Source organism: Alosa alosa, chromosome 19, assembly GCF_017589495.1.
Source record: "Alosa alosa isolate M-15738 ecotype Scorff River chromosome 19, AALO_Geno_1.1, whole genome shotgun sequence".
Taxonomy (NCBI): Eukaryota; Metazoa; Chordata; class Actinopteri; order Clupeiformes; family Clupeidae; genus Alosa; species Alosa alosa.
Window position 1 is genome coordinate 21,504,861 of NC_063207.1, and position 114,706 is coordinate 21,619,566.

At 41.9% G+C, this 114,706-nt stretch overlaps 7 protein-coding genes and 1 long non-coding RNA gene across 10 annotated transcripts; 4 read left to right on the forward strand and 4 right to left on the reverse strand.

The window, feature by feature from the left end:
• The first annotated feature begins 7,296 nt into the window (after positions 1–7,296).
• eva1a (eva-1 homolog A (C. elegans)) lies at positions 7,297–27,275 on the forward strand. Of its 2 annotated transcripts, XM_048228147.1 has the most exons (4): positions 7,297–8,004; positions 21,851–21,988; positions 24,721–24,897; positions 26,810–27,275. In XM_048228147.1, the coding sequence occupies exons 3-4, from the start codon at positions 24,798–24,800 to the stop codon at positions 27,196–27,198; spliced, it is 489 nt and encodes a 162-aa protein (XP_048084104.1). In that variant the 5' UTR covers positions 7,297–8,004; positions 21,851–21,988; positions 24,721–24,797; the 3' UTR covers positions 27,199–27,275. The 2 variants fall into 2 exon arrangements, with proteins under 2 accessions (XP_048084104.1, XP_048084105.1); XM_048228148.1 differs by lacking the exons at positions 7,297–8,004; positions 21,851–21,988 and adding an exon at positions 24,308–24,361.
• Positions 27,276–29,870: 2,595 nt separating this feature from the next.
• Positions 29,871–35,629, reverse strand: xkr5b (XK related 5b). The gene is made up of 7 exons (XM_048228143.1): positions 35,251–35,629; positions 34,495–34,678; positions 33,758–33,942; positions 33,007–33,219; positions 32,592–32,761; positions 32,117–32,228; positions 29,871–31,857 (listed from the first exon to the last, which is right to left on the reverse strand). Exons 1-7 carry the CDS (start codon positions 35,339–35,341, stop codon positions 30,956–30,958), a joined length of 1,857 nt encoding a protein of 618 aa, XP_048084100.1. The 5' UTR covers positions 35,342–35,629; the 3' UTR covers positions 29,871–30,955.
• Positions 35,630–52,425: 16,796 nt separating this feature from the next.
• Positions 52,426–55,170, reverse strand: LOC125284425. Its single transcript, XM_048228362.1, has 4 exons — positions 55,060–55,170; positions 54,929–54,981; positions 54,529–54,818; positions 52,426–52,769 (listed from the first exon to the last, which is right to left on the reverse strand). The coding sequence occupies exons 1-4, from the start codon at positions 55,168–55,170 to the stop codon at positions 52,528–52,530; spliced, it is 696 nt and encodes a 231-aa protein (XP_048084319.1). The 3' UTR covers positions 52,426–52,527.
• Positions 55,171–55,178: 8 nt separating this feature from the next.
• On the reverse strand, positions 55,179–57,141 carry LOC125284469. Its single transcript, XR_007191867.1, has 5 exons — positions 57,044–57,141; positions 56,657–56,793; positions 55,730–56,536; positions 55,361–55,444; positions 55,179–55,208 (listed from the first exon to the last, which is right to left on the reverse strand). It is a non-coding gene; the product is annotated as an uncharacterized LOC125284469 (long non-coding RNA).
• A 4,373-nt stretch (positions 57,142–61,514) lies between these two features.
• LOC125284644 (solute carrier family 4 member 1 adaptor protein) lies at positions 61,515–71,790 on the reverse strand. Its single transcript, XM_048228683.1, is given in 15 exon segments — positions 61,515–62,051; positions 62,401–62,470; positions 63,368–63,459; positions 64,024–64,128; positions 65,319–65,469; positions 65,629–65,725; positions 65,975–66,164; positions 66,619–66,688; positions 66,915–67,075; positions 67,441–67,580; positions 68,646–68,706; positions 69,141–69,266; positions 69,561–69,750; positions 70,891–71,297; positions 71,300–71,790. Coding segments are annotated over 15 exon segments (2,316 nt in total). The 5' UTR covers positions 71,706–71,790; the 3' UTR covers positions 61,515–62,001.
• A 229-nt stretch (positions 71,791–72,019) lies between these two features.
• supt7l (SPT7 like, STAGA complex subunit gamma) lies at positions 72,020–75,967 on the forward strand. The gene is made up of 5 exons (XM_048228139.1): positions 72,020–72,181; positions 72,375–72,854; positions 72,972–73,296; positions 74,338–74,575; positions 75,311–75,967. The coding sequence occupies exons 2-5, from the start codon at positions 72,421–72,423 to the stop codon at positions 75,571–75,573; spliced, it is 1,260 nt and encodes a 419-aa protein (XP_048084096.1). The 5' UTR covers positions 72,020–72,181; positions 72,375–72,420; the 3' UTR covers positions 75,574–75,967.
• A 1,066-nt stretch (positions 75,968–77,033) lies between these two features.
• Positions 77,034–83,211, forward strand: haus1 (HAUS augmin-like complex, subunit 1). Its single transcript, XM_048228142.1, has 9 exons — positions 77,034–77,199; positions 77,308–77,476; positions 78,176–78,314; positions 78,423–78,557; positions 78,722–78,845; positions 79,212–79,277; positions 79,438–79,509; positions 79,636–79,683; positions 82,840–83,211. The coding sequence occupies exons 1-9, from the start codon at positions 77,179–77,181 to the stop codon at positions 82,888–82,890; spliced, it is 825 nt and encodes a 274-aa protein (XP_048084099.1). The 5' UTR covers positions 77,034–77,178; the 3' UTR covers positions 82,891–83,211.
• Positions 83,212–84,825: 1,614 nt separating this feature from the next.
• tgfb3 (transforming growth factor, beta 3) lies at positions 84,826–112,154 on the forward strand. 2 transcript variants are annotated; one of them, XM_048228140.1, is made up of 7 exons: positions 84,826–85,713; positions 97,532–97,692; positions 100,735–100,864; positions 104,568–104,675; positions 108,735–108,906; positions 111,322–111,475; positions 111,935–112,154. In XM_048228140.1, the coding sequence occupies exons 1-7, from the start codon at positions 85,350–85,352 to the stop codon at positions 112,091–112,093; spliced, it is 1,248 nt and encodes a 415-aa protein (XP_048084097.1). In that variant the 5' UTR covers positions 84,826–85,349; the 3' UTR covers positions 112,094–112,154. The 2 variants fall into 2 exon arrangements, with proteins under 2 accessions (XP_048084097.1, XP_048084098.1); XM_048228141.1 differs by having other exon boundaries at positions 84,827–85,713; positions 108,741–108,906.
• Positions 112,155–114,706: the final 2,552 nt, after the last annotated feature.

Here is a 114,706-nt window from a genome sequence, read left to right on the forward strand (position 1 = left end):
ACATACCATTCTACCATTCTATATGTTCAAGGTTGGCATTCCAAAGTCCTTGGCTACCTGGTCAGGCAGCAAATGAAAAAGGAGCACATCTGGTAATACATTAGTCATCGCAAGTCCTGAAATAAAGTGTTCCTGTGTGTGCTGGCCCTACCGAGTGATTCACTTTACGGTGACCCAGGGTGATCGCTCCAGATTTCAACGACGGCAATTTGGGCAATTTGCTCCACCAAGGGTATTATTCAGCAGCCTATTGCCTCAACCGCAAATATAGCTCTTCCACTCGCTGAGCGCCCCCAATCACATGCTAATTACAGGCCGCTGGTCTGAGGCAGAATATCAAACTGCGGTCTGCTCTGAAGGCTCCAAAGAGATGAAACCGATGCGTCTACCCGTTACGTGTTAGAAAGGGAAGATCGCCTGTATGACTTGACGAACCAGCATAGAATTTCATAGAAACCTTAAAGTAGCTCGACAAGTTCTGATTCTTTTATTGGTGTAAAAATATCTATGGAAAGTATGTATGTAGGCTCTATTGCAGCATGAAATGTGTTGAGTTTATGATAATCAACTCAAGCATTGCACGTGGGAAGTTATTTGGATCAACTTGCTCAAATCCTGTCGAAATGATCTGAAAAATGTTGTGAGATCCTTGGTGATTAGGGTGAGAGTGTAAAAGATAGGCTTTGCACGCCCCCTCTGACTATGCATGTGAGAGGAGAACATGCTATCGGGATGACATATATCACACGAGTGTCACACGGCATTCACATCAAAGGCGCTCTTCCTCCTCTGTCAGCTGGGATGTTGTAGCCGGCGGCTTCCCGTGACTGCGTGTTTCCTTGGAACGGGAGAGCCAGGGCGCTCTCTTTTTTTCAGTCTGTCAGGGAGGAAGGGCTTGATGAGTGCTGCCTCTCCTCAGCCTCAAAGACTCTTGTGCCGCCCTCCACCCCTCAGGGCCAGCAAAGTGATTGATTTACTTTTTCTCGTTAAAATCCGGTGTCGTCTGAAGTTGTCTGGCCTTCGTCTCTCATTGGGGTGTTTGCCAGAGCGTTGGAGTGTTGACACAGATGATGTCAGATAAGAGGTAAGGCCAAGCTTATCAGATGGTTAATGGTCTTGAACTGGCCTCTGCCACAGACAGACAGTCTGTTTAGCGGACTAGTTTATGACTAGGATTGTGGTTGTGTAGTGTGGTGGCTAACAGTCACATGACCATCTCACCTCGTCCATTCTTACACCAAAAAGGACAATACGATAGATTTAACATGGACGTGGTGGTGGGCATTTTTGTGTTTGTGATCCTGTCCTGCCTCATCTCATTCCTCGTTGTGGAATGGACGCCACTGATGCCCACGGATGGCAGGGTGCAACTGTGCGATATGAAAAGCTAGTTCCTATTTTGGGATGGTTGCCATGTGGGCTCCAGGTTTATGCCCGCGCTGTCCGACGTTAGCGGAGACGTTGCATCCTCGTCTCGTCTGATGCGGGCCGACGTGAGGAAGGCCCTCCTCGCCCCCTCCGGGTAGTGGGAGGCCGCGGGAGGGAGCGTGCCCACTCGTTCACTCATCAGTCAGCTGGGGCTGATTTTTGATCACGCGGTCTCATCTGATTTGATATCACGCAGCGTGAGGATGTGAGGAAACACCCGCAGGGCTCCAGGAGAGGACGTCATATCAGGCTGCGTGCATCTGCTTCCCCCCCAGAGGGAAGGCTTCACACGGGGGCAAGGAGCTGGAGCGTCAGGGGAGGTCTGGGCATCAAAACAAGCAGTACACTGCAGCTGCAGCTGATGCACCACTGAGGAACACTCCAAAATAGGCACAATTCTGGAAGTAATAGGACTAGTATATCATATCCATAACTTGGGCTTATAAAACTTGAAATTGTGAGACAAAGTATTGACTGGTTGGGTGCTTTTTGAGCTGTCAGAAACTAGCCTTGCACACATTTGACCAGGTACAGCCTCAACATTTTGCCAGAGCATTGAGCCAAGACTCTCGCGCTACTGCATGTCAGTAGCACACACACACACACACACACACACACACACACACACACACACACACACACACACACACACACCTGGCACTCATGGAATGCACCTGTCCATCCATGTCCTCCACACTGACTAAACCCAACGTCCCAAACAGTTACAGGGCCGTTTAGAGTGGGAGGTTGTTGGAGGGCTTGGAGGAAGAGGAGATGACTAGAATTTCTTCTGAGGCCAGATGATGGCCTGCCGGCAGGAAGGGGAGTAATTAAAGCGTCTAAACGCTCGAGTGCAGATCGCTCAGACAGCTAAGTGCCATCTCCTCCCACAGAGCTGCCACCCTCCGAGGCATCTGGCTGTTGATGTCACTCTTGTTTCCAAGAAAATACTCAGGGGACTCGCGTGCCATACGTGGAAATGCGTCCACAGTGGAATGGGAGAGTGGACAGGGGACCGACCGTGCCCGTATAGAGTGACAGCCAACTGTATTCACAATGCCGATTCAAACCACTCACTGAACTCTCGGAAAGTTTTTAAATGAACCTTTAAAACATTCTCTTGTGTTTAAGCTGATTCCCATTCAGTAGCTTGGTGGAGACAGAGCACATAGCATATATGGAATATCAAGTGGCAATACTGGTATTCGTTCAGCTGCCAGCCTGACCCATTAGACAACTGAACTCAGTGTATTTGTACATGAAATAACTGAAGCGGAGCAAAAATAATACAGTTATTCATCGAGGGCAAATACGTTGTTGCCTTATTGCCGACGGGGGTTTAGGAAAATGTATCAGGTTTTGTATCAGCTTACTTGTCAGTTACTTAATGTAAGAAGTATAGCAGTCCGGTGGTAGTCAATGCTAATTGGTCAAAGGCTGGTCCAATGGTTCCAAAATGAACCCAAATGCTGCTCACTCATTAGCATTCAGTGACTAGAAACAGTCTGCAGTGGATGTAGGCCAGACCCCATTCAGACAGTGAATTCTGCTCTCGTTATACCAGGCTAGACAGTTCTTGTCCTCTCTCTCTCTCTCTCTCTCTCTCTCTCTCTGTCTCTGTCTCCCTCTCTCTCTCTCTCTTTCTCTCTCGCCCCCTCTTAGGCCAGACCCCATTCACACAGTGAATTTTGTTCTTGTTATACCAGGCTAGACAGTTCTCGTCCTGAAACCTCTCTCTGTTTTCTTTCTCTCTCTCTGTTTCTCTATCACAGTCTCTCTCTATCACTTTCTTCCTCTCTCTTTCTCTATCACAGTGCCACACATGTATCTAGGCTCTTCTTTCCAAATTTCATTATGGGTGGCTTACGGTGAATCGCTCAAAAATGTAATTCCCAGAGTGTATAACTGATGCCATCTGTGTTTGAAACTGAGCGTTAAACTGGTTGTGTAATTTCTTTCATGGGTGGCAGTGTTTTCTGTAGCCTTCGAGGGCATGTGGAAAAAAGTCAGGCAGGGATCTCCCCAGACTTGAGCAAAGCTAAGCGTAAGTCCACCTCTGTCCCCCTTGGCCCAGGCGAATATTACTGGGCACTGAAGTGTGAAGATCCCCATGCATTAGCAGATAGGAATGTGGCAGATGGCTCCGTTCAAGAGCAACTAATGTGAGCATTCACCAGTTAGTGATGGGCTCAAGCCTGTATGAGAATAGATACATCCATTTCAAACGTTGCTTACAGAAAAGTTTGCAGAAACTGTGCAAAATACAGAGAAAATGAGCACTGAGTATCCACCCGTATCCATATCCATAGCCATATCTTACATAGGCCATAAATGAGCCTTAAGAAATTCTGCTGGGGCGTGGCCCTAACCATGCTAACGTCAAAAACTCTATTGTTATAGAGGTAAAGTGGTAAGCTTTCTCCCAGGTGAATGGAGTGCTTGTTTAGTATTGGAGAATGCACTCTCGCAAGGTAAACTGAAACATCCAGTCCAGTACATCTAATTTAAACCAGCTTTGAAAACAAAACTCAATAATGTTTCATATAGTATCATCAATACCTTGTAATAACACCAGTAATTATCAGTGAATTTCATTAATTGAATCACAGACATGGTGATATCTGTTACCAACGCCACTCTCACTCGTGCCATATTGATTAATTCCTAATCAGTGTGTGTTGAATGTGACTCCATTGTGCTTTATAGTGTAGCAATACAGAGGGCACTGGAAGGTGATCTGAGCTGAGGCTGAGGGGTTCGAAGTTGAGAAAGTGAGTAGTAAAAGTTGCTCTTGTCCCCTCAGGTGCTGTTTGTCATGCTTCTGGTGGTGTGTGTGTGTGTGTGTGTATGTGTATGTGTGTGTGTCTCGGGGGCTGCCTTCCTTGTTGACAGTGGCCAGACCCACAGCAGGGAGGGCACAGACACACAACAGCTGACTGAGCTCCTGCCGTGGGATTCTGCCTCCTCAGCACATCCAGATATCTACTCTCCCACTCACACACACACACACACACACACACAGATAGAATGACATAAACTCTCATATACACAAAAACACACATGCACATACACATACACACACACACTGACACACACAAACATAGACATACTGTACCCAGACAGACACACACATGCTGTACATAACGAGAGACAGACACAAACACAGTTATTAACAGACATGCATTTCCACATAATGTATCTATAGTGTTCCTTATTTTAATCTAATGTCGTCTCTATGGATCATTCATGAAACTCAGAACAGAAATAATTCATCTAAATATGCCTGCTGTCTGGTCAATAAGCATTAGAGGACATCATCAAACGTCCAGGATTAGATCTGTAACCATGAAGCCCTAAGTGGCTCCACCGTGACTCATACAGTGTGCTGATATGAATCCATTCAGCATCTTTACACTGTGCTGCAATGTGAACCTTTTTAGTGTGAGTGCGGCCGCATATATTCCCCGCTCATTATGGGGAAGATGCGTAAGGAGGCCTTACGTAAGGCTTTGTTTGTGCATCGTCCTGCTAATCAAATGATCTCCATGAGTGAGCCGGGGCCATGGTCGCTATGGCAATCTGCTGTGTGCCACGGCACTGCGTTCGGCCCGCTTGCTCGCTCCGCGCTCCTTATACTCCTCTCCACTCTACTCTCTCTCTCCCTCGTTCCTTACACCCTTCTCCACTCTACTTTCTCTCTCCCTCGTTCCTCACAACCTTCTCCACTCCTGCCTCTCTCCAACTCTTTTTTTTTCTCTCATGCTGTGTCTCACGTTTTCTCTCTTATCATTCTCCTTCTTTCTATCTATCTGTCTATCTCTCTGTCTCCTTTACTTTTGTCTCGCTATCTTTTTTTTCTTCCTCCTGTTTCCTCTGTCTTTCCTGATCACATCATAAAGTATTTCTCACTATCTCTCCCTCTTTTAGAAAATGAAAGTGTTATCACTCTCTCTCTTTCTCTTTGAAAAAAAAGTGGTCTTACGTGAATGTTTTTATTTTGGAGGTGGGAAAGGTTCACTGGCCTTTGGATGATGGCACTGTCTGTTACGTAATGACCTCAGTGTCTGGGGTTATGTAGCTCAAGAAGCAAACCTGAATTGCTAGTTTACATAATCAGAATGCAAGAGCTGTTTTGTGTACAACAAGAAATGTCTTAAAATAGAATATGCTATTGAGACTAGACTCCTTAGATTGTTGTAGGGACATTGATTACAGATGTATTTCATCTACAAATTATCCACTTATTAGTTGAGAATGTTTATTTGAAAAGAAGAGTGAGTTTAGGTCAGAATACCAATATCCATCCATCCACTGTCCTATCAAAGCAGTGCTTTAAGACCTCCAAACACCAAATTGTTAAACTGGGGTACCAGATGGACAGATAGAATTCTGTATGATACAGATATGGTGTGATATGGACCAAAAGCTATCTTAAATCAATAGTTTAGATGAAAGGAATATATATATATAATATGATCAGTAGTTTTGGGGGATAACTAAGTGGCTATTCAGATACTGTTCTGAGAAGGTATTCACTGATATTGATGGTATTACTGGTATGCTGTTGATCAAGCGTAGGAGTTCTGTTATTGTGTGTGTGTGTGTGTGTGTGTGTGTGTGTGTGTGTGTGTGTGTGTGTGTGTGAGAGATGCTTTTATCTGTTGCTTGTGTCACGTTGATCAGCAGAATAGAGCAGCCCATTGAAACAAGACCTCTTTTGATCAGTCCTTTGATCATGGCGGTGGCGTTCAATTACCGCCGCAACCACTACCGTGTGCTCCTCTTTGCCAAACACAGAGGACGGGCGGATTGGGGAGAAAGATCAAAAGAGCCAAAATCAGACGTCTGGGGCCAGGTGAAGTGTTCTGCCTGGATGCATCTGGCTTCAGCCACTCTGACTGAAGGAGAGAGGAGAGGAGAGGAGAGGAGAGCAGGGTGAGGAGGGTCGTGGCACGGTCTGGCTGTTGCCTATCTGGCTCCTCAAGAGGCCATAAAAAGCACTGGGAACAGCACTTAATGAGCGGCCGCAAAGTACAAAAAAAAGGTCATATGGACGCACATGGGCGCCCAGTTTGTAGCTTTAAAAGGACTGTTGGAAAATTGCTCTGGGTCGGTGCTGACTTTCATGCCCTTTATGGCTTCTCTTAGGTCGCTGTTTCTAAGGTGAGAGCACTGCAGTTTGGGGTGTGTGTGCGTGTGTGTGTGTGTGTGTGTGTGTGTGTGTGTGTGTGTGTGTGTGTGTGTTCTGGTGTAGTGTATTCTATGGTATATATTGAGTGAGTTCTTCAGTTTCAGTTGTTCCGTGTTAGTTTTTTGATGCCTGTGGGAAAAATACTCTTCTATTTTACTCTTTCCATTTTTGTTTGAGTGTGTCGGTGTCTTTGTTGAGAGATAGAGAGAGCTATAGTGTGTGTGTGTGTGTGTGTGTGTGTGTGTGTGTGTGTGTGTGTGTGTGTGTGTGTGTGTGTGTGTGTGTGTGTGTGTGTGTGTGTGTGTGTGTGTGTGTGAGAGAGAGAGAGTGAGAGAGAGTTAGTGTGTGTATGAGAGAGAGAGAGCATGTTAGTGTGTGTGTTTTCCCTCAGCCCGAGGGCAGATTTACTAGGAAAGTTAGCAAGCAAATTCCCAGTCGGAGCTGAATGAAATTCCCATGTCATGTCGTGTTTCTACCACTGCTGCCCAACCCCCACCCCCCCCACACACACACACACACACACACACACACACACACACACACACACACACACACTCCACTCCCTCTCTGCCCCCCCTCCCCTAACCCCTCATACTCCATCTGACTCACTCCACTCCCTCTCTCCGTCTCTCTGTCTCACTCACGCTCTCTCTCTCCCTCTCTCTCTCTCTCTCTCTCTCTCTCTCTCTCTCTCTCAGTGCGCTCTGTCAGCAGTGCACTTCACTTCCCCTCGCCTCTCTCTCACTCCCTCCTTCTCTCTCTCCTCCTCCTCTCTCTCTCTCTCTCTCTCTTTATCTCTCTCCACTCGGCTTGTGTACTAGTTGTTTTCTTTCCCTTCGCTTCTCACTCCACTCGCTCCCACACACTCCACTCAGCTCCTCGGTGTGTGGAGCTTTGTGTGTGTGTGTGTGTGTGTGTGTGTGTGTGTGTGTGTGCGTGCAGTCGGCGTCTCTCCTTCCCTCCTTCTCTGTGTCACATTCCTGCAGCCCCGGTGGCTTGACCCCACCGGCCGCACACGGGGCCAGCTGAGCCCGAAACAGGCTGCCTGAGGTTGGGTCGACATGATCGCGCTCCGTGCCGCTGCAACTAACCCCCCCTCCCTCCCTCGAACGTGGATAGCCGCCTGCCGTCTCAGCGCTGGGAACCACTCTGTTGATTCAACAGCGAGAGTGTGTGTTATTATCTCTTCTCCGAGGACCAGATCTGTGTTTTTTCAATCGGGGATCAGGAGGGAATCTTTTCGTTCTAGCTTTTAATTTTTCTCTCTCCGCTGAAAGCGCCCTGTCACTCAATTGGAATTGCCCGAGTGGATTACTTCTTCTGTGGAGCTGTCAGCTCCAAACCCAGTCGCTCACCATCTGGAGAGGAGAGGACGAGGACCAAGTGTAACGTTTCAACTTTTCACTTCAGCGAGTGAGCGAGCAAGCACCCATCAGGAATCTGCACTGCGCGAGGGCTGATTTGTTTTCCCTGCTCTCACTTGTAAACAACCGTAGCGGCGATTGTATTTTTACAATAAGGGTATTCATGGTTAAGAAATTGACTTTAGGTTGTTCCCAGGGAGCTCAGTCAGTTCAGTGAATCAGCCTGATGGCCAAGCGCTGCTCCTGTTGTGGCCAGCCGTGGCCTACTGGTTGGCGCTTCGGACTTGTAACCAGAGGGTTGCTGGTTCAAACCCCGACTAGTAGGCACGGCTGAAGTGCCCTTGAGCAAGGCACCTAACCCCTCACTGCTCCCCGAGCACCGCTGTTGTTGCAGGCAGCTCACTGCGCCGGGATTAGTGTGTGCTTCACCTCACTGTGTGTTCACTGTGTGCTGAGTGTGTTTCACTTTGGGATAAATGCAGAGACCAAATTTCCCTCACGGGATCGAAAAAGTATATATACTTATACTTATACTATACTCCTGCATCGTCAGACGATATTGTCAACTGTTTGAATCAGCCCCAGAATGACAGTGATGCTTTTGATTATGACGCCAAGTAGATTAGCTTGGACAAAATAGCCTTGTGTAATATAATAATACCCTTTTTCCTGTTGGTAACTTCGTTGTCTGTGTCATGCAGCATCTCCATGTAGGTATGATGTTAAGCAAGTTCAGTTCAGCTGATTGAGTGTTCTGTGTGGGTCTATTGTAATGTGTGGTCATTTCATTCATGATCTTTTTTAATGTGAAGAGAGAATTACAGATTACGCGTTTGATGGTGTACGTCAAACAGAAGGCTTCAGCCTGGTCACTAGCATCAGTTATACCCAAATGAATGGTCAGGGAAACCACACTGCAAACATACAGACAATAGATGCTGAATTCCAGTGTTCTGTTCCTCTGTCATGAGAGACTATCTATCTATCTATCTATCTATCTATCTATCTACAAGCGATGACCGCTAACTGTTCACAACTGTGAGGGAAGGAATGTGTGTGTGTGTGTGTGTGTGTGTGTGTGTGTGTGTGTGTGTTTCACCAGACACAGACACGTCACGCCTACTGAGTTAGTTTAAAAGACAGGACCCCCCCGCCCCCCAATTTCCCTGCCATTCAACTCTGTGGTTTTGTGCGTGTAATGACAACATGGTGGGGGTTCGAGAGAGAGAGAGAGAGAGAGAGGGAGGGAGGGAGGGGAGAGAGAGAGAGAGAGAGAGAGAGAGAGAGAGGGAGGGAGGGAGAGAGCTCTTCTCTGGGCTCGTCTGCTCACACTGCAGAGCTATCAGGACTTCCTCTAACACTTCATGTTAAGATGGAGATCTTTTTGCCTTCACGCAAGTCTACTGAAGGGGGGCTGGGGGAGGGGTGGGGTGTAAGGAGGTGTGTGTGTGTGTGGGGGTGGGGTGGGGTCAAGGTCTCCCGAGACCCGCTGGGAGTCAATTTTAGTCACATTCCCTCAGAAGGGGGTTGTGGGGGTGGGATAGGCCAGCTGCCAGTGATTTTTTTTTGTGAGAATGTTGGGGGGCGGGGGGTCTGTCTCGTGGACAGACGAGAGACAGTGTAGTGTGTAAAAAGTTCAGGTGTTTGGACAGATGAGAGACAGTGTAGTGTGTAAAAAGTTCAGGTGTTTGCCCCCCTGTGCCCTTAAATCATTCCTGTTCCCGTTCCCTGTGTGCTGCTCTGTGGAGAACTGACAGGAGGGACAAAACCCCAGGGGGCCAGAGCTACATACACAGAGGAGCACAGATGTACAGTGTAGTACACACATGCACACACACACACACACACACACACACACACACACATACATGCACACCGCACACCGCACACCGCACACACACACACATGCACACCGCACACATGCATGATATGTGTGTGTGTATATACATAAAAGCAAACACACACACAGCCACATGCTGGGGCATATGCAGTGATATCCATCATGTCATCTGTCCTGATCCTTCTATCAGTAGGCATTTGGGCCTGTGTGGCTGATAACAGGCTCTCCTTAGAGTGAACTCTCCTGCATCCTGTGGGAGACTAGTCCACCTGACCCCACACCCCCACCCCCCCAGCAGAGCTTCAGTTTGTGTCTCTGAACAGCTTTGTTGTGTGTTTCACCTTCTGTCTGTGTGTTTTGGGCTGTACTCACCCAGCTGCCAGTCATCCATATGGGAGGCAGCGCTTCTCCCAGGGCTCTCTTCCTGAACTTGTCTCTCTCATAAACACATTCTACCTTTTCTTTTTCCTCCATCCCCCGTCACACACTCTCTCTCTCTCTCCTTCTCTCTCTCTCAGCTTTCTCCATATCTCTCTTTCTCTCTCTCTCTCTCTCTCTCTCTCTCTCGCTCTGTTTTCTCCCTACTCTTGGTGCCTTTTCCTGAGGGGCTCTGATAAAAAGAGCAGATGTGAACCACTACTTCCTGGCATTTGGTGTGTATGTTTGTGTGTATGTGTATGTGTGTGTGTGTGTGTGTGTGTGTGTGTGTGTGTGTGTGTTGTGCTTCTTTTTCTGTGAGTGGATTTGTCCTCTTGTATACAAGCTTGTATGAATGAGTGAGTTCAAGTGTGTGCATAAGTGTGTTTGTGCCTTTGTGTGTGTCTTTGTGTATATTACTCTATTTGTGTATCTTTGTGTGACTAAGTGCATCTCTCTGCCTTTGCATATGCTTACTTGTGCGAATCTGTAAGTGCCTGTGTGTGTGTGTGTGCGCATGTGTATGTAGCAGCAGCTTTGTGTCACGTCCTGCAGCCCCCAGCCCCACCCCACCACCACCACACACACACACACACACACACACACACACACACACACACACACACCCTACTTTCTCTCTCCTCAGCTCGCCCTGGGCTACCATTAGACAGGAGGCAGTGACCAGGGACACAGAGGCCACCTCACACACACACACACACACACACACACACACACACACACACACACACACACACACACACCCTGCTCTCTGTCTCCTCACCTCACTGCCCAGGGGGCAGTGACCAGGGACACAGAGTGGATCTTTGTTCAAGGCTGGGTAGCCCTGGGCTGGGATTGGTCAACCTACTGGCCTGTGGAAAAGGGACGCAGGAGCCACACAGAGGCAGGGCTTGTCCAGGGTGGACAGAGTAGTGATCCAGCTGCTGGACCAGGAGTGCTGAGATGAAGAGTTGCTCCTTTCAGCTGAGCTGCTGGACTTACTTGAGTTGTGTTTGCGTTGTGTGTGTGTGTGTGTGTGTGTGTGTGTGTGTGTGTGTGAGAGAGAGAGAGAGAGAGAGAGAGAGAGAGAGTGTGTGGGTGTGGGTGTGTGCGTGGGTGTTTGTGTGTGTGTTTCATTCATGGATTGTATACTTAGATAACACATTGTATATACCATAAGTGTGTGCATGCGTACATGTCACTTATGAATGCATATTTCTGGTTTGGATGCCATTGCTCATTCAGATGTCAGTAGGTTTGCGTAAGTCACCACACTCCCTCAGCAGTCAGACTCCCATTCTCCTCCTCTCTCTCCTCTCTCCTTCTCCTCCTCTCTCTCCTTCTCCTCCTCTCTCTCCTCACTTTCCTCCCCTCTTCTCCTCCTCTCTCCTTCTCTTCCTCTCTCCCCTCTTTCCTCCTCTCTTCTCTCTCCTCTCTCTCTCCTCTCTCCCTCTCTCCTTCAGTGGCCGGTTGCACAAAGCACCTCAAGTTTTTTCCCTTAAGTATGACCCTTAAAACTTAATTTCTCCTTAGGTAAGGGATTTACTTAAGGGTGTTGCACAGAATACCTTAAAATGTTTCCTTAGTTAAGGAGAAATGTCAAGGGATTTACTGCACTGAAAGGGATTTTCCGGCACAAACATTCTATAGTTTCCACGGAGATTGTTCAACAGCTGTAGCCTACAGCTAACTGCCTTTGCCGCGATGACGTTAGTTAACCCACCAAACACAGTAGGCCTAAAGCTTAATGATCTTATCATTCATCTTACCTTAATAATATTCGCGGAAATTATCCAGGTAGCAAGTAATAAACTTCATTTATCAGCATCAATTCAGTTAATAATATGGTTAAGGTAGAGTCAGATGTCCCTTAGGTTTTTCCCCTTAGTTAGACTACTAAGGTCGTTTGTGCAACAGTTTAAGGGATTTGTTACAAGATAAGGACAAACGCTTAAATACTAAGGGAACATGTTAAGGAAACCTTAAGGAGAAAACTTAAGGGTGTTTGTGCAACCGTTTTTATTTTAAAGGACCCTTAAATCAGATTTTAAGGGAAAAACTTAACTTAAGGTGCTTTGTGCAACCGGCCACAGGTCCTCAGTGCTAAACGATAGACTTTGCCATGTTTGTAGTTTGGGCTTCGCCTTCTTTGCTCCTGTGTGTGTGTGTGTGTGTGTGTGTGTGTGTGTGTGTGTGTGTGTGTGTGTGTGTGTGTGTGTGTGACTTCACTTACCCCCTTTCTCTCTCTCCTCTCTCTCTCTCTGTGTGTGCGTGTGTGTAGTGCACCTTTGGCAGCGCTGGTCGGCTGGGGCAAGCGAGTAGACTAATCAGCTGAAGATGTAGCACCGGAGCTGGTGGTTGGTGTGTGTGTGTGTTGGGGGGACGTTGTTAGGAGGGGTGGAAAGGTCAGTGTCAGAAGGAATCACACTCAAGCAGAACACAGGGGCCCGGCGGTGGGCATGTGGTCACTTTTATGAGGGCACCCACACACACCCCCATCCCCCAACCCAATACCCTCATTAAAATACCATTTTGCTCGGGAAAGCAGGGGGTTTCAGTGTGTGTGTGCGTGTGTGTGTGTGTGTAACCACACATTACAGTGGTGGCAGGGGAGTTGTTGGTGGTTGTGTGTGTGTGTGTGTGTGGGGGATGGAAACCAGGGCATACCAAAAGCTTTCCTCTAATATGTTTTCATGGATCTACTCCCCAATGCTAGTTTTACCAGAGGGGAGGGAAAGTTCAGCAATTAAAGAGAAATGAGCTTGCAGGCAGCTAGAGAGAGAGGGGAGGGGTGGGCTACTAGTAGCTGCTTTGGTGTGCTGATGGATTTGAGTTAATAGTTGTATAGTTTGTCCAACAAGTTGCTACAATCAGGTCGTGCAGTGTGTTAGCTTTTTTGACTTTTTTGAAACACAGATAAAAAAAAAAATCTGACTCATTTTTGGCATTGTGCTGCTCTCCTCACAAAGCCCAGTCTTTATTAGCGAACTTGATGGTCTGAAAGTGTCACTTTCACAAAGAGGAAGTTCCGTCAAGGCCGCTGAAGCGTGGTGCACTCACACTAAAAGAGCTCCGGTCTATTTCCTTTCTCCTCCACGACCACCCAAGACATCCTTGCTGCGCTACGAGGTCTGCCAGCAGTGTACCATGGCCCGCCGGCCCGCTGAAGAGAGAACACTCAGCTGACGCCTGCACTCGCTGACCTGTCCTTCAGGGCTGGGGTCATCCCTGGGTCTGCTCTCTCCGTGTCCAGCGATGTACTGGGTTTAATCGTCCGTTGCATTTCATTTGGGTTTTACGTTTTTTCTTTCTTTTCTTTTCTTCTGTTTTATTAAGAGTCAGCAAACTGCATAGCCCCCTCTGAGGATCTTCTATTGTTTAGGGATACTGTTGTATGAATATTTAAAATGATCACATTTTGCTTTTTCTTTGGCATCCTACATGTCCAAATGAGGTTCAGTGCTTTTCAAACAGAGAAGCTCAAACTCAAACTCCGTCAGCTATGGACAGGTGCACTAGGAACTCAATGAGCTGGTGGTTGAGTTGTTCACAGTGTGAAACACACCCATGCGTTTCTTACATAAAGAGCATTGCAGTATAGTTGTGTTTCTCCCTTCAGGTTCAGCGTCATCTCATTCAATGGGAGGCTACTCATTTTTGGAGTGCTTACTGTAGAGCAGGAAAACTCTCCGACTGAGACTGAGACTGAGTCTAGAGTCTCAAAGACAGCCCAGTGTTCTAGCACAGCACACATCACATCCTGGCTCCTGGGTCCTGAGTGTAGAGTCTAGAAGACAGCCCAGTGTTCTAGCATGGCACGCATCACATCCTGGGCCATGCTTAAGCTTTTCTATCATTTGATCCTCTCTCTAGTGTCTCATCTGCTCCATAAAGGCCAAAGACTTGGTATCTTCAGTTCATATTCATGCTAATTAGCCCATTTCACAAGATGGGGCCGCTGTGTAAATCAGCTTCCTGTGGAACAGCACTCTCCCATAGACAGCAAAAGAAAGTCCACAGGAAAGACAAAAGCAGAAAGCAGTTTTACCCTGCCAATTAAGGCATCATTAACATCAACGAGGCCGGACACCTGGACACTGTGAAATTGGCTTATTACTGGTTGTGCTAATGCTTTCATTCAGTACTAATTACTGCCACCTGCTCATTATGGTTTTGGAAAATATATGATGAAATAAAGGGTGAAATTGAGTAATTAACATACTGTATGTTGCTAGTTTCTGTCTTGAACATAGCAGACTTCACATTCACCACCCATACAAAACTCGATACGTGCTTAACTTAAACACAAAGGGGGAAGTTACTGTATGTCGATACATGGATAAAAGGATCTTATTGCCAAGATATACAAACTGATTGAGACGTCCTTGATCTGATTGGACAAAAGTTCCCTGATTATCCTGACATGAGATGACCACATTTGGTCACCATTAGGCGTGACTATCAAAGAGGCCTCTCTAGGCGTTGGAGACAGTCGGACATGACTTCACTCAGCCGTGCTCATTCAGTGATTATACTGCCTCTCTGACTAATGTCTACTTGGGTTATGATATCATTAAAGGGCTTGATGGAGCTTGTGTCCACCCACAGCGAGGGTGTTATTTCACAAAGCGTGGCTCTGCTGCAGCGTAGTACGCTACGCTACGGCACTCCCCTGGAAAGGGCCTAGGGGGGCCGCCACTCTGGATATGTGTTTGTTTGTTTGGGTGTGTTATGAATGTGATCTGTCAGGAAGGAGAAGAGGCTGTGTGTGTTTGTGTATGTGTTTGTGGGGGGGGGGGGTGTGAATGTGTGTGAGCAAGCAAGACAGAGAGGTATTGTGTGTGCGAGTGTGAGTGTGTGTGTGTGTATGCATGCATGAGCCAGACTCCCTGTGTGTTTGTTTAGTGATGCTAGAGGGGAAGACGGACATGTTAGCTGCCACTGCCACTGCCACCGCTGCTGCTGTTTGAACAGGGATGCCCAAGAGAGGAAACTGTGTCACTATCTCTCTCTGTTTCTCTCTCTCTCTCTCTCTGTTTCTCATTCACTCTATCTTCCACACGCTTTGTCCCTGCACTATCTCTTCCTGTCTGCCATTTTATCTTGATGTCTTTTTTTCTCTGTCTATCTGAATTTGGCTCTTTCCTCCATCGCTCGCTACATCTCTTTGAGCTCAGTGTCTCTGGAACTCGTTCTCTTATGACTCCCCTATCTCCTTTTCTCTCCCTCCACCCTCTACTCATTTGCCCCTCATTGCTTCTCTCTCTCTCTCTCTCTCTCTCTCTCTCTCTGTGTCTGTCTTATGTCTGGGTTAAGGTAAAAAAAAAAAAACAGAACAGACAGTGGGTGTGTGCCTGTCTGTCTATCTGTCTGGCTGTGCCTGGAGGAAATGACTGACTCAGTGTGTCTACTCTGTTGCCCTCTGTAGTTTTTTCCCCTCTCTCCCGCTCTTCTTCTTATTACCCCCATTCCTCCATGTCTCCCTTACCCCCTCTCCATACACCACATGCAGATCAAGGTGCTGCATTCCTGGCATGTTTGAGGAGGGAGAGCCTGACACTGGGAGCAGGGAGAGGAGAAACAGGCAGAGAGTGAGAGAGAGAGAGAGGAGAAACAGGCAGAGAGAGAGAGAGAGAGAGGAGAAACAGGCAGAGAGAGAGAGAGAGAGGAGAAACAGGCAGAGAGAGAGAGAGAGAGAGAGAGAGAGGGAGAAACAGGCAGAGAGAGAGAGAGAGAGAGAGAGAGGAGAAACAGGTGGAGACAGTGTGTGTGTGTGTGTGTGTGTGTTGAAGAGTCAGCACTTCACCATCAAACCAGCCTGACATGCTCCTGACATCCTCTGACTTTACCTTTAGGCCGCATTTTTCCAAACGAGAAATAACATGGTCTAACGTCCACAAAAAAAGAGGTTTGCACCAAATAATATAAAATGATATGATTTGCTGCAAAATAATAGCATTATATTATTTTTAAAAATAATGAAAAGATAAAAATATTGGAAGATGACCTCTGTGGATGGTCTATATTTGTATTTCTGGATTTTCAATCACATTTCTCTGCACTTGGACATTACTAATCCTCATCTGATCATTGATGTCCTTAGTAAACACACTGTGCTCCATGGGAATCCAAACCATTGAACTGTGTTTGGCCCCTTGCATGACCAGAGTATGACATTTCACCAACATGATTCTGATGCCATCCTAGCAACACCCAGGATTTTGCAGGGATGGTATCCAGGATGTTGCTAGGGGACGGTGTCCAAGATGTTGCTAGGATGGTATCAGTTGGTGAAATTTCTCCAGAGAAGGTTGAAATGGAGCAGAAATCAAGGATTTTTTATTTCACCATGTGATGGGTTTTCCCAGAATTGCACAACTGTCTAAACACAACAAGCTGTCTGAAATTTGGAGCTGTTTATTCGCAGTGGTTAGCCCTCACTGTGAGGGTCTCTATGATCGTTAAGGATGCTGTATTCCAAAAGACAAGCCGACCTGCATTTGAAAACATATTTTCATTGAATAACATAACACAGAGTTTGTTAAAGGGGTATTTTGACAGAGTGTGCTGTCAGCCAGTGACTCTCCCAGTATGCAGGAGCTTAGCATGCAGGATACAGCTCCCATGTCTAATCTGCAGGGCTCAAGTCCCCCAGTCAGGGGCCTGCCATTGAGCCCATAGGGGTCTGCCGGGCAGCGGTGGTGGTGGTGGTGTGGCTGTGTGTGTGTGAGAGAGAGAGAGAGAGAGAGAGAGAGAGAGAGAGAGAGAGAGGTGTGTGTGTGTGTGTGTGTGTGTGTGTGTGTGTGTGTGTGTGTGTGTGTGTGTGTGTGTGTGTGTGTGTGTGAGAGAGAGAGAGAAAGTGTGTGTGAGTGTGAGAGGAGAGTGTGTGTGAGAGAGAGAGAGTGTGTGTGTGTGTGTGTGTGTGTGTGTGTGTGTGTGTGTGTGTGTGTGTGTGTGTGTGTGTGTGAGAGAGAGAGTGTGTGTGTGTGAGAGGAGAGTGTGTGTGAGAGAGAGAGAGAGTGTGTGTGGATGTGTGTGTGTGTGTGTGTGTGAGTGAGAGAGGAGAGTGTGTGTGAGTGAGAGGAGAGTGTGTGTGTGTGAGAGAGAGAGAAAAAGTGTGTGTGAGTGAGAGGAGAGTGTGTGTGAGAGAGAGAGAGTGTGTGTGTGTGTGTGTGTGTGTGTGTGAGAGAGAGAGAGAAAGTGTGTGTGGAGGGAGTGTGTGTAGACAGTGTGTGTGTGTGGTAGTTTTGGGGGGGTTTATACAGGATGTTTGCCATTCTTTTTTCTTTCCTGAGACTGGATAATCTCAGAGCCGTGTTTTGTGAGTGGAACGAGATTGAGGTGGACAGACTCAGGGCAGTGAAATGGAAATAAATCAAGTGTGTCACAGCAAGTAGAGGCCAGTGTGTCTTTCTCATTGGTTAGCCAAAAATACAAGATAACAAAAGTGCCGTTTCCTTGTGTATTTGAATCTGTGTGTGCATGGAGTGCTCTGTTTTTGTGAGATTGCGAGTGTTTCTGAGTGTGTGTGTGTGTGTGTGTATGTGTGTGTGTATTGTAGTGGGCTAACCAAGACTCCAGTGTTATCGTGCGGAGGAAGTGGAGGTTTGTTGTTTGGCCTGCATTTCTCTCTGCTGGCGTATTGTTTCCGACAGACGAGGTCAGCATGGACTGCTGCTCGTAATCTCGTAACAGGGCATCGCTCTGAGCTTAGCTTTTACTCATCCTCGTCGTCACGGTCACAAGATCTCTGTGGAGACGCTCTGTCTCAGGTCACACGCTCCTGACTCCTCCTCATCCTCCTCCTCCTCCTCGTCTCTCCCGTCAGAGCAGATCATGCAGACACAGCACTCCCCCTTTATGCCTCCTCCACTGCTCCAAAGATCTCCTCTGCACTCACACAGGGCTGCAGACCCTGGCCTAGATAGGAGAGCCACTCTGGGCCGAACTGGGGCCACATCTGGGCCGAGCCAAAGCGAGATTCTCTCCAGAATCAGCTGCTTCTGCTTCTGTCAGGCCCGGACCAGATGAAGGGTGGATCAGGACCAAACCAGATCTGGGAGAATCAGGACGAGACTCTGTCCAATATCAGGGCCAGATCAGGGCCAAAGTCTCTCTAGTATCAGATGCTATCATCAGCAGCTGTGTGTGTATGTGTGTGTGTGTGTGTGTGTGTGTGTGTGTGTGTGTGTGTGTGTGTGTTTGTGTGTGTGTGTGTGTGTGTGTGTGTGTGTGTGTGTGTGGGGTGCTCATAGTGTAGGTATGTGATGACAACGCGTGCTTAGTGGCACAGCTATCTCCTGTCCTCCCGCACAAAGCAAACAGGCTCAGTCAGCAGTCTGCGTGGAGCTGGCCATGGCAAGAGAAAAACACAGTCACCACCGTCGCCATTGGCTACAGCTACTGTCACTGCGCGGGAGAGAGAGAACTGTGTGTGTGTGTGACTGTGAGTGTGTGGGTGAGTGTGAGTTCACTCTGGCTCTCTGTTTATGTCTCATTTGGAGGATGTGCCAGAGGATCGTGCTGGCAGGGCTGTCTGCTCAGACATCAAGTGCAAACTGTCACACACTGCAACAGACGAGGACAGTGTGTTTTCTCACAGACACACACACACACACACACACATACACTGTCATGTGTGGACCACACGTTTCTGTCCCTCTGTCTCTGTCTTGGTACAACCCCTCACTCAAACAAACTTAAATTCCAGTGTTGCACTGGTTTGGCTATATCTTATGACAGTTGTGTCAAAGCAAATAGCACGATCAGCTAGCAACAGATATACTCAGTTTCTCTCTCCTTTCATCCACATCTCTCTGTGTCTCTCCATCATACTGTCCTGTCTCCATTTCTTCTTCTTCTTCTCCAAGGTCCTCATCGGTCATTCTTTCCTCTGGTCCTCTTCCCCTTTTCTCCTCTCGGGTGTGTCGGTCTTGGAGGAGTATGATGGATGACTGAGGTCAGCATTAGTATGATGGAGGACAGCAGGAAGCTCATTCTCTATGAGCCCAATGTACTGTCGCCACTCCCTTTATCACAACCAGCTGCGAGGTCTCAGCCTGTGGTGTGTGTGTGTGTGTGTGTGTGTGTGTGTGTGTGTGTGTGTGTGTGTGTGTGTGTGTGTGTGTGTTCTACCCACTATTTTAAAAACCTTTCTCCTTAAAATAGGACATCTAACACTACAAAAAGGATCATTCTGGTGGAAGGTAGTTTGATCTCCATCCGCTGTGCAAACAAAGATGAAAGCGTTGAGTGTTTCCTTTTCACCGTGGCTTTAGGTTTCCCATTTGGATTCAATTCTCTCCCTCTCTTACTCTCTCTCTCTCCCGCCATTTCAAATACAGGGACCTCACTGAGCTGCTCAACACCATTCCAGCACGACGAGCCAAACACATCAGTGAGATAACATTTTCCAATTGTTCCGATATTATTCTTGACTCCGGTTCCCTACACTTCCTCTCGCTCCTTTTGTTTATCTGGGATGAGGGTGTCATGATCGCACACTGCGCCCCATCATCATCACAGCCTGACCCTGGAGCCAGCAGGCCTTACGTCAGCCTGCTGCTTTCTTCACTCGGACAGACCGATGAGGGAAACAGGGGCTATAGGAGAGGGGTCGTGTTTCTGTTTCTCTGAGAAAACTCTTGACTTTCTCATGAGGAAACTCATTGCCCCTGGCAAACAGCTTTTCTAATAGTTCTCCAGCCTCATGATTTCAAAACTCCGCCATCACACAGTTTTTTTTGCCTGACCAGATTAGGCCGTCTTGCCTATTTCCATATCAAAGTCTTACCCATGAGTGTGCTGTATGCGATTTTTTTACTTACGAGCCAAGTGTACACCCTTTGAAGGCTGGGGATGTGAGGGTAGACATAGCCCGTTGAAAATGAGGGAAGTTGAAGTAAGCACAAAAGTCTCCCGTGCCCTCCCGGCTGGGCTGCCTCTCCCCCAGTCTGGCAGCTGCTCCACCTGTTTGTCTCCGCACTTTGTTCCGGGTGCTGACCAGAGGACCTGCGAGCCTTGAAGAATGCCGAGCCAGCTCGAAGCTGACACGCTTTGTCAACAGGGACTTAGACTTTTGCCTTCTGTTTTTAGAGCTGAGTCGCTGTTTACGGTGTTGCCCAGTGGGTGGTCTGCTTTGGGTACCCAGTGCAATAGTGGCAGATCGGTTAGTGTCAACCTCACATTTCACTCTGACTCTGGTTTCATACAGCAGGTATAATGACACCACCTGAAACTGATTAATGCCAACTCTGGTTAAAAACTCTGCTCGTTATTGTTGGCTGGCATCAGTGCACCAAACTTCACTATAAAACTTAAATCAAAAGCAGACATTTAACCTTTAATAGACAGACACAGTCCATATAAACGTGCCAGACGTTCTACCTAATGCAATACTGTGAAAGTAGTGCTCACCAGGGAGCCCCAGGAAAGGCAGTTGTGCAACCAAAACTCCAGCCCGTAGACTCTCATTTCAGTCATACTGTATACATACAATTATAAGCTACATATCTCTACTATATCTTTGCCAAAATATACAGTATAAATGCATATCAGGTTGTATGGACTTCCTGTCATCAATGTTGTCGGATTAAGTTGCATGTAATGAGCTAAACAGCGCAGAAGGAACCATGAAGGAGTAGGGTGAAGGAGCAAATCCCAACTTGGGCTGATGTCGTTTTGGCTGTGTCTACCATTTTAATGTTATCTGTGTTGTGTGTGTGTGTGGAGATTGTGTGTGTGTGTGTGGAGATTGTGTGTGTGTGTGTGTGTGTGTGTGGCGGGGTGGTGGGGGGGGGGGTTGTTGTAGCAAAATTGTTTGTGTGGGCTTTGATGTTCTAGTTTCATCTGAGCTTGTTGGCTGCGGACCTGACTGACGCCAGGCACCGCTGGTCAAACTCGTGAAACGCCACAGGCCTCTGGCCCAGGGACCCGGTGGTCTGCTGCCAAACGGCACCCTCACTTTGTCCTGGCCGTCTTGATTGTATTATTAATAGATGACTGGAGTATTTTAAAAAGGGTTGGATAGCAGAAACAAAAACAAAAAAACCTTAAAACTGTTACTGTTAATGAAATGGCTCTGTTCTGGGCTGTATAGCTGATTGCTGCATCAGGACCCTTGACTGAGGGCCAGAGAAAACATGGTTGTAGTCTATCTGTTTGAACCTCAAGTTTGCTAGTTATGCCAGTTTCTTTGACCTGGGACTCTAAGAGCTTTCTGTGGTAGTCTTACTGACTGCTTGTCTCACTCCGAGTCTTCTTAGTCTTGTGCTCTGACACAGAGGAGAAATTTGATGATGAAGAAAATGAGGTATCACCTCTTATGTTTTCATTCCTGAATGAGAGCTTTGACTGTCTACTGGGGCTGTTTAGTTAAAAAAAAAAATCTCATTTCATGCTTTGATGATCATTGCAAAGACAGATGCACCTTATCCCTTTTTAAAAATCATGGCTCAGACAAGCTGAGTCCACATGGAGGAATTAGGAGAAGAGAAGGGCCAGTAAGAGGATTCTCTCTGTTAGTCGGTACGGTGTGACTCAGCACAGGGGCTTCACGGCGTTTCATCTCCTCTGTCTTTGGTCATGTCTTCTCTGCCCTGGTATGTGTAGTTCTGAGACGACTGCTGGAGGAGACCCATGAGCGCTTGTCCGCAGCCCATCTCCTCCCCCAAGAGCGCTTCAGCACAGCAACAGATGACACCCCCCCGGATGGCCCCCCACCCCCGCTCTTAGGAAACGCCAGAACAGGTGAGGTCCCTCGAGGACAACCGAACACAACAGGCTTCACTGCGAGTCAAGTAGGGGCTAGCCATAAACACATGCAATTAACATGATGCCTATATAACTAGTCATAACCACAGCCATACAATCGTAGTCAATTGGAAGCAACTGTGTCCTGTTTAACTACTTGTGCAGCAGTACACTTAACCCTTAAAGGAGTACCGTCACACTGGTGTGACGGGAATGTTGAGAAATGAACGTTCTAAAGAATATCTGGGTTCATTGAATTCAACATAGAATTTTAGAACCTTCAATTGTTGCGGAACTTAGAACGTTTTCTAAACCTACATCTTTAAGGGTTAATAACACAGTGTGATGTGTAGCCCTCACACTATGGCTTTGGGTGGAGTTATATCATCTGCTTACGCCAGCCAAGTGATGCGGTGGCTGAGTCATTGCCAGTCAGTTTGCACCGGCACGTTCATCTCTCCAACTCACTTCCTGTCCTGGGTTCTTCTCTGCATGAATGTACAAAAGAGCTTCAGGACGTAACGCGTGAAAACACCTCATTAGAATGTTACCATGTTTTTAGCCATGAATTTGAAAAATGCACTCAATGTCTTTCTTTTTCAACTGTTCTTCATTTTGCCATTAGAAAAGACATGCATACTGTACATGTAGTTTGGCCTGAACACAGACTTCTACTTACTGTTGGGTACTTGTTATTAAGCTGCCTGTGTACTGTAGGCTTACATGTTCATACTTCACAATTTCACTCAGATGCTTTTGGGATATTAGATTTGGGATGTTTGTGTGCACTGCCCAGTGCTGACCACCTGTGGGTAGTTAACATAGTGTTAAGGTGAGGACACGCTGGCTGGGGAGCCCCTCAGAAACAGCTCTGGGAGCCAGGCAGGGGCCTTTGTGGTATCCATGGGGTCTGGAGCTGCTGACAGTGAACTTGGGAAATGGCTTCTCTCTGCTTGGAGCATATGGAGTTGATTTGGAATCCCCCTCTCCCACCCCCTGAGGCTGTTGGGATAGTAATGCAAGCCAGGGGAGGGAAGTGGGGTAGGGGGGGCTGGGGGTGTCAGGGAAGCTGGGGGATCTCCAGTGGGTGATGATGTTTAGGTGACGTGATGGAGCCCCTCCTCATCCTGGCTCTTTCGATGTTGCGTTTAGTGAACAGAAACAACAAAAATACGCCAGAAGAGATTTACCGAGGTCAATAGCAGCCTTATCTTAATTTGAACAATGATGTGAATGATGTGTTGTGCAATGTATTGTGAGTAACTGTCTGTGTTTAAGGAGGCTTACAGGAAAGCCTTGCAACGTGTAAACACTCATCAGGACTCAATCAAGGGGAAAGCTGATATTGTCATTGGCTTCAGTGAACGTCACTGCTTTTGGACCCAAAAACCCAGTTACTGACCTGGTGTGACCTGTGCATTTCGGTTTGAATTCAGAATTTGGCTGTTACGTTGTCTGGACCATGTGAATTCAGTCTGCAGAGCTCATTATCTTTTAACAGTACAGTGCAAACTGTGGTACTTGTAAGGAATTTAACTTCCAGGAGAACCGAGATGTTTTGTGCCAAGTAGCTTTCAAGGATACGTGAAGGTGAACCCTTGACTTAATATGAGGAAGTCATGCAGGCTAAGTAGACAAGGCATCTCAGGGAGGGAGGGAGGGGAGGTTGACTTTTTTATTCAGGCCAAAGGGGTCTTGGGAGAATCTGGAAACAGAAGCTGTGTGTCTGAATGTCCTGAGCACTTCCGAGGAGTAGGAAAGGAAAGGGCTGTTTTTTTTCTTTCTGTCTTTCTTTTCTTTCGGAAGGAGACAGAACCCCAGACACACATGCCTTTGTGGCCTCACAGTTGACCAGATCTGACCACAGTCTGTCCCCCCGAGCAGAACAACTGGAAAAGTCAAATTATGGAAAGATTCCACCAGCCAAGTCTTTTCACTTTTATTAAGTGTTTACAATGCGTTTCATCAACAGCACTTTCCTCTTCTTTTTCCTTCTTTGAGTCTTGTGTTTTTTTCTTGGTAAACAAATGTGCTCAAAGACGCTCTGGCTCTATTTGTTAAGACGCAACCGTTGGCATTTTCACAAGTAAGAAAGTTGGAGCCCGTGATTAGAGGGTATTCTATGCATTTGCCTGTGAGAAGCCTGTAATTTACTTGCAGTCGTCTTGACAGCCACAATCAATCAAGTCACTGATGAATATATGGGAGGTGTGTGGATGAAAAAACATCTTTTTGTTCTCAATGTTCTTGACTGCAGTGGGAAAAAAAATAGTTTGCCTTTCATGTTTATGTTGTCTCCTTTTTGATTGACATCGGAGCCACTGTCCTGTTTTGAGGAAACATTGAGGAGCTGCATCAGAAATTAATTACGTATGGTTTGTTTGTGTGCAGATGTTGTTGTGTTGAAAGAGAGAATGTCCTGCCCATGAAACTGTGTTCACCAACAAGTTCTCTACACACGTCTGTTCTCGTGGGTTCCTTAGAGCCTGTTATTTGTTTTGCAAAAATCCATAGCTCCCAGTTCTTCTGGGCTGTGTGAGATCTGACTGTCAATCACAGTCTGGTGCAGTCTGGTGCGCATTGACGAGCACAAACTCGATAAGAGGGTTCTTGGTGGTAGTGGGGGAGGGGCATGAGAGTTGTAAACATTCAACATTTTGGCTAAGTCCCATCTGTCAGACTTGTCAACTGCAGCTTTAATGTTCTGCAATGTTTCTGTGGTTCCACAGTGAGAAGAGGTAAGCAGCAGAGGGAGTCAGGGGTCTACGCTGCGGAGGACACCACTCGGTTCCGCGACCTGGATGAGATGTCCGGTAGCACGCTGAGCCCGGACCTGGACACCAAGGTCATCAACAAGGAGATGGCCATTATTAGCAACGCGCTGGCTGCTTGCTCGTTCATAGCAGGTGAGTGTGACCCTTGCCCTGTGGCTCCATCTCCGTACTCCTAACACAGAGAAGGCCAACACCCAGGGAACAGAGCCAGTTCTGACTTTTAAACATATCGGGTCCTTAATATGTGTGTTTAAATGTACTCAAATGTGGATCTACCTTGTCTTCCTAACACACTGTTAAGAATGGGTGACAGTCGTTGGCATATGACAACTATCCTGACATGTTATGCTGCAGAATATAATGTTGACAGCAGAGTGCAAAAAGTCTAAATATTTGCGAATGAATGCATTCAAACAGAATGCACTTTAGGTTTCCTTGGGATTCTAGTCTGGAGATGCTCTGCCAAATAGTAAGATGTGGGGAGTGGTCGTGGTGATATTGAAGGGCAGACCTGACCATTTTAAATCCAGCAATATGCCCTAGTAAACTAGCTAAGCTTAATCAATGTATGGAACCCATGCTATGTGTATTGTCTTTGTGTCATGTGGCCCACACCCTATGCATGTAATGTATGTGTGCTGCCTGCATTGTGGAACTGGAATCGCGACAGTTCTAGTGTTGACAGTGTTCATGTTGAAATACTGTATCAGCTCTGGCTTCAATAAGACTGTCATTATAAACTTATTCTCAGATTTAATGTTCTGTAGTCATGTTTTGGGTGACTGTTGGATGCTCGGAGAAAACGACCCCAAAATGTGCTTTTCCCCTCTGCCATCTTCGTTTATGTCCAAAAGAACTCACTGTGTGTGTGTGTGTGTGTGTGTGTGTGTGTGTGTGTGTGTGTGTTTGCGCGGTTGTTTTTCACACACATTACCATCTGAAAATGATGAGTGCTTTTGACACCGGCCACCGTGGAGCTCTGGCTCAGCTCTGGCTCAGCTCTGGCTCCCGTCTGCATCCTGGTGGCAGCTGTGGTGGCAGCTACATGTGCCACAGTAACGGCACACACACACACACACACACACACACACACACAAACAGCACCCTAGGCTCTTCATGTTCCCTCCTGAGTGGCTGCCTGTACGATAACCAAGCCATGCAGCCAGAACAGATCTCCTCCCCAGCTGCACACAGACAATAGAATCTGTTTCGTTAGCATTCCTTGGCCCCAAAACCTCATTGTGTTCTCTTACTGACTGTAGATCCTTTAATGTTCTTAAATGCTTATGTGAGTACACTATACACTATCCATTTTCTGACATTGACCGATCATCTTCCTTAAATCAAAGCTGATTTGAGTTGTGGGACACAATTCACATCTCATAGCCCATGTTAAGAGCATAACAGAAAGGCTACACCGGATCCGCAACTGAACTGAAATGAACTGAAGCGCTCTGTTCGCTTAGCTTAGAAATAGTTTTAGTCATTTTTTTCAAATGTACGTGCCACTATCACGTCTGGTGTAGCCAGTTCCATTGATTATAGGGGAAGCTAATGGTTGCAGCAGATGCAATGCAAACGGAACGCTTTAGTTACGTGTCCGGTGTACCCTCCCTGTAACTGTACATTTAGGCCTGGAGTGTAAGATGCTAACAAATACTGGGGTTAAAGAGTGAAGTTTATGGAACTGCAGAGTTTGTGCTGATAGTGATCATAATTAATGTGTAATTAAAGCTTTATGATTTAATTACTCTGTAACAAGAGCTGTGTACAATAAAATATTGCTTAAATCTTCATAGTGGATTTGTATTGTATACCTTTTGCCCCGCAAATGTCCTCATGACCTCATGTATGTCAGGAACAAACAGTCCCAAGCATACTAAGGGTTTTTTTTATATGTGAATGATAATGTAATATCAATGACATCATGTACTGTAAGTCAGGTAAAAACAGTCGCAAGCATACTGAAGTTTGTTTTATATGTGAATGTTAATGTAATATTATGTTATGTGAATGTTAATGTGATATCGATTTTGCCCCACAGACCACCCGGAGCGAGCGGCGCTGTACTTTGTGTGTGGTATTTGTCTGGGCCTGGTGGTCACTCTTCTGGCACTGGTGGTCCAGATCTCCTGCCGCACGGACTGCAGGGCCCGGCGGGTCCCACGGAACCGCAAGCCGGGCAAGACTGCAGCGGTGGAGCCCGGCAACAGCAGCACCAGCGAATCGGAGTCGGACTGGGACACCACGTCGGACCTGTCGGCACGGCGGCACCGGCGCTTCGAACGGACGCTCAACACCAACGTGTTCACGTCGGCCGAGGAGCTGGAGCGCGCCCAGCGGCTGGAGGAGCGCGAGCGCATCATCCGCGAGATCTGGATGAACGGCCAGCCCGACATCCCCGGCACGCGCAGCCTCAACCGCTACTACTGAGCCCAGCCAACAGGGGGCACTGCTGCTGGTACTGCTGCCCACTCTCACCCACACGGACAGAGAACTGCAGGGTGTCTGATGAGATTGGGGGGGGGGGCAGAGAGACATAAGAGAGAGAGAGGGGACATATTGTTTGTCTGATAGGGGATCGGTTCGGTTCGGTTCCGGACCCTTGTCACACCCGGCCCTCTGTTAGCTGGGACAAGAACTAGAGCCCAGTGTGCAGAACCCAGCAGGATGTGCTGTGCTGGAGAAGTTGCCGGCTCTTGCATTAGTTTCCAGTGAGGAGAGAGAGCTCATAGTCTACAGACTCCATGAAGACAGAATGAGAGAGAGATCAAATATACTGTTCAAAACAATGTTGCTTTTTTTTCGGGGAACTAAGTAAAAAGGCGTTGCTTGAAGGTGCTGGCTTTGAGAACATTTTCCAGTATTATCTTGGAAACATGTTGTGAACTGAAAAACTGAAAACATATATGGCTCGTGCACTGTGCTTTTTATTCATACTGACCTTTGGCCTCCTGATGATTATTTAAGATGAACCGCAACAGACAACGCAGCCTGAGGACATCTCATCTGTTAATGAATATTCTGTTTATTTAAATAGATCTATTTTTGTGTGTTGATTCCCAAAGTGGAGAAGAAATGCTTAGAGGGATGAAGGGGAGTTAAGTCCTTAAGCCATCACAAATGAATAAACAAAAAAAAACAACAAGAATAATATGGTGAGTAACACAATGTCAGCTTATGTAAACCAGCTCTATTTAGCGCATACAGATACTCTAGGTGTCGTGTTTCCAGACATGGATTAGGCCTGGTCCTCAACTAAAAGTCTAGTCTTTTTCTACACAGACCTTCAATAAAAACTAACTTCAATCTTAAAGACCATTACAGGCTTCAACATAAAGATTTTCCCCTAGGACAATTAGGACTTCAATAAAGATCCCCACTAACTTCAATAAATATCCTCACTAACTTCAATAAAGATCCCCACTAAATGCAATGACTTCAATGAAGATCTCCACTGTAAGAACTTTCAGTCTAGGATTGGGCCATGTCCTGCCCCTATATGTACACAAGGACAGAAGGGTTCATGGCGTCCCGGATAGTGAAAGTCTGCGGACCAGATCCAGGTTGGTTTGGCTGGCTCACATCAGAGCTCTAGTTGAGAGCAATTCATGGGCTACGTTGTGTAGTGTTTGTAATGCTTGATGTGCTGTACTGTAATGCAGAAGACACAGACAGTAATGTTTGTCAGAATTCTTATGCTTTCTCTGTTTCTGTACTCCTCTCGTCATGATGTGAAAAAAAAATGCAAGAAATATTTGAAACAAAAGCAACATACATGGAATCCATGGAATATTGACAGGCTATTATTGATGCACTGCTTTTGTTATTTTTCCACAACTTCAGTATTGTATTGTTCTCCACAAAATTACTATAAAAAGCACCTGTGAAATCATCCCTTCTAGTGTTTATAGACCCATGCACTGATTTACCTCTTTCACCAATGATTACCATATATATTATACCATATTATTATACCATATTCCATATATAAGATCTGGCTTTCTGGGAAACAACTCCAGCCCCTTCTTCTGTGTCCCTGAGCTCTATAAGCACTGCAGTTCAGAGGAAAGATGAGCAAAAAGCCAAAACATTTGGGCCTTTTTGTCCTCTCCCAGGCAGACCAGTTTTGTAGGTTCTGTTGTCCTTCAGATGTGTCCCGTCTGAATTTTGTGCAAACACAAAATGTTCTGTGTGTCTCGATTGAAGGACGAAGACTGTCAGAAGAGATGCCAAAAGTTTCAGGCTCAGAAAGGACCTCGGCTGCAGCTCTTCACTTGACCTTCAAGGACTGTAGCTGATTTCTCATAAGTTATCTATTACCAACAGAAAAATCCACACATGGTGACAGCTGACAAAAAATACCAGAGGATTTTCTACCACTTGTTGTCTTTGTTAGACCAGAAGAAGGTTTCTGGTAGGTTTCATGTAATTTTCAGATTTCACCTGGCTGACATCATATATCTCCATTGCTGGGTAGGTGAGGTAAACCTCATGTACTGAACAGTTAAGAATGATGACATGGAAAATCACTTCAGGTGAAGTAGCACGTTTTTCAACCTTTTGATCATTTTTGTATGGCACAGAAGACAAACGCGAGACGTGTATGGAAATGAGGTCATATGTGCCAAAAGCTGGTAGAGGAGACCAAATATAGTTTCTGCACATGAAATAAACTCTGAAGGTGATGAAATCTCTGCTACATGTTTACATTGTGTGCGGTGAGTTTGGGGTTTGAGGGCAAATAATCTCTTTTTATCTAAATTGAACATGAAATGAAAGGTGGAAAAGGTGTGTGTGTGTGTGACTGACATTACACTTTGAACGTGAGGGTATCCTGTATTTAATACCGGAGTTGTGACATGCTGCCCCCTGCAGTCTAACTATATTATTGGTGTCATTAGCTAACATGGACACACACACACACTGTGGTTCACATACAGTGCAGTAGTGTAGTGGTAATAGAAGTAGTATCATGGCCAACTATTTTGTTTTAAATCTTCTCTTACAGTATGTGAATAACTGCACCCAAACTTTGTTCCAGGTTAAATGTTTGTATCGATGCAGTGTGCCTATTCTACCGTGGAATTCCTCCAGAACCGCCCTCATTCATTTATTCCAGTTCAAAAAGTCATATCCCTCAAACAGAAACAAATGCTGTAAAGGTAAATATAGTTTGCTTTATTTAGAACTAAGTCCTGTGGTCATGACTTACATGCGGCATGACTTGCAAAAAAATGCGAAGACGTACAAAATCATACAAAATTAACACTCCATTAAATAGATACATACCAAAATGTATAGTTTAAGTAATGTATTTTTACGTTAAGTATATGACTCCCATGAAAGAGTATCAGGAGGACGGAATATACATTTTACAGTAAATTTGAAACACAGAATGTGTGTTTTTCCCATATTCAATGTAACACACAGCTCATACAAAAGAGGGGTCTACACTGCATTTTGCAGTTTGTCAATAAAAGTGCCTTGTATATACAAATACATTACGAAAACAGTCAAACAAAAAAAAGAAACTACAAAAAGCAGCTTATTGAGTGTAGCAGCTGTACCGGTATGTCCAAACATATGCAAACATAGGTAACCTGTTTCCCAAAATGAAAAATATCCCAAAAGTATTCCGTATCCCAAAAGTATTCCATAGTTTCAGCTCAGGGCAGCGCTACAGGTGGCATGTCCTCTCAGTGTGCATGTCTTTCTGTTTTCAAACAGAGTACCTCTGTACAGACAGTATATCATAGTATGAACTATAGACAGTATATCATATTATGAACTATAGACAGTATATCATAGTATGAACTGTACAGACAGTATATCATATTATGAACGGTATAGACAGTATATTATGTTATGAACTTTCTGATTGTGTATTGTGCTAATATGTGTACACCACAAATGTTCATCTTAATCTTCCACCAGTTCAACAGGTCTGGGTAATGTTTACGTACTCCAAGGAGTCTTTATAGTAACTGCATACACCTATAAGTGTCACTATTACACCATAACATAGCACAAAGGAGGTTGTGTGTGGATTGTGAATAAAGTTGAATTGAATCTAATCTAATCTAAAATTGCATATGATATTGTCACTGCTGCAGATTCTGTATAAAGTATACTATTTTTTAAATTATTCATTCTATAAGAAGAGAATAAGAACCTTTAAGCTGCAACCTTACTTAAACTGGACCTGCCTTCTGAAACCTAATGGCCGAGGTCCGATGTTTTCCTTAGCCTTGAGGTCATGTTTGGGGGTGGACGTAAAGCATGGTTCTCTGCTTAGTAGTTCCTTGGTTCCCCACTGAAGTGGCTCTCGGTTGGGAACGGGCGACAGCTGTGCTATGGCCTCCAGGTGTGTGTCTTTGGCCACAGCAGGCACGTTGGTAACACAGTGAGGAGAGGTGGGGTCAGCACTGAAGTACAGCGTGGTGTCCGAGTCATCGACATCACAGTCAGTCTCCACGCTGTCCTCCAAACCAGACCTCCCCTCTGGACATTCCCGTTTGGTTCCAGAACCAAAATTGTCTGGGTCATTCTCAATGGAACCAGAATTGTCTGGGTCATTCTCAATGGCCTCCCTGTGGTCTTCTGAAGGCTGACTCTGGCGAACTGACGTACTGACAGTGAAGTATTGGCTCTCTCTTTTTTCCGAGAGCTGCTCCTCGTTGTCATGTTTTGGTGCAGCCTCCAAGTCTGGGGGCTCATCGTCCAGGCACCTCGGACCTCCATTCACATCCAGCAGAGCAGCCAATCCCTCTGGACCATAAACAAGGTTGACCTTATTCCAGTCTCCTGTCTTGACAGCAAGGCAGATTAACCACCAGTGATGGTGTTTGGGAGTCATACTGTGCTTGTCTGTGCTCAGTTCGGAGTGCTCTGACTGGCCCAGTGTCTGGGCATAGCCAGTAATGGAGAAGGTGCCGTGCCTGTGGACAGAGGGCTCAGGAGCAGTTTTCTCCCCAGTAAAGGAGCCTTGCTCCAGGCTGGCTTGGGCAGCCTGGCTTCGGTGGAGACTCTGCAGGATCTCAGTGGATTTGGGGTGAAGGAAACGGTAGTAAACGGTCACAGATATAACACCTGAAACACAAAGCAGAAAAAGCATTACCCAAGACGATATCTCTGAGAGCAAAAATGTCTGATTCTACTGCCTCAGTGAAACATATATTTTAAATGCAAGTGTTTTAATAAGAAAAGTATAGAGATGTTACAACTCCACAGGATTGAACACTACAATGTACAACATATTCATTTGCCTGTGCTCCTATGAACTACTTACTATTTATTTAATGATTTAACACAACAAGCATCAACAGAACAGTTAGCATGAGCTCTGTACCCATCAGGAAGCTGCAGAGAACAGCTGTGGGGATGCACAGGTTGGCCCAGGATGCTTCAGCTAAAATGTCAGAAGCTGACAGCAGCAGAGCAAAGTTCTCCAGCAACATCACCTGAAATACAAACCAATACAGATGAAAAACATCAGTACTAGTGTCATGACAATATTTCTATTCTGCCATGAATATGTTTGCTTTGCAAATTCACCAAGTTACCAACAACACAATATAACACCGAAAATTTGATTTTGTTTAATTGAATGTATCTGGAAAATAAAGGTCTTGAAAATGAAATTTGTTTTGCAACCAAACCACTTATATCAACAAATCACAAACCGGTCATAACTGGGCTATCTACCAAAACTGATGTGTAATAAAAGATAAGATGACATTTCTTTGAATGAAAGCATCGGTCCAGCAACCAAATGCAAATGTCCGGAAGTGTCCCCTGCAACTGAGGAACCCTGACAGACCTACCACGTAGAAGGCTGCCATGCGGAACCGGCAGGGGCCGTCCTTCACATTGAGGAAAAAGAAGACATGTAAAGCTCCTAGGATGCAGTTGAAGAGACGCCAGCGCCCAGGGCTTCTGAAGATATCTGTCTGCTGGGAGACCAGCCAGAAGGATGCAACCAGCCAGTGGAACCCTGTCAAAAGCAAAGTCAAAAAGTCCAAGTACATAAGAATATATTTCATATTTAAATAGGGATCTGTAGACAGTAAGTTTACCTGTTACTAGTGGCATTATTTTCAGCCTACTTTAAGTCTTTCTATTTCTTAATTACAAAACAATAAAATCATAAAAAAAAGAATCTAAAATAAGCACTCCCATTCACATGTTAAAACTTCGTTGAGCTTCGGTGTGGTGTGTGGTTTGACCCAGTGTCCTCACCTGCGATCCCACAGACCCACCAGGTGAAGACCCTGGTGAAGAAGACGAGGCTTGTGACCCTTGCCCCCAGCATGCTGACCCTCCACACCAGCTGGCACACGATGGCGGCAGGCGGCATAGGCATGTGACCGGGCCGGAGCAGGGAGCACGCCCGGCCGTACAGGACCAGCGCCCAGCACAGGGACAGCAGGCAGAGCCCACACGCCAGGGGCACTGGAGGAGAGAGAACCACAAAGAAACAGGTGTTGTTCTGTACAAGAGGTATACATACACAAATCACACATAGAAGATTGCTGACATGTCCAGTAAATCACCCAGTAAATCGTTTCAGTTCAGTGAATCAGTGAATGTGTTCAGTGCAACTGTAACTGTAATGAACTTTAATTAAATAAACAACTTGATAAATACCATAAATACACACTCAATAGACAAATATGCTACATTGGACAACATTTCCAGCAAAAAAATACCTCATCTATTACTAATTCATTCACTTGTATAACTTCTATATCAGCCATGTTTTTTTGTTTGTTTTATATTTTGGGGGGCTTTTATGCCTTTAATTGACAGGACAGTAGAGAGAATGACGGGAAGCGAGTGGGAGAGAGAGATGGGGCGGGATTGGGACAGGACCCGGGTCAGACTCTAACCCAGGTCCCCATGGGCACATGGATCCGAATATGATATGGGCGCTGTAACCAGATGTGCCACAGTGGTCCCCAAGGCATCTTTTTAAAGTGTGATCACTCACCAGGTGAGGAGAGGCCTTGGTCAGAGCTGAAGAGGATGTACGTATGCAGCAGTGTCTGTGGGAGGCTAACCAGCAGAGCCTCCAGCAGGCCAAGAGCAGACACATCTGCTTGCTGCATGACTACATTGCCCACCCCCACGTCTTTGTCCTGCTGACGCCACAGGGTCCTCATACACTTCAACAGCCTGCACAAGGAGAGGGACTTGCACTGTGACATTGGAAGTTTAAAGTTGACTGTGCTTGTTATCAGCAATAACAGGAAATAATTTGTTAAAAATTGATCATGGGATTGATTGTTATGTGTACTAAAGTAATTATTGTTTTCCAGGGGCAAGACAAAGTATCTGAATCATTTGGAATTACCTAGTCTTCTGCATTAATTGGTCACAGAATGTGATCTAAGTCACTATTTCATTGTATAGACAAACGCAATGTGCTGAAGCTAACAAAAGAAATTATCTTTCATCTCTTTATCAAAAACACCCATAAGACATTCACAGTGCAGGTGTAAAAAAGTAAGTGAACCCTTGAAGCCCAGTAATAACCTCAAGCAATCGTTCCTGGTAACGATGAATATATAATATATATATCCTTATCTATGCACAGGATGGCCGAGACAAACTGTTTCTTGCCAAATTAAGATTAATCTTTCTTCTTTACTTTATTTACTTTACTTTAACTTTATTTAGCTAAAGTCAGCTGCCTCTACCTTGGTGGAAGAATGTTTTGAGTCTTACCTTGTAAAGATACCCATGTGAAGGACATGGATGAGGATCATTGACATTCTCCCTTTTTTTCCATCAGACATGCACCACCTGAAACTGAGGACCTGCGCAACTGACCCTAATACTATCAGGCCAAGCGAGAGACAGGCCCACAGTGTTCGGCCAATCAAGAAGAAGTAAACCACACAGAAGAACACTGGAAAAAAAAAATTGACACTAATGTGACCATCAACAATACAATGGAACACATTAGTTCTGAACAGACCAGAGTTTCCCCATCTAGCTCAGTGACCTGTGTTTACATTCTGTGCGTTCATCTGATAGCCTACGGTTCCGTTGAGTCCATGTGGTTGTAGCCTAATGTAATCCATCTGTGCCAAATGTCTGGGAACGCCCCCTCTTGTTCATTCATGAATGCCAGAAAAGGCGCCCAAATATGACTGCCAGACTGGCTATTGAAAAACGTTTTCTGTTGTATAACCTATAACGTCTTTTTGAGCAGGCATTAACTTACAGGCGTAATGTTATAAATTGACACAAGTTAATAATCTGGTAGCCTTACGTTATAACACACACATAACCTTCAATAGTAGCCTCAAACAAATAGAAAATAAAGTTTTCATGCCATCAATGCTATCTTTAGAACGCAACAAAACTTAAGAGTATAGCCAAATATGTTGGCCTAACTAGAATTCAAGAACGATATAGCCTACACTGTAACTCACGTATTATAAAAGATCTAAGTTGAAGTAGCATAACTTTACTTACGCGTTGTTCTTTCCGACAGGCTTATGACTGCGGTGACCAAGAACAAACATATTTGGCACCACATCGCCCATATTCCTCTTTCACATTGCATGTTCAACAGCAGTAGCCTAGTCTGGGACTATCGGGAATTTCACAGTGGCACTCTCTTTTGCGGTTATGGCGAATATGCAGAGGCAGACGGTCGGATCCCAGTCCCAATCTGAGGACGACCCGCTTCATGCCCGTCTGCTTGTTCATTGAAGTTGTGAAATACGTCATTCCCGCGTAGTAGAAGTCATCTGACACTGCGTGGTTGTAAAAAATATGTATAGGCCTATATTATATTTTGATCAGATGAAAAATATGGTTGTTGTCGAATGTTTTTCATAGGACCAGTTTTCTTATTTTTGAGTAGTTTACCAAAAAACAAACATTTGTGTTAATGACAATTAGCCTACATTTAATTTTGCTGAAAGAGAGATGAAAAAGGGGTCTTTTAAAAGGTGCTGCTTTGTTTTAGGCCTATTCTGAATTTAGGCTACAACCCCAAATCAGAAAAAGTGTAAAATGCAAATTAAAAACAGAATGTGATAAATTAAAAGTCTCATGAACCCATATTTGGCAGCAAAAAGGACATAGACAACATATAAAATGTTGAAAATGAAAAATGTTACCATTTCATGGAAAGCAACATGTTTAAAAATGTTGGGACAGGGACGTTTTGAAAATGAAATGTCCCATTCCTGCTGATATAGGATTTCAGTTCCTCAACAGTATGGGGATAGGCCTACTCTTCATGTCATGTTTTTCATTCCATGATACACCTAATTTGACAGGTCTGGACTGCAGACAGGCCATTTAGTACCTGGACTCTTCCTCTATGGAGAAATACTGTGCAGAATTCATTTTGGCACCCCCGCACTGTCATAGATGTTGGGTTTCGAACTGAGCAAGTTTAATAGGTTGGATAGGCCCTGTCCTCTTTAGCCCAGATGAGTCCATGATTCCTAAATGAATTGCAAATTTTGATTGGTCTGCAGATCATGAAGCAAATGGTTAAAATAATACCCCTGTTCACATTTTTAAGAAACAGGCTGGACACACATTATTACACATCACCTTGGCCTACATTGGCGTAATTGTGTCTCACTTCCAAAGTCGTTTTTATAATGTGTGATAATGAGATATGACAATAGCCTAGCCAAGGCCTACTTGGTTAAAAGGTCACTGAAGCAGTTGAATATGCATATGAGCGGGTAGGCCTATTGTTTATTAGTGACAGGTCGATTCGGCATAAGCAGAAGACAGACATTCAAAAACCTGCATCTACTCGTCGGAAAGAGAACTGAAATATCTTTGCAAGCTTCAAATGGTTCATAAGTATAGGCCTAGGAATTGTTTATATGTGCGTATGAATCGTGCGTGCCTAACTAGAACTGTCGGTTAGAGTGAGAAACAGGCTGCAGTACAAGGCTACACTTAAGTACATTATTAAATTATTATCCTAAACATAAATCTCAAGACCGTCTGCTAGCCTAATGTAGCCAACACCTCATGTAATCTGTGTCATTCTTAATTTCTGTCAACACTAGCCTACTAAAGTGTCAGGTACATTTGCTATGTTCTTAATCATGCAGTAAGGCTACCCTTCTCTTTCTTTGACTTTAACAAATTAACACTTGTTCATTCTTAACCACATAGCATTGTCACATTTATTTTTATAAACTCATATTCAGGGATGGGCAGTATTTCTAATACATGTATTTAAAATACAAAATACTATTTTGTAATTTGTATTTTATTGAGATTATAAAAATGCCTTCGTATTTTGTATCAAAATACTTCAGTGTATTTTTGTATTTTCAAAATACTGTTAAATACTTTCTGTGAAACACTGTGATGGCATGCATCTAACTAGCTATAAAGCACACACTCCTTTGCTCACACAAGGACAGCACAAGGATTTGAGTTCACAAGCTTATATTGCAACACTTGAGTTTGCTATTTTCCCTTTCTTTTTTGTGTTTTACAGTTTTTTTTCTAGACTTTAAATTTGTCTATGTTCTTTGACCTGTGAAATATTTCAGTGCTATGGTAACTTGACAAGATACCTCAAACCCGCCCAATTGGGCTTCTTTTGACTTCGTCGGGCGGGGGCAAATAAGCTTTAAGGCGGGCAAATAAAATTTTGAGTTGAATGGTTCTCTATGACAAAATCGTTGTTGGGGCATTTTTTTTTTTGAGCATGAATGGGCGGAAATCACTCAACCCAATCTGGCAACACTGGTGTTGGTGTTTGGGCCAGTATGTGGATGGAAGCAGTTTAGTTAGGCTACAGAACAACAATGGCTGTTGTAGTGTCAAAAACAGATTACAAGGCGAGTCCTGTTTATTTTTATTTGTGTTATGATTCAGATGTGTGAGAATGAGTAAGGATATGACCAATGACTAGGCTACTTGTGAAAGACTAGATATAATAACCCAACTGGCCCATGTAAGGTACTAACATCATTATCAAGCAATGATGTCTGCTGTAAACCGTACTGTAGACTTCCCCAATTTGTGTGTGAACAAAAGAAAGGACAAAAATTAGGGGCAGCCGTGGCCTACTGGTTAGCGCTTTGGACTTGTAACCAGAGGGTTGCTGGTTTGATCCTTGATCTTGCTAAAGGTCTCTCTTAGGGTAGAATACCATCCATATTGTATCACAGAAAATGCCGTAGCATCTTTACTATGAAGAAACTGCTTGACAAGATCCTTGCAAAAGACATATCTGCAGAACCGTCTGTCAGAGGACCTAAGAAAATCCGCAAGGGAAGGTCCAACGACTAAGAGTTTATGAAGCCAAAAGGTATACAGGTGCTGGTCATATAATTAGAATATCATCATAATTAGAAAAGTTCAATCATGTCAGTAATTCCATTCAAAAAGTGAAACTTGAATGTTATATACACAAATGTTTGTATGTTATATATACATTTTTAATTCTTTTCATTTTGATTATAACTGACAACTAATGAAAATCCCAAATTCAGTATCTCAGAAATATTACTTAAGACCAATACAAAAAAAATTTTTTTTTTAGAAATGTTGCCAACTGAAAAATATGAACATGAAAAGTATGAGCATACAGCACTCAATACTTAGTTGGGGCTCATTTTACCTGAATTACAATGCGGCATGGCATGGAGTCGATCAGTCTGTGGCACTGCTCAGGTGTTAGGAGAGCCCAGGTTGCACCGATAGTGGCCTTCAGCTCTTCTGCATTGTTGAGTATGGCGTATCACATCTTCCTCTTCACAATACCCCACCTTAAACCAGGTACTGGTAGCTTCGGCACTGTGTGCAGGTGCCAAGTCCTGTTGGAAAATAAAATCTGCATCTCCATAAAGTTGGTCAGCAGCAGGAAGCATGAAGTGCTCTAAAACTTTCTGGTAGACGGCTGAGTTGACCTTGGACCTCAGAAAACACAATGGACCAACACCAGCAGATGACATAGCACCCCAAACCATCACTGACTGTGGAAACTTTACACTGGACTTCAAGCAACGTGGATTCTGTGCCTCTCCTCTCTTCCCCCAGACTCTGGGACCTTGATTTCCAAAGGAAATGCAAAAATTTACTTTCATCAGAGAACATAACTTTGGAGCACTCGGCAGCAGTCCAGTCCTTTTTGTCTTTAGCCCAGGCGAGTCGTTCTGATGCTGTCTCTTGTTCAAGAGTGGCGTGACACAAGGAATGCGACAGCTGAAACCCATGTCTTGCATACATCTGTGCATGGTGGTTCTTGAAGCACTGACTCCAGCTGTAGTCCACTCTTTGTGAATCTGCCCCACATTTGTGAATGGATGTCTATTAATGTGCTTGGACACAGAGCTCTGTGAACAGCCAGCCTCTTTAGCAAATGACCTTTTGTGTCTTGCCCTCGTTGCTCAAGGTGTCAATGGTTGTTTTTTTTGGACAACTGTCAAGTCAGCAGTCTTCCCCATGATTGTGTAGCCTACAGAACTAGACTGAGAGACCATTTAAATGCCTTTGCAGGTGTTTTGAGTTAATTAGCTGATTAGAGTGTGGCACCAGGTGTCTTCAATATTGAACCTTTTCACAATATTCTAATTTTATGAGATACTGAATTTGGGGTTTTCATTAGTTGTCAGTTATAATCATCAAAATTAAAAGAAATAAACACTTGAAAAATATCAGTATGTGTGGAATAAATGTATACATTATACAAGTTTCACTTTTTGAATGGAATTACTGAAATAAATCAACTTTTTCATGATATTCTAATTATATGACCAGCACCTGTATTCTGTGACAAATGTAGCAAGTATTTGAAAGGTCAAAGGACAAAAGAGTGTTTAACAAAATGCGCAGAGTTAAGACCTGATGACAAAATTAGAAGAGCAGCCGTCAGGAAAAGTTACAAGAGTACTATCCATAGCCAGTCGTGACTTAGTAGCAGCAGAAGGCCATTACCATAGATCCTGCTACAGGGCGTACACAAAGGAAGATTCAGACATAGACAAAGATGAAACTAACTTGGCCTGCAAATGTGTACGGACCTGCAAACTTCTAGCCTAGAAATCTAGACGCGCCCCTAGCGGCAGGGCCAGGGCTAGTCTAGCAACTCTCCGTTGGCTTGTGAGCTCCAGAAATCGAAACTTAATCAGGCCAATGAAATCGTGTATAGAGTCGTTAGGTGGGCTTAACATAATGATTGATGGCAGAGTTGCAACAGTTTGGCTTGAATTCCCTGCTACTTAAAAACAAATAAGATGGATGTTGCTGCTGGCAAACAGTGTGACACGAGTTAAGCTTTTATTAAGTTGGCAAACGTTTGAACTAGCCAACTAGCTCCGCTGGTGGGAAACGATGGGACTCATAAGCTGCCGCTGTCCTATTAGCGCATAGGGAATTTGAAACACAACTGATTATTCCGCCCCTCGGACTGAGCTCTGCAAACGGTGAGTGCCCAGACCCTACATTTTAATGTGGGTCTGGCTCGTCAGGTTAGCAAACTTCCTGACTGCTCCTGCCTTTGAAACAAATTAAAGTGCACGGAATTGTGTAGGTTACAAACTTGTAGCAATCAGATGGAGGAAGAGGAGGATGAGGAGAACATAAATGCCGGTCTGGATGAATATGATGATGGTGATGAAGATTCAAAATATATTTTTGAGTCCTCATTAATCTTGTCTTCAAACGTTTGAGCACATCCACCTATAAATTCCACTGTAGCCTAAAGCCAAAGGAAGAGTAGGGCTGAAACGATTCATCGAGTTACTCGAATAACTCGATTACAAAAATTACTCGAGGCAAAAACCCTGCCTCGAAGCCTCGTTAAATTCCTATGACGCGCACTATTCGCGCAGGGATCTGATTGTTCCACACGGACCGTTGTTCAGGAAGCACACCACGAGCGCGTGAATCGTGATACATTCTGAATTTAGCTGCCGCTATGGCGGAGTCAAGATGTCCATAAATGGCAGAGAATGTCTAAAGTTTTCAAGTAAAGTTTTGGGATCATTACATACTCAAAAAGGAAAAGAACAAGCATCTGAACCGAAAACATCCAGTCCATGCTGTTTCACCAAGCGTCAATAAAGTAGCCTATCTATCATCTACGTAGCCAATAGCCTACATTGATGTTGGCTGATTTTAATCACATACTGTATTTGTAGCGATGTCGTGATATAATGTTTAGCTTTGATGTTTTTAAGTAGTAAACTTATTCAGGTTCAATTGCAAGACAGTATGCCTAAAAAAGAACCCTTATACACACATGCATGCACCCTCATCTTCCCTCACGCACCGCACACGTGCACACATACACACACAGGTTGCTAGGTTACCATAGCAAATAGGCTTACCCCAGAAATTATTTTTTAGTAGCCTAATAGTAAAATTATTAGTTAGTAGCCTAATGGTAGGCTATTTTTTAGTAGCCTAATTGTAAAATTATTTGTTAGTAGCCTTATGGTAAATGCTGCAGGTGTAGAAATCTACATAAAACAGATATTTACTTTGATGTCAGGTCTAGATTACAGCATGAAACTTGTTGTGCATATTAATACATTACATTGCTTTCCCTCTTCTCCCTCCAAGCACTTCACAACATAGTATGGACAGCTTTGTTCGCCCAGCTAAGTCATGCACATGAGGCTGCAATTTTACAGCATTTTGAACATTATTTAATTGTTGGCACTGGCACTTATAAACACTAAATGGGTAAATTGCAATAAATGGGCTTAGTTTTGTAGCCTGATGTTGGAGTTAGAATAAATACCTCTGTGCCAATTGCTTGATCATTTTACAGCCATGTCATTTTCGTTATGCATTATTTGTTTTGGTTGTTTAAAAATGCAACAAAAAAAATATCTGATTAATCGATCGATGAAGTGCTAGATTAATCGATTACAAAAAGAATCGATAGCTGCAGCCCTAAGGAAGAGGATGTTCCCTTGAATGATGCTAAGCTTGCTGAGACTGTCTTGCAGCAGATACTGGTCACTCGTTCAGCATGGAGCGACAGCAACCTGAAAGTGGCCTTGAACTCTACTCTGCTTCCACTGATGCTTCTGCAAGGTGAGTCAGGAATAGTTTGATTACTGTAGTCAGGCGCGCCTGCAGTATACGGCCGTAAGCACTGTGCGTACCACCAGGCTACTCAAAACGAGAGAATTTCCCATAGTGATTGTATTCACACCAAATTGGCCTACCATAACGTCCCAACTCTGCATACAGTATCCCATTAACTGCATGACAGTAGGCTATTTACAATTTTCTGCAAAGTTTGAAAACGTTTTTATAATCAACTTAATGGAAAACTATATGCACGCGCACACCTTTCGTTTGAGCAGGAGACAGGATACGCACGTACGCACGCAACATTACATAATTTAGGCTAGGCTAGTTTTCTTTTACTAACTATAGTTGCTGGTTATCAGCCCACAATGTTAAGCTAATTCACCTGACTCAAGACTCGTCATGGATATATGGAGCCCCTAAGGGGACATGAGCAAAAAAAAATCTAAAGTTTAGTTTAATGTGCTCACGTGAAACTTTCACGTGCGCAAGAACAAGGTAGGCAAAATTTGTGTGCTTTCCCAAACATTAGGCTAGCATACAGTAGCAGCTGTAAAGCCATATGTGAACAGTACGCAAGAACAAACAAAAGGTAACTTTAGCCTTTATAGGGCTGTATAAAGTCCAAATGAATAGGTCGTTGTTAGATGTTGTAAAGATATTTCACGTGAATGTTAGTACTATGTAGGCTACTTTTCAGCTGATCAATGAACAAACCTAACCGGCATTCATTAACTAGCATTCATTCCTGCAAGCTCCCCTGACCATAGTTCCATAACAGACACATTTTAAGGTTTAAGACATTTTAAAGGGGCCTTTCAGCTTTCACAATACAATTCAGTTGTTTCATGATTGCAGAAATGCACAATTATTAATGAGTTTATCTCAATAGGTTTCTAGTAAATTACAGCATTCATTTTCTGTCTGTTTGTGTACAGAGGCTCTGCTGCAGCCTCTGCCCCTCAGAATGTGGTGTTTGGCCAGTGCACTGAGTTTTCACAGGGTGACCTGTTGAGAGATGAGAGACCAGGAAGGGCTGGCAGGTGGAGCCCGGTGTCAGATGGGAGTGATGCCTGGTTTACTTGGTATGTCAGTTGCACAATCATTTACCATAGCAGATGGATGAGGGTTTTAGATCAAGTCAGTCCTTAAAATATTTAACCAAAAGCATTCAACCTTTCTCTCTAGAGTGAAAGAATATCTATTATAGTGAGGAGGAGATTGAAAATGTGTTGGAGAGGCAAGGTCTCATGAAAATTACTGGTAAATCTTAAATGATTGGAGACAGAACAGGACCAATACAGGTTTGGGCTGCCTGTGGGCATTTCAATTTACCATGAGAGGGAATGGAAAAGGCAGACCACCATCACCACCAAGAGCATCATCATTAGAAGGGTCTGTTTTACATGTTGCGCTTTGCATTTTCACTGTTCACAAGTTTAACGAGAGAAGCTGTCCTGCCTGCTACTAATCCTCATTCACTCTGTTTCTCTGTGTGGGCCATTCTCCAGGGCTACGCCGTGCTCTCCCAGAGCTTTGGATTCCTCCGGCGGGTCAGAGGAGACAACTACTGTGCCCTGCGAGCCTCCTTGTACCAGGCGCTGATGCGCACTACCAAGCTTCCTGGCTGGCTGAAGCAGAAGAGCATCTTATTGGTATGCCGATCTCTTCTACACTCCTTTACACCTGCAAATTCATCATGCCCACAAACACCTATGACGTAAGATACAGTGGAAAACTCCTCATGAATAATGTCACATTTACACTGACACACCTTGCCATAGCTCACTGCCTAAAATCATACCCATTTCATCACACCACGACTGACGACATTGAGGGACATTTCCTAGATTTGAAATCCATCATTGAAACACATACCACAACATAATTCACCTCAAACCATGCAAATTTAACCCCATTGAGACCCTCGTACTCCTAGAACATATTGAATAGGACATTGGATATCCATCCATCTTTTATTTTTAGATGCAAAATCTAGTAATCCATTGTATGTTTTTTTGTTGCACTTTTTAGTTTTCAATATTTGTTTTTAAAAAAATCTGTCAAAACAAGTTAAAGCAAGTACATTGTACCTTTTATTTTTTAAAAAAAGAAATGTGCTATATACAATATATATATATAACTATATATATATATATATATATATATATATATATATATATATATATATATATATATATATATATATAACTCTCACCAAAATGCAACTTAGGGTCTTTTTGTGAATGTACCTCAGTCAAACTTTCGTTTAAAATCTAGCTAGATACCAAATCGGACCATATCCTCAATACAACGAGAAACAAGTGGAAAGAACTGGTGTGAAAACCCACTGATTGTGTTCTGCGTTTTACAATGACCTTGGTAACCACTCCAAATACACTTACTTGTGCTTGAGCCATTTCTCTGTCTGCTCTGCAGTCAGTCTCTTTTCTGTGCCTGTCTGAGCTCCGTTCAGGCAGATTCAGGGCCAGAAAGTCCACATGTGCACAAAATATTTCTACAGGTAGGCCTATTTTTTTTTATTTTTTTTTACACAGACAAATTAATTCCACAGCTACAAAACGGTTCTACACATGTGCAATACAAATCATATCCTTGAAGACAAATTATTTCCGCACATGCACAAAATATTTCAACAAGTACAAAGTTTCCGTGCACAAGCACAAATTGTTAGCCTAGAAATCTAGACGCACCCTAGCGGCAACAAATTACATTTGCTTCCAGTGCTAGTCTAGCAACTCTCCTTTGGCTTGTGAGCTCGAAAAATTAAACTTCCATCAGGCCAATTAAATCGTGTATAGAGTCGTTAGGCGGGCTTAACGTAATGATTGATGGCAGAGTTGCAACGGTTTGGCTTGAATTCCCTGCTACTTGAAAACAAAGAAGATGGATGTTGCTGCTAGCCAACAGTGTGACACGAGTTAAGCTTGTTTTAAGATGGCAAAAGTTTGAACTAGCTCCGCTGGTGGGAAAATGCATGGGACTCAGCGCTGTCCTATTGCGTGCAGAGGGAATTTGAAAGACAACTGATTATCCCGCCCCTCGGACTGAGCATTGCTAATAGTGAGTGCCCAGACCCTACATTTTAATGTGGGTCTGGCTCGTCAGGCTAACAATTGTTTTATACAGCTGCAAAACTCTATTACACATGTGAAATCTTTTCATAGGTACAACATATTTATGGCGATGTTTTGATTCCATACAGGAATGTTACATTTAACTTAATACACTATCAATTCCCATTTACATGGAACCAACATGAATTATTCAAAAAGGCAAACACAAAAAAGTTTAACTATTTACTTTGAAAAATAGACTTCATGTATACACATTGAAATATATGTATGTTTATGTATGCAAATGCAACACTCAAGTAGAGGTAAGCTTAGACCGATATTTTTGCCATTTTTAAACTTGCGTGAGCTTAAAATGATAAGGTTCTATCTCCACTTTTGGTCGAAATTGAGTTTTTGACATAAATCTGATCCATTAGGTGTCCATTAATGCCTGTGTGGTGGTTTTTTTTTTGTACATTTTTTTTTTTTTATTTAGTTAATAAAAAGGTTCCATCTCACAAAACATAAACCGAGTTGGGATTATAAGGTTCTAGCTCCGGTAGATTCAATATCCAATCAAAACCCTGAATGAACACAGACAGACCAATCAAAACCCACCTCTTTAGCATGGACATTTGAAGCCGGTGATGGCGCCCAAAAAGACGTAAATGTACAGACGCCAGTACTAGAAGAGTTCGGTAAGTTGAAGCACATAGAGCTGGTATACTTAATTTACAAATCATTAGCTAGCTAATGTAAACCAGCTTGTTTGCCAAGGTAGCTAGCTAGTTTAGCATTAGCAAACGTTAGCATTAGCTTGCTAGCTCACCAACAGCAGTTTTGCACCTGTAAATCTACAGTATGTATGTGACAAAATAAACATCCTTGTATCCTTGTAGATGGGCAACTGCAGCTTAGCTAACATAACACCAATTTCTAACTTTACTCCCCTTCCATAAATGCAAGCTAGCTAGCTGCTAGCTTTTTAAGCTGTCAGCATTCAAGGTTTGCATGTTGTGTGTGTTCCCCAGAGAGTGCATGCCTCTTCTCTGCAGTCTGTCAGTGTGGAGAATAGCCTAGAACCCTAACCCGTATCAGCCTGTCTTAGCCTACTTTTAGTACATTTAAGGTGTAAAAGGATAAACATTTACTCAATTAACCTTTGTTAACTCCGTATTTGCCCTTTTTTCTCATAGAAGTATTCAAATCAAATTCAGTATGTAATTTTGTTATTGCAACAGATCAATGAATATCGGCCCAGAATATCGGCCAAATATCAGTTGTCTGCCATGCTAAGTCATAGATATCAGTATCGGCCTTAAAAATGCATATCGGTTGACTGTTTATTTGCTGTTTCAAAAGCAAATAAAAACCCTAAAACCTATGCCGGCAAAGACTAAACTAAAGTAAATGGGTACCCAAGAACCAGTAAGTAGGAGTTTGAGCTGCAGGCCTTTAAAGTGGCTTGCGTTCGTGGAACCAGAAACAAGATGGCTGTTTCGCGCCGTACCACAGCAAAAAAAAAAAAAAAAAAAACTCACGCAAATATGTCCATCTCCTCCTAGACCACGCAGCATGGGGCTGGTGATACAGCTGATCTAATGTCTTTCGTTGCTGAAGATGTTGCTAATAAGGTTGCCACATTTGATTTGAGAAAATCCGGACCTGGAACCTGCCAGCCTTTCTCTTTCTCTCTCTCTCTCTGTGGTGCGCAGTCAAGATGTGTTCTAGTGTTAATTTTGTCACCTATTTTTAATTTAGTCCTAGTCTTAATCTTGTGACTAAATCTCCTTTTAGTCTTTGTCATATTTAGTCATTCAAATATCATTTTTTGTTAGTCAAGTTTTAGTCGACTAAAAGTCTCGTCATTTTAGTCTAGTTTTAGTCAAAAGAAAACTAAAGGTTTCTTAGTCTTAGTCAGTTTTAGTCAACACATTTTAGTCTTTTTTTATAACAAATTATTTCTGATTACCATTTGAGTCAAATAGTGTTTCACACATCTCAATTTTCCAACAATATTGTGTGTCCACAGGGCTACTTTCGTCTGTTATAATTACTCATTCTGATTTTTTGTCAGTCAGTATGTTTACATGCACAGGTAAGTCGAGCTTCAGTTATAGCTCCGGCTGGGATTTGACCATAGACAGTAAAAGATTTGACTGGACCACTGTCATATTAAGTAGACCAGTGTTTCTCAAAGTGTGGTCCGGGAATCACTGGTGGTCCATAAAGCTATGACGTGGCAAAATATAATATAGATGAGTTGCTTGCAATATTGAACCAACTTGTATGTAAAAACAGTTCTACAACACTGTCTATGTAAGATATGGCAGTTTAAATCATACAGTATGAATCCACACACAATAAGCAAAGTGCAAAGACAATAAGCAAGGTGGTTCAGTGAGTAGGCCTATAGTGTAGACTAATTATAGGCTACTGTTGAAGTAGGTATAATCTTTTTTTTTTTTTAGCTAGGGTTAGCTAAGTGGTCCTGAAACTGAAAAGTTTGAGAAACACTGTCGTGAACCAAAGTATTAATGTTTTACTCCGCCTCGCTAGATGGCTTATCGCCCAAACACAACACATTCCCCAAACAGACTCTCCATCTTAGCCATAGCTAACTTGCTAGCTTAACTTTCCATATTAGCTTACTTGCTAGCAAACTTTGAATCATCAGTCTAACTAGTTAAATAGTTGACATTACATGATGAACATTTTCGTATGGACATTCTGGGGGATGTTAATTTGTATGAGAGAAGCTTCAACTTCTGGGTATGTAGCATTGTGGCATAAAGCTTAGGTAGTTATCTTGCTAACTCTAGCAGAAATTTCCAGTGTTCTTGTTCCATGTAGTTTAGATGTTGCAGCCACAGGGTTGCAGCAACAGCACGTGACTAGCCTACAGGAAAGCTGTTGCATATGAACTCATTCGGAATATTTTGAAAACGTAACAGCTAGATATTCTGTCTTCTCATTTTGTAGACGAAAATGAATAGAGATTTTATCTTAGTTTTTATTTCATGCAAAACATTTTAGTCTCGTCTTTTTTTTAGGTCAACAATAATGCATCTTAAGATAGTCTTAGTCAGTGTTTCAGGACATTACTGCCGTCTCGTCATCGTCTCGTCTTAGTCATGAAAAAAAAGGTTGTTGACGAACATATTTCCTCTTGTCTCGTCTGACGAAATTAACACTAATGTGTTCCCAATTAATTACAGTAAAGTAACTAACATTCAAAAGCCCTCCTTACACTGACAGACTTTGGAAAGATTTGCAAAGATTTGGAAGATTTTTGAAAGACTACAGTCTCACATCTAAAGAGAGGTAGTAGAGTTTTTAAGTCACAAATGCAAACAGGCCAGAAGCGTTTGCACAAAAGTAAAAATTAGTAGCACCTTAACAACATCCATGATAATCCTGATCAGTAGCCAAAGAAACTGTAAACATCAGGCACTCACATGACGTTAAGGATTTTCTGGCGCATAATGTGACGTTTAAGAAGCTAAAACGCCGTTTATCCCTGTTGACACGGCAGCACATAACTGGCGTTATCAGAAATCTCCACTTTGGCCAGAGGTTTTAGAAATAATCGTTTTCTGTGATTAAAAACAGGGTTTTGGTGTAAACGAGAGGCCAAACCGCAGGGAAATATCTGCGTTTTCCCTTCGTGTAAACGGGGTCTCCATCTCTGGCAACTGCATTCGTAAATAGACTATTAATGCGTTCTTTTTATTTAAGCCTGTGGCTTCATCCAGCATGAGTCCGATTTTTGGAGCACAAGTGACAATCCTCTCAAGCAGTTTTCTTTTCATGTCAGTTAGAGGTGGGTCTGTCACGAACGAACTAGTTCGTTCGAACGGGTCTTTAAAATGAACGACCTGAACTGGTTCGCCTTTCCAGTTCTTGTTCGTTCTGTCGTTCGTCGCTGAATCACACTGACCTAGTGCTGCTGTGAATGCCTATGGCCCAGCTTCCTAAGGCGAGAGCCAAACCAATCGTATGCTGTTGTCTGTATTGTTTCTAAAACGTTCTCATCGAATTAGCCAATGAGAGGCATGAACGCATAGCAACCCTTTACATGAAAAAAAAAACAAATGGGCTAATTAGACTAGTGGGAGAGCATACGATAAAAAAATAACGATAATGGTTTACATTAATAATTCCATTTTGCATTTCAATATTGGCATTTACATTTAAATATTTGTCAAATGGTAAATGCATGCTGTCTTTTGTATTTTCTGTGTCATGCCAGGTTAATGAATGTCTCTTCAATCTGTCTCGTTCGTTCGTTCTCACACCAAGACCCCCCACCTGTTTCACTTCGGTCTGTCGTTCTCGTTAAGTCAGTCACTCTTTCTTGGCTAGAAGAGTGATTATGGCTCTGTAGGTGTTGGAGAGAAGTCACTATTGGTTTTATATTATTCACGTCACTATGTGCATGAGCCACAACTAGAAAGACTTGCGATAATATCAAACATGTTTGATATTGTCGTAACGGCAAAACTAGAAAAAGACTGACTCCGACTGACTTAAAACCGCTAAGATTGGCACCTTACACTTAACGATCTAGTTGACGGGAGCGCGCCGCGATTCCATATGGAGGGACAAAGATGCCTAAGTTTTCAAAACAAAATTACATGTTAAATAAAAAATATTAACTCAACGGCCGGACGCGGTGCCCTTGCTGTTTCCGAAAGAGGCGGCAGTAAACCTGAGTCCAGAGGTAAGTTATAATCTTTTTTTCATTTTTTTTGCACAACTAATCATTATCAATGTCCTATCAGCTGAATGTGTCAGCCTCCCTTTTTGTGCCCCCTTTTTGTAAAACTCCAGTTGATCCTTAAGTGTATCATATGGCCACAAGATGGTCAAGATGATGATGACCGTGACGATGAGGATGAATGTTCGCCTGAAACAAAGATCCAGATCTGCTCTTATTTTAGACAATTCATATCTAGTGGTAAGTTTGAAATGGGATTTTTAAAATGTAGATTTGATTTCTATATAGACTAAAGGAAAAGGCCACCAGTCAATTTGGTCCACGATGTGCTCTCTTCAGTGTGTCGTGGACACAATGCAAACCAATTTCTGTATTCCATGGACAAAAGGTGTTACAATGTAACATGGTTTCGTAATGAATATATGTAGCCTATTTCGTCACACAAAAGTCCTTCTGTCCATGGAATAAGGCACGTTACATTTGGCGTCCCACACGCAGAGGATGTAGGCTACATTTCTCATGAAAAGTCACTTATCTATGAATATTTAGGTCTGGATACCTTTCTTGAAAATCCATCAATGCCTCCAAAGATGACTGTTATATCTGAAAATACGCATTAACACATTTAAAATAACAGCAAAACTAACTAGGCTATTATAATAAGCAATGATTAAGGATAGCATACATAGCCTACCGTATCAGTTTGTGGTTTGTGTCTTTATGCATTAGGGATCTTGGGCCAGGGACGAAGTAGGTTCTTTTGACCACACAGCCGAGCTGTGACAGGCGAGCAATCACCCCCACCATATCAACTCAGTGCATTGCCGCTCGTACTCTGCCGTACTGTACTCGAATTCACTCAGTCACTAATGCTGATCTTACACTTCGATATCCCCAGTGAGGCATACTTGCTTTCACCGCTCTTACAGCAGTGTCCAACTCCTCATCAGTCAATTGGCTGCATCTGCCACGAACCGACAGTTCAAACTCAGCCATCCGTCTGAATAGTGTTCTTCTGCCCACCCCAAGCAGACTGGCAATGGTTGACACTGGTACCCTCTAACAAATTTCCTATGTGCTCAGGTGAAACCACTAGAAGTGACGTCCCATAGTTCCTTGTACCTGCTGTACTGTAACTGTGGGGGCTTCTGTATGTGACCTTTGCGCACTAATATGTGTTAGAACATCTCCAAGCTCAGATACAATCCGTGGATCAATCGGAGTCTGTTCTGAAATTGCACTTAAAAAGATGAATTCCTGTGTGCAGATAAACTCCAAGAAGTCACTGTCGATAGGTGTACGCTCAAGAGCAAGCTCCAAACGAGAGCGGAAACGTCCCAAAATATAATCCAAGAGCAAGTTATGGGGAAGAAAAAGGGTGTTTGTTTTATTAGCCCAAGATACGGTTTGCTTAGACTACTTAGGAAATGAAAGGCAGGGCCCGGTTGCACAAAACACCTTAAATTAAGATTTTCCCATTAAGTTCAATTTAAGGTTCCTTTAAATTAAGGTTGGTTGCACAAAACCGACAAGTATTCTCCTAAATTTTTCTTAAGAATTCCCTTAACTTTTCTCCTTATCTTGGTCTACTTAAGGTAGGGTGACCAGAGTTGTTGAAACTAAAACCGGGACACTTAGTGCGTGACCGCGTTTAACGTGCGGCAGCTCGGGCAGACACAGACATTTTTTTTCTTTAAGCCCAAAAGGTGTAGGGGGTTTGTAGGTATCACCCCCGAGAAAATTTATGAAATATTGTATGCAAACACACAAGTTCTGCGCACTTTAAGTCAGAGAAAAAGGTCCTGTACTGTATGCCTAACGAGTGCCAGACATGCATGAAAACATTTAACAGTAATTTTGAGAATGATGACCTTCTCTTCAACATTGTCGTAGCGTATCCGTTAAAACGAGGCAGATATGAAGAGGCATGCATCAATGCTTACATTGTAACGTTGGTTGCAAAGATTATGGAGACTGCTACGATTGACTGACAGACGACAGAAGGTCATAGTTGTACTACTGCAGAAGTTTCGTACCATTCAGGGCATTATTAGTGGGGTAATTTATGAGATAAAAGTTGGTTCCATCACGACTGCAGAACGTCATTTGTTTCTGACAGCGCTACTCGACCAGGGTTCGACCAAGGGAAAAAAGGTTCTGGGAGGGTGTTTGGCTTGGGGTCATGGTGCAAAGGACCCTAGGGTGAAATTACTCCGAACCATCGCTTTAAGGGTTGTTTTAGGACATGTTTGAGTAGCCTACAGTACCCAGATAGCAAACATACACTGGGACGGAACTGGGCCACACCTACCACAACGTCTGGCACGGATCTGCATAATGGACCTGATCCGGCGTCCAAACGCACATCGGTCCAAAATTGGTTTGGATCCTTTTGACGGATCTGCAGCAGATATGGACTTGTACTGGTCCAGGTCCGTGTGATCCTCCGAGTTACGGATCCGCGGTACATATCTGTTTCTGATATGGACCAGCACTTGTCCTCTGTCTGATCATCCGCTACAGATGTGGCACAGACCTGCTTATCAGATCCCTGTCTATGGATGCGATACGGATCTGCTTACCAGACCACTGCCAGCTTCTATTTTGCCTTATATTGGCATTTTGATATCTAGGCATCAACTTATAGCATTAACTTGCTTTACAAAGTTAGTACTGTTGCTTGGACCTAGGCTACAATGGAATAGGGAAAATGAAACAAAAGAAGCCAAGATAAATGTTTGAATTTATTACATGAACAACTTCCTGAAACATGACAAACGCAATTGATTAATTCCAATATATGTTGTTGCCTACATAAACATAAAAAACAGCTCCACATGCTGTAGACCAAAAAAAACATGCTTGTCTTTGGAGGGCAGGGAGGGAGTTAAATCGTTGTTACTACTGGTAGTGTTACATTTGCTGTTGGACTGCGGCTTCCGCCGTCGAACAGGCAGTGGAGTTTGGTCGCTGCCATGGCGGCGGTCGGTGTCTTTCCATCCTTTCCTGTTCCTGCTGCTGTTCCTGCCGCTGTTTCTCCATCCTCTCCTGGCGGCCTCCAAACCCATCATGGGCCAGGGAGAACCATCGGATGGCATGATGGCATATTTCATCATCTGTAGCCTGTGCCATTGTAGCACATTTGCACACTGCTCCTGGAAAACACACAGACAATGTTGTTGAAGGGCCACAAATAAAGATGAGTTTGATATGACCAATGCGAGATCTGGACCAGACCAGAGCTGCAGCACTCAATGAGGACATAGGAGTGCCATTGCATCAGTGGCAACCTGTTAATCTAAATTAAGAAATATATTTAATTCCTTGCCCTAAACAGTATTCATGTTTACTGCTACTAATTTACCGATGTCAAGTAATTTAGTGTGGGGCAGACAATAGTTCAACAGTATGGAGTAGAAAATAAAGAGATCTAGGCTAAATTTGTCAAGGCTGTGGGTGCCACCATGGCAAACAGTCTTGCAGCGATCTCGGTTGAACACTAACCGCTTGATTGCACACTGTCTTTTAGCCTACCCCCATATGGGCCGTTCTGACACTGTGATATGGCAATCTGGTCAAGAGAACACTTCAGATTGTCGTTTTTTCGTGTGAGCTAATAACTGCTTGTGTCACAGCAAAATCGCCAGTGTTGTTTCAACTCGTATGGTGTTAAATTCAACACTTTCCCAGAGTTTATATAATTCTCACCGGTTCAGAGTTAATTTTACACTTTGGATAGTGTTAATAATTTAACTACACAATAGTGTTATAATTTGACACCCATAGAGTTATTATTTTGACACATTTTAGTGTTATTGTTCACACTGGATTGTGTTAAATATTTTCACTGGGGGTGTTACTTCATAACATTCATAGTGTTCTTTTGACGTTTCCATCAGGTGTTACTTTATAACATTCACAGTGTTGTTTTGACAAATGTAAGTGTTCATTTCCACACTGGATTGTGTTAAATATTATAATACTGGGGTGTTACTTCATAACATTCATAGTGTTCTTTTTGACAAATGTAAGTGTTCATTTCCACACTGGATTGTGTTAAATATTATAATACTGGGGTGTTACTTCATAACATTCATAGTGTTCTTTTTGACAAATGTAAGTGTTCATTTCCACACTGGATTGTGTTAAATATTATAATACTGGGGTGTTACTTCATAACATTCATAGTGTTCTTTTTGACAAATGTAAGTGTTCATTTCCACACTGGATTGTGTTAAATATTATAATACTGGGGTGTTACTTCATAACATTCATAGAGTTATTATTTTGACACATTTTAGTGTTATTGTTCACACTGGATTGTGTTAAATATTATAATACTGGGGGTGTTACTTCATAACATTCATAGTGTTCTTTTTTGACAAATGTAAGTGTTCATTTCCACACTGGATTGTGTAAACGTTTCACTCAGGGTGTTACTTTATAACATTCACAGTGTTGTTTTGACACTTTAAAGTGTATACATAGCACTATATTGTGTTCTTAACATGTGCATCTTTATGACTTAATACCACATTGAAGTGCATGTGTAACTATTGTGTTACATTCAATGTTCTGAAAGTGGTTCTTGCATGATAGGAAAACAAAACGTGAACAAATGATCAACTATCATTTTTAATATTGAATAAATTCCAAGCACCATGTAACCTTTGCACATTTACAAAGACAATAAATGGACAATGTAAAGTCCATCATAATCACTAAAAGTCAAAGGGCTCATACATTTAAATACAGTCTGCTTTAACTTTAACTTTTTTCATCAGTTTAACACTCTGTAGGCATGAAAATGTTCATTAAAGTTTTCAACAACAAGCTTGTTATCAAAGCCAGATGAAAGTGCCCTAACAGATGAAAACATTTAAACATCATTCAAAACTTTGGCACATAACTCACGAACACGCGGTGACTCGTCTGTAGAGGTTACATCGATGTTGAATACAGTGGTCTGCACAAAAGTATAGAGATGAACCAGGGACTCCTCATAAGACAAGTTGAACACGTAGTGGGATTTAAAAAGTTTGTCGAAAGCACTCAATGAGCTGGTGGTTGAGCAATGAGGGGATGAGCCATTTGTCAACTGCGATGTAGAAGGTGTCAATCCTGTTCTGGACTTGGCCAACAGCGAGGATGTATGGTTGTTTACCCTCTCTTTCTTGCAGGTTCTCATCAATGCTGCAGCATGACTAAATAAACAAATGAGAAAAAATAACATGTGCACCTTTCAGTAATGCTTGTTGGTCCATGATAGTGTAAACATGAGCGTAAACTGCCCCTTTGGATTGAGATCATGTACCTTACTGGAAGCTCATTACTCCCAAACAATGGCCCTGTGCTAAAGAACACACACTACAAAGCAACACATGAAGAGCAAAAGTTAGAAAGTGCATATCTGAAAAGGTGGCTTGTGGTATTTTACAAAATTACCTTGTGAAAGTGCACCATGTTGTGCACTGCATCACTTGGACTTATTTTGGTCCTCCTCTTCCGTCCAGCTGTGGGTGGCAAAAGATGAAGCAGCAGCAGCAGGGAAGCCATGTCACTGTCCCAGCCTATCGGGGAGGGGGGAGACAAGGCTGTGATTAAAGACATAAAAGAAAGTATTAGTAATATCAACCAAGCATGCGATAAAGCTACCATTTTCATCATTCACTGTAAGTTTCTCAGCAGCTTTCAGCAGGCAACACACATCAGTTGACTGAGTCAGGTGTTTGACCTCTTTGATGACCTTGGGCTTGAATGAGGTGTCCCACTTCTGAAGCAACTTGGAGCTTGTTTCAACACCAAAGAGCAGCAGGAAGTCTTGATTTACCTGTTGATCATACATAAGCATATTAAGCCAGGGCTCAGTATTGTTAATGTTGCATTAGGGCTAGGCCTAAGTGATTTTACCATATAAATACGGGGTAAACCCACATACATCTTGTGTCTATTTTAAAGATGGAAAGCACATCATCCATAACTTCTTAAACCATAGCCAGAACAAAGATATTTGAAAATAGAATACAGTCATGAGGCCTGTGTGACAAATAGTGCATCCTTTACATCCAACTGAGCTACACACTGGAGTTGAAAATAAAAGAAATGTACAACTCACTAGGCCTTTGACATCCAAAAAGCGTGTAAATGTTTTGAAGACATCTGCGGTTCTTTGTGGGTCATACACTAGGTCCTGGCGATGTTGGAATGTCATCCATCATCTTCTGAAGTACACTTGCTTCATCAGGAGTTGAAAAAGAAATGAAATAGCCTCTCTGCAGGCATCTCCATCAAGCTGCTGAGGCAGTGTGTTTGCTGATCTTCAGCGCTTTGGCCCTTGTTCTTGAGGCACTGAGGTTTCCTTGGCTGGCTGTTTAACGGTACTCCTGGATATGGTCTTGAGGCGCCACGCTAAATATCCACTGCATTTCTCCCCATCATAGAAATGTTGAATTTTAATTTAGTTTAGTAAGTTAAATTTAAACGAACTAATGAACATCACAAAAGGATCTTACAGCAAGTGCAGATGCAGCAAAAAAAAACAAGAAGAACAATCACTTATGTTATAGGCGTTCTATTTTCATATTAAGATGCAATATGAATCGGAGTCCTTTTGAATCAGGGCCATTGATTGTGATTTTGCATCTTTGACCAGTTGAACTTTATAACCTACACCAGTTTCAATTGTGGTTCTATCTATGACACTACATTTGTAGTCACTATCAAAACCAAAATAACACCAAATAGCAGAATTTTTCAATCGTTTCACTTTTATTAGCTACAGTAGTTATTCCATGATGAAAACTAAAACTGTAATCTGTGCAATGTTTTCTTACTATCACTGCAAAACTTACATAGCCCTTTGAAGGAAAGAGTAATAATTCCCAGGGCATACTTCTCCCTCTGCTGACGGGTAGGAATCCTGCTATAGAGAAAAGACAAAAGTCAGTCTTGAGTGAGTTTGATTAAATACAGACAGAAGTTACAATATATATATCATATATTCTTTACAGTCCTTTATAATATTAATCTTATTAACTCTTACCCATGTCTCTCGGTCATATCACTTGCCAATATGTTGACAAGCTGTCTCCGGGTGCGGTGGCTCAGTGAATTTTCTGACTTGTACTCTTCAAGAATATCCTCTCCTCCAGGCTTCCTAAGCAAGGCATTTTCGACCATCTGCTCACATAAAAGAAAAAAGGTTTTCAGTGTTCAATTCTGTCTATGATATAAAATCATTGGAAGAAACACATACCACATCATGTTTGTATAAACTTAAGGTGAAAGTTCAGAGAAATGTCAAAAACCCATAGAGATACAACATACAAAACCCTAAGGGTAAATCAAAAAACATCTACTTTGATTAAGGGTGAGTTTGGAATTTATAAATTATGTCAACTCCAAATTACATTTCTTTCGTCTCAATTACCTCTTGCAGTCTCTGACACAGAAACTTTTCGAGCAGAACTACCCATGTCTTGTTTGCTGGATCTACTGCGGCCTGTGGGAATACCCTGATCCCTTAAGTCACTGTCACTTGAAGAAAGTGATATGGTGTCTGTGAGGGAAGAGTGTGTATCCGAGGAAGATGGTGTTGAATGAGCTAGAGGAGAAAAATCTTTACAAGAGAGTATTTGATTAACTTTATGTTTGTGGCTGTATCCATTTTAGTATACATTTTTAGGTAACTTAAACATACTCAGATGACATATTTATTAATCCAGTTGGTAACATTAATAATAACAATTGGCAAGTAATATGTATTGAGTGTCACAACAAAATTTCACATAAAAATGACCCAACCCTGTCCACAGTCATGTCCATTCCATAAAGAAAGGTCACCATCAGCTGCATCAGGGAGCAAAAACTTGGCTATGTATTGACTGTAGGCTTCATTGACAACGTAAGATTTTATGAGAACACCTACCTTCATCTGAAATCCTTTCACGTACTGTCAGGCATAGATCTGGATGAGCCTCAATAATTCAAGAAGAATGTCTTCTTAACAGCTGTGTCAGTTTCATCGACAAATCCAATCCAAAAAAAATGTCAAGTTCAGCAGCATCAGGAAGACCAAACTTATTTTTGACTGTAGAGAGAGCGAATGTAACCATTGAAAGTGACCGGAAACAAATCTTGAACAGCACATTGAATAACTGATCATCCTGTTTTTCTCTTTGATGCTGAAATAGTAAAGAACTTGTTAACAGTAGTATTTTGACACTGCATCTTGGGTTATTAACTTGTCTGAAAATAGTAACCTTATAACTAAACAGATCTGTAAATACATTGCTCTGTGCTAACCCAGATTGATGATTCCAACATGAACTGTCACAGTAATAAGAATACGCAACACACCATTCTAATAAAGTATGTTAATTACAGCTTAAAAAAAAGTCTTTACATAGTTGAGCCACATAATATCATGCTTTGATTTGTTGATGCGGGCACATATTTGGTTAGGCCTCTAAACCGTATCTTACCTTCACTGATGAATTCCAAATAGGTGAAGCCTGAATGCAATTTGACGTAGTTCTTAACATTGAGGTATTTCACTTTCAGCAACATGGTAATGTTCTAAAACTGCACCTAGTGTAAAAAGTGGGAAATATTAGAAAATACAACATATCAGCCATGATATGAGCAACAAACTATGAAGTTTACAAACTATTAAGCAAACAACGTTCGCAAAATGTTTAGTGTTTAAATTAGTGCATGATGCCCAGGCGACAGTCATTGACTATATACTTGAATATTATTCAGGCTCTGACCATTTTCTTATAAATCGTGTGCCATCCTTGCAGGCAACAGATTTGAATCTGACCAGCTCCTCGCGTGAGCGGGTTTGCACAAGGATAGCTAAACTTGTAGCCTGGCGGGGCCATCCTATATCATTGAGATGTATAGTCTGGCATCGAACCATTCACCTCGCTTAATCCAAGGGGCGGGCAGAGAATTGTCTTTCAAACTGCCTAGGCATGCAATAGGCCAGCGCTACGACCATATCCGTATCCGGTCGGCAAAACGGCAAATACATCCTTCTTCGAAAGTAATGACTTAAGTGCATTGTATTGCTCAACTTTCAAAGAAAAGCACAAGTCCAACTCCTCCAAAGTTGACGCCAACGCCGATTCAAACAACCGCTCTTCGTTCGCCATAGCCACCTTCCTTGTTGTTCACAGTCGCAGGACTGTCGTTATCCTGTTAAGCCCGCCTTTAAGACTCTCTAACAAAATAGAGCGCTGTGATTGGAGAACATCCACGGTGCTAAGCCAATAGAAATCCTTATGGTTCGATACTAGACGTACAGGCTGAGCAAATTAATTTGCCGCCGCTAGGGTGCGTCTAGATTTCTAGGCTACTAAACTTGGTTACTTCCACTGAAAATGCTCTCTCCCTCAAAAGCGCATGCGCATCTTTTTTTTTTAGACGCCTACTTACAATTAAAACCTGGTTTAAGTTACAGAAACAACATTGAAACCTTATATTTCTGACACAGAAACAGTCTCTCACAACCTAACTTGTCGGTATTGCTAGCTTACTTGTTAGGTACTTGCTGCTAGTCGCATTTTTATATGAACTCATGCAAGGCTAACGTGAAATGCAATCGAACAACGCCCCGAGCCAACGTTTAACGTTAGCTGCCAAGTAGCGCTTAGCAATCCCTGTATTATCTAAGTTTTTTGCCAGCTTTGTGATAAGGAGTGCACCACAACACCCCCATAACAAAACTTGACTTGAACAACCACGCAAACACGATTCTTACCTTTTAACAGATTATTATTCCTGTCAAGGAAAGCCTCTCCACCTTTTGGGCAGCCATGGCCTACTGGTTAGCACTCTGGACTTGTAACCGGAGGGTTGCCGGTCCGAGCCCAGTGGGCCGCGGCTGAAGTGCCCTTGAGCAAGGCACCTAAACCCTCATTGCTCCCCGAGCGCCGCCGTTGTAGCAGGCAGATCACTGCGCCGGGATTAGTGTGTGCTTCACCTCACTGTGTGTTGTTTGTGTTTCACTAATTCACCGATTGGGTTAAATGCAGAGACCAAATTTCCCTCACGGGATCAAAAAAGTATATATATACTATACTTATATATCTACCAGCTTCATGGGGATGTCTCACAAACTCACATTAGCTGCTAAGTACCAGCTAGCAATGGTGATTCTAACGTCTGCATTTTGAAAAGACTACCCCCCCCCCTCCATCTCCACCCATCGTTCCTGCTTTTCATTCAGTATAAAAACACTTGCATTTCATTAATGACATAAAATGGACTGTTAAGCACTTATATTACCTGTACACAACACACATTTACGCTGTACAATAATTTGTTTTTGGGAGATATTACTTAGGCTAACTAGGCTAACGCCATTAGAATGCTAGTTAGCCTACTGTAGGGGAGAGTGGGGTGATTGGTGCCAGTGGGGAAGTTGTGCCACCCCCTATTTCTAGGAAACCATAGACGAAATTGGTTATGTGACCACACATTTTTGAAGACTCAGCCATTTCAATCATCCTGCAGAGAAGAGAGCCTCATTGCATGAGAGGTAAGCACATTTAAGTTAAAAGAACTGTTTTTTGCCTTTCAAAGTAAAATTTCTATGATCATGTTTTTTCGATTGTGTCAAAACAGTTATAGACAAGTTTGAAACATTTCACACATGTTTTAGTGCTTTGGTAAGCTACATTATGAGTCTATACAGCTAGCATGATGTTAGCTCAAATCTGATGGATGATGCATTTTTTCCAAAATGGTGGGGTTGGGGTGATTTGTGCCAAAGGGCCTGGGTTAAGTTGTGCCAGTGGCCCCACTTATAAATAATGTTTTAAACATATTATTTTATTGTAATTGTGCATTTTATTCTTACATTTTATCACTAAAACTATGTGACATTCTTAATTTTAGACCAAAAATAGAAATATACCATCATGCCACAGAGTTATAAGAGGAAGACAGGCAGGGCATACTGTACGGAGAAGGAGCTGGCAGAACATATAAAGGCACTAGGAGTAATGTTTCACGGTCTAAGTCCCATGAAATGCTGTGAACTTCACACACACACACACACACACTGACCAGGAAGCCTGGGAAGGAGAGGGGGAACATTATCAGGTAGCAGTGGCAGAGATGACATCTACACAACCACATCCAACCACCTAAATCTGCTGTAAACTTCTCTGATCAACAAAACTTTAATCTCATTTCAGGTATGACTTCCCTCCACACAAGATCTACAACATGGATAAAACTGGTGTGACAATGGAAAATGACCTTTGATGTGCTTGTGTGGCGCAATAGGCTTGTAGAAAATTGGCCTTTGATGTTGTAAAATAACTTTAAGAACAATTAAGTGACTTTAAAAAATATAATACTTAACCAAGTGTATTTTCTTTGCCTCCCCTTTCGAATACAATACTCAAATTACTTGAAAAAAAAAAATATCCCGAGAGTGGATTTTGAGGGGTACAGCTCCATAGACCTCCATGCATTCTGCACTCGTGGACGAGCGCCCTCATGTGGAACCACAGAAGGAACTGCAACCAGTTCAGAAAACGGAAGTTTTCCGAGAGTGGCAGTTCTCCCCTTATTAGACATTCTCTGATAGGCTTCACCTGGCTTGATGAATCCATGTCTGCTCATCCTGGCTTGGTCTTTGCGCAACCAATTAAGCCTATACGCTCTTGTTTTGGATTCATTGAGCGCAGCTGAGAACCTGAGAGAGGCAACTTTTAAAGAATCTAAGTCTCCCTTAGACAAGTAAGACAGCTATGCTAATGTGGTCGATTTAGAGATAAGTTAAGAAACCTGCCACAATATAAATGCATTGGCTGAAAAGATTACTTTTGGGAAAAAAAATAGGTGGAAAGAAAGGAAGAATCAGGCATACGAAGGACAAAAAGGACAATCAATGTTTGACTTTAATTGATTTATTTATCAAAAGAGATTACATTACTTCTTAAAATTGTATGTTGGTTGAGGGAGTTGAAGAGATTTACAATGGGACCCTGTGAGAGCGTTCCAAAAACAGGCCAAAAAAACATTCTTGGTTTCATAAGTACAGACACAGGTCGAGAAGTCGGAAAATATACAGTACAAGGCCTAAAAAAATAAATGTGTGACAGTCAGTGGCCTCTTCCAAATTTGGTCAAACAACAAAACTGTCCTTTACCATCTTGAAAACAAAATTAATTAAGTGCTTTGACACAGTACTGAGCACAGTTCTACAGCGGCGTTGAGATGTTTGTGAGTGAAGTGTCTCCAGAAAGGCAGACTTTTCTCTTAGTGTAAAGAGGGGGTTAAAGACTACATACAGGTGGAGGGTGAACTAGTGCCTGGCTGGTTTGATAGAGGATAGTTTGGTAAGCATTTGAAAATCTTGTAACATCCTCAGTAGCCGTATTTATCATTGAGATGAGTCCTGCCGTCCCCTGACTGATCTGAAAACACAGAAAACATGGGGGGGAATGTTAACTACAGACCCTTTAAATGCTGAGAGGATTATTGGGGAGAATGTCAACTGACAGATCCTTTGAAGGTTAGGTCTCATCAGGTCCTTAAGCTGGTACAGATAGGGCTAGTTTCCTGCACATGGATTAAGCCTAGGCTTGCAGTAAAAGAACATTTCAATGAAGCTTTCAGTCTAGGACAAGGCCATGGTGAAGACTATTGTGAATCAATCTAATATCCTTACCACAGGGACTTTCCTTGTCACAACCCAAAGCTTCTAAATGTATCCATAGTGCCATCACAATACATTCACTGAGTGTTAAATGCTATTTTCTTTACCTATTGGTGGTACCCAGACAGAGTAGTCGGGATCGTCCTCAGGGTAGCTTCCTGAAAGGGCACTGGGGGGCTGGGAGGGACGCAAGAGAGCATACATTTGTGGGTAAACATGTGAACTTGTCATCATACCATACCAAACCAAAGGCAATCAGCAAAAAAAAAAATATATATAATGTCAAAAGTTAACAAAACAGTAATCAAAATCACACAGCATCACACTCATGCCAAACAGTCACTAAATTAAACAATGGGTAAGTAACATTCTACCAGAAATTTGAACCAAAAGAGTACAGAAGTACAGGCATCTTGTCTGTTTTGAGCGGTCTTCCCGGTCGACATCCTTACAATACTAAGTCCAACATGGCGGCAGCGCTAACACAGTGCCATCTAGTGGCTGTTGGCAAAAAGGGAACATAATTTCCCCTCTTAATACTTCTATAGTCTTTGATTGAACACTGTAGTGTTCTATTCTCAGGCCAATTCTGAGCGGGCTAGTTTGTGTCAAGGCCATCTGTGTTTCCATCGCCACTTCTGGGGCTTATTCGTGCCTCTAGTAAAAGGTGAGGTTAGTGGTGGTGGTATCGGGTAAGCGGTCCAGCGACAAAAAGAGATAGTGTTCACTATCATATAACCCACAAGGTAGCAAAGAAGAAAACAAGATAGTATTCACCATCAAGTAACCCAAGAGGTAGCAAATACCTTTAACAGATAAAAACAAACCTCTGAATCGATGGAGCTGGTAAGGGCTCTGTTTCATATTTTGGCTTGATCAGAAGTTATAAAACTTTCACTGACTCTACCAAAGCATTTATTAAAACGTTTAAGTCATGTGTTCTATGAAATATAACCAAGCAATAGGGGGGCTGTGTGAAGTGGTCCTCCGGCACCGAACATGTAACGTTCTGTACGGCACAATAGTCAACATGTCTAACCTACAGAACAGTTCAAATGAATACAAGGTGCTTACCCTGGCAGGGCCCATAGGCTTCCTAGGCCTCTTATCTGTACTCTTCTCTTTAATTTGTTGTCTTGGTGATTCCAAGTGTTCCTTTTCAGTACCTAAACATGAAAAAGTTTAGGTGAAAAAACCTATATGTCCATGCATGCCCTCTAGTGGAGGTTAAAATCAATGTTAAGGTATGGTATACTTGGATGCAACATGTAGAATAGCCACTGGAATAGTTTTACGATATACATAGTGCCTAAAACAAGCATTCAGCCTCCTTGTAAATTGTTGTACAACACTTAGAAATCAAAGTGTATTACATCAAACTTGATTAAGTGAAAAGAGATCACTACAAAACGAAGTAAATGAACTGAAAATAGAAAATAGAAAAAAAATCAATGCATACGTATTTACCCCCTTTACCATAACTCACCTTAGAGTAATTCAATATGAAATTCACACAAAAATGTAAAATGTGAAATTATAGTCAAAAGTGTCTACCATGTTTTATAACAACTGTGCAAAGATTTCAGCCAGATATCTCATTTAATTCTTTAGATAAGATTCATTGTGACAAATTTCACATTTAAAGCAGATTGATTGATCATAGCTATATGTTTCTATTTGCCTAATGGCCCGGACATTGCCATTTTATTGGCAGTTTGACAATTCCATACCTGAATGAGGCCTAATTGCGTCTTCTGGGTGATGATGCTGTTCCTTCTCAACTCTGTCAGACATAGGCATGTCCTTGGCTTCAGGATGTCCCTTTAATGTAGACACTGCAAGAACAGTCAAACAGTTAGCTCAGGGGAGATCAGAACAAGCACAATTATAGCAAGAACTGCATTTAAGATGAATTAGAGATGGATCAAATGGATTATATTACCATTGGCCTGTGTTTAAAATGGATTACCATTGGCCTGTGTTTAAAATGGATTATATTACCATTGGCCTGTGTTTAAAATGGAGATTAGATTACCACTGGCCTGTGTTTAAAATGGATTAGATTACCATTGGTCTGTGTTTAAGATGAATTAGATTACCATGATTACTATTGGCCTGTTGGCCTGTGTTTAAAATGGCTTACTTAGATTACCATTGGCCTGTGTTTAAAATGGATTAGATTACCACTGGATTAGATTACCATTGGCCTGTGTTTAAAATGGATTAGATTACCATTGGCCTGTGTTTAAAATGGATTGGCCTGTGATTACCATTGGTCTGTGTTTAAATGAATGAATTACCATGATTACTATTGGCCTGTTGGCCTGTGTTTAAAATGATTACCATTGGCCTGTTTTGGCCTGATTACCATTGGCCTGTGTTTAAAATGAATTAGATTACCATTGGCCTGTGTTTAAAATGGATTAGATTACCATTGGCCTGTGTTTAAAATGGATTAGATTACCATTGGCCTGTGTTTAAAATGGATTATATTACCATTGGCCTGTGTTTAAAATGGATTAGATTACCATTGGCCTGTGTTTAAAATGGATTATATTACCATTGGTCTGTGTTTAAGATTAATTAGATTACCGTGATTACTATTGGCCTGTTGGCCTGTGTTTAAAATGTCTTAGATTACCATTGGCCTGTGTTTAAAATGGATTAGATTACCATTGGCCTGTGTTTAAAATGGATTAGATTACCATTTGCCTGTGTTTAAGAATAATTAGATAACCATTGACCTGTGTTTAAAATGGATTAGATTACCATTGGCCTGTGTTTAAAATGGATTAGATTACCATTGGCCTGTGTTTAAAATGGATTAGATTACCATTGGCCTGTGTTTAAAATGGATTAGATTACCATTGACCTGTGTTTAAAATGGATTAGATTACCATTGGCCTGTGTTTAAAATGGATTAGATTACCATTGGCCTGTGTTTAAGATGGATTAGATTACCATTGGCCTGTGTTTAAAATGGATTAGATTACCATTGGCCTGTGTTTAAGATGGATTAGATTACCATTGGCCTGTGGTTCCTCCTCAGCGTGCTCTTCCTTTTCTTCTTCTTCTTCTTTTTCTTCTTCCTCCTCCTCCTCTTCCTCACCCCCTTTAGGCATCTCTTTCATGTTGAAGAGTTCAGGAGGTAGACATGCTCGCTTCGGGGGCAATGTCTAATGAGACAGAGAGCAAAATAGACACCAAAGGCCAATACTAATACCTAGACTAATACTGACCAAGACTCATGCACAGCTAAGACAGTGCACAGACACAGACACAGACACACACACACACACACACACACACACACACACAGCTAAGAGAGCGCTCACCCCTATGGTTCCAGTCTTCAGTTTGAACTTGCTGCCTCCCTTCATGGCACCAAACATCGGCAATGCTGGTTTTTTCGGCTTGTCTGGGTTAGATCCACTAGACCAGAAGTCATATATCACCCATGAATGCACTACCTACTGAATGTCATGTTACTATTTCCCCTTCCTATTTCTCACTGAAATCATACTCAAAATTGGTCGATTAAGGTGATTCTCTATGGTCTTATGTTATCTTAACTTATCTTAGTTGATTATGACAGCAAGAGACGAAGGGCCAGTTTAGAGCTTATTTGTGTGTTCATACTGTATGTATGTGTGTGGTAGTACAGCAGCCAATGGCGCTCACCTTGCCTGCAGAGAGGGAAGTTGAGTGGGCCGGGTAAGATCGATCAGTCTGTGCAAGCGCTGCGCCTCCTTGCGAAGCTCAGCAATATGGACATGGAGCTTCTTCCTCTCCACACTGTCCAGCTTGATCTCACTGGACACCACGTTCATGAAGGCATCCAGCGGGTCATCAGAGGAAGCCCGCTGACCACCTGCATCCACATTTGCAGAGCACACAGACAGCCAAGCTGTTTTTAACCACCTGCATCCACATTTACAGAGCACAGATTTACTAGATTTACATTTAGCAGACGCTGTTAAGTTATACTGTAGAGACTTATGTCAATTATATTACAAGGGCCATTGTCCCCGGAGCATCTGGGGGTTAAGTGCCTTGCTCAAGAGCCCAATGGTGGAAGCTGGGAATTGAACCCACAACTTTTTAGGCTAGCCAAGCTCCTTAACCACTACGCTACCACCGCCCCAAGCTGTTATTAACTGGAGGGCACAAATGTGATAAGGTGACATAGTTGTTGATGAAAAAAGCATCAGTTAAAACCATACTGCTTTTGTATATTATTAAATAATGTTTTATGATCAACCACTAAGACAAAAACAAACCAACAAACAGACAAACCAACCAACAAACAACATTGCCCAGCTCACTTTTCTCTGAAGAGCGGAGTTTGTTCTCTGTCTCTGCGATCTCTTTCTCCACGTCATTCAACTTCAAGGTCTAAAGCAGAAGCAGACATGAGTTCATATCTTTATGTTAAGCCTAAAAATAGTCCACACAACACATTTCAGTCTGTGAAGCTTGAGGGATAACATCAGATCAGATGTTGTTTTCTTTTAGTGTTTTATTCTTTCTATAAAACATTTTTTATTAACTGTATTATTAAATGTATTTTTATTATTATGCATGTGTTATTATTATTCCCTATGAATAGAGTGAAACTTACCAGCGATTCATATGAGGCTGGCTGGTCCTCAACCTTTCCAGCCCTCTTCATGCGTTCTTTCCTCTTTTTTTCCACAGTGCCAGTCCGATCCAGGAAGTTGTCATCATCACTATCATAAAAGTCCTCGTCCTCCCAGTTTTTCTTTCTTCTCTTCCGGGAAACTGAGTGAGGGGACACAAAGCCATAACAAATCCTCTGTGCATTATGAAGACAAGTAAAATGGCTCACTAAAGCCAAGCTCAATATATTATTAGGTCATTCCGTGTCAAATCAGACAGAATCCAGGAAAATAGTTGCCACACGGTCTCAGATTTTGCTTGGAGTTTCTCAACATGATGTTTAGGTCCCAATGCTAAGACCTGTACAATATTTTTCACCAATTCCAATTGTTTCATTTTTGGGCACAGCTGGCTACAACGAAAGGCTAATTGTACTGTCAGAGATTGGAAACAGAATAGGACAGTGGACAAAGCTATTCTGTAGTCGGAACCCCTTGTAACTGGCCAGCCTAGCTGTAGAGACTCACCTGCTTCCTGTCTGAGCAGACCTCGGGCTTCTAGAATACGGCAGGCCTCCAAGGAACACTGAATAGATGCCTCCTTCTTCTTTCCTGTATGTGTTACCTCAGCAACCAGTTGCTTGCCATGAGCATCATCTACAGGCAGCCTGAGAATGATTGTAGCACACAGAAAAATTAGGAGTAATGCCAGTAGAGGACTGGTGGTCTAATTTACATCTGATAAGTAGCAAATTGTTCAAAGTGATTAAATTGAAAATTCCACTCCATTAATAACAAAACAAATGTTTTTCTCTCTAACTACTAGCAACAGTGCAGTTGGCACCTTGCAGTCTCATGTATTGCGGTATCTCATGTATTGCGGCATTATGTTTGGTGAGATCATGCTGCTCTTAAGGGTTTGGGAAAGGTGCATTTCACATGACCATTTGAGCACCACCTACATGTGCTTCCTTATTTTGGGGTGAAATGCATTATGTCAGCCCAATGTTGGGAATAATGCAGAAATGTGCTGTGATTTCAAAACCAGATTAGTTGAGAACACCTTATTGTACAGATAAACATACCATTGTATGCTGTAAGTTCTGCTGTATATTTTGATATGCGGTTTATCATGTGGTGATTGAAGAGTTTATGAGCTATTCAACGAAAAGAATGGGTGTGGAGATGGACACAGAGCTGTATGTAGAATGAAATATAGGAAATATATAATAATAAATTTGATGTTTCTTGGAAACTAGTGAGTAGGACCATTAGAATGCTGAAGTCAGTGATATACATGTGGTATTTGTGTAATGAGCAATTCAACTGAGAAGAATGAGTGTGAATTTGCCTGTAAACTGCAATCATCGGGCCCATGATATATGTTTTTCAAATAAAGTCCATGTAATTATGTCTCTCGCTATCCTAACAGCATTTTTGCACAGATATCTTTAACTAATCCTTAACTAACTTACTCCAACCAACGTCAAACTCGACACTGCACTTGTGCCCTTTGCAGGGACACCTGTCAAATGTAAAGTCTGTCTGAATATCTCAAACTGTTTGTCCGACTAATGTTCCTGGAACTCATAGGTACAGTACATAGATCGAACATCGAATGATGTTGATGCACTTTCAGCAATGAATCACAGCAACCTAAATTCTTTAAAATGTAATCCACCTCTGACCACCTTAGGACACTGAAAGTGTCGATCCTCCTCTTATCATCTTACCTTACTCTGCAAAGCCACGAACCATGGCCTTTTTCCTCATATTCAAATTCCAACTCCTCCCCTAGGATTATGAAAAAGAGGTTCAAGAAATCAGTCAGTCAGTATTTCTCAGAATGTCCTTCATAAATTGAATTAAATCATTTCCAGCTGCCAGGTTTTTTGCCGGCTCAATTCCAGGCCATCTAATATAACTACTTTTTCCCCATCAAGTCTCCCGTCTCATTTCTAAAATAATACTTTTTTTTAAACTCGGTGTAAATTTTGAGATCAATTGCAATAGATTTGGCCAATGGCCATTATTAACAATCTTTTAGGGAGGTCAGTTCAGTTGTAGGCTACTAATTAGCTGACAGAATGTGGTCCATAAAAAAAATATTTATTTTACTGTACAATATTGTTGCCCTTTAAGTCATCTACAATGTATTTTTAAAATATGTCAGAAGGTTATATTTGGACAAACTTCTCTAATTTCATTACAAGAAAAGAGATTACCACCTTCGCGATCATAGAAGCCTTGAAGTGCTTTCTTGGGATCCTTGAGGTAGGCAGCCTCTTGGTCCTCCTGGAATTCTGTGGCAAACGGGTTCTCTTCATTCTCATCTTCTGGTGCTGCCTCCTCCGCTGTAGACAGAGTTATAAAAGGCATTGAGAATATGAGAGGGTTCAAATAAACATCCCAGTTACTGCCTCTTCCACTGTAGACAGAGTCATTATAAAAGGCATTGAGACTGAGACTCTTAACATTTCTTTCAACAGGTTTCTTGCTTTACGTCTTGATGGCAACCACAGTAATGTATTTGCTATACCTGGAATCTGATGCAAGTAACTACTACTACTACAGCTACTACTACCGAAGTACGGCGAAATAGCATTACTTGCACAAACATTTTGTATTTAAAAAAAAAAAAACCTTACCCATTCCCCAAGAACAGCCAGAGTCGTCTGTGGAGTTCTTCCCAGGGATGCGGTCACTTTTCTCTTCGTCCTTCTCCTCGTCAGACCCATCTCCCATCATCCTCTCTTCCAGCTCTCGCTGCTTCCTGGCTCTTTCTCTTAATTGCGTTACGGTAAGTTCTGACTCTGTTTCTTCATCAGATTCTGGACCCTGTGTTGGCACAAATGTTTGCTTTTACTGCACATACTGTATACACAGAAAACTGCACTACCACCATGCGGTGAGGACAGGCAGTGGCGCCAATAGCCTATTTGTAAATTAGTTATTTCCCTTAAAAAAATTAAATTTTGCGGCAGATTTGCAGCAAACTTGCGGGTGATTTGTGGGAAACAAATGAGTTCACTAGAAAATATTGCCAGAAGTTTGCCAATGTTGGCCACTATAGGAAAACTTCCAGCAAAGTTCTGGCAACAATGAGTTTGACTAGTGCCAAAGTTCTGGCAACAATGTGACTAGTGGCAAATATGTTCGCCAGTGATTTGCCACCAAACTTCCAGTGAACAAATGGTGACAAACCTAATTTGCATATGACATTGCTGTAAATTTGCTGCAACATTGCTTAAAGTTAACCACAACTGTTTGCCAGAAACCTAATTTGCATGTGAAAATATCACCTTGCCTCAAATTTGTGATAACTGAAATTTCTGTAAGGGTTATAATAAAAAAAAAAAAAAACAACTGCATGAAATGTCAGGGACCTCTCACACCTCAAAACGATGAGACAGCAATTTGAAGGGAAATGTCAGTGTAGTTCATCCCCATTTATCTGTCTATTTATCCATCCATTCGAGCCTTACACAGGCATTGAAAACTACGCACCTGCTAGGCCATGATTGGTAGGTGGGACACCCATTCTGTATGCCACCTCTGCATAAGACCCATCTGCATTTTTTTTACTCCACCCATTTTACACCTATCCTTAAGGTCATATTCTACATCAGGAGTAGTAAGCATACATGAGCATGATCATACTCGTTAGTGGCAAGGAAACAAAAATATTAATTAAAAATCAATCCATTGTCTTGGCTTTCAGGCCTTCAGAGCACCATCACTGAATGCCCCAGTCTGCGCATAACACAACACATTGCTAGTGCAGACCTGATTCAACATAAGACATGGACATCTGCCACTGTCATATGTAGCCTAAATGGCATGTCAATAAGGCCGACTGATATAGGTCCTGGATCTCTATGGACCAACAACTCAAGTTTGCATTATTCTGTCCTACAAGTTTATATTGGACACTGGAGGCTTCGGAAGGCTAATGAAGGAATGCACCGTATTACAGACCTGTAATATGAAGAGTCGAGTGCTACCCCCAAACTTAAGGACATGTCCTACTTTCAGCCTGATGTAGGTTTTTGGGGGTATTTTGTTCTTGTTGACAAAGGTGCCATGCGTGCTAGACAAATCATAAACATAGAATCCAGTTTCTTCACCAATCTCTCCAGCGTCACCGCTTTCTCCTCTGTGTTGCAAAATTGCGTGGTAACGCGAGATTGATGGGTGTTCCAAGGATACATCACACAGGGGTAAGCGTCCAATAACAAAATAACTGTTTTGAGTAAGTGGAATTGAGTCGACAATTGTCCCTGTTTTGAGTATCTCTAACGCATAGGGCATCTCTGCAGGACGTCCCCACGGGGGCTCAGTGTAGGGAAGAGGAGGGTTTGGTTTGAATTTACCAGCTGGAGGTGCTTTGGTTTGGGTTTGACATCTTGTATCGTTTTCGTAGGTAAACGCGTGCTGTCTCTGGACTGCGTAGACATATTTTTAGCTTCGTCGGTTTTAGGAGACACATTCTCCTCAATCACACCTTCTGGTGATTGCGACTCCTGCTCATCATGAGAACCATGATTCCTCTTCACATCTTTGGACACCAAAGCATCTTCATTGCCTGAAACGGAGGAGGCCTCCTTGTCTGAACAACTTTTAGCATTCCCTCTTTTGCCCACCACGGATGGTGGTGCGAATGTGGGTTTCTTGAAAGGGCCATCTCTGTCTTCGGTAACAGCTACGCTAGTATTCTCGTCTTTCAATTCAGCGACGATATCCTTATTTATGTTGTCGCTAGGGTCCATTTCTAGTGTCTCGCCACTGTCCATTTTTGAAGTTCACACCGTTGACTGTTTTACTGTCTATGGTTCACACACGGCCCTTGGTCCTTCCCAGGATATGTAACCCCTTAATTCGTCCGGGCAGTCTTGTTTTTAAACATGACTGCCCGGACGAATTACGTTTCCGCCCTGTATAAGGTGGACATCGAAAACGACACGAAAAATGAAAATAGTTCGTTCGCTGTATTGAATCATATGTCGCAATATGGGGAAATATTTTGTTCTTAATCATATGAAAACATACAGGAACTATTTATGTCGATCCGATGCTCTCCCACGGTGCATATACAGGCGAACTCAAATACCCGGCATGCATCCTGCTGTGAAAGGCAAAATAATCCATGAAAATAATACCAGAGAACGTCTAATGTCTACTTTTTGCCGATAAACTTCGTGTTGTCATATGTTAGCTAAACATAGCACGTTTTGTTTAACTTTTAGATGTAACTAGTGCATCAGCCAACGTAAGTTTTACGGACTTGCCTATTGATATTGTGTGTGTTTGGTTTAGTGTGTTCTTTAGTACAGCATCTCTCATTCCTTTTGAGCTCATCATCAGGCTAAATTTGTGTTGAGTTGTGCTAACTTTTTTTATCCATATTTCAGCATTGCATTTTATGTTTACCAGTGAATCCAATACACATTTGTTATTGGCAGGTATTAATACATCACTAACAAGAGCTGCAGGTGGTCAGCCATCAAAATGATGCGTTACTGGGGGGAGATCCCAGCTGTTTCCGCGCCTCCTGGCCGCAGCTCCTTTGATTTGCTGCAGCGAGAGTTCCGTCAGGTGGAGATGCAGGACCCGCCCCTGCACCAGCCATCTGCCCCACGCCCTCGTCCCACCACTATGCTTGATGTGCCTTCGGAACCTTGTAGCCTCACCATTCACACCGTTCAACTCTGTCAGCATGTCCGCCGTCTTCGCAGCCTTCTAGCAGCGGCCCAGCAAGGCCAACAGCCACTTGCATCTTCTACAGCTGACGTTCAGAGCAATTTCAAAACGGAGGAGGGTGAGCCACTACCTCCAAGGCCTCCCACACCAACCATGCCAGATGACCTGCTGCCCCCAGACAGTAAGGTCCCAAGCCTGCCTTTCCAGCTTCGGCATAGCAACCCAGAAAGCGACTTCTACAAGTAAGTCTACCCTCCTTTTAAGATGTACAAAAATGGTGGGTTAAGACCCTTATATCTTGTACCACTATGTGTTATTTCAAGTTAATATAAAGTAACCAAAATTTCTCTGTGCTTCAGGGGGAAAGGGGAACCAGTGACAGAACTTAGTTGGCCATCCTGTCGGCAGCTTCTGTACCAGTCTGTTGCTACAGTTCTTGCTCATGCCGGCTTTGAATTAGCCCACGAGAGTGTGCTGGAGACACTTACAGACCTGGTGCATGAGCACTACCAACGTCTGAGCTGGCTGCTTCGTGTTGCAGTGGACCGGGAGGCCCAGCTGGGTGCTACCCCGTTCCCTGATGTGGTGGAGCAAGTGTTCCATGAGGTGGGCATCGGTAGTGTGTTGGCACTGCAGCGCTTCTGGCAGAGCCGCATCAAGGACTACCACAGCTACATGGTTCAGGTGAGACACACCATTGTAATTAACAGCTTAATAGAAGGGCTGGTTGATTATGGCAAATGAAGCAGCCCTTAACGATTATCATAATCTTATTTTAACACAGCGCTTTTCAAGAGACCCAAAGTGCTTTACAGTGAAAAGGGCTGATGCACAGCAGTCATTATGCGCCAGAACGAGGTGGAGAGTTAGGGAATGAATGAATGTGCCAATTACATTGGGGGATGATTAGGGGGCCAGATTGAATAAGCCAATTACACTGGGGGTGATTAGGGAGCCAGCTTGAATGAGTCAGGTTAGGAATTTAGACAAGAAACCGGGGAACCCCCTACGCTTTGCGACAAGTGCCATGAATTCTGTATTGACCACAGTGAGTCAGGAGCACCACGGAGGACCCTCGGTTTAATGTCTCATCTGAACGACAGACGTTGTAAAGTATAAAGCTAGACTTGGGCAATAAAACGTTAGTGATATCATGATAAACAAATCAGAAAATGTTTTGTTCATTTGGTCATAGACACCTTGTTTTTGGATTTCAGATTTTGTTGTTGGTATTGTATTTCTGTGTTGCAGATATGACTGTGTAACACATCTTGCACAGTACTTGTTGTTCTTCGTCTGACTTCCAAACAGCTGGATTTGTTTGACCTATATTGCTGACCAGTGGCTTTCCTTTCACCATTTGGGTTGAGCTGAAATAAACAAACCACAGTCTGGCTCAGAGTCGGCATTTTAGAAAGGGACAAAAGTGCTCAGCTGTTCAGAAAAGGGGTTTTCTGGATTTATAACGCAGGACTAAGTGTGGCAAATCGTTTTATCTCAGAAACAATTATAATCGTCAGAAGCTATAATTATAATTGTAATTCAGTTAATTGTCAAACCACTCTGCAAACTACATGCTTAAGTTATTATGAAGTGTTGTAAGGATTATTGACTACTTTGTCTCAATTTACAATTTTGAATCTAAACAGTCTTTAAAGCCAGACAAACTATCTTTGTGACTGTGCCCTTTCTATTGTTGATCTTTTTCCATCCTTTTTCAATTAGGTCAGCAGAGAGCTTTCAGAAGAGTATGAGAGAGTAGTAAATCCAGAGAAGGCTCTAGAAGACTCCAAACCCATGCGGGTCAAAGACGAACCTATGAGTGACATTCCCTTCCCTGTCAGTGAGGAACCCGAGGCTGACTTGGCATCCGGTGACCAAGCCCTGCCCATTGGTGTGCTGGGTACTTCCAGTGAGAGAATGGCTGGTGGACTTGATTCAGAGAATTCTCCTCATGTCTCAGGTAATAATGCAATATGGGGCATTTGATATGGTTTCAAACACATTGTTTTTGTAAATGCTAGGGCAGAGAGGTAAAACCTGATTGTTCAGCAAAAGCCAAAAGGAAACTATAAACGTCAGTTAAATCAATATCTCTTGTCAACAATCTAACATAATCTGTTAGAATGCACCTATTGACCTTTTGTGTCAGCTTTACATATTTATGCAATATTGACAGAGTCATCTGACATTAAGGAACGGGTGTATAAAATATTATGTTGATAGATTTTACAACATATTACAAATTACTTAGCCAATTTCACCTTCATTGCACCCTGTGATGTGTCAATAAATTTGTTTAAAACAATTAAAAATTAAAAATGGTAGCCTGCGTAATGTTACATAGTGTATGCAGAATTGTATGAATGGCTATGGTGATCAGAATGTTACAAATTTAGGTCTTACCCTTGATAGTCTGGTTTCATTCAACAAGTTTTGTTTAATTTTAAAGCAGCACCTAAGTAGCTGCTTAAAAGGCGTGCAAAACAAATACCACCCAGAGCACTCAAATGAACATGATGGTGCTAAAACTAGTTGCTTGATAAAAGCATTTCAGCATAGTTTAAGTATTTTTGCATAATTTATACTTTATGACTTAAAACATGAACACTATGGCATATTATTTGGTTTGGTGCAAAAAAATATTATTGGGTTTGTTAACAAACCATGTTTACAACAACTGGTCATCTCTTTAAAGGTGCAGCAGTCACCAACTCCCCCTTGTGGCACCTCCCTCAAGTCAAGATGGAGCCGCAGGATGGAGAGGAGGCCCAGGTGCCAGGGCCCTTGGGAAGTGATGTCTTTGAGGAAGAGCCTATGTCCACCATGAGTGAAGCTGGAATAGCGCCATCACCTGGAGGAGCATCAGACGGCAGCTACGGCTCCCACTCTCCAGACTCACTGATTGGCAGCTCACCTGTTTTTCACCAGAGATTTAAAAAGCGAATGAGGAAGATGTAATGGAAGCTTAATAGAGCATCTAGGACATAACGTGTCATAACTAACTGTTAAAAATGACATTCACTTACTTCCTTCAATTTAAAATGCACCTCTTTGTTTTTTATGTAAATATGTGTCACTCCTCTGTCTGCTGCAATGTTGGAACGCACGCTGAATAATTTCCTTTCCTGAGGTTTGATTGAAGACAAAGGGACCTCAATCAAGGCGTAGTGGGAAATTATTTGCAGCATTGAGGTACCTGTTATATTACAGGTACATTATACATACGTGTTATATTACTTTTTTTAAAAAAAAAAAAATCTCCTTGGGACAAAAAAAGACTAAAAGAAGAAGAAAAGGCAAGAAAAATATGGCTTGTCTCCTGTTGTGGATTTTAATAAAATATGTCCATTTACAAATAAGCACAATTAATTTCTTGAACTGATTCCAGGCTGCCCTCTAAATTCGACCTAAAATGAAATGGAGTCAGTGTCCAGATTCAGGCACATACACCATGCAGACAAAAGTATTGGGACACCTGCCATTACACCCATGGCAAATTCAGTGTGTTAATATCAGAAAACATGTGTGAGCTGGGACGGGCCTAAAGGCTTTCATGTGGATCTGGCCCAAAGATAATTGCTGTCTGGGGTAGTAAATAATGGCTATTTCTCCTGACAAAACCTGTCAATCCCCATATGTATTCATCAAGAGCAATAGAAATCCTTGCAGCTGAAATAATGAAATAATAATTAAATAAAGTATATAAACATATGAGGCTCGGCCCTTTGAAAAATACAGATTTCTCTCTCCTTGTGATTTCCAGTTCAATGGATAGTCAGTCACTGCACTTATTAGACTATTAACATCCCTGTGAACCATGAACAAATCTCAACACAATATTAAACTCAGTAGAATCACACGATTTTGCAGCCTTGTCAGGGGAAAAATACCGACAATTTATGATGAAAACAACCTTTGTTTCACAGTTTATATATTTATTTATGGCATTACCAAACCCTAGAGCAGTGTTTCTCTAAGTGTGGTCCGGGGACCACTGGTGGTCCGCAAGCTAGCCCAAGTGGTCCGTGAGCAGACGTGGTAAAATATAATTGTTTGCAATATTGAACCAACTTGTATGTAAATCCAAACATTTCTGCAACACTGCCTATGTAAGGCATGCCAGTTTAAATCATATACATTTTCTGACACAATAAGCAAGGTGCAAAGACAATCAGCAAGTAGGCCTATTGTGTAATTTACTGTTGAAGTAGGTCTACTTTTTTTTTTTTTAGCTAGGTGGTCCGTGAGGCTATTTTTAAGTGAAAAAGTTTGAGAAACACTGGCCTAGATGAACATTTTTCAATCTCTGAAGAATGTCGATGCTTGCGTCTGGTTGCGTGCGCACCTCATGGTTCCATGTCAGTCCCGCAGATGGCGGTAATTCACTAAGATTGTAACTTATCACTAATTTAACGCAAGAGGAAGAAGTTGTGGTGGTGGCGGGAGTGTCGACTTAATTTTGAACCAGTGAAGACTGTAAAAGAAAGGATGGGACGGGCACGGGTCTCAGGCATAATTTCATTGTGACATTATATCACTCGTTTCTATCCAAGAACAGCCAGTATGTGCGATAAAAACAAACAGGTTTGTGCGTAATGTTACTTTTCGCTTGATTATGTTCATTTTAGTCGTGTTTTCTGAACGCAAGTTCGGGACCTATTTTAGCATTTTGTCATTCTATGTATTTAACAGGTCAGCGAGTGGCTGAAAGTGGTGCTCGGAGAAGTTCCGTGGTTTGAGGTGAATATGCGCACAATTGACATTTTATACAAGCTATCAAAGGACAGTGAACAACGAGGCCAAGAAATTGGTTGGTTGGTGGAGGACGTAAAGCAGAAAACTGGCGAGTGTAAGGCAGACGGTAAGATATATTTGATCCTGCTACTGCTATTAATCTGCACTAAACGTTAAAATGCTACACATACCTCGTTTCCACACAGTTGAACCACCATCAGCTGTGGAAAGCAGAATTGCATTTTTCATACCTTTAGCACTTGTTGACACATTAGGGGTCGCAACACAATATTATTGTTGGAGGTGAGTGGTTAGGACTAACGTCTTAACAAACTCAATCTATGTCATCTATGTTTATTTTTCATGTTAATACACATAACATGTAAATCGCCATTACTGTCATTAAATTATTTACTATTCTCGATTACGCAGCAACTTCCGGTTTCGGACAACGGTGTGTAAACAAACACATGTGATCCTACATTGTCAATAAATCTAATTTATGATTTTATGTTTTTATTTAAATATATATGGTGGTTGTTATTGTTAGCAGATGAAAGCGACTTACAATTACATCATTAACATTAGAATTACATTCAAATTGACAGTTTACTAACTGTAAAGTCATATAGCCTAGATAAAAAAATATTAATAGGCTAAATAGAATGAACATAATAATAATCATATACAAACTGTATACAAACCATGAGGCAAGTTAATTAGTTAATTAGTAGAAACAATCTTCAAATGTTTGTGATTGGTCATCAACTACAGATATGAAACCCTTTCTGAGCTACTTGAGTTAATAAGCTCTCATTCTTGTCAGGAGCCTACCACCAAAAGGTACTTCAAAGTGCATTGGGTGAAAATGTTTCCCGTGGAAAGCTCAAACCCATGAGCCGCTCTCTGAATACATTAGAGAGTATGGCTATAGCATTTAAAACGAAGGACACCAAAGTGGCAAGGTAATACACAAAGAAAATGAAAGTTTTGCAAAACACATATTTTGTCAGTTTGTTATATCTACTATTGTGAAGTTTCTCAATCCAACCAGCAGTGTTTTTCCCATGCAGCTTTTTGGCTAGTACTAATTATCAAACTAAAGTGCTTCTGGAGATGGAAGAGGAAAACAGGGAGTTGCAGAAGAAACTGCGCAACCTGGAAAAGAAGAAGAATGAGGTTTTGAATTCTCAAAAGTCTTTACAAATGTAAGTATTTCATTTTAACTAGGTGCGCTCCCCTATTGCAGTAAATGATGGCTCTAGCAGCTAAGGACCAGCATCTCTATGGAATGTATTCAGAGTTTTGTTACATGCCACACTGACTTTCTATTTGTGTGTGCCTGTGTATGCGCTTGGGTATTTGTGTACAGACAAATATCAAAGGTGCAAAAGGCTCAGGAGGTGGAGTCTGTTGAGACTGAAGAGAGGCTGCTGAATAAGAACTTCATGGAGAAAAAATTCCAGGAAATGACTTCAAGAGTTAGGAGTGCAGAGGTATTTATTGTGTGTGTTCATTGTTTTCTCCATGAACATTTGTTTTGAGAGGAAATACACAGAGTATCCATATAAGATTAAGATCATGAAAATGATTTTAAATCAATGGGTTATTTGCTAGGACCAACAAGCAAACCTCAGAGGAAATGCATGGCTTCATCTTCTAGAATGCTCAGTGCCCTTATAAGACTAGAATTAAGTTTAAATCCTTTGGTTTATACCCTTATTTCACCTGTTCTTACATACTTAATTAGTATGGCCATAACCGGTCTATATCAAGCAGTGTCTGTAGATTTGTGATTCAGCTATAATACGTGGATACATTTTTATATCACTACATTGCTAATCTGTCTGACTTGCTTTTAGGAAAAATTAGCTTCCAGGGAAGTTACTTGGTCTCTTACTCATCATTGCATCGAAGAGATTTCAGAGGTACATACACATTGAACCAAAATGTTACATATATCAAAAACCTTAACCTGCCATTTTACATTGTCTCAGAGAGCAGTGGGCCATTTAATTTTTAATTTTTTGATTTAATTTTGTTTTTTTTTTTTTTTTTTTTTTTTTTTTTTTTTTGTCCCCCTCCCAGCAACTCTCTGTGGTCAAGCAGGAGATGGACCCTCTGAAAAGAAAACTGCAGGCCTATCATGGTCTCCCTCTTGTGAGTACCTCTGACTTTTGACTCTGCGGGCTAGTGGTGCTCACCAATCCTCTTCATAATTCTCTAGTGCAGACCTGCAGTGAGACTAAGTGGTACTTAATAATTCACATTTTATTATTTTTACAGAGCGTTCCTCTCGCTCGTCTGGCAGTGGCAGAATCCAAGAAGGAGCTGGTCAGTGTTTGTTTGTGTTTGTTTGTTTGTTTGTTTGTGTGTGTGTGCGTGTGCATTGCATTCCTGATACAGTTGTCAATGTCTTTGGAGCTGATAACAGAAATAGGCATACTTTTTGTATTGTAAATGTTTTGCGTAAATCGCCCAATTATTGACAACATCAAAGTAATGTCTGCAGGTAACTGATCGTTGTAGCAATTCCCAGGATGCTGAAAAACCGGGCTGCACGAAACTTTGTGGGCATCTAGCCCAACAAGGATGACACAGAACCATTGATTTTAGTGTTGATCTGTCGCCCAACCACCGCACCGAACCCCCCAAAAGGAGGGTAGGGCGGACACAGTTTTCTGTGAATATCTCGAGAACCGTATAACCTAGGATGACCACATTTTTTTTGTATGATCTCTTTGTCAAACGGAGGTCTGACCCTTCGGGTGATTCAGACATGATGCTAACCTGCGGACTTTATGCTGACGTGTGAACGACACCGACGCACATGAACAGAATCTCCGTGTGGTTGAACAGGTTGAACACGCTACGTGAACAGAATCTCTGCATGTTCTTTGCTTCGTTCAGACACAAGCTCATTTACATAATGTCCGTCGGAAATACTAGGAGGGGAGCAGTAGAACAGCCGGCTAAGTTTGGACTTCCAAATGACCGGTGATGTTGTTCAGATAAATAGCTCAACCGTTTGACATCCGCAGAACAGTCGGACTTACACGTAGGTCTGAAAGCAGCTATTAAGACGCGCACACACACTCACGCACGCACATGCACACAAAGGCACGCAGGGACACACTCACACACACGCTTGCACACACACACACACACACGCACGCACGCACACACACGCACACACACGCACACACGCACACACGCAAGTGTTACCGCCCCAGACCCAGTGCCGTATTAAAGGGAAACTTGGCAGTATTTCCCCCTCTGCTGGAGAAATTGTGCATTATGCTATTTCAAACTGTGGGAAAAGGTAACGATAAAGCACATGGATTTGTTTACAAGCTAGCGAACGGTTAGCACAAGTTTGGCAGAACTATGTGGATGTTACAAGGTAAGAAACACGATTTAAAACGAGTTTCTTGTTTCTCACTTCTCTTTCCGGGACGGTAAGTCTTAATGTTGCAAGGTTGGTTTTCCGTCTGGGGACGCTAGGCGCAGGGGGAAAGTCACCATTTTCACCGGAACAGGTCATTTAACCATCCGAATGATTTCTAAACGGGTTTATTATGTTGAAATAGTTGCCAAGTGTCCCTTTAAGGAGTTGTGAGGCCCGGTGCTATGTGCCAGGAGGAGGCCCTATCGCCAGCCTTTCTCAAACTTCTTTGACCTGAGACCGGTCATGGCAGACTTTGGGGTCACAGGGCCCACCCCCCCTTCAAATTATCATGATGATTATCATTATCACAATTATTATTGTTATGCTATATTGTTATACATGCACTTAAAAGCAGTCAATTTTTAAAGTGTTAACATTGTTCACATTGTTCAGAGGACTGCTTTACTAATGTAACACATCATTGTAGTATGTTGAAGTATGATGCTTGCATGAGAAATACTTCTCAAAACGACAGCAATTATATGGGTTCCATTGTTTTGGGATGTTTCCCTCATGCAAGCATCATAGGAAGACGAATTATGCTACAATAGCTTTTGCCCACGTTATATTCAAATTTGACTATACTATACTCAATGCTAGCCAGTGTATTAAATAGTCTCTGCTCTGTTTTTATGGAAGTTGCAGGAATCCATGTCTTCTATAAAATGTTGTTACATAATTAAATAGCCTTCCAACAGATTGAAGCGGAGCTTTGCTACCAACGTTATCGAGTGATTTCAGTTTCTCGCACAGACGCACACACGCATGCATTAAATGAACGCTCATACCACCACTTAAATGTATGCCTCTATGTTTGATGACCCCAAATTAGCAAGTATTTCCTCCTGATTAAAGAAACGTTTGATTTCTTTTTCTGTTGGTCCGCAGTCCACCAGGCATAACTTTACTCCGCGGCCTATAGTTTGAGAAACGCTAGCCTAGACGCACATGAAGCACATGAAGGGTTGCCGGTTCGAACCCCGACCAGTAGACACGGCTGAAGTGCCCTTGAGCAAGGCACCTAACCCCTCACTGCTCCCCGAGCGCCGCTGTTGTTGCAGGCAGCTCACTGCGCCGGGATTAGTGTGTCCTTCACCTCACTGTGTGTTCACTGTGTGCTGAGTGTGTTTCACTAATTCACGGATTGGGATAAATGCAGAGACCAAATTTCCCTCACGGGATCAAATATACTTAATAATTACTTATATTATTAGTGGTGTCACTAAGTAGCCGTAGAACTTTGCCGTAGCTTGCATTGATCGTTTGTTTTTAGTTCCCTCTATGCCAGTGGTTCTTAACTGGTGGGTCGGGACCCAAAAGTGGGTCGCGGAACCATTCTGGGTGGGTCGCGGAGCTTGTGGTTAAAAAAAAAGAAGAAATCGCCCATTTCAAATAGACTTAAATTGAGATGAAATGGTGCAGAAATCCACAGTGTGCGATGTTCACAATTGCTGGAACATGAGTAAAAATGCCTCATAATAAAGTACACCTGTCAAGTACTTTAAGGTGACATCAGGAGTTGGAGACTTCACAAATGTAATGCCAAACAGCATGTTCCAAACAAATAGGCCTACAGGCACTTCGCCTTTCTTAGCATGTAGCTCACCAAATCTGTTGTCTTGGACGCTATAAAATATATATGGGTCGTGACTTCATGAACATGGGAAATTGTGGGTCCCAAAGCCAGACCAGTTAAGAAACACTGCTCTATGCTGTTAGCTCGCTGATGACTGGTGACTCACGCCATGTCCACATAAATGAACATAAAATAAAATGGAACCAAAATAGATTGGTCATATTGTCACCGATACCTGATCCAGCTATAGTCGATATCAGTATTAAATCAATCCATCCCTAACATTTTGTGTACTTGAAGGTAGTGAAAGGTCATATAAATGTCATTAATTGGTGAGTCCATGTAAGCTGTGAGTTCATTGTGGGACTTGTTAACATTGTGTGGCTTGTTTTCCCGAAAATGCTGACTTCCTTGTTATAGCAACCCTGCATGTTGCTATAGTCAATATCTGTTTTTTTTATTCCAGGAAGCGCTTGATGCCATTTTGGATGAAAGGATTGACTGGAGGCACACATGAAATGTCTGTGTAAATTCACCTGAAATAACTCACCATTCATTTCTTTTATGATTTTTGTTTGTTTGTTCACAGACTAATAAAGTATTTTAATGTCAGAGATCAGAATTTCTGTATTACCATCTTAAGTCTTACATTCTAATTATGGTAGCTCCAAATGAGATAAAAGATAACAGTCTAAATGAATAAATAAATAACTGTTTAGGAGTAGCCCTCAACATCTGCCAAACTTTGTATTTACTTCTGCGAAGGGAGAGGAGGTAGTGTCTGCAAATATAGTAATGCACTGTTCCTAATCTGCTTGGGGTGGAGAGTATACAATTGCATTTCACTAAAAACATGAAATTTCACTAAAATTCATGTCATTGTTTGTTCACAGATTAATTAATAAAGTATTTTAATACTTTATCTGGCTGCCATTAAGTGTAATGCCAGACTCCCAATTTGTAAATGAGGTTTTCTTTTATCTTGAAAAATTGTTTGTTCTGAACAGTTTTTAATTAAAATAAACCTATTTTCTCAAAATTATAAACAAATCTTTATTTGGCTTCTGCAAAACTGAACAATTACCTAAAAACAGTTGTACCTGTGCTCAAAACCAAACACTGTCTTCAGATCATCTCACAAAGCAGTCAAAATGAAAACACTAACGAGCAGTCAGACGCTACATCAAAAAATGGAAAATAGTGTTCAGGGCAGCTCATATAGCTCCAGGAGAAATTGTTTACAATACAGCAAATGTAAATACAGTAAATTGTGTTTACAGTTTTGAGAAAAGGGTGGAATGTTTAAAAAAATGTATTTGAGCAATTGTGAAAAACTGTATACCGGAAAAACAGACATTTCGATACTGTAAAGGAGAAGTACATTGCCGTCTACAGCCTATGTACTCTAAATGCCTCACTGATAGTTTCTGTCCATTGTTGATATTAACATGCACTGTCCAGCAACCTGTTTACACTCTGAACTAACTTAAATTGGTTGTTACATAGTGACAAGTGTGATACATTTTGAGTAGTTGTGTTAAACGTATGGCATCTGTGCTCTATTTGTGTTTACCTTTTGCCACTTGTGGTTACCATTATGCATCACAAGTGCATCACAATGCAAAATGTCTAATTGCATGAGAATGTGTTTGGTTTTGCAAAAACAGTCTATGAGATCTGCAAATTGTGTTTTATATGTAAAAAACGTTTAAAGTTTTGCCAAAAGGAGGATCGATCAACAAATGTATTCAGGCAACGAAAATTTTTTTCAGAGAATGGAGTTTAGTGTTTGTGAAAACTGTAAATAAATCAGCAGTGGGTTTACTGGTAGAAATGACATGTCTCTCAAAATATCCACTAGAGGGATTGGTGTGATGTTACTTCAGAATTTACTCTGAACATGGGTGGATTATGAACTTCCGGGCCCCTGGGCCCAGATGTATTAAGGGACCCCCACTTATTGTCATATATGTGGGAGGGGGGGTTTGGGGGTCCTCCCCCAGAATTTTTTAATTTGTTTGATGTGATTTCCTGTATTCTGGTGCATTTTGGGCATGGCCAATACTAAATTCAATCAGATTCATAGCCTACATCCTGATTTGTTGATATTGAGGCAATGAGCATGCAAAGGCTTGGGCTTCAGGGCCCCCTGACCCCGGTAGGCCCGTGCAGTAATCCATCCCTGACTCTGAAGCAGATGTGTTATAAACAAATGTGCTCAGAATGTTTTAAGAGGCCAATAATATTGAAAGCTTTGTGCAAGAGGAATAAGTGAGATTACAAATACCCTGATGCTTATAGGCCTAACTAATTAATGTGTTGAAATGAGCAAGGTGCGTAGGCCAAGTTTAGGCTTTTAGGCCTATTCGATAAAGCCTAGCCTAGGGTATTCTGTCTGCCTTCAGAAATCGCCACACACACAGGGACGCTAACCTGCGGTGTAGCCTACCGCCCTCAACCCCCCACCCCCCATCCTCAGCCAGACAAATCTGTCTTTATCAACCTTCGGCAAAATACAGAGGAATCTGTTGAGTCAATGACCCAAGAAACGCTGCTGGGGACAGAGATTAGAATGGAAGAATGAAGCACACAAATGCAGACCTGGAAGTGAGAATATCAAATGTGAAAACCTTTCGAATGGTGAAGAAATGAAAAGGGGGACAGGGCGTGAAATACCAGAGGGAGGAGCGAGATATCTGTTGAAAATTTTTCTTCAAACGCATGTTGCCACTAACCAGGCTAAATTATGAAAGATAAGTAAAATACAAACTTGGATTAGGCAACATCATGGATTGGTCACAACTCCTGGATTAACAACATGAAATAGCACGGACCAAGAAACGCATTGAAGTCAGCACTCTCGTACTGAAAGGATAACTGGGATTTTCCTTTCTAGAGCATTTCGATATCAAGTTTTGCTTGAATTAAGCTACTCCGCTGAAAGTTACCCACCCTCTGAACTTTAAGATTAACTCGATGAGAATAGAAGTAAACATGCATTTAGAAAGAGCAGTTTTGTTTTTCTTATTAATTAACTGCGTGACCAAGACATTATCACTGTCCTCTTGTACAACTGTGGACATCGACAACATTAAGAAGAAGAGAATGGAGGCGATCCGGGGACAGATTCTAAGTAAATTGCGACTTACCAGTCCACCACAGGCCCTGGGTCCAAATCAGGTCCCATTTCAGGTACTGGCGCTTTACAATAGTACGAGGGAACTGATAGAGGAATTGGGACAGCACCGACAGCAAAGCTGTGGACAAGATAACACGGAGACGGAATACTACGCAAAAGAGATATACAAATTCAATATGATTCAAGGACTCCCAGAAAACAGTAAGTCATTAAAATTGCAATGCTAAGGTACCCCATATAGGCCACTGAATTGAGTTATTAGCCTAAATGTTTGTACCCACTGTTCTGTGTTTATTCTTTCCTATATTCGTAGCATTCCAATCCTATCACAACCTAGAATAAAGATCATCTGCTGGACACATTGGTCATGCAGGGCAATTCAGTTTGATTGTTTTTCTTCCATGGCCTAACCCCATATACCGTGTAAACTGAGGTAGGCTATATGGGATAAAAACAGTCTGTCTAGACCTATTTTCTGTGGTGACAAATACAGTTAATTAGTCAATCAATCAATCAATCAATTAATCAATAATTCAACCAATAATGGTTATCACTATTATTATTGTGTGATCATCATAATCAAACAATTTGAGGGTTTCTCATGGAAAATGTGTTTTTGAAGGAAGACTAGAGAAAGAGTTAAGTCCTGGTGCTGTTTTTTAGCTCCTATTTCACACTGAGACAAAGCAGTTGGCCTTTCCATCCCCTCCATTTACACAGGCCTATGTTTTTCCCCCCACCAAGCCGGCTCTATATCACATTAAAACAAATAAAACAGATAGAACAGACAATGCATGCTGGAAGAAGTGTAGATTGCCATTGTCGGAACCCTTTGTTAACTGATTATTAATGTTATTTCAATCACAATGAACCCATTTTTTCCACTTTCCTGGGGTAGTAAGACTAGGGCATTATCAGTCCTTAGGACACAGTTAATTTGATGGAGTGATTAGCAAAGTCACAACTGTTTTATCTAGGCCTACTGTTTCTCCCAAGCCTCTATCATCACTGATTGCTGTATCTACTTGTTTTGAAAAACATTAAGAGACCATTCATCATCATCACTACCATCACCTAAATTAAATTTGATACTTTGGCATGAACACATTCAGACACTACTGATTTTGTGATGCATTGATTTTTTTACTTAATACAACTTTAAGCATGGCATTAATTTCAAAGTAACATTTATTTTATCCAGCTCAAGTTTAGGTACAGACAGATTTAATTAGTGTGTATGTCACATATTTATTTATGTCTTAATTGCAAAATTGCCGTAGTGATTCAGCATATACTATGTCTTAGGTTTAAATTGTTCCATTCACATGGAAAATGAAATGGCTATTTAACGATGTGTCCCGTATGGTATTGAAATGTTATAGATTAAGGGACAATCACTCTGGTCTCAACTAGGTAACCTGTTATCATCCGATGTTATTCAACACGCAAACCACCAAGTAATAGTGAGAGTTACACCCCTCCCTCGACTCCGATCCCAAGCATGCAACGCAACTCCTCCCACTCTGCTACCCTCACGATCACGCCAATGTAAAATGTATCCAGGGAAAGTTCCTACAATAGAGTCTGGAATGTCAGGATTTAGCCAAGTCTCTGATACAGCACCAACCACTGAATTATTGTTCACTTATACGATGGAACTCATCACACCTGACGTAGCAAACGCACATAAGACAGGAGAAAACCAGCCTAGAAGGCTTAGGTTTGGCCATATATTCATGTCCAACTTACCATGTGACCCCACTGACACTGGACCGACAACAAGCAGTCCGTAGGGAAACGAGACTGCTTTGAACAATTCTTCCTCTGCTGGTTGGCATTTGAGGGACAAGGGTGGCCCACTCTGGGAAGCTGTGCTGTGTTGAGTTACATATGTGCTGGTTGTTGTCTGTACAGTAGTGTAGTGATGACACCTCTGTTAACTGCTGAAAAGTAAGGAGGCCTTGATGATGTAGAGTCAGAACTTCATCACTGATAATGCTATTGGAGATGGTTGTCTATCGAAAAGTTCTCATAGCCAGAAAAAAACAAGATCCATGACAATAGAATAGTCATAGATAAGCAATTGGTTGACTTATAACTTATTGAAGAATCTGGATTAAGTTGATGAATTCATATATTTTTTTTATCCTTACGTTTAATTTATATATATATTTTATTCTTAAAGGAACACGTCAAATTTTTGGGAAATTAGATTGTTTGCTGTCTTAAAGAGGATACTTCTCTTCTCTGTGCAATAACTGTGTAATAACTGGCAACAGGAGGTCCCAGCCTAAAAGCTTTAAGAATAAGAACAAAAATTTAAACTAGATACAGTCTGGCTCAGATGCCCCTCAAACCCAGGACCTCCAGGTTAAGAGGCAGATGATTCACCAAACCCAGGTGCTACTGCATAGTTAGACTTCTAGCGATAGGATGGAAATCATGTTGAATTTATTCCACGCTCTCTTAAAATCCACAACCGTCTCCTTTGTCTTGGTCACACCACTTGGCACCGCCTGCACCATGATGCCACAAAGCGGTCCATGAGTCTCCTCCCTGCTACCCACACACGCCGCAACTGCAGAGTAATCTGAGAATTTCTGCTGATTACAGGACTCCAAGTTGCACTGGAGGTCTGAGGTTTACACTGTAAAGAGGAAGAGTGAGGAAAGTACAGTCCCCTGTGGTGCTGCTGTGCAGCTCACCAACGGAGCCCTTCAGACTGAGTCCACATGACAGCGTTTTCATTTGAGAACCCAACACTTTTGCTACGTTCGTGCCTGTCAGCCACACGACTCCTGCGTTTTCGAGCTTTGAAAATGTGCATACAGACGAAGATAGACGCTTTAAAGCAAAAACACAATAATGGAGATAGAGCCTCAGTCACACAACTGTGGTCTGTCTCTCAGGTAGTTAATAATCCAGACAGTCTTGGAGATGTCTAGTTGGGTGGTATAGGCAAACGTCAGTGGATCCACACGTGCTTGCCTGCGGTCTGAGGTGGGCAAAAATCAGTCTCTCCAGGACTTTCATGATGTATGATGTTAAGGCAAAGGGTCATTAAGAACAGCTGGAGAAGACTTCTTTGGCAGGATGTCTTCCACATCACTGTGGCACAACACAGCAGCTTCCCCTGGCTCTGGCTTAGGTTGAATGGGTGCTGTAGAACATGCATAAGTGATCTACACAGGGCTGGCCTTTAGGACTCTGGGCAGGATACCATCCATACCTGCAGCTTTGTTCTGGCGTAGTCTTCAGCTGCTTCTGGAAACAGACAGGTGGGTGGGGGACGTAAGATTGCTGATGTGGAGGTTGCCGATGTGTGGTTCCTGAAGTGGGGGTAGGTGTTTATGTGGGTGTGGTGAAGTCCATGGGGGGGGGGGTATACATCCACCATACCAACGTATCCAAAGACAGAAGTTGGACAATAGATACAGCTGTTTTCCTTTAAACACAAATAACTTAAAGGTGATAAACATGCAAACAAGCTAGTGTTGCCCTGATTCTCTTGTAATACCACGTTTTACCACGTGACAACAAAGACACCAAGACAACTCAAATACAGAATTCCACGTAGCTTCATTATGTCATTTTATCGATATCTTCCTTTCCAAGCCAGTGTGTGTCTTCTGCCTAGCATGCTGACCAATGAAGCAATGAAACCATTAAAATTGCATAAAGAATCTTACTGAATCTTACTGTAACAGAAATCAGTCCATGTCATAATGTCTTCCTCATGCATGGCATCATTAACCTCTTTATTCACTGCATTATTTCCTTTCTAATCATGTCTACATCTCTGAGGAGCTTCCTTTGTCTTTAAAAAGTAAAACCTCTCAGTTTGTGCTGGGAGTTTATAGCCATTTTATTATGTGGTAGGCCAATATATGCAGACAGCATGCCAATACAGGTCAATATAGGACAATAGTCATGGGTTTAGGTTTTCTGTTAATGTTTTACAAAAGGCATGTAAGGCAGCATAGACACATATGTCCATGAAACGTGAGGCGGGTTGCTACTTGCTAGTATTCCTAAACAAGAGTTAAAAACAGATTTGAGGTGGAAATTGATTGTGTATCTTGCTATCATACATTATGCTTAGCTAAATAGCATAATGTATGATAGCAAGATACACAATCCTGACTATGAATTGGTAGGCCTACGCTTCGATCTGTGATTGTGTATGAGCACACTCCCTGAAATTACCTCCTGCTGAGTGCTAATTCCGTCATGTAGAATAAATGTAACAGGGATGAGTGTGAGTCATTTTTGTCATAAAGTCAGACTAATGTTAGGTAATGTTTCATTGTCTTCACATTTCCTCGTTGAACACAAAAATATAAAGAAATGGCACTACCATTAAACCTTGCTAGAGCTAAGCTAATTCGTCCAATATTCCACTTCCATAGGGAAATTCGCTTTTTGCAGAAGGGATTCAAGCGTCAATATTATATATTACATAGTTATTTTCAACGTGTCTAACATAAGTCTTTTTTATTTGAGGGTAAAAAATGGTGAAGGCAGAAAGGAGACCTAGACCTGCTATCAAATTAAACAGAAAGTGAGTTTGAAGGTAAGCAGACACATTGTTCCTCTGAAGAGATTCTGTGTCATTATTTCAAGATAGCACCAGAGCCCGTCTACGGAGAGCCTTGGCACTTCCTATTAAGCCCCATTGTATCGAAATTGGTTGCAGTTCCATTAGAATTCCACTGGGGGGTGATCGTGGGCGAGCGCAGGTTGAATGGGGGTCTATGGAGCTAGACGGCTAAATTTATCTCTTTCACCTGCTTGTCGTGGAAGATTCGTAGATTTTATTGGAGTTTATTCAAGTTCAATATAGATTTTAGATCTAAAGTTGAATGAACAAGTACTTATGTCCTTTTCATTTCTTACAGGTTTGGTCTTTGTTGCCCATAACATGCTAGCATTGTGCTAATGAATGACGCCATTGACGTATTTGAAAGGCTTTTTAGATTAATTACATGACTTTAAAAAATATAATAATCAACAGTGTGTATTTTCTTTGCCTCTCTTATCGAATGCAACATTGAAATTACTACTCAAAAAATTATATCCAGAGAAAAGTGGATATTGAGGGGTAAAGCTCCATAGACCTCCATGCATTCTGCACTCGCCTGTGAGCGCCCTCAAGTGGAATCTGGGAAGGAACTGCAACCAGTCCAGAAACCGGAAGTAACCAGACAGTGCCACTTCTCTTCCTATTAGACATTCTCTGATAGCACTTAAAAATAACTGGAGACTAATGGCCGGGCTACACCGGATGCGCAACTGAAGCGTTACGTTCGCAAAGTGAATGCTTAATCAGTTAGCATCCACTATAATCAATTAAACTGGCCGCACCAGACGACGTATATACCACACACATTTAAAAAATAGACCCGTCTTTTATTTCTATTTTTCCACGGCACTTGCAAACTGCGTACGTTCCACTTCAGTTGCGCTTTCAGTGTAACCCAGGCCAAAGTCATTATTGTGTAATTGCACAAAACATATTGTCCTATACAAGTTTTATTGTTAATAATAATAAAAATAATAATAATAATTATTATTATTATTATTTTGCGCTGTTTGTCTCCATAGCAGCACTCACGGGTCCGTGTTGTTTAATGGGCTTGTACAGCTTTTGATTTGTTCATGAGACTGGTTCATTTTCTTAAATGCAGTATTTTCCTGTTGAAAATGAGTGGAGGGAAGAGTTATATTTCTAATGCTGATGCTTTGCCTAAGTCAATCTCCAGTCAAGATGTAATGATGTCATAGAGCTTTGCGAAGTGATGGAAAATGGTTGTTGTATTACAGACATGAAGTAGACCATGGGAAGTTGCAAAGAAACATTCAAGTTCCAAGTTCCAACTCAGTTTGCTAGTTAATAGTATTTAGACTTAAAATACAAGCCAGTTATGGCTTGCCATTTATCATTTGCAACAGCCTAAGTTGCAAGCAACAGGCTTATAAACACTTGGGGCTTTAATTTGTATAACACACAATACGGTAGGCAGTGTTTTCAGTAAAAAAAAAACTAACAAAAAAACCCCATTTTTCAATGACAACATGCACATTAGAGGATTGCTTTACTAATGGAAAGCTTTTCATTCTAATTGTCAATGCAATTTCGATGGTTTCATTGCGTCACTCAGCATGGTTGCATGGTGCCTGCATGGGGAAAACCTCCCAAAACCATGGCAGTAGTCCATTACAAAAAACAAATATCTGCCTTTGAGTATAGTAGACAGGGAAAGGTCCTTCCAGCACTTGTGCAGCATAGAATGCGGTCCTCTTCCTCCTCCTTTCACATACACTGAATGCTCCATTCCTGTAGCGAAAATGTTCACAAGTCAAGTGTCCAGTCCAGCTTGTTAGTCTTCCGGTTCACCAAATGTCCATTCAGTCGACGTTTGCTAGTTGTCTGTTGTCAAGTTTTAAGAGGACCACCATCATGTCAGTCCCTAAGAAGTTGCCTACAACGACCCAGTCACACGGTTTAATTTGCGTTAATACTTGGCAATGGGTTTGGCCGATGTTCGGGGGTGTGAGAGATGTTATAGTGAGATTGACCATTCAACCAACAGTCACCATTGTTCACTGGCTATGGGAGTAGTTTGCTTGGTAACTTCCTAACATTCGATAGTGTGCTCAGTCGGACATGTTTTTGGCATGCGTTTTCAGACTGTACAGTTTCTATTTTTTGCTAACTTTAAAAAAAAATCTAAGTATAAAAAAGCACAAAAAAATCATAGGCTAAAAAGCCTAACGGCCTAAAACCTAAGCATAACAAAATAGATTTATCTGCAAACATTACCATCTCGGACCATCTACTGAACCCAATCCGCCATGTTGGTTGAAATTGAGAAGCACTGCTGCTTGAAAAGTTGACCTTTTCTAAACTTTTTACCACCAGCAATGCAACCACAATTGAGTTCAGAAGGGCATGCTGTTAAGTTAAGCCATTGAAAGTCAATGAGAAGCAGCTCCATCAGTGCATACAACTGAGCTGTCTGAGTTGGCCGTCAATGACTGCAGACCAGTCATTATTAACGGCCTTACAGCAGAAAAGTCATTATTAACGGCCTTATTGCAGACCAGTCATTATTAACGGCCTTACTGTAGACCAGTCATTATTAACGGCCTTATTGCAGACCAGTCATTATTAACGGCCTTACTGCAGACCAGTCATTATTAACGGCCTTACTGCAGACCAGTCATTATTAACGGCCTTAGTTGACATCAAGTGCAGGCGCCTCTGTAGTCATGAAGTGCTTTGAGCAGTTTGTCAAATGTCATATTCCATCCTCCCTACCTGCCACATTAGATCCAGTCCAGTGTTTCCTATTGACCACCGCAGGGTCACAGATGATACAGTAGCATTTGTGCTGAACACTGCTCTCTCACCTGGATCTGAAAAACACCTAAATTGCGTTGCTATTCATTGTCCACAGCTCTGCTTTAAAATACCATGGTGCCATCCAGGCTCATCATGAAACTAATGACTTTAACATCAGTTCCTCGCTGTGCAGCTGGATCCTAGATGTCCTGACTGGTAGACAGGCAATATCACCTCATCCACCGTAGCACATAACACTGGTGCACCCCAGGGACGTGTGGTCAGCCGCTTGTTGTACACACTGTTCCCTCGCGACTGCCGCGCCGCACACAGCTCCCACACTATCATTAAGGTTTCACACCACCGCAATCGGCTGTATGGCGGACGCAGAGGAGTATGCCGACAGAGCAGAGTTGACAACCATAACATCGTGGTTTCCTGGACAACAACATGCTGCTCAACGTCAGCACAACCAGTAAGGAGCTGATCGTGGACCACAGGGAGACTGCAGAGTGTAAAGAAGTGGCGAGAGTCAGCTGCTTTAGATTCTCAGGGTTTTACATCATATGAGCTCATCACACTACATAGATGTGGTCACAAACACAGTGAAACAGTGGCTCTTATTCCTTTGGTGGCTGCAGTCCATGGTTTGATATGCGCACTGTGCTTCGGTGTACCACTGACTGGCAGCATCACTGCCTGCTATGGCAACTGCACCGCCCCTGACCGCAAAGCTCTACATCGATCAACACCGTGCATCTCAAGGACTGAGCTTCCAACCATCCAGACCCTCTATAGTTCTGTGCTGCAGGAGGAAGGCAAAGCAGATCCCCTCTGACTTGGGGCATCCCAGCCACAGTTTTTTTACTCTTGCCTTCTGGCAGGTGCATAAGTAGATTCAGGGGCAACTTCTATGCAGAAGCCATCAGGATGCTGAATTGTCATCAGCACTTCCACACACACACACACACACACACACATTCCAATCACAAATACAGTTAAACTTACCTTACACACACTACAATGATTAGAACACATCCCACCCACCCCACATATCTATTGTTTACAGTGGTTTTACATTGTGTTTACAGTCTGCTCTTTTTTACCCACTTTGCACATTAGACAGTGTTTATTAATTAGCCGTCTATTTAATATGACTGTCACTTGTTGCATTTTCAATAATCACATGGCTATAAACTTGAACTCAATGTGGGATGTCCCTCCGAGAGCAGATACTCGTCTTTTTTGTCACCTTCTTCAGACCCCACAAACCTCACTCCGGCAGCCGTGGCCTACTGGTTAAGGTTTCGGGCTTGTAACTGAAGGGTTGCCAGTCACGAATGGCATAAATGCAGAGGCCATTCCTTGTATACGCAAGTATACTTAGCCTATAAACCTGATTTACATTTTACCCTCCAGGTCCATGTCATAGCACTATGGGAAGCGCATCTGGACTTAAACTTGCTGTTTTGGACATGGCAGAGGAGTGTGGTAGTTACCAGTCACTAATTAATAAAAACTATGACAAAGTGGTATGTCTTATCTGTTAGATGACCATCTTAAAACATTAGACAACCTAGCTTGCCCATCTGATTGGTTGCACATGGACAAAGGATATCATATTTGAGCATACTTTTATAGGGATGCGTTTATTCTTGGAGACCTTACTTGAAATATAGCCATAGATGCTTCCTAGTCAATGCCCTCTTATTCAGTCTGTTTGTCAAGAATATGCTCTGTGGTTGATGCTTTATTCTATCAGCTCATGCTCTTTTATTAGTGGTGAGAATAAAAGGTTCAGGTCATGTTCCAGCTGATGTCAGCATTGTCCAACTGGCTTACTACCTAAATCTTGTAATGGGTGGAGGACTGTAAATGGGCCCCTGAATTTCACTCCAATTATTCTAGCAATCCTCAACTCTCACAGCCATGGAACAAATTACATAGACTAAAGCCTTGGCAAAAATAAGCCATAATCTGAACTCCATCTTAAAACCATTGCAATAGGAAAAATTAGGTCATCCAAAAAGGAAACCAAAGACTTGATCAGAATTTCAAATCTCTGCTGAAAATGAGGCGCTCTACATTCAGCATGGCCAAGGAGAAAGAAGGAAGGACGGAATAAAAGACAAAGAAGTCTCAAGTTAAAGCATGAATAGAACAGGAAGGTATATTCAACGGCGGGAGGTTTAGTGACTATAGTATGTTCCTATGAAGCGTCTATGAAGATAACTAATAGCTAATAGTTGAAGGTAAAGAAGTGTAAAAGGGCATTACTGCTCTGATTTGTCACAAGCATTTTCTATAAAGGAATGTAAGTGTAAGCTTGGAAGTCAACTCTGAAGTGAAACTGCTGTGACCTTATTTATAGTGTGGGGACGTATAATAAAACACGGGTGACTTGATTGCAAATGAATGTTTCTATTCAGCTTGTTAAAACAGCCTCTGCACTTTCTTTGATCAAATAAAAATACAGTCATATTTAAATAAAACAAATTAAGCTTTACTGAAGTATGGGGTAAATTATATTAAAAGCATGAAATGACCTGCTATATTTGATTGGCAACACCTTTAATAAGAAAGTCAGGTTTTTAGACATTGAAATGTTCATATCTTTTATTTTGTTTGTTTGTCAGTTTTGAAATTATTCAAAAATAGTTTGTATGGCTCACAATGTAAATATTTAATGAAAACCAAAAGAATCTTGGCATAAGGGTCCTTGTATTGTAGCATTAACCCACTTTGTAGCTTTAATTACACTGTTGCTAAGGTACAGCATTTAAGCATCACATCTGACTATAGGAAGTATTTGGTAGCATTTTAATTTGAACTCTCAACCACATTATAAACATATATGATGCTCACAAGGGTTTCATAAGACATTTTTATTTTATACTTTTCATGAATAGTAACAGTGCCATCATGTAACCCTTGCTATTTTCATGTTAAGCTTATGTGACAGACCAAATTTAACACCAGTTCCTTTCGGTAGCTTGGCAAGAAGTAGTCTTCCACTAATGACAGGACCTGAGCCATTACAGTGTAATTAAAAAAAACTGTGGAAAGTAGTTTGACAAACAAGTCTCTTCAGGGGACAAGAATGTTAAACTTCTGTATACAAAGTAGGATATTGAAGTGTAGCATGGTATCAGTGTTATAATAACCTATATGGTCATGGGGTAATGGCATTCCTCTTGGCATTGATCGGCGCACCATATATTCTTACATTTTGATTACATGTGGCATCTGCCATTACATCATACTGACACAATTGTCAAAATTATGATAGATTCCAAGTATTTTAACATGTAGTCGAAATGCAGTGCTGTGCAATACTTTACCAGTTTGCCCACAACAACAGCAGAAAGGAAAATGATGGGAGCTCTTGTGCCACAGAATGTTTGGATGAGCCTAGGCTGGCATGTGCAGGCCCGATCCAGTCAGCCAACCTCAGCAGAACTGTATTAGACATTTGGTTTTGATTTTGTGACTTAAGCTCTTTTAACTAGGACAGCATAGTTTTTGTCCAGGTGCCTCTTTTTTTTAAACATTCCTATGCATAATCCTTGCGAAAATATATAGTCAGTGTTACACCAACTGACACAGATCAGTGTTTTTACAGTTCATCAGTTGTCATAATTAGCAGCAGTCTAATCACTAGCTTTCAACTGCTTCCTTTTAGCTGTTGTAGCTCATTTTTGCGGTCACATTAGTAGTATAAGTAACCATGTGGTTATGGTAGAACTATGGCTTGAACACACTGCCTGCGTTCTGCGTGTAGAACAGCTGCATTGAGTGCTGATTGTCATTTCGAGTCCGGTGTTAACAGCAGTGTTGGGAGTAATGCATTAAAAAAGTAATGTAATTACAGTAATGCATTGCTTTTTGCTGTAATGCAGTAATGTAAGACATTACCAATACAATTTCAGTAACTCAAATTCCCTTTCTACAGTCATCTAAACAAGGAAATAAAATTCCAGGACCAGCATAGATGACTTTTTTTTAATTCTTGGATAATCTTCTCTGGTGCCAATTGAGCATTTCTCAATTTTGGATTAAAAAGCAAAGTAACTTCAGTTACTGAGAATTGTACCGAGTAAAATATTACTGAAATTGTATTCGTAATGCCTTACATTACTGCATGGTCAATAAAGTTTACTTATCTTATTTACCATGCAGAGCCTTAGATTAGGCCATTGGTAGTCTCTTTCCGATTTGAGTCTTCACACAGAGTAAAACTGAGAAGTAAGTGTTTTTGTCCCTGTCGGAATACAGCAATTGCAAATCAAGAGCATATGGAGAATAAATTGAAGTTTTAATGTTAATATCTGACTGGAATTTCATTGGGTCCCTATGCAGCTGTGGGCCTCCATAAGCATAAGCACCTTTAAGTCCCCCTTGCTGTATGACATCAACTCTCACTACCTGAGTCTCAGTACTCTCAACTCTCAGTACTTTCAGTAATATTCTCAATCATGATGGGTCTTGTAAAAGTTGACCATTTTCTGTTTTCACCCAATTTATGATGATTTATCATTTCTAGAAGTTGAATATGCAGACACATCATTTCATGCTTCATTTTTGTTGGTGAGAGTGTGCAGCACATCCAATGTGGCACATCTGCATGTGCATGTGCAAGATAAACGTGACCTTGAATGTACTCTTATATTACAGATGACATTCCCTCCTGCAAGGGAATCACCTCCAAGGTTTTCAGATTCAATGTGTCCGTGATGGAGAAAAACTCTACCAACTTGTTCCGTGCGGAGTTCCGTGCATTGCGGGTGCCCAACTCTAGTGCTAAGAAAAATGAACAGCGCATCGAGTTGTACCAGGTAAGCTAATACCTCCTTCACCACTTAAGGTTGGTGCGATAGCACAAATATTTGGTCTGCTTGACTTCTGAGTGTCTTCACAGAGGCAGCTGATAGTTTAAACATGGTTATGGATACAACATTTAATAATAATAAATAATAATACATTTTATTTAAAATCACCTATCTGGACAGATTAATGAAAACCAAAAGAATCTTGGCATAAGGGTCCTTGTATTGTAGCATTAACCCACTTTGTAGATGTACTGTACAAATATAGATACATTTACATTATATAAATATGATATAATATTTATAATTAATACAGAAATAAGCAATCATGTTACAATGAATATACTAGCCGAAAGAGATGACTTTTGAAGTCCGCAATGGATTTACAATGCCTGATGTGATGGCAAAGTGAATTCCAGAGCTTATGAGCAATGCCATTTTACCCATGTTGTTGAGGTTCATGTCTGGTTTTCTGAGTAAAGAGGGACTTTACATGTGAGGAGGAGAGCCTATAGTTGAAACCAAGGAAGCTGGATGAGTACAGGTGCTATATGGCTTGTGGATTTGAAGCGTGTGAGGACCCTTCCTGCAGAGTTTTGGATTAATTGGAGCTGGTGGAGTAGCTTATTTGGGATTCCAGACAGGATGGAGTTGCAGTAGCCAATGTGGGATGCAACATAAGCGCTGACCATGACTGCTGAGTGGTGCTGCAGGTGCTGACTGATGGCTGAGCAGAGTCTTGCAATGTTCTGTAGGTTCTGTATGTTCTGTAGGTGGAAAAAGGTACTGCAAGAAACATTGTTGAAAGGAGGGTGTACTGTCTAATATTATACCAAGGCTCTTGACCTGAATAGAGCAAGGTGCAGGAGTTAAACATATTACCTTTTAGAAAAAAGATGTCACATGCACACCTGTCCACTGATTAGTCCACATCCCCCTCTGCCCTGATTTGCTTTTGTATAGCTGACACTCTCACAGCGTTTTTCTTTTTGTTTACATGTGATAGCTTCCGCTAGAACTAATGGACTGGAGACCTTGGGGGTCAATGGCTAAGCAAACCCAAACTGTCCATTTTTGGAAGGTTTCGGCAGTTAGCTGAAGTAATTTACTTTGTCATTTAGTGAAAATAGCACTTTTCATGCAGTGACTGAGCAGCATGAAAAGGTATGGAACAGACCCCATGGAGCAGCTGATATCCCAACAATGGCCTCTTTCTCCAGTAGGCTGGTCCTATCCACAGTCTATAGACATACTGAATGAGGACTGGGACACACGACATACAATGCGCTCACTTTACCACACAACAGAGGGGAGGGAAGGCACATCTTCACATCTGCTACTGCATAGGCATATTTATTCACATTGTGTATATGTAAATATTACATTTATCTTGTATCTATTTCTTGACTTTTATATATCTTTTCATTATGCCATTGGACTTGATTTCATATATTTGCTGACATTTGCTACAGAATTTTCATTTGCACCATCACAATGACACTCACTCACACAGAACATCTTACCATACTATCCACAGAGAATCACAGGCTCAGTCCCTGCCTCAGTCATTGCAAGTGCCTTATGATTAATCACCCACTATGTGGATACTGTTTTTAGACTTGATTTAGACTTTGTGTTATTTAGTATAATTTGTATTTTAGTATTTTTTTTTTGTATATTCTTTATCTTCTACTGTCCTTATTGTTTAGTTGTGTTTTTATATTATATACTTTGTAAGTACTTTTTTCTGCTGTTAGTGAATGTGTGTGTCATGTCTGTATGCTACTGAGACCTTGAATTTCCCCTTGGGGATCAATAAAGTATCTATCTATCTATCTATCTATCTATCTATCTATCTAGAATCTGCTATTCGGCTGGCTCAAAAAAATGGCTGGGACTAGATTATACAGTGAACTTACATACAGTGATCATACAGACATACGTATAGTAAACTAGGTATGGAACAGACCCCATGGAGCAGCTGGGGTTAGGGCCTTGCTCAGGGGCAAAATGGTGGCATCACCTGGCATTGAATTCACAACCTTGTGAAGGTCAGATGACCACCTCATCAAATGAATGCAATGATGAGACAGCCTTATAAGCTTGGTCAAATGAGCAGCAATACAAAGAAGGAAACTCATAGGGCTATTAAGATTTTTTTTATTGTTACTACTATGCTGGTAACCAATTATTACACAAATGAGCAATATGCAGCACTCTACAAAGATATATAATATACCCAAGTATGCATGTTGTCTCACCCCCACAGCCCCCCCCTCCCGTGCACGTGCACACACACACACACACACACAAACCCACAGTCACTTTTTCCATGAGAGACGAGAGCATTTTGGCTGAGTGCATCCTTTAGTGTCTAGCTCAGACATCTCTGGTGGGAATGATGTCTGGGGCTGTGTGTGTATTTCCTTCTGCACGACGGTTTTTTCTTTTGGTGATAATTGCTGTTTTACCACTCTGATCGTTTAACTTCCAAACCCCTCTGTACAACTGATGACCCGTGTCCTTGTGCATTGTGGTTATCTGTGCCTCCACTGTTATAACAATCCTTTGTTTGCAACAGCTAACTGACAAACAGTATTCCAGGAATATCATTACCAAGGGTTCACTGAGTCATTTTCCTTGGAGTGCTATGAGCAGCTAGAGAGAACACTCTGGAATATATCTAGGGTGGCAAATAAAAACAATGTTCGATCAGAGGAGAGAAGGCCAGCTGTAAAAACATTAACAGCCCTATGTACTGACGGATGGGAGAATATCCACAGTTCTTGTTGGCAATGAAGGGACGTTAACACTCAATAGGAATTTGTGTTGTTGTTGAACTCTTGTGTATATCTCATTCACTCTCACAATACACAGCATGAATGCCTTATCACATCAAACCATCAAAGCAAGAAAAACACCTACACTAAGAAATGGTATTTGTCTGTCAACAATACAGCATCCTACCTCACATTGAACAGACCCATGTAGCTGATGATGGTACTGTGTCCTGCTGCATTCTTGTCAGCTCCATCTTCATCCCATTTGCAGATCCTTCGGCAGGACGACCACATTGCCAAGCAGCGCTATATTGGGGGCAAGAATGTGTTGACCAAGGGGGCTCCAGAGTGGGTTTCTTTTGATGTTACTGAAACAGTGAGGGAATGGCTTACAAACAGAGGTGAGTGTAAAGCAATGCTTAATACCCTGATGTCACTAAAGTTTCTTTCTGTACTCTCTGTATTCAGTGCTGGTCTATATGCTGTATGAAGAAGGGGAAGTATGCATGGGAGGATATGGGGCAGAGTGAAGAGAGGAGGATGAAAGGGGGTAAAAATCCCTGGATGAAAACCAAAATGACTAAATCTCTGAAAATACAATGCCTATGTGTGATTGTTTTTGAGTCTAGACATTTGGCCATGTGATATGTCAAATATGTGAGATGTACAATACTCACATTTTCTTTGGCACAGTATCGGTGGAATGTTTTGCTTTTCTGGAGGAGTAAGATAACATGAGAGACTGTCCACACAACAAAATGCACTCCAGATTCAAGGATACATTATTTAGTTTGATTTCTGTAATTTTACATTCTGTAATTTTAAATATTTAAAAAAATTGTCTCCTTGGAATACACAACATGATGGAGTGTGTTTTTTATATTCAGAGAGTGATGAGACAAATGAACACTGACTTGATCTGGTCAAGAACCAGCTGTAGGATTAAATGTAAATCACATTCACCGATTTGGGAGTTGAGGTATTTAGCTACACTTTTTTTTATCCAAAGCGTCACAAACTTGCAAGGGCAGGTTCGAAGTGGAACCCGAGCCATGGTTGAGCTTACCCTACAGAGTTGCGGGTAGCTTGTGTCTGTACTGTCACTTTGACTTATGGTTTTGTCTCCCCCTGCCTGCCAGTGTTTTGACAGTTCTGGGTTTGTTTTTGTTTTTCACACCATGTGCTGTTTGTTGTCATGTGCCCTGAACTCCGCCCATCACCTTTTTTGGTCTACTTCCTGGCAGTGATTTTTCCCGCCATATTCTATGTTGTTTCTGTTTCTCATTAATGTTGGATTACCGTGTGTATTTAAAACCTGACCTTTTTTAGTTTAATTTGTCAGGTCGTCCCAGTTTATTGTGAGCTCTGTATGACCTGATTTTGTAAGAAAGTAAGTAAGCAATTTCCACCTGCCTTCTAAGGTTTTGACTTCAGTCTGTTATCTCCAACTACGGCCTTGGCCTCACATGTTCTGGGTTGTCTGCCTGTTCCTGACTGCTCTTCTGGTTGCTGTCTCTGCCCTTGTACTGGATTGTCAATCTTGCCTGCTAGATTGTATTGTTTTCCAAATAAACATATTTCACTGTAACACACACATTGATCTGCACCTGTCCCTGTCTGAGTCCTGACAACTTGGGAACGCTTTGCAGCATTTTTTCACACAATGCCCTGGACTCCTCTGTGCAGCATTAGCTAAAGTAAGCTTAGTACAGGCTAGCTATCATGATAACGCTATGAGGTAATAGTAGCCTTGTTAACTGAAGTAGCCTACATTTCTGGCATTGTAGGCTACCTGGTTAGTGTCTTTCACACTTAAAGGAGAATTCCAGTAGCAGCATTTGGAATCCATGCATTTCCAAGGAATTATTTTTGGAATCTGATCCCTAATCATACCTGTTCATTCATACTCGTCGCTCGACTTATCGTGACTAAATTCAAGATGGCGGCGAACGGTAAACTTCCTGAAGGTACTGTCTGTATAAATCGTCTTGTAAATAAACTACCACTGCTTTTTCAGTTCTCAACGTCTCGTTTTAAATGTCAGGGCCCTCGTAAGTCTACCAATGAAGTCTGGAGCTACTTTGAGCCTCGTAAATGGTGTAAAACAGATGGTAGCATCGGCTAACTAGCGCCAGATTTCGGGAGTGCAGGGGACAAGCCGAGATGAGCTATGAGACATACGTTCACACTCGGTATCATGTTTCAACACACTTTAGGTCAATATCACACCGGAATTCTCCTTTAATATCTGAAAGTTTGAGACATGCAAGTTTAACCTGTGCAATGTTTTCACTTTGCGGCACAGCACTGCACCTTGCCTAGGCTTGAATCTGCAAACTTTCAGCACCTCGTACTGGGAGGTGGGCGTGCTAGCAAGACAGCTGAACCCAATGGGAGCATCTGCCGCTAGCACTATCTCTTAAGGTGTCGTAAGGGAGGTTTACGTACAAACTGCAAAGCTACCATACCAGCTGGCTACAGCTACACTTACTTCCCTAAACCTCACACTCCCATACAGGTTACAGCAAGAATGTAACCTGTGTTGTGTTTTGATTGCACGGTTCAGCCTCAAGACTCTAACCCATAAACTTGCAGCACCAGATTGGGAGGCAGGCATGCTAGCAAGGTGGCTAAAACCCATGGGTGCTAGCATCTGTCTGTAGTACGTCCCTGAAGGTGTTTGTATTGCAAAATAATTCCATCCACACTGATACGCAAAAGCAGCCGTTGAAGGGTGTCAAGAACTTGCAATTAAACAGATGGTAATATTGGTGAATCTGAGACCTGACAACATTTTAAAGAAAAGCCAGAGTTTTTAAACAGTTTTTAGTGATGGAAAACTTTTTTTTTTCTTTGTGTGGACGAAAGGCCAAAACGCATAAAAAAAATCTGAATTGAGGAAAAACGATCCCTATCCTTTATAGTGAATAAGGCAGGAGGCAACTCAGGCTTGTTCTTTCTGGCTGTCCCCACCATGGTCTTTTTTTTTTAAGATCAGCTCCTGACCAAGGGCATATGAGGTGAAGAAATTTTCACGTCATGTTGTGCCCCTGAAGACCCGCAGTCATTTCCAAGACCACCCGGGAGCACCGTCAGCAGGTTTCCCAGTATAAACCTGCATGTTCCAGGCATAACTTGTCCTTGTATCACATGCTGCCAATATCTTTATTCTATATTTAGACAGATTGCTTTGGCATGTACTGTTTGAATGGGCAGGGTTCCCTAAAACAGACCAGGCGCTCATCCACTGTGATGTCTGGCCTTGGGTTATAGATCAATGGCAGGCACTGGACCCGCTTGGCCCAACCTCTCTGATGGCTGCCAGCTTGTCTTGTTGACAGTAGCCTTGTCTCTCATGGTTGTGGAATAAAATCAGATGTGTGACGTGACAACACATGAAGGATTCTGAAGTGGTATAGTGGCCCCAACATTTCCTGACCATGTCTTGAACATCGGTCCAGTCCACCTACTTCTAGTTATCTTTGTAAACATCTGTTTACAAACTTTATCTCCAAGTTGGTCTTTTTTATCACTAAGATTTCAACTCTGTCAGGAACAATTCAAAGCAAGATATTCTCATAAATCCAGCATCAATCTTGTGGCCTGCGGATCCCCTGATAGCATGGTCAGCCAGCAGCCAACGCTCTCCTCTCGGGTGGGGATGAAGACTCTCTCCATTGCATGATTATTCCTTATCAGTTGTCTCTTGGTCTGGACATATCTGTGTAGTCTTGAACTCTTTCTCCTAATTTAGGTCAATATTTTTTTATCATTTCACCATCTTACCATCTTTTTACCATTTCACTGTCAATAGTTTGGGCTTTAAACAACACATGTATGATAGAATCGAACAAATAAGAAGGTTGTGCATGCTCATCAGTGTTCAGGCTTCAATTGCCTATATGATATGTCAAAAGTTGTGACTTGTGCTGGGTTTTTCTGTAGCAGGTAACATATAGCAGTATATTAGTTAAGAATATGAGTCAGGGAATTGCCAGTAACAATACTAGGCATGTTCTGCATCACAGCAGATCTCTTAATTGTGCCTTAGCTCTTTTCCAGACCATGTGTTTGACCTTCAACTTTCAACTGAACTTTCCACAGACTCTAACCTGGGTCTGGAGATCAGTGTGCACTGCCCATGCCACACCTTCAACCCCAATGGTGACATTACTGAAAACGTCAACGAAGTGCTAGATGTCAAGTTTAAAGGTAAGGTTTTTTTTTTTTTTTTTAAAGAAAATGTACAAAAGAGAGGTTAAGTATCTCTACGATTAATTATTCAAATCGCATAATCCTGTAATTTCAAGGAAAGCAAGTTGTGTTTATATTTAAGTTGCAAAGTGTAAAATACAATTTACTTGTTACATCTTGCAAAGGTCTTGGTAACTAGCTTTACTTCTTATTTTCCCTGTGTGAAACAAACCATTTCTTGACCAAATGTTACTGTATAGTACATGCCAATTCAACTGAAATTGTTTAATGATTAAGAAATGTGTAGCTATTTGGGAGCAGTATGAAGCTGGTTTCCTGGGAAGCTGAGATTTCAAAAGTAAAATGCAGAGCTACAGTAACAGCAAGTGAGATTATGAGAGCCTGCGTGGTCTGTTATCTTACTTAGCGTTGGGGGCCCTCAGGACAGCCATCTATGCAAGTGATTTTCGCTGAACTGTAAGAGGAATGCATGGCTGCTGCAGATCCTCACACACTCGGCATGAAATGAAAGAAGGGCACTGGTATCTAGTGGTGACACTTCCCGAGGGGGAGAAGTACTGTTTTAGCCATCATGGGCAGCAGAGTGGTTGAGCAGACCAGGAGGAGAGCCGCTAGGAGAGCAAATTGAGGTACAGAAGTCGGTAAGATATGAGTTCAGGAGATGAGTCAGTTCTGGTCATTCATTGTTTGTAAAATATCTGGAGTACAGTTTTAATATGAATTGAATGGTTTTCCACACTGTTAAGTTTTTCCTGAAAAGTTTCTAATGAAATTCACACAATTTGACCTGCTAAACCCAAGGTCAGCTGGCATGGATTGACCGTATTGTGTTTACAAACGTTCAGCATATGGCGCCAAGATGTGGACATGTTGTAGACATGTTTCCTACATTTTGTTGATAGTCTTGTTTCTTTTAAAGGAAAAGTTTATCTTGGGTATAGGCTGACACAACCTACAAAAATTAAGCAGAAACACATTGCTTATTTTGCATTATATATTTTTAATGAATTAACATTACTTCTGCTTTTACTTTGACATTAAAGAGGAGATTTTTGTAAATTATTGTAAAAAAAGCCAAATCAAGATTCCATTTATAAAAGCAGTAAAACTGGAAATATCCACGGGGGGTGAATACTTTTTATAGGCCCTATATTTCACGTTTAGTCTTACTTTACTGAAAATATAAACATGCAATATAAACAAATGGGCAAACAAGATACTCAGTCAATCCTCTATACTTATACTTGGAAACTGCACTTTAACCACTAAATGTTTTATATGGACTTAGTACTAAAACTACTACTATTACTATGAATGTCTGTGAAGAGGGGTTTTATATAGACTTAGTACTAAAACTACTACTATTACTATGAACGTTTGTGAAGAGGTGTTTATATTATATACTATTACTATGAGCATCTGTGAAGAGGTTTTTTTTATTATATACTATTACTATGAGCATCTGTGAAGAGGGGTTTATATTATATACTATTACTATGAACGTCTGTGAAGAGAGGTTTTTCCTTCAAAAGGCCTGGGAACCTCATGGTATCATGAGCTTGGACATTTTAAATTGAGATCTGGCTGCCTCTGCCAAGACACTAAAAAATCTCCCAGCAGGTCAGTGATCCAAACCATATGTCCAGATCAACACATGGCTTACTGAACACAAAATCAAATCAAGCTTCTGCCATGGTCATCTCTGTCCTCTGATCTGAACTTCGTAAAACCAGTGGGGTAAGCAAGAGGGGAGAATGGCCAAAAGAGGATCTAGGCATATGGTCAATCTGGACAGATTGTGCAAAGGGGAATGGCCTCAGATCCCCTGCTGTGTATTCTCTGAGTTTATTAGATGATATAGGAGACTAAGAGCTGTTTTATTGGCAAAGGGAGCCACTTTAGGTAGAAGTAGCTGGAGCCTGTTGTGAGCAGTCACTGGTCATTTTACGTCATGGTCACTGTGCAGGGGAGTATTGTTGCGCTCAGATGATCTAGACTCTAGAGTTTAGCCAGGTGCGTTTGAACCAAGAGTTGAAGAGAGTGAGAGGAGTAGTTCGCACACTGAAAGAAATGACTTAAACAAAGTCTTCATTTCACGTCATGGTCACTGGTCATTTCGTTACATCATGGTCACTGGTCATTTTGTTGCGTCATGGTCACTGGTCATTTCGTTGTGTCAAAGTAAATCGCTTTTAAGCCACTAGGCTCAACATAGCATTAGACTTCTATGCCATGTTTGTCAGTGTGAAGAAGGGGTAGAAAAAAGGAGTGTTTGTGCCCTATTTGTGGTTTGTGCTCTTTGTGAAATCAACCTCCTCGCAGGATGGTAGGAAATGAGACTTCTGTCAAAGTGAAACGTATTTCTGTCCCAAAACCTTTATTTTCATGCCTATGTGGTTTAAGAATCTAAACACACTTTCCTCTTGGATATATGAAAAATGGGATGATTTTGTCTTTAAGAACTGATTTAGGCACGCTTCACACTGAATACCACATATTCAGGTCTCAATAATCAGTAATAAGCACATATTTTGCAAACTAAGTGTTCAGTTTCTTTCTCATCTGTCTATTCCTGAGATATTGCTATACCAAACATTGCCATCACAGGCATCTGGGACTATTAAATGGGAGATGTAAATTCATATGGGGTTTAGGAGGAGATAAGGATGGGATAAGATTGTTACACCTTTCAGATTTTGGATTGGTGTACAATCTGACTACAATATGGCCGCTAGTATATTTGAGTTTGTCATATTGGTTAGATAGATAGATAGATACTTTATTGATCCCCAGGGGAAATTCAAGGTCTCAGTAGCATACAGACAACACACACACATTCACTAACAGCAGAAAAATTAATTAAAAGTATATAATATAAAAACACAACTAAGCAATAAGGACAGTAGAAGATAAAGAATATACTAAATATACTAAAATACAAATTATACTAACTAACACCTAATCTAAATCAATTCTAAAAACAGTATCCACATAGTGACAGACGAAACGTCACCAATTCGCCCATGTCACGTTTCGTCTGTCACTGACAGAGAACACGCAGCGTTTTAGTCAGAGGACTGTCATCTCGTTTTTTTTAGAACACCAGTGTAACCATAGGCCTACACTATCAGTCAAAAATGTTCGCAATGTCATGAAAACAAATGCCATTTCCTAGCCTACCTACCTGCTAGTTAGGTAAGTTAACCTCTAGGCTATATCGGAAAGTGACCCATTAGGCCTACCGCCCGTGCCCTATGTTTGTGTCGGCATATGTGTCACTTAATATTTATTTTTATACAAAACCAAGACGGCAGATTCCTAAGGAAACGCAAGCACCCATCCCATTTGGATATCTTATATTGTACCAAAAATGACATTGTAGCCTACAGTGATTCGAAGAGCAGTAAACAGTGTTGTAAGGCTGCGTGTATAAAACCGCTTCTTTAGATCAGCTGGCTAACGCTGCTTTTGCCAGCTGCCAGGTCAAATTTTGTATAATTTTAATTAGACAAGAAAGATATGTTTAGATTCCCATGTCAACAGTTTAGGAAAAAAATACCTATTTTGAAATTTGCTTTGCTATTTTTCTACTGTCCCAGAGTTGTCCCAGACATCATTCTGTTGTGTCCCGGAGGCATTTTTTATGGTCCCCGGGACGTCAGGACATCGTTAATTTCGAGCCCTGGTGGCCACAGTTCGGCAATGGCATGGAGGGAGGGGTTATGCATATGTGCTAATGTGCTAATATAGCACGCAAACAGTGAGGCAGAAAGACAGTTATAGAAAGTGGCTAGTGGACAGACAGTATCCAAACATGGAGGGGGTGAAAAGGCAGACAGACTATGCCGGTTATGAGAAGAGAATAAAACTCATCCTGAGCAGAAGGCTGCATAGGGCTTTCTTATGGGAACAAATATTCTCTCACATTTGAACTGGACTTGGTGAGACAGATTTACTAACTTTCTTTTCAAACTTGATTTGTTGGTGGGCAGGTTGAATGGTCCACCAGTATGAGTGATAGTAAAGCAGTGATGCGTCAGTTCTGTCTCTTGGCAGGAGCAGAGGGGGACTATGACGAGAATATCCGCTGGGACCTGGGGCATCTGAAGAAGCAGAAAGAGCAGTCCCTGCCTCACCTCATCCTTATGATGCTTCCACCCCATAGGCTGGATGCTCAGGCATCACCACGGAGACGCAAGCGGGCGCTGGACACGAACTACTGCTTCAAGTGAGATGCTCAGCTTCTAGTTAACACACATTTAGAGACATACCACAGTCCGCCCACTGGCTCACAGTTCTGTATTGGGCTGGGGCATGGAAACTTTGATCAATCCAATGGGATCTGAAGAGAGCAAATTTGAGTCTCTAGATATGTATCAGCAAATATAGCTGAACATTAATTAGTGAGACAGGACCATTTAGGGCCTTTTAATTACTACTCCAAGAACCTTTCCCTGCCACAAAACCTTTTAGCTTTTGCACTGCAGGAATGGGCACTTTTGTAGTTCCTCAAGAGCAGTTCTGCAAGTGATCATTCCTGCAGTGCAGTTGTAAAGCAAAGTACAAACAAACTCCAGAGTAACGGCTTGGCTACAATGACCATGGAAACCCTTGGACACCCTGTGTCCAGATAACAAAGTGTGACCATGGAAACCCTCGGACACCCTGTGTCCAGATAACAAAGTGTGAGATGTGCAGTGTTCTGTGCCCTGCCCTTTCTCTTCATGTTCCTACAGAAGCTAACACAAACCCTCCGCTACATATCCAGTCCCCTTCACCAGTTTGGACACCCTCACAAATATGACCAATGGGATGAAGATAAAATAAACACCATTACTACCAAATCAATCAAATCCAATGCATTGTCCTGTGTTGAACCATTGTGATATACAAGTTCAGTACTTTCAGTAAATATAAATACTATGTAAATGATAATTTAAAGGATCCATTTTTTTGTCTCAAATGCAGTCATCCTAAAAAGCCAACACATCAGCGCTTTAATGCATGTCTGGTAGAATAGCTTAAATACAGTATATACTGGTATATATTTTTTCCTTACTCTTTCATTTGGGTTTTCACTTAATATGGCAAACAAAGATTCTAGAACAGAGCTCTGTACTAGAATCTTTGATGGCAAAAGCACAGCTTTACTTACTGTAGGTTGTAGCTATAAGAAACTTCTCACTACAACATATTAAGCATCAGTGGTTAACAGGGTCGGGGCTATTTATAGGTTCCCTTTCAGTCAAAGCATGTCGGCATCACCTTTGGGATGTCGGCCATGTGTTGGCGGGCGTGTGCTCTCGCTGACCCCTTTTCAAACGTCCTCTCAGAGATCTGCTGGCAGTGTCAACTGGCTTACATGTCACAATGCAGCATTCTTCTGTCTGTTTTACAGACACACCATCATTGTGTCACCACATTCAGCTTGTCCAGAGTAAGGACCAGCTATAGGGAGAGAGCAGGGAGTAGAGAACACCACAGTCCGGTACAAGTTTGGGAAAAAACAGCGACAATAAAAAGAACGAGGATTACTGTTACAGGTTTTAACAAAAAGAACAAGGCCTCCTGCTACAGGTTTCAGCCTGTTGCTATAGGTTTCAGAGCAGGTCTTGACCTTCCAGAGGCCCTTAGAAAACTGCTGCTAGCAAGGGCATGTGAACCACGGGAAGTGTCTTTCTTCATAGGACATAAAAAAGTACAGCAGGCAAATTTGTGTTAAAATCTGAATTGAGCAAATAAATATATCTCCCCAAATCGCTAAAATAATGCTAAAAAGGACCAAAAAAGGTTGCTTACTTACATTAGAGGAAGGGGTGGAATATGTGTGGACAACTGCCATATTGCCGTTACGAACTAACCCCATACATTTCTTACATGCATCCAAAACTGGCTGACAAGCAAACAAAACAGGGAGACCACAAGATAGCTGTGCTGCTCGGTCCACACTGGAGTCAGAGTCTGATATTGGGCACATTTTAACAGATTAATGTGAGCAGCCACACACACACACAAATAGATTTGTGCAAAAAAATCTGAATTGAGCATTAAAGGAGAATTCCAGCCAGGTCTGGTCACCGAGTACCGTCGGTTCTACCTAGCTTGAGTTGCTGAGAGTCGTCAGGCAGCTACAGTGCTACACTCTGGGGGCTTGTTCATGCTCCCCAGAGTGTAACCTCGAGCTAGGTACAGTACAGTACAGTACACCGACAGTACTTGGTGACCTTGAGAAACAGAGATCTATGGGAAAAATAGCCAGAATTCTCCTTTAAGGCTTGCAATGTCTTAGAGCTCCAAACCTCTGAGCCCAATAGAAAGAGAAATAATCAAACGCCCAGCTATAGAGCTGCTGAGCATCCAAAGGTTAAAAGGATGGTTAAGTTAACGCCGTATGAAAGCTGAATGTGTCTAATTTACGGTAATATAGACATCCTAAATAAATCTTATCCAGGCAGATATTTGGAGGGGATACTCTCCATTCAAAAGACATCTTTACATTCTGCATATAAATAAAATAGCTAAAAATACTTGAAACTTTAAATGTTAAAAACAGAAGACAGAATAAATCATGAGTTGATTTCATGGTGTTTTTCCTCTGGATTGCGTAAATAAAAGTAACCACTCCCTTCTCTTTCATCCACAGTAATTATGAAGAAAACTGTTGTGTGAGGGAGCTCTATATAGATTTCCGTCAGGACCTAGGTTGGCGTTGGATCCATGAACCCAAAGGCTACTATGCAAACTTCTGCTCAGGACCTTGTCCTTACCTCCGCAGTGCTGACACCACACACAGTTCAGTAAGTAGTGCGAGGACATGAACACAAAAGATAGAAGATAACACCTAGATAAAGTGGCTCGCAAAACTATTTAAGCCCCTTGTAAGTTATAACCATATATATACCGTTATAACATATTATAATATGTATATCTCAGTCTTTGTTTTCATTGTGAACACTAATACAATAGTAAAGGCCTACCTCTACAGGCAAAATAAGTTGTTTTTTAAATATATATTATCAGAGACATGTCATAATTTGCCTTCAAAGTATTTATGATAAAAAGCAAATCATAATTTGGAAGGTTTTTTTTATATAATTGTGAAAATGGTAATGATTTTTAGGGGGGTTGAAGAAGCCATGTATACAGATACCTGTGTCTGTGGTACAAAGACCATATGGAATAAGAAATGTACCATTGAAAACTATACTGAAAGAAAATTATACTGTGCATATTCCATATACTGCTGTCCTTCACAGCTTTTGAGCCTGTTCAACACACTAAATCCAGAGGCTTCAGCCTCGCCGTGCTGCGTGCCTCAGGACCTGGAGCCCCTCACCATCCTCTACTACGTGGGCCGGACGCCCAAGGTGGAACAGCTCTCCAACATGATAGTGAAATCTTGCAAGTGCAGCTGAGATCTTTGATCTGGGCCCCCCAAGCAGGTTCGGACCTGACCAAACATCCATGGTAGGACAGAGGGGGTGTAAGAGAGAGAGGGGGGGGGGGTGTTGAATAGATATAAGAGAGAAGTGTACAAATGTGAGTTAAAATATAGAGGGAGAAAAAGATGAACAAAGAGGGAAAACAGGCTTGGCTCAACCAGACTATATCTCAGCTTGGAATTTGCTGGGATATAATCTGGTCGCCCTCTACAGAGAGAGCTTTGTGTCTCACATGTTCTGTTCTGTCCCACAGGTTGCTGTATGAAAAGGGGTTTGTTTAAGTGATAACATAAAACTGCTTGTGTTATTAAATCAGTAATGCTGGAAGACTGCAGGTCAAAGGCTGATTCAGTTGCTCCTTGTTTATCTCTGTGGTCTATGACCACAGGAGAGCACACCAAGAAAAGAGAGAAGTTGACACAAAAAAATTACCTCTAAGCATCTTCCTAAATTTTAAAAGCAACATCCGATGGCACACTTCCGTATTTCCATGCCTTATATCTTAAGTCTTCTAAAGACGCTTTCCCTTCAATCATGAGATTTTCTTTGAAAAAAAAATAGCAGTGATTCCCAAGTTCCCAGTAATCTGCACTGATTGCTTAGAGAAACAAAGGAGATCGAAATAAAACAGAAAACAGAATGCAAAACCACAATGGAAATGGAAGAAATGAAACAAAATAATGCCAAGCAAAGTGATGGACATATTCAATATCTAAAAGCTTTTAAGGTATCATTTAACAAGAATTTAATTTGGCTTGACGGTGTGAACATTTATCTTGACCACAAACTGTAAGTAATTTTATTATTCTTTAAATAGCTTTTAAGACCAGGACAATAATGTTGAATATATTGTATTTTCTGTCTGTTAAAACTCAGCTTGTAGCTGAACCCTTTCTGCAGTACAACCTGTTGAAACTGGTCTGAGCGGTAATGGACAAACCATCCAAGTGCAAAGGTCAGTTAATGGAAGATTTGTGGTGCATAGATTTTGTATTGCTCACATGCCCATAATGGTACGGATAAAACAGGTCTCATACTGTAAGTGTTGAGAACCATTTCATTGTTTTCTTTTGAGTTGTCTTTGACAACAGGCGGCATTGAAAGAACAGAAACAACTAGTTTATTCTACAAACATCCTTGATTATCCTTTACTGACAAGAAGAAATAGTAAGGATGGGCTAATGAATAGCAAATCTTCAGCATTTTTACATAGATAACCCCATGTAGTCTATTACAACTGTATAATGCTCTGAAAACTATATTTGAGTTGTGAACTTATTTCATTAGTTATGATGGCGAATTGGAAAGACATGAGCAATTAATTGATTAAATTAATTTGTGCTAGATACAAATTTCAATAATGCCCATCCAAGGAAGGAATTACTACTCTACATGTGAAGATACAAAACTTTGTAACACAAAATTCTGTCTTAAAACATCCTCTATTTCATTCAGTCAGTTGAAAAATTATGTCAGGAATTATACTTCCTTGTTGTACATTTATTGAAGAGCAGAGATGCACATTGAAAGCAAATACGTATCAACCAACAACATTTTAATCTCGATAAAAGTGGTATTGCTATTAATATGCAGACATGAATAAAATCCATGTTAAATAAATGGCAGATAAATATGTCTGTGCCTTACTTCATTTTTTGGGAGCACATAACAAAGAGGAAAACAGTGATTTTATTACATATTCTTTCTTAAATAAAATGAACTGTCAAGCACAGGTCCTCTTGGATTGTTTGCCTTGTATGCATTAAGCTTGCCATGTTATTTTACCTCTAACTGTAAGTTTGCTTTTTTCTATGTGTATGCCAAGTGTAACATGGTAATTTGTAACATTTCTGTCAGTGTTCTAATTGTAATGTGATATCTTACTCGTACTGTTGAGAAGCCAGCATATTAACAGCGTAGTTTATCACAGTAGATACGGTGAACACAAATATAAATGCAACGTGTCAAGTTTTGGTCCCATATTTTCAATTATAAAAGGTATTGTATTTGTGTATGCTCACAACAAACGTATTTTAATCTGTCTGTGCCCAAAGCTGCATTTGTAGCCATAGTAACCAGTATGCAAAATACCGGGTGTCAATCAGGAAGGTCTCATTAACAGCCGGATCCAACATCACCCAACACCTCGTCCTCCTCTGTAATATCCACATTATGAGCCAACTGGTTTAGCACTGCTGCATAAACAGCACAATAACTTTGTCTTTCCATGCCGAGAGGAGCAATAAATTATCATATGCTAGGGAAGGTCTGAGGGCTGAATATGACATTCACATTAGATTTGTGCTGTAAGGTAACATAATAACTATTGTATCTAACAGAAAGGATCACAAAGGGCTTTGGTGGATGTTGTGATTTGCACTGTTGGCTTATCTTCACATGCCACTGGGAAACACGGCAGAGTAACCTAATGAGAGATCAGTTTCTGCCGGTGTTAAGATAGGCAGATGACTATGAGATGGCTGTGTATGCTGCCGCTTATTGTTCACAGAAAGCACTGTTTACTCCAAATCACAGACTGATTTTTTGAACTGTGGAATTCGGTAAAATATGATTGTGATGGTTGTG

What these genes read in the sequence shown, in the direction of transcription:
- eva1a (XM_048228147.1), top strand. Translation starts at nt 24,798, where the DNA reads ATGTCCGGTAGCACGCTGAGCCCGGACCTGGACACCAAGGTCATCAAC. An exon ending in TGCTTGCTCGTTCATAGCAG is followed by an intron (nt 24,898 to 26,809) that starts GTGAGTGTGACC and finishes TTTGCCCCACAG; the next exon opens with ACCACCCGGAGCGAGCGGCG.
- xkr5b (XM_048228143.1), bottom strand. Translation starts at nt 35,341, where the DNA reads ATGCAATGTGAAAGAGGAATATGGGCGATGTGGTGCCAAATATGTTTG. An exon ending in CCTGTCGGAAAGAACAACGC is followed by an intron (nt 34,679 to 35,250) that starts GTAAGTAAAGTT and finishes TTTTTTTTCCAG; the next exon opens with TGTTCTTCTGTGTGGTTTAC. An exon ending in GCATGGCAGCCTTCTACGTG is followed by an intron (nt 32,229 to 32,591) that starts GTAGGTCTGTCA and finishes TTTGTATTTCAG; the next exon opens with GTGATGTTGCTGGAGAACTT.
- LOC125284425 (XM_048228362.1), bottom strand. Translation starts at nt 55,170, where the DNA reads ATGGCTTCCCTGCTGCTGCTGCTTCATCTTTTGCCACCCACAGCTGGA. An exon ending in ACATGGTGCACTTTCACAAG is followed by an intron (nt 54,982 to 55,059) that starts GTAATTTTGTAA and finishes GTTGCTTTGTAG; the next exon opens with TGTGTGTTCTTTAGCACAGG. An exon ending in AGTAATGAGCTTCCAGTAAG is followed by an intron (nt 54,819 to 54,928) that starts GTACATGATCTC and finishes TTGTTTATTTAG; the next exon opens with TCATGCTGCAGCATTGATGA.
- supt7l (XM_048228139.1), top strand. Translation starts at nt 72,421, where the DNA reads ATGATGCGTTACTGGGGGGAGATCCCAGCTGTTTCCGCGCCTCCTGGC. An exon ending in CCAGAAAGCGACTTCTACAA is followed by an intron (nt 72,855 to 72,971) that starts GTAAGTCTACCC and finishes TCTGTGCTTCAG; the next exon opens with GGGGAAAGGGGAACCAGTGA. An exon ending in GAATTCTCCTCATGTCTCAG is followed by an intron (nt 74,576 to 75,310) that starts GTAATAATGCAA and finishes ATCTCTTTAAAG; the next exon opens with GTGCAGCAGTCACCAACTCC.
- haus1 (XM_048228142.1), top strand. Translation starts at nt 77,179, where the DNA reads ATGTGCGATAAAAACAAACAG. An exon ending in GCATCGAAGAGATTTCAGAG is followed by an intron (nt 79,278 to 79,437) that starts GTACATACACAT and finishes TCCCCCTCCCAG; the next exon opens with CAACTCTCTGTGGTCAAGCA. An exon ending in CCTATCATGGTCTCCCTCTT is followed by an intron (nt 79,510 to 79,635) that starts GTGAGTACCTCT and finishes TTATTTTTACAG; the next exon opens with AGCGTTCCTCTCGCTCGTCT.
- tgfb3 (XM_048228140.1), top strand. Translation starts at nt 85,350, where the DNA reads ATGAGAATAGAAGTAAACATGCATTTAGAAAGAGCAGTTTTGTTTTTC. An exon ending in GGAATGGCTTACAAACAGAG is followed by an intron (nt 100,865 to 104,567) that starts GTGAGTGTAAAG and finishes AACTTTCCACAG; the next exon opens with ACTCTAACCTGGGTCTGGAG. An exon ending in GACACGAACTACTGCTTCAA is followed by an intron (nt 108,907 to 111,321) that starts GTGAGATGCTCA and finishes TTTCATCCACAG; the next exon opens with TAATTATGAAGAAAACTGTT.